We start from the raw sequence: 144,179 nt of genomic DNA, 5'->3' as shown, positions 1-144,179 counted from the left end.
GGCCTATGCTTTTCTTCCTATATATGCTCCCCCTGGGAGACATTATCAGGAACCATGAAATTAGTTTTCATTGTTATGCTGACATTACCCAACTTTATATTTCTTCGAAACCTGATGAAATTTCTAAATTTTCCAAATGAACAGTGTATAAATTATATCAAAGAGTGGATGGCTAGAAATCTACTCAATTCTGATAAAACTTCTACTTATTAGAACAAAAACCTAAAAAATAATACCCTAAAATATAATCTGTCTCTTAATGGATGTACTGTAGCATCAATTTATACAGCAAAAAATTTAGGTGTTATATCTGATCAATCTAACCTTTGAAAAACAAATTTCTTACAAATATTTGTAGATCTGCATTATTCCACCTCAGAAATAATGGCAAGTTACGGCACTTGCTTTCTGTTTCCGGTGCCGAAAAACTGATTCATGCGTTCAAGACCTCAAGACTAGATTATTGTAATGCATTACTTGGTGGGTGTCCTGCAGGTTTAAGAAATAAACTTCAATTGGTTCAAAATGCAGCAGCGATAGTACTAACTAGAACAATAAATAAGATAATATCAGCCCCATTTTATCTGTGTTACTTTGGCTACCTGTTAAGTTTCGTATACATTTTTAAATTCTGTTAATTACTTACAAAGCTTTGAATGGTCTAGCTCCACAGTACTTAAGTGAACTTCTGTCTCGCTATAATCCATCACGCTCACTATGATTGCAAAACTCTGGCCTGATAACAATACCGAGAATGTCAAAATCCACAAAAGGAGGGAGCTCATTTTCATATTTGGCTCCTAAACTATGGAATAGTCTTCCTATCAGTGTTCGGATCTCAGACTCACTCTCTCAGTATAAGTTTAGACTTAAGACTTAATACAGCCAGGCATACACCTAATTTATCCCTCAATTGATAGCAATGCTGCTTAAGTTAGGTCTGCCGGAACCGAAAACTCTTCTCGTATTCTTTAACCCTGCTTTAAATTGAAGGGCATCTACACTAATGTTATTCTGTTTCTTTCCCTGTCTATTTATTCCCTGATTATATCCCGAGGTTACCAGAGCCTGCCAGATCCATCTCTGATCCTGCCTGATATCCGACTCACGCTGTGTCGCTGAGTGGTGATGACCAACAGCAGCATGTGCCAGCCAGACTTCACTTCAGTCTACTAAGACAGACACAGACAGAGGATGAATTGATGCAAACTGTCTGAAGCATGGGCTCAGGATGGAGTTCACCAAAATTCCAACCAGACTGTGATGGTCCTCACTGAATGATACCTATATCAACTTGGTCAAAGGAGGGACAGCACTGTCCTAAACTACATAGAAAATTAATTAACCACTAACAAAACCCTTCATCTGCAAAAATCAAAGGACAATGCATATACCAATATTTCGTCAGTTAATATGAGATGACTTCATGGACTTTAACACTAAAACTTAGAGTTAATATACAAACATTTTGTTTAATCATTGACCTACAACACTTACTTAGTTTACTCATTTTAATCACTAATAGTTTTAAACATAAATAACTAATATTGGCATTATATTCATTGATTTTCTGTTATGGCATAATTTCATGTAGCTGCTTTGAAACAATGCCTGTTGGCAAAAGTGCTTTACAAATAAATCTGGCTTGAAAATTTGATTTGAGATATGATGATTTCTTATTAGAAAATGATCACTTGATGAAAGCACTTATAATTAATAATCAAAAGAGCATTACATTTCTGAATTGTTTTAATTAGGTCTTTCTTAAGACAAAGATTAATTTATAAATGTATAATAGTATTTTATAAGTTGTAATGTTTAGTTTTAATGTTTAGTTGTTTTTTTTATTTTAATGTCAATCCTTTGTTTTTATTGTGATGTTTCTGACATATACATACAAAAAAGTATATTGACTAAAATGTAAGTTTGCAGTAAATTACGTTTCATTTATATAATTGTTTATTGCTTGTACGGACTAAGGTTCTGAAGAAAACAAAACAACATCAACAACTTGAAAAGCTTGGAAATCAGACTTCCGGTTGTTTTTAAGAACTACATTACCCACAATGACATATAAATCATCTTTAAATCCAATCACACGAGAACACACCTTTGCCTGCTGACGTCACAAACGCTGCAAGAGCTTACTACGGAAGTAGGTCAGCGACTCTTACATATATTTTTTAAATATTATTGTACAGTCGCACGCTAAGTTTAAGTGACTTGAGTTAACACACAATAAATACTGCCGTCGTGATACTGTACTGTTTATAAATTCGGACTAGGCTGTACTAGTGAGTATATCAGCGGAAGCCATTTCAGATTAAATTAACCAGGATGAAGCGACTCAAGATATTTTAAAGAACATGTTTTGTAAACCTTTGTAATTAAAAGTATATGAATGGGTTTGACGTTATAAGGGACTTCTTATGCTGTCGTGTTACATTGAACCATATATTGTGTATTCATTGTGTTCCAAAGTCACGCGCCTCTAGTGGGAGCCTAGACATTTTCCTGAGGCAACATGACCTGTGTGCACCTGCTTTTGACCTTAGTCTTTGCTGTCAGCTTGGGGACACCTGTAGAGATTCAACAACCACGAGGAGTACCACTGTCAAGTAAAGTCATTTCAGTTATTGCAAATCCTCCTTTAAACCTGCACAGGTTGAACTAAATTCTGGTGCATCTCCTTGAATATGCTATCTAACTCTTTATTTTTCTATGTTCAACGTGAAGGGAGACAGTTTTATTCGGAGAACAAGCCATTTACGTGTCTTGATGGATCCCGGACCATTTCCTTTGATCGAGTGAATGATGACTACTGTGACTGCAAAGATGGTTCAGATGAGCCAGGTACTAACAACTAATTTTTTTGTTGTTGCATTTATTAATTAAAGGGTTAGATCACCCAAAAATGAAAATGCTCTCATCATTAACCCCCGTGCCATCCCAGATGTGTATGACTTTCTTCTGCTGAAAATCAAGATTTTTTAGAAGAATATCTTGACTCTGTAGGTCCATACAATGCAAGTGAATGGGTGCCAAAATTTTGATCCTCCAAAAAGGACATAAAGGCATCATAAAAGTAATTCTTATGTTTGTGGTTAAATCCATATCTTCTGAAGTGAAATGATAGGTGTGGGTGAGAAAAAGATTGATATTGAAGTCCATTTTGCTTGAAATTCTTCTCTCTGCCCAGTAGGGTGTGATATACATGAAGAATGTGAATCACCAAAAACACAAAAAGAATGTGAAAGTGATCTGTTTCTCACCCACACCTATCATATCACTTCTGAAGATATAGATTTTACCACTGGAATCTTATGGATTACTTTTATGCTGATTTATGTGATATTTTTTTTAGAGCTTCAAAGCATGTTGGCAACCATTCACTTGCATTGTATGGATCAAAAGAGCTGAGATATTCTTCTAAATTCTTCATTTGTGTTCAGCAGAAGAAATAAAGTCATACACATCTGGGATGGCATGAGGGTGAGTAAACAATGAGAGAATTTACATTTTAGGGGTGAACTCTCCCTTTAAGGCTGAATTGCTCACCAGCTTTTCACCTCAGATTCATATCCAACTTCTAACTAATTTATTTTCCACATTTCTATGGTGCAAAAGTGATTTAAATGTTTTACATGCAAGTACATTTGAACTATCCTAAAAAATGTTTTGTGAAAAAACAGTAACAGAACAAATTGGGGTCTAAGTATCTATAAATTCATACATATAGGGACTTATAAATACAGCTAAATAAGTGTAAGTGAAATGGTGCAATTGTGGAAAGTGACAAGTTGTTCTAGTAAACGTTTAATTTATCTAACAGCATGGTTGTTTAAAAAGGTTTTGAATTGCATTGTGTGCATTACAGTTGCTTATGTCCATCCCCAGGCACTGCAGCTTGTCCGAATGGTCACTTCCATTGCACCAATGCTGGATACAGGCCCACCTTTATCCCATCCTCTCGTATTAATGATGGTATCTGTGGTAAGATGACTCAGCTTCTGGATATTTCTCTTCAGCAGTTTTCAGGGAATTAAATGGCATTGCATTTAAAATCTTTTCTCCCCACAGATTGCTGCGACACCACTGATGAGTACAACAGCGGAGCCAAATGTGAAAATACGTGCAAGTGAGTTCTAATTCAAACATAATCCCTTTCCAGAGAGAAAAGCATTACAGTTTAGTAGAAATAAACATTTCAGAACAGAACTTTCTTGTATGAGCACTTGCAACTGTACACTAGTATAATTTAAGTCACACATTACTGTGATTTCCGTTTCATTGTTTCATGTTTTGCTTCCCGTTTCCATTTTTTCTACTGGCTTTGAAATTATCTCCTAATACATTGACTTAAAAAAACAAACACATTGATTCGCAGGGAACTGGGACATAAAGAGAGGGAGGTTCTGCAGAAGATGGCTGAGATCACCAAAGAGGGCTTTCTCCTTAAACAGCAGCTCATCGAGGAGGCCAAGCAGAGACACAAAGAAAAACAGGTAGAGAAAGATGGGACAGAAGATTTTCACTGATTTGTTCCGCATCAGTGCACATGTCAGTCCAGTGTCATGTCAAAATCCTTTTGCTTATTTTCTAAGCAAATGCAGAGTACATTTCTGTTTCAGGTGCTGATGGCATTGCAATAATATATTCTCATCCATTATTTAATGCTTCCTCTCATTTATGCCACAGAAATCATCAATTTCTGAATTGCTTGGATAATTTGATGCTATCAAAGCCACATTGTGGAGATTTGGCAAATGTAATATGCTGTGTCGCTTCTGTAGGGTAAAGTGGCTTATATGCAGGAAAATAAGAAACAGCTGGAGGAGAAAGTTGAAGCACTGAGGACTGTTAAAGAGACTTCGGAGCAGCCTGAGAAGGAAGCTAAAGAGCGCCACCTAAAGGCCTGGGAAGGTGAGTGCCTCTGTGTAGAAGCACCAAGTCAAAGCTCCTGTTTGCCATTGGAGTCTCTAACATGCATGTAAGGATAGTATATGCCATTTATTCTTTGCAGTTTTCAATTCAATATAAAAATATAATACAATTTCATGTTTTATTCAAAATCCTTCACTGTTTAGTGTGCAGGTCAGCTCTTTTCATTAGTTGTTCATCATTAGTATAGGTCTAAACTCTGATTTATTTTCATTCCAGAGCAAAAGGCAGCTATTCACATAGAAAAGGATAAAGCCAAAATGGCAGAAGCCTTTTTGGAGCTGGATGACGATGCAGATGGCTTGTAAGTGCAATTGAAAATATTTTATTTTCTCTCTGATTGTTTGTGTGGAGAATGAATGAATGAAATAATACCGCGTTATCTGTGTGTGTCAGTGTGTCTGTCTCTGAGCTTCAGTCCCATGCAGAATTGGACTCAGATGCTGATGGCACACTAACTGAAACCGAGGCCCAGGTATTTTCACATCTAATTGCTTCTCAGTTTTAATGCACCACCTGCCAAAATGTGAAAAAAATACAAATTAGCTTATCGAGTTGCCAGTTCAGATCAATGATTTGTGTTTTACACAGGGACTAATGGGTGGAGCTGACCGGGTGGACACATCAGCATTTGAGAGCATTTGGGCCAACATTAAAGACATGTACCACTCAGAGGTCTGTAGAGAAGAACCAGACATTTCACATCTAGAGTCTTGCATGTTTCAAATTGTCCTGTCATTATATTGAAGCAGTGTCCTATTTTTATTGGAATGTGAATAATTAAATATGTTGATAATCTGTTATATAACATGGGATGATGAGCTAGTTTTAAAAACGTCAAATGTTTTAACCCCAACCTCCAAAATTGGGGATTTTGGCTGTCCGATCTTGGTGGGTTTGACATTCTTGATTGCATCTATCTATTAAAATCATAAAACAGTGTTACAATTTTGACATAGTCTGATATGTACTGTATGTGTGTGTGTGTGTATACTTGTAATATATATTACAAGTACACACACACACACACACACACACACACACACACTGGTGGCCAAAAGTTTGGAGTAATGTACAGATTTTGCTCTTTCGGAAGGAAATTGGTAATTTAATTAACAAAAATGGCATTCAACTGATCACAAAGTATAGTCGGGACATTACTGATGTAAAAAAAAACAGCATCATCACAATTTGAAAAAAACATTTTTTGATCAAATCTAGACAGACCCCATTTCCAGCAGCCATCACTCCAACACCTTATCCTTGAGTTATCATGCTAAATTGATAATTTGGTACTAAAAAAAAATCACTTGCCGTTATATCAAACACAGCTGAAAGTTATTTGGTTCATTAAATGAAGCTTAACATTGTCTTTGTTTTTGAGTTGCCACAGTATGCAATAGACTGGCATGTCTTAAGGTCAATATTAGGTCAACAATGGCAAAAAAGAAACAGCTTTCTCTAGAAACTCGTCAGTCAATCATTGTTTTGAGGAATGAAGGCTATACGATGCTTGAAACTGCCCAAAAAAAACTGAAGATTTCATACCAAGATTGTGCACTACTGGCTCTAACAAGGACAGAAAGAGATGCGGAAGACCAGATGTACAACTTTACAAGAGGATAAGTACATCAGAGACTCTAGTTTGAGAAATGGACACCTCACATGTCCTCAGCTGACAGCTTCATTGAATTCTACCCGCTCAACACCAGTTTCATGTACAACAGTAAAGAGAAGACTCATGAGTTCAGGTCTTATGGGAAGAAAAAGCCACTTTTGAAACCAAAATCAAAAAGAAAAGTTTTGAGTGTGCAAAGAAACACAGATAATTGGAAAAGAGTGTTTTGGATAATAACCTCATTGAGCTTTTGTGGGATCAGCTCGACTGTAAGGTGCGTGAGAAGTGCCAGACAAGACGGCCACATCTATGGCAAGGGCTACAGGAAGTGTGGGGTGAAATGTCATCTGAGTATCTGGACAAACTGACAGCTAGAATAACAAGATCTGCAAAGCTGTCATTGATGCACGTGGAGGATTTTTTGATGAGAACTCTTTGAAGTAGTTTAAGAAGTTCTGCTTTTTTTTAATTATTATTGTTGTAATGGTAATTTTTCACGTTATTAATCTCCTGAATATACATTGTGATCAGTTGAATGCTACTTTAGTGAATACAAGTACCCATTTCTTTCTATAAGATCCAAATCTGTACATTATTCCAAACTTTTGGCCACCAGTCTGTACTGTGTGTGTGTGTATGTATGTGTATATATATATATATATATATATATATATATATATATATATATATATATATATATATATATATATATATATACACACTCACCTAAAGGATTATTAGGAACACGTGTTCAATTTCTCATTAATGCAATTATCTAATCAACCAATCACATGGCAGTTGCTTCAATGCATTTAGGGGTGTGGTCCTGGTGAAGACAATCTCCTGAACTCCAAACTGAATGTCAGAATGGGAAAGAAAGGTGATTTAAGCAATTTTGAGCGTGGCATGGTTGTTGGTGCCAGACGGGCCGGTCTGAGTGTTTCACAATCTGCTCAGTTACTGGGATTTTCACGCACAACCATTTCTAGGGTTTACAAAGAATGGTGTGAAAAGGGAAAAACATCCAGTATGCGGCAGTCCTGTGGCGAAAATGCCTTGTTGATGCTAGAGGTCAGAGGAAAATGGGCCTACTGATTCAAACCGATAGAAGAGCAACTTTGCCTGAAATAACCACTCGTTACAACCGAGGTATGCAGCAAAGCATTTGTGAAGCCATAACACGCACAACCTTGAGGCGGATGGGCTACAACAGCAGAAGACCCCACCGGGTACCACTCATCTCCACTACAAATAGGAAAAAGAGGCTACAATTTGCAAGAGCTCACCAAAATTGGACAGTTGAAGACTGGAAAAATGTTGCCTGGTCTGATGAGTCTCGATTTCTGTTGAGACATTCAGATGGTAGAGTCAGAATTTGGTGTAAACAGAATGAGAACATGGATCCATCATGCCTTGTTACCACTGTGCAGGCTGGTGGTGGTGGTGGTGTAATGGTGTGGGGGATGTTTTCTTGGCACACTTTAGGCCCCTTAGTGCCAATTGGGCATCGTTTAAATGCCACGGCCTACCTGAGCATTGTTTCTGACAATGTCCATCCCTTTATGGCCACCATGTACCCATCCTCTGATGGCTACTTCCAGCAGGATAATGCACCATGTCACAAAGCTCGAATCATAATGAGCTCACTGTACTAAAATGGCCCCCACAGTCACCAGATCTCAACCCAATAGAGCATCTTTGGGATGTGGTGGAACGGGAGCTGTCGTGCCCTGGATGTGCATCCCACAAATCTCCATCAACTGCAAGATGCTATCCTATCAATATGGGCCAACATTTCTAAAGAATGCTTTCAGCACCTTGTTGAATCAATGCCACGTAGAATTAAGGCAGTTCTGAAGGCGAAAGGGGGTCAAACACAGTATTAGTATGGTGTTCCTAATAATCCTTTAGGTGTGTGTGTGTGTGTGTGTGTGTATATATATATATATATATATATATATATATATACACACACACTCCGTTCATCCGAAAAGTATTCACAGCGCTTCAGGTTTTCCACATTTTATTATGTTTCAGCCTTATTCCAAAATTGATTATATTCATAATTTTCCTCAAAATTCTACAAACAATACCCCATAATGACAATGTGAAAGAAGTTTGTTTGAAATCTGCAAATTTATAAAAAATAAAAAAAACGGGAAAAAAAATAACATGTACATAAGTATTCACAGCCTTTGCTCAATAGTTTGTTGAAGCACCTTTGGCACCAATTACAGCCTTAAGTCTTTTTGTGTATGATGCTGCAAGCTTGGCACACCTATTTTTGGGCAGTTTCTTACATTCTTCTTTGCAGAACCTCAAGCTCCATCAGGTTGGATGGGGAGCGTTGGTGCACAGCCATTTTCAGATCTCTCCAGTTCAATCGGGTTCAAGTCTGGTCTCTGGCCTGGCCACTCAAGGACATTCACAGAGTTGTCCATTAGCCACAGATTTATCTTGGCTGTGTGCTTAGGGTCGTTGTCCTGTTGGAAGATGAACCTTTGCCAGTCTGAGGTCCAGAGCGCTGTGGAGAAGGTTTTCATCAAGGATGTCTCTGTACGTTGCTGCATTCATCTTTCCCTCGATCCTGACTAGTCTCTCAGTTCCTGCCGCTGAAAAACATCCCCACAGCATGATGCTGCCACCACCATTCTTCACTGTAGGGATGGTATTGATCAGGTGATGAGCGGTGCCTGGTTTCCTCCAGACGTGACTCTTTCCAAAGAGTTCAATCTTTGTTTCATCAGACCAGAGAATTTTATTTCTCATGAAATCAGGTGCCTTTTGTCAAACTCCAGGCGGGCTGTCATGTGCCTTTTACCTTCGGAGTGGCTTCCGTCTGACCACTCTACCATACAGGCCTGATTGGTGGAGTGCTGCAGAGATGGTTGTTCTTCTGGATGTTTCTCCACAGAGAAACACTGGAGCTCTGTCAGAGTGACCAACGGGTTCTTGGTCACCTCCATGACTAAGGCCCTTCTCCCCCGATCGCTCAGTTTGGCCGGAAAGCCAGCTCTAGGAAGAGTCCTGGTGGTTCCAAACTTCCATTTAGACATGATGGAGGCCACTGTGCTCATTGGGACCTTCAATGCTGCAGAAATGTTTCTGTACCCTTCCCCAGATCTGTGCCTACATATGAGGTATACAGACAATTCCTTGGACTTAATGGCTTGGTTTGTGCTCTGACATGCACTGTTAACTGTGGGACCTTATAAAGACAGGTGTGTGCCTTTCCAAATCATGTCCAATCAACTGAATTTACCACAGGTGGGCTCCAATCAAGTTGTAGAAACATCTCAAGGATGATCAGTGGAAACAGGATGCACCTGAGCTCAATTTTGAGTGTTATGGCAAAGGCTGTGAATACAGGTGAAACTCGAACTATTAGAATATTGTGCAAAAGTTCATTAATTTCAGTAATTCAACTTAAAAGGTGAAACTAATATATTATATAGACTCATTACAAGCAAAGGAAGATATTTCAAGCCTTTATTTGATATAATTTTGATGATTATGGCTTACAGCTTATGAAAACCCCAAATTCAGAATCTCAGAAAATTAGAATATTACATGAAATCAATAAAAAAAAAGGATTTTAAAAACAGAAATGTCGGCCCTCTGAAAAGTATAATCATGCATATGTACTCAGTACTTGGTTTGGGCCCCTTTTGCATTAATTACTGCCTCAATGCGGCGTGGCATGGATGCTATCAGCCTTTGGCACTGCTGAGGTGTTATGGAAGACCAAGATGCTTCAATAGCGGCCTTCAGCTCTTCTGCATTGTTTGGTCTCATGTCTCTCATCTTTCTCTTGGCAATGCCCCATAGATTCTCTATGGGGTTCAGGTCAGGCGAGTTTGCTGGCCAATCAAGCACAGTAATACCATGGTCATTGAACCAGGTTTTGGTACTTTTGGCAGTGTGGGCAGGTGCCAAGTCCTGCTGGAAAATGAAGTCAGCATCTCCATAAAGCTTGTCTGCTGAAGGAAGCATGAAGTGCTCTAAAATGTCCCGGTAGACGGCTGCGTTGACTCTGGACTTAATAAAGCACAGTGGACCAACACCAGCCGATGACATGGATCCCCAAACCAACACAGACTGTGGAAACTTCACACTGGACTTCAAGCATCTTGGATTGTGTGCCTCTCCATTCTTCCTCCAGACTCTGGGACCTTGGTTTCCAAATGAGATGCAAAATTTGCTCTCATCAGAAATGAGGACTTTGGACCACTGAGCAACAGATCTGTTCTTTTTTCTTTAGCCCAGGTAAGACGTTTGCCATTTGAAGCCCATGTCCAGGACCCGTCTGTGTGTGGTGGCTCTTGATGCAGTAACTCCAGCCTCAGTCCACTCCTTGTGAAGCTCCCCCACACATTTGAATGGCCTTTTCCTGACAATCCTCTCCAGGCTACGGTCATCCCTGCTGCTTGTGTACCTTTTTCTTCCACACTTTTCCCTTCCACTTAACTTTCTATTAATGTGCTTTGATACAGCACTTTGAGAACATACAACTTCTTTTGCAATTACCTTTTGAGGCTTTCCCTCCTTGTGGAGGGTGTCAATGATGGTTTTCTGCACAACTGTCAGGTCAGCAGTCTTCCCCATGATTGTGAATTCAACTGAACCAGACTGAGAGACCATTTAAAGGCTCAGGAACCCTTTGCAGGTGTTTAGCTGATTAGAGTGTGACACTTTGAGCCTACAATACTGAACCTTTTCACAATATTCTAATTTTCTGAGATTCTGAATTTGGGGTTTTCATAAGCTGTAAGCCATAACCATCAAAATTATATCAAATAAAGGCTTGAAATATCTTCCTTTGCTTGTAATGAGTCTATATAATATATTAGTTTCACCTTTTAAGTTGAATTACTGAAATTAATGATCTTTTGCACGATATTTTTCGAGTTTCACCTGTACTTGTGATTTTCTTAGTTTTTTATTTTTAATACATTTGCAAAGATTTCAAGCAAACTTCTTTCACATTGTCATTATGGGCTATTGTTTGTTGAATTTTGAGGAAAATAATGAATTTAATCAATTTTGGAATAAGGCTGTAATATAACAAAATGTGGAAAAAGTGAAGCGCTGTGAATACTTTCCGGATGCACTGTATGTGTGTACAGTCTCTCTCAAAAGTGAGTACACCCCTCACATTTTTGTAAATATTGGATAATGTCTTTTCATGTGACAACACTGAAGAAATGACACTTTGCTGCAATGTAAAGTAGTGAGTGTACAGCTTGTATAACAGTGTAAATTTGATTTCCCCTCAAAATAACTCAACACACAGCCATTAATGTCTAAACCGCTGGCAACAAAAGTCAGTACACCCCAAAGTGTCAATATTTTGTGTGCCCACCATTATTTTCCAGCACTGCTTTGACCCTCTTGGGCATGGAGTTCAACAGAGCTTCACAGGTTGCGACTGGAGTCCTCTTTCACTCCTTCTTGACGACATCACGGATCTGGTGGATGTTAGAGACCTTGTGCTCCTCCACCTTCCATTTGAGGATGCCCCACAGATGCTCAATAGGGTTTAGGTCTGGAGACTTGCTTGGCCAGTCCATCACCTTCACCCTCAGCTTCTTTAGCAAGGCAGTGGTCGTCTTGGAGGTGTGTTTGGGGTCATTATCATGCTGGAATACTGCCCTGCAGCCCAGTCTCCGAAGGGAGGATCATGCTCTGCTTCAGTATGTCACAGTATGTGTTGGCATTCATGGTTCCCTCAATGAACTGTAGCTCCCCAGTGCCGGCAGCACTCATGCAGCCCCAGACCATGACACTCCCACCACCATGCTTAACTGTAGGCAAGACACACTTGTCTTTGTACTCCTCACCTGGTTTCCGCCACACACATTTGACACCATCTGAACCAAATAAGTTTATCTTGGTCTCATCAGACCACAGGACATGGTTCCAGTAATCCATATCCTTAGTCTGCTTATCTTCAGCAAACTTTTTGCGGGCTTTCTTGTGCATCATCTTTAGAAGAGGCTTGCTTCTGGGAGCGACAGCCATGTAGACCAATTTGATGCAGTGTGCGGTGTATGGTCTTAGTACCGACAGGCTGACCTCCAATATATCCACAAAATTTTCCTTCCTCATGATGTCATCTTTTTTGTGAAGTGCACCAGTCCCTCCTGCAGCAAAGCAACCCCATAACATGATGGTGCCACCCCAATGCTTCACGTTTGGGATGGTGTTCTTCGGCTTGCAAGCCTCACCCTTTTTCCTCCAAACATAAGTATGGTCATTATGGCCAAACAGTTACATTTTAGTTTCATTAGGCCAGAGGATATTTCTCCAAAAGTAAGATCTTTGTCCCCCATGTGCACTTGCAAACTGTGGTCTGGCTTTTTTTGTGACAGTTTTGGAGTTCCTTGCTGAGCAGCCTTTCTGGTTATGTGTCCTATTATGATATAGGACTTGCTTTACTGTGGATATACATACTTGTCTACCTGTTTCCTCCAGCATTTTCACAAGGTCCTTTGCTGTTGTTCTGGGATTGATTTGCACTTTTCACACCAAACTATGTTCATGTTTAGGAGACAGAATGCATCTCCTTCCTGAGTGGTATGATGGCTGTGTGGTTTATACTTGCATACTATTGTTTGTACAGATGAACGTGGTACCTTCAGGTGTTTGGAATTTGCTTCCAAGGATGAACCAGACATGTTGAGGTTCACCATTTTTTTTTTATGAGTTCTCTGCTGATTTCTTTTGAGTTTCCAATTTTGTCAAGCAAAGAGGTACTGAGTTTGAAGGTAGGCCTTAAAATACATCCACAGGTACATCTCCAATTGACTCCAATTAGTCTATCAGAAGCTAATTGCCTAAAGGCTTGACATTGTTTTCTGAAAATTTTCCAAGCTGCTTAAAGGCACAGTTAACTTGGTGTGTAACTTTTGACCCACAGGAAATGGGTTCAAATGATAGTCATTTAAAAGTGAAACAATCTGTCTGTACTTGTGTCATGCACAAAATAAATGTCCTAAAGACTTGCCAAAGCTATAGTTTGCTAATATTACATCTGTGGAGTGGTTAAAAAATGCCACAACATTAAAACCACCTGCCTAATACTGTGTAGGTCCCCCTCCTGTTGCCAAAACAGCATTAACCCGCATCTCAGAATGGCGTTCTGTGATGCTATTCTTCTCACCACAGAGCAGTTATCTGAGTTACCGTAGACTTCCATACATTAATTGGCTCTATCACTCTACTCTCTCCACCAACAGCTTGTGTGTGGTGAGTGTACAAGTGCACTGTGGCTGCCATCGCATCATCAAGGTGGATGCTGCACACTGATGGTGGTTGTGGAGAGTTTGTCCCCTGTTCACTGTGTAAAGCACTTTGAGTGTAGTGTCAGAAAAGTGCTACATAAATGTAACGTTCATTCATTCAGTTCGAACCAGTCTGGCCATTCTTTGTTGACCTCTCATCAACAAGGCATTTCTGTCCACAGAACTGCCACTCACTGGATGTTTTTTTTGTTTTTGGCACCATTCAGAGTAAATTCTTGAGACTGTTGTGTGTGAAAATCCCAGGAGATCAGCAGTTACAGAAATACTCAAACCAGCCTGTCTGGCCCTGATTTGAACTGACAAAGTCTATGGTAACTCATATAACCGCTCCATACGATTTTAGTGAGTAGAATATCATCTCAGAATGCTATTCTGAAATACGGGTTGGTGCTGATTTGGCGGCAAGAGGGGGACCTACACAATATTAGGCAGGTGGTTTTAATTTTGTGGCTTACTGTGTGTATATCTTTTATTTTATTTATTTGTTTATTTACTTTAAAAAATATATAGTTTGCTGTGTTTTACATTTTTCAATCCTTTGGTGAAAAAAATGACTTTTATACTTTTTTTATTTTATTTTTTTACTTTTGTTCCTTTGTTGCGTCTCCAGTCCCAGCCTGTGGAAGCTGCCCATGTGGAACCCCCTCCTGAAGAAGTGAGGGAGCGAGTTGTAGACAATGACTCTGAGCCGAGCCCAGAGGAAGACATCTCTGAGGAAGAGGAGGAGGATGATGAAGATGATTATCATGAAGAGGATAAGGTGAGAGGTTATATCATATAAGCTATAGCTTCAGAGATGTTTACATCCGCAATTACATTGTGAGTCTTCTTTTAACATGTGCATAACCTTTAACTCAAGAGGTATGAAAGTCAGCCCATAGGCCGAATGTGGTTCCTGGAGGAGTCAAATCCAGCTGGACGACTTGAGTAAAATAGTACATTCATGAATAGTAAAGTGCTAAACAACATTCACACCTATTATTATAGCACTTTACCTTTTATAATATCGTATTTTAGTTACAGCTGTGTGGATAAATTAGCTGTGTTGCATGTTATAATTTGCTTTTGAATGCGGGAGAACCTATTTTACTGAGAATCTTTTGAGGATATTTACACTTGGTGACTTCATTTTTACTGATCCGATCATGAAAAGAACAAGTTTAAATGCCCTCAATGTAGCATTTGAGAGATCCTATCATGAGAATGTGGATTGAGTCTCGTTCCATTCGTGTAAGTGTTCGAGACACATATTTCAACTTTACTCCACCCAAGCAGTGCCACATCAGCATTGGAAAAACATGAAACATAACAGCTGTTACAGAGCTCGTGTCGCACAATAAATAATAACAAATTAAGAAATGGATGTAGAAGAGAGAACTTTTTTCTTCATTTAATTGATGCAAATCAATTTAGTGGCACAATTGTCCCAGAACAAACACAGCTCATTTTCCCACTATTGGGATGTTTGTGTCTCTCTTGACAATGTCCACATTGAGAGGTACATGGAAAAATATTAGTGGTAAATAACTAATGAGAGAGCTTGTGTGTTGTGCAGGTGCCATCAACCATCAAGACTCCAGAGAAGAGTCATGAAGATGAAGAAGCTATGCCGCCCTACGACGCAGACACCCAGGCCCTCATCGATGGTTGGTTCAGCTGCCAGTCCTTCAGACACTATTTGTACAGACATTATAGAGAAACGTGATTGTTCTTGATAATTTTAATTGGATGTTTTTTTGTTTCACTCTGACCAACTGTTCGCTGGATCACAGCTGCTCAGAAGGCTAGGGATGACTTCAACGAGGCTGAGAAAGCTTTTCGGGAAGTGGATGTTCAAATCGGGTTTGTGCAATACCATCACCACAATCTTTCTTCCATCTTCTTAGGACATTTTGATAGCTAGTGCTCATTCCTTTATTTTAATCGTAATGTTTTAGGGTGCCTACTCACTAGAGAGAGCGGGTTGAGAACTGTTTCAGCATGGCAAGATGTCAGCATTCTAAAAGCACTGGATTGATGTTTTCTCTCGTTTGTGTCACAGAAATATTGAAAAAGAGCTGTCCTTTGATTTTGGCCCTGATGCGGAGTTCACATACCTGTACAGCCAGTGCTATGAACTTTCCACTGGCGAGTAAGTGAAACCAATATTGAATTGGAAAATGTTTTCTTATTTTCATTTTATTTTAATACTGTAAGTTGTTTCTGGAGAATTGCGTGTTGTTTGCCTTCAGGTATATCTACAGATTCTGTCCTTTCAATCGGGTTTCACAGAAACCCAAGTACGGAGGCTCAGAGACCAACCTTGGGTAAGAGTCATCGCAAAACCATCATCAGGTCACTTTGTTTTCATACCTGTAATAGCATGATGTGATTGTTTTTGACAGTCCTCAATGTGTTATGAAACCCCTCGTTTTAGCATTAGACAGTTTTGAAAAAGTAGGCTGCAGAGTGGATTGTAAGAACTCCGCAATATAGTATCAAGTCTTTGTTCACCAAAATTAAAAAAAAAAACTTTGTCCAAACTTGATTTAATCATCGATATTGGTTCCACATGTTTGATTTAAGTTTTTTAATTTTTTTATTAAAATTAAAAATTTAATCTCAACATAATTACTTCAAGTAGAGGAAACTTAACTGAATCGAGTCAACCCAACAAAACTAGACATGTTAAAGGAACTCAAATGAATCTCTTTCAGTTACATGCTAGCTAGTGACAATGATTAATGATTTTCTTTTTCACATTTTGCTATGTTGCTGCCTTATGCTAAAATGCTTTAAATTATTGTTATTGTTTCACATCAATATACACTCCATGCCCCATAATGATGAAGCAAAACCCAGATTTTTGATAATTATGCAAATTTATTAAAAAGAAAAAAACTGAAATATCACATTGACATAAGTGACCCTTAACTCAGTACTTACTTGAAGCACCTTTGGTAGTGATTACAGGCTTAAGTCTTATGGGGTATGATGTAGGGTTGCTATGGTGTTACCGGTTTTACTCGGTACAAGGGACAACAACAGTGTGAAGTTTTATACCGGGTAAAAGGGGGAAACATTATGAATGGAACTTACGATATCAGTATAATAGACAAACAAATAGAATAGCCTTAAATAAAGAATAGTTGCCTAATGAAGAGTTTACGACCCATGATAAATGAACCTAAATAATGCATTGAAAGCCAGATGTTCTTTACCAACATGTCAAATTACACAGGCAGCAAAGTATGTGCACTGACAGAAGATGTTTAATTGCAGGCAGCGTATATAATGTGCATGATGGGTAACTGTAAAACGTCTCTGATTCGGAATGACACAAGAAATGCTGTTAGACACAGACACGCACTTGATGAAACACTTTATTATATTTTTAAGAACAGATGACAGAAAAGCCGTCTATGCGCATGTCTGACGCTCTGTTTGTTTGGAGGCGTGCAGTCTTGTGGAACACTCATATGTAAAGAGTTCTCTTTCTTTGTATCAGTATTCTTATTTTTTTTTGCAAGAATAGTATTGTCTATGAGTGCTGCAAATGACCCCTCTCTCTCTATATATATATATTGATCGAACTATCTATCGCCTATACATGTCGTTTTTTTTTTTGTTGTTGACCAGTTTCATTTTAAGTGTAAATTTAAATGTCTCTTTAAAGTTTTCTTTTTTTTAATAAATTAATTTAATTTTCAATGCAAAATCACTAAAGCAAGAATATTCACCTATCCCTCACCTATACATTTTTTTAAATAAAAATATTGTTAACATATTTCTTGCATATCGCCCTAGGAGGGAACAAAACGAATTTATTCGACACATTCAAAGTCATTATACTTCCGAAGCAGCTAAAATGGTCCTGGGTGAATGGTAATAAAACACCAAAATTAAACCCTCAACAACCCACAATAAGTGATTATTTGATTTGAGTATTTACCCAGACAACTAAATACCCAACCGGTAGCCCATGATGGAGCGAATGCATGGATGAAGTAGGTTTGTTGCAAAACAACTGTTGAAAAGCCATCTTTCAAAAAGTTGATCAACACAAATTTTATTAAAAATAAATAACATATAAAGTTTAATGCTTGAAATCAAACTGCCTTGCATTATTGTGTAGGCTATTGCTAAACAAAAATTACCCCATAGTACCACTTAGCCTCCAACCAGGGGAAATACTGGTGTTAGTCGGTTTGATCGTGAACACCGCACCGGTGTGAAAATTATGATATCGTGGCAAGTCTAGTATGATGCGACAAGCTTTGCACACATGGATTTGGGGATTTTCTGCCATTTTTCTCTGCAGATCCGCGCAAGTTCTGTCAGGTTGGATGTGGACCTTTGGTGGACAGCCATTTTCAGGTCTCCAGAGATGTTCAAGTCCGGGCTCTGGCTGGGCCACTCGAGGACATTCACAGAGTTGTCCCTAAGCCACTCTTGCATTGTTTTGGCTGTGTGCTTGGGGCCATTGTCCTGTTGAAAGGTGAACCTTCGGCCCAGTCTGAGGTCCTGAGCACTCTGGACCAGGTGAGATCTCTGTATTTTGCTGCGTTCAGCTTTCCTTCATCCCTGACCAGTCCCTGCTGCTGAAAAACACCCCCATAGCATGATGCTGCCACCACCTTGCTTCACGGTTGGGATGGTATTGCACAGGTGTTGAGCGGAGCCTGGATTCCTCCAGACATGCTTGGAAATGAGGCCAAACAGTTCAATCTTCATTTCATCAGACACTGAATCTTGTTTCTCACAGTCTGAGAGTCCTTTAGGTGCTTTTTTGCAAATTCCGCTTTTTGGCTTCCGCCTGGACATTCTGCCATAAAGCCCAGATCGGTGGAGTGTTGCAGTCATGGTTGCCCTTCTGCAAGTTTCTCCAATCTCCACACATGATCTCTGGAGCTCAACCAGAGTGACCATCGGCTTCTTGGTCACCCCCCTTACCACGGCCCTTCTCCCCCGATTGCTCAGTTTGGCCAGGTGGCCAGCTCCAGGAAGAGTCCTGGTTGTTCCAAACTTCCATTTTAAGAGTTATTGAGGCCACTGTGCTCTTGGGAACCTTCAATGCAGCAGAAAAGTTTTTTGTAGCCTTCCACAGATATGTGCCTCGACACAATCCTGTCTCAGAGCTCTGCAGTCAGTTCCTTTGACCTCATGGCTTGGTTTTTGCTCTGATATGCATTTTAAGCTGCGAGACCTTATATAGACTACAGTGTGCCTTTCCAAATCATGTCCAATGAATTGAATTTGCCTCAAATCAAAGAGTAGAAACATCTAAAAATTTATCCAGAGAAACGGGATATGCCTGAGCTAAATTTAAAGTGTCATAGCGAAGGGTCTGAATACTTATGTCAATGTGATATTTCAGTTTTTTATTTTTAATACATTTGCAAAGTTATGAATTCTTTATGAATTCACTGTATGCTATGATTAGCACAGCAATTGCTCAATGGATGAAGCAATAAGCAGAATGCACAATGTATATTGTTCCTCAAACTTAGCTCAAGCTCCACTTTTGATGTTCTCCATGATGGTGACCCCCAAAACACTAACATAACAGACAGTCTGAATATCAACAGAACAAAACATTAAACACTCCCTTTATATTTTATATTTATCTTGCACAAAGACATAACACTTAATTTTAACATTTTAATTGAGTTTTTGTTTCCCTTGTACAACATGCTGTGAACTAGAAAACCCTGCCCAGTTCATTTAACCTAACAAATAATATTGTAATGTTGTCTTGTCCCAATGCAAATTAATTAAGTAAAGCTGACTAGACACATTTTCTTGTTGAAACAACTCAAACCTGAAAAAAAGAATGTTAACGTCATCCTCCATCATGTGCAACACTTGCATATCAGTTAACATCTAAAAAAAGGTGTTTTGTAGTGTTTTATGACCTTGCAATGAGAGATGCTCATTTTTGCAGCATCTGGGGATCTTGGGCAGGGCCTGAAAATAATAAATACTTGATGATGAAATACGAGCACGGCGCTGGGTGCTGGCAAGGACCAAACAGATCCACTATGGTAAGTACTTGAGTCTTTCATTACCTCCACTGCACCATTCATACTGAGAGATTTGTTGACTAAAGTGGAGTTTTCTGTGTCAGGTGAAGCTGACTTGTGGGAAGGAGACTGTGGTGACCTCCACATCGGAGCCGAGTCGCTGTGAATATCTAATGGAATTCACCACGCCTGCCGTGTGCCAAGAACTGACCAATGCTGACCTCTCACCACATGGCCACGAGGAGCTGTAGAGTCGTTCCAGGGTGAGCCATGAAGTGGACGCATACGTATTTGACGTGTTTCGAACATTATTAACATTAGAACACTACAAAAAAAAAAACAAGACGTGTTTTTCACAAGATACCTGGTTTGTTGAAGGGTCCTAATCATTTTGAAATTGGCTGATGCATTTTTCACACTGGGCATGTAATAAGGTTTGGGTTATGCTATAGTGATAAAAATGTGTTGTATGCTAATAAATTCCGATGGCTTTTGCATTGCCTGAGTGCAAATTTATGTAATAAATATAACGAAAGAACTGATTTAATATTGCAAAATTAAAATTTTCAGATAGATCTGTAGATTATGTAACATTCTGCCAAAGTTTGAATTGTACCAACACTTGATTAGCAATATTAGCATTCGGTCCACTTTTTCAAATGGTCTGGAACAATTGTGGACGTCTCTGGTATTACATAACCTGATTTATCAGTTTTTTTCTGGATTTGTTCTGAAAAGCCTGTGACTTAAGTTTCCTTGAAACTTTGATGAAAAGCATGAAATTAACCTAGCCTATTTCTGTACTGATGCACATATTGCAATATCATCAATTTATGACCACAAAGTGCAGTTAATTAGATGTTCTGTTCCTTGAAATGTTAAATGTGCATGTTTTTATTAAAATCAATATTAATATACTTCTTTTCCTCTTCTGGTCTTTAGGTTACTCTGTGGGAACATTATCTTAATTTCCGGTTAGCTGTTTAAAACCCCTTTCATTAGTGTTGCATCGGCCAGAAGAGGCTGGGCATTAAGTGTAGCATAAAGTTTGTTCTTAAATGTGATTTTCTTCTTTTTACTGATGTAAAATCTGATTTCTTTACATTCCGTGGATTAAATAAATTCAACCTTATATTGAAAAATATTGTTGTGATTTGTTCAAACAAGACCTCATACTAGGAAATTCACAACCAAAATTGAGATTTGATTGTTAATAATTAACAGAGATTAATGTGTAAGACTCTAGACTATGAACAGTGCAATATCTGTTGTTTATCATTGAAAGTGGCAGACCAATTCAATTAGGGTTCTCCCAGTCATGGAAAATCAGGAAATATCAAGAGATTTAAAATTGTGATTTCCAGGCCTGGAAAAGTCATAACATTTAAAAACAAAAGTCATGGTCATTTTTAAAGTGAATATGCATGTTCTGGTTATGCTTAGTCCTAAAATAGAAATTGTTTTTGTTGAGTGCATCTCTATAAAATAATTTTTAAATATCATAATAATCATGACTGATGAGGTCATGGAAATTAATAGGTCATAAAGGAATGGTAACCCTGAAAATATTACACTGTTCGTTATCCTTTACAGTCAGTGATCAGGTCTGAATTTAAATTCCTTCACTCAGTTTTATTTAGTATACTATGTTGCATGTGTGCAGCAGTGTGTGATGTACTTCATGCACCCCCCTCCCCCCCAAAAGAAAACAAGAACAAAGAAAAACTGAGATTCATATCTTTTATTTTTTCCGGCATGTAAAGTACAAATAATTAAACAATTCCATGAAAAAGTCCTCAAGCGTCTTCAGCTGAAATCCCAGTAATAAATATCCTAAACTAAACTGAAAGGTTTAATATTTTTTCCCTTTGTAATGTGTTTGTCTTTGTTCGTTTGTTCATGTTTGGAAGTATGAGATTTTTATTCGTGACACAGACACTGAGATCAGGAGTTCCGTTTTTGATCATTTTTTTGTTTGTTTATTTGTTTTATTCTGTTATTGTTCAGTTATTTCTGGAAAATGGTTTCAGAAGAACGTTGCTAAGTAACTCCGTGTCCCTTCTAAATTAATTGACACAAATAACAACTGGTTGAGAAACAGAGTGACCACTGACCCCTTTACTAGCTCAGTGCCTTGCCTTGCCCGTCTCCTCCTGCTGCCATTTCTTCGCCCATGTCTGCATCATTGCGACCTAGCCCAACATTGACTCCCATTTTACTCCCTAGACTGTTCTCTCTGTCAGATACATGGCTAGTGGCAGCAAGATGAGAGGTGTTTGGCAAGTTTACTGAGCCTCAGACCTGACTGCGGGTCCAGACGGTAGACTGGACCGCGCCTCGCCTGCCCACCCCCCCAGCCCCAGGCCTCGCCCCGAGCCCTGACTCACTATGGGGTTCTGAACGTGGCTGGAAAAACAAGACTGTGATTAGATTAAATAATCAAAAGGTTTTCATTTAACAAGACAAACAAAACACAGGCATTAAAGGCATAACATCTAGCACACAGCATGTATGTTTATACACTTCAATTAGTTTAATATAGCAGTGCATTCTTTGCCTATGGAGAACTTTTCCAAATTGTAATTCTAAAGCAGATGTTTTTTTTTTGTGTGTTTTTGTTTTTTTTTGTTCTGTTTTTTTTAACCTTTTTTAAAATCTATTTGTTTCCTTTAAAGAAAAACAAAAAGGTGTAACCACATTTTGGCAAAATGAAAAGTAATTAAACTTGCAAATATAATGAAATAAACCATAAATATACACAAAACATACTTTCATACGAGGCAATAATAATCATAATCATAATGATAATAAATAGTTTTTAAGTTAACAATAAGTTAAAACTACAAGCTTAAAGTCGCCCAAATAATACAAGTTCATTGGCGCTATATTGAATTTTTTTTCAGTTTAAATTATTTATGTTGCAACAAAAGCTACCACAGACTGTTACAAACACAATTAAACACATTTTGATTGAAATGAAATAATTCTAACTAATTCTAAAACCTGCATACACTGTAAGAACAGCAACTAATTATAAATAATGGAAACAAATATAGTAAACCGTACCCAGTAAAAGGAACCAAAAGAAAATATTCGACCCACGTGTGTCCTCTATGGCAACATCAACAACACAAATACACTAAGTTAATATGATTCTGATATGTAAAGTACCGTAAACCAATAAATTACAGGAAAAATGATATTCGGAAATCAACATGGGCTAAAACCGATGATATTTTAGACCGTATTCCTTGCACGGTGTTTTAGATTTGCTCTTTTCTTTACCATAGATGGCTGTTTGTTTTAGCTTGCATGGTCCGAGCACTATTAAGGGGCGGAGGAAGGGATTATGGACATATTTAGTTTTTTAGAGATCAGAGCTCTCGGTGCTTGTTTGATTCTTTTAATGAATCCGTTAGTTAACACTTTTTTTCCGTTGTTCGTTACATTTGATCCTTTCACTATTCGGCAAACCATTCCAGTGTGACGTTTAATTTCTTTTTTTAAAAATATATATATCTTTTGTTCTCAGTCAATATAAAAACGAAGCACATTGCACTTACTGTTCCATAGGAAAGTTTTTTTGTCTTTTTAAATTTTTTTAAATGATTATTATTGTAGTTGCTCAAGCGGTGCAGTATGTTTGTTTCCTGCCATTGTCCTTGGCTCTCTGAGGTTATGGGGAGCATTGAGAGGTCTCTGGATGTAGCTAAAGGGCTCGTTTGGACATTTTGCCATAGGGATGACACAACTACGCCCGTCCTTTTGGTTGTCATGTGCACTACAGAGTTGCCTTGGTTGCTTATTACTGTATCTACTCTTGCTTGCCTGTTGCTAAATGTAAAGGGTTGACAAATCTTTATTTGTTTTCCTCTGTAGAGCTCACCACTGATAAGTTGCAGTTGTAAATGAAAAGGCTGTTTTGCGACGTCAATGTGGTATGTAAGCTGAGAGGGGTTACCTGTTGTTTAATGTGTATCATGGTTTTGATACAGTGGACACGATGCAGAGGGCTCCGAGACACTTGCATATGTGTGATGTGTATTCGTGTGAGTGGTTGTGTGTGTGCGTGTGCTGTCAAACTCTTGCAAAATTCCTTAGAACGGCTTTTCCCTTTGTAAGTGACAAAAGCTAAGATCCCTTGGTTGGTTAGTGCTTGTGCAAAGGATCAAAATCAGGTGCTAAGATATGAACTGATGATGGGATATCGAAGATATGTGTAGAATAAATTAAACAACGACCAAATGTAGACAGCATAATGATAGACAACATTTGCTTTGTGTGATGACATACTGGCGAATAGAATTAATAAAGTGCAGCTAAATTTGATTTAGTCAATTTTCGGCTTTTTTGGTGCACTGAACATGCTGAAGCATTAAAGTGTATTCTTTATTTCATCTTTGTTGCCGATAAGAGATGAAATGCTCTGGGTGTAGTGCTCCTCCTGGTTTATATTGTTCAGTTCGACGCCATAGAGCTTCACTGCACCGTCATTGAAGCAACGCTTGATTTCACTGTAAAGGTTTTAAGCGTAGTCTTTTTTCTGTCTTAATGCATACATTTACCTGTCTGCTGATTCTTTTTCTGTTTTATTATTTATTTCATTTTTTTTTATTTTTATATATATATTTTTTAAAATGAAATGGTTTCACTGCATGTAAATCTTATTCCCCAACCCTCCGATCCCCGCCCTAACACCGCAGACTGGCCCTCTTTCCCCAAAGTTGAAAGCTCTGAAAATAAAAGCCATGCGGTGTGTCCAAAGATTTCCACGCTTAAGAATCAGTAAAAATGTTGCACAAGGTCTTGTTTTTTTTATTCGTTGATATAAAAATATATTAATCTCTAATGTAATCCTTTCAAAGAGATCATTGTCCTCTTTGGCTAACACAGCGTTATTTAGAAAAGCAAAATGTCACTTGATTTGAACACACATGTACATCTTTCAGTTCTTTTCTTCATATAATGTGAAGTTTTGCGATTTTACAGCAATGTCTCTCCCTATGGAACAGTTTATGTTTATCCCATGACTAGTTATGGACAACTAGTCCATATATGGGATTTTCATCATTAATATATAAGGGAATTTGTGAGATGCGTATTTTGAGATGGCATCTTATTTTTTATGGTCATGTGGCTGTGACTTGCTGATAAGGGCAATAGATGTACAAAATGTGATGTTTTATGTTTGATATGCGATTACTTTTGAATATGTAGGGGCTGAAATCGAAGCATGTCAGAGTAATTTAAGAGGTCATTATGTACGCAATTCCGCTTAAATGAATAGCGCTAAATGCATTTGAGAAAGGTTATGAAGGCCAAAGGTGACCCCTGACCTCCATTACAACTTTTCCCATTCAACATACTTCTTATGGACAGCTCAAAGTCCACTTGAGAGGTTAACAAGGAGCTTGGACACAAAGCCCTACCTACTCCAGGGCTATTTGTACATATCAACATGTTTAAATGTTCTAGCACGGTTCTGGATTCTGCTGTTGGCCTCCATTATTGGTTGGCAAGATTTTCAAAAGAATTCCAAATGCCATCACTGTTTGAAATGCTCCTAGTTACACAGACAATGGTGGAATCAATTCTAGATTTTAACTAGGTGTGTGTGTGTGTGTGTGTGTGTGTGTGTGTGTGTGTGTGTGTGTGTGTGTGTGTGTGTGTGTGTGTGTGTGTGTGTGTGTGTGTGTGTGTGTGTGTGTGTGAGTGAGATGAATGTTGTCTTTTGGTGTGCTGAAGTGATTGATATGACCCCCGGGTGACCTCTCGATTTGTGACTACAATCCAACACAGTTTGTTCAGTGGCTGTCTGGTTAGAGCTCAGGTAAGGTGTGTGGTGCCTAATGTAGAGTGAGGAAACCGTACTAAAAGTTCTAGAAAATGCTTACATGTTTGGCTATTATAACCACCTTAAATGTTGAATATATAGTTATATCATAATATATATGTGTGTGTGTGTATATATATATAAGAGAACACTGTTATTTAATAATTTTTTCTCTAAAAAAATCACTGATTCAAAATGCCCAAGTGTAAAAAAGTGACTACATCCTCTGAAGCCAGACAGGAGAGTTACTGGGGCCAGATTTTGGGTAAATTGCACATATTTGATTCTTCTTTTTTCAGTATTTCATTGACCAGTTCTCTTTCTTTGCCTGAATTAAATCAAAGCTCTCAGCAGACATTCTCTGTCACATTCATTAGACTGTCCTCCATGTCATCCCCAGCCCCGCCTCACACTTCTGCTAAATCAATACAGGCAAACGTTGGGAAGGACTAGTATGTTGTGTAAAGAGAAAATAAAATAAACTCTATTTTTTGTGTTTTTGTCCGAAAACGAAATGTGTGTGTTTATGTGTATATGTGTATGTTCAAGAGAGACTCAGTCCAGGCCCATGTAGAGTGAATGTACAGGGAGCTCAGTGGCTACCACTGTATGTTAAAGAGCAATAGTGACTAGGCCTCCCTTCAAGCCTTGTGCTGTTTGCTGGTCTTGAAGGAGACCTGCAGCACGCGGTCACCTAGGCGATAGCCGTTCAGGCTGGCGATAGCCATGGCTGCCTCGTCGTAGTTGGTCATGGTGACAAAGCCAAAGCCCTTACATTTGTTGGTGGTGAAGTCACGGATGACTTTGACATTTGTGACGGCGCCAAATGGCCCGAAGAGCTGCCACAGGACACTTTCGTCAGCTTCTGGGGACAAGTTGTAGACGAAGATGCACCAGCCGGCTCCGGTAGGACCGGTCAGGTTGACTCCGGCTAGACTGGTCATGCTGTCAATGGTTATTGGGGAGAATCTGGGTAAGAAAGGAGGAGAGCTACCATGGGTGTCATTCTGAAGTTCAACACAGGATGCTTCTCATTACCACATGTTCCTGCCAATTTGAAATGTCTGTACACTCGAAAGAATGAGCACGAAACAACCAAACTATCTGCTTTCTACCTAAAACATAAAAAGACTTGGCTTGCTAACACATTCTCTGCACAATTCTAGTCATATTCTCTGTTGTTGACCAAAGTCTCTGCAGAAATAGGATATGAAATTCACAATGTCCAACAAAATCACAATATATAGCAAAATATAGAAACCTAGAGAGGGATGAAGGCAAATCAACAGAAAATTGTAACGAACAGAGGAGACGCAAACCAATCTTGTATGTCCATGCTGGTGGAAAAAAAAGGACATTAAAGCAACCAGAACTGAAGAAAAATAATGTTAGTTTAATACAGAAATGCATACAAATCAGTTAAATCGAGGAATCAACCAAAAGAACAAAAAAGGTTCAACAAAGCCATGCCAGAATGTCCTGCTGTGAGCTCTTCGTTTAACTGGATGTGAATTGGCTATGTAAATCTAGTCTACTAAAATGGTATTTCTCTAATTCTAAAGTCAGCAGGTGGTATTCCAGGCACTTTGTTTGAGCTTATATAGGCATGGATGCTTTTGAAAGGACACCTTTTTTTTACAATTACCTCTTGACTCCGTAGCTGGCGTTTAGTAAATTGTCGAGTCTGTAATGCAAGAGGGAGAGTGACGGAGGTGAAGATATTAGTTGCAAGATCCAACAACCAGGGAAAGGTGTTTTAATACAGTCCATTCAGCCACCAGAGGGAGCGCTTTACTGGGCACAGTATCCACCAATCAGCAGGCTGGGCCCACCCATCATACAGTGCTTACAGAGCCCTCAGGCAATGGATTGCTAGTACTGCGCACATGTTTGTGCAGCAATGAATGCTTCTGAATACATCAGTGCCATGACTGATTCATACACACTGTGTTTTGTCTAAATGTATTCCTTAGAAGGGCAGTTGTTTGGAAACACTCTTTATGAATGGGTTAAAGAAAATTTGTTGCAGATTTACACACTTTCCTCAAATCCCCCTGATAGTGTGAATGTGCTGCAGTTTAAAGGGATAGTCCACTGAAAAATGACAATTTGGTCTTCATTTACTCTCCCTCTTGATGGTCCAAGTCTGCATTACCTTCTCTGAACCTTTTGTGTTCTGGTGAATAAACATATGAGTTTGGAACAACATGAGGGAGAGTAAATGATGACTGAATTTTCATTTTTGGGGTGAACTGTCCTTTTAAAGGAAAGACCCAGAGGAAGAGGGTGTACAGTAAGATTAAGGGCTACGGGCGGGGGCAGTACCTGAAGCGCTGTGTCTGGTGGTGCAGAGGGCCAGTGTAGCGGCGGGCGGCTGTCTGATAGAGCTGGGTGAGCAGGGCTTGTCCCGTCTTCTGACTGGGGTTGTTGGCGAACTTGACTGTGATGGGTTCGGCAGCTCCAAGAGGCTTTTGACCATTGAGGCCTTTGATAGCTTCCTCAGCCTCGTTTCTTTTATCGAACCGGATGAAACCAACTCCACGCGATATACCTGCTCCGGGCAGAAAGCAACGCAATGTTAGTATTCAAGTTGGACAGTCATGAATTAATTTGATGGGTGATAAACAGGCCTAGACAGAATCTGCAGACCTTTTTGGCATTTTCTGCACCGATTTTGTCGTAAAATCTGCAGAATGGATTTAGACATGGTAAAATGAGTTAAACTGAGTTGAGAGATCTACAGTCTTAATGGCAGCAGCAAGGCTTATCAAATTAGCTAAATATTGGATAAACAAACACACAAGGGATGGGAAATTCGAGAATGACTGGTGTCCCAAATCGAGAATGCAATTAAATTCCTGAATTGAAATTGCAGGCTGCAGTGTTTTAATTTTAATTAGGAAGTTGAGTCAACGGAATGCAATTTTCTAGAAACATTCATTCATATTTTAAAGGCCTTCAAATCAAATTTGTTTTGCATTACTTTGTATTTATATATGTATGTACTGTGTGTGTGTGTGTGTGTGTGTGTGTGTGTATATATATATATATATATATATATATATATATATATATATATATACACCTATCAGCCACAACATTAAAACTGCCTGCCTGATATTGTGTATGTCCCCCTCGTGCCGCCAAAACAGCGCCAACCTGCATGCCAGAAAAGCGTTCTGAGATGATGTTCTGCTCACCACAATTGTAAAATGCGGTTATCTGAGTTACAGTAGACTTTGTCAGTTGGAACCAGTCTGGCCATTCTCTGCTGGCCTCTCTCATCAACAAGGCATTTCCATCCACAGAACTGCCAATCACTGGATGTTTTTTGTTTTTTGCACCATACAGAGTACATTCTGGAGACTGTTGTGTGTGTGAAAATCCCAGGAGATCAACAGTTGCAGAAATACTCAAACCAGCCTGTCTAACACCAACAATCATGCCACAGTCCAAATCACGGAGATCACATTTTTTCCCCATTCTGATGGTTGATGTGAACATTAACTGAAGCTTCTGACCCATATCTGCATGATTTTATGCACAGCACTGCAGCTACATGATTGGCTGTTTAGATAATCGCTTGGATGATTGTTGGTGCCAGACGGGCTGGTTTGAGTATTTCTGTAATTGCTGATCTCCTGGGATTTTCACACACAACAGTCTCTAGAATTTATTCAGAATGGTGCCAAAAACAACAACACATCCTGTGATTGGCAGTTCGTTGGATGGAAATGCCTTGTTGATGAGAGAGGCCAACAGAGAATGGCCAGACTGGTTCAAACTGAAAAAGTCTACTGTAACTCAGATAACCACTCTGTACAATTGTGGTGAGAACAATATCATCTCTGAATGCTATTCAAATATGGGGGTTGGCTCTGTACACATACTTTTTAAAACATTATAGCATTATATATTTTTAAAAACATATAGCCGAGTTTTACCTTTACATCCACTGCTTCAATTAGTTTTTGTAATCTTCCCCTAGAGAAGAGCGTGTGCTCTTTGTGGAAGTGAGTTAACGTTTACCTGTGACCTGGTCAACCAGGATGCGTGAGGTGATGATCCGTCCATACTGAGAAAACAACTGCTCCATGTCTTTCTGACTCATAGTTTTGGGCAGCCCACTCACGTACAGGTTGGCATCGCGAATGGAAGCTGAGCTGGGTCTGGCATAAGACACCTATAATGCAGACACATAAAATAAGGAGCTGCAGTTTAGAATGTCTTATAATAGAAATATTAAGAAGCATGCATCAAGACAGCTATGACAGACCTAAAACTCCCAGCAGTGCACTTTCAAATGTAGTCGAAGCAGATATGTCACAGCACTGCCATGCTCAAAGGCGAGACATCCGCCCACTCTCTCTCATCCCTCCTTCCTTGAAATCCACATTTCTTACACGAACTTCATTCGAACCAAACCTGGTTGCCTTATTAAAACACTTTTTCAGCTTCACAGTGCTCCTAACAGCACACAAACCTGATCTCACTCACAGTCAGCCCACAGACACATCCACACCCTCTGCACTGATTTGAGACCAGCTCCCTCAGGGAGCTGTGAGGAAAATTCGATATCATGAGCTGTTATTCTGTGCAGTGATTTTCCAGAAGACCGCAGCATTTAAGACCTAGTTACTACGCATTGGGACATGTCATGTTTTATCAAGTCCAATTAGGCATTTGTTTTGACGTTAAAATATGAATCTAATTTTTAAATCTTGTCTATATTCACTATAAATCCCCCACCGTGCCGACTCGGTCGTATTTGCGATGCGAACAGATTTTTCTCATAAAATATGTATATTTATGAGTTTCTGCTTGAATGAGATTGACTTTGATTGATTGTGTCAGTGTGTGTGTGCATGTGGTTTTTGGAGATTGCACCCCCTCCTTCCATCTCCATCTCTCCTTTGTCTTCATTCTCAAGGGGAAACTGCTCCTCTGGCAACCGGCAAACCAAGTAAACAGATTACAAGATGTCCAGCATCACTGACAACTCCCCAACACATGTCCTCACAAAATGCCCCACAAAAAGAACTAAAGCAGCGCAAACAAAAAAGCACAAAACAAATTCATGCTCTACTGGAACTGTAGCATCCTTACCTTTCAAAACATTCTTGTATCATTGTTTCTATTCAACAGTATTACATTGTGTATGCTTCTCATTTACAAATAGATATAAATTATATCATACATTATTCACTGTAAAAAGTGGTAACCTTAAAGTGCCATTTCCACCTGATCTAACCCTTAAAATGTGATGTGTTGGTGTAACTAAATGTAGTCAAGTTGATTCAGACATGCTAAATATTTTGTTTTTTTACTTTAATCATACCAGTTAATTTAGATGTTACCACATGAAGCACATTTATTTACATTTGTATATATAGAGAGAGAGAGAGAGAGAGAGAGAGAGAGGGTATATACAATATATAGTTTATATATATATATATATAGAGAGAGAAGGTATATACAATATATAGATAGATAGATAGATAGATAGATAGATAGATAGATAGATAGATAGAGAGAGGGTATATACAGTATATAGTTTATATATAGAGAGAGATAGAGAGAGGGTATATACAGTATATAGTTTATATATATATATAGAGAGAGAAGGTATATACAATATATAGATAGATAGATAGATAGATAGATAGATAGAGAGGGTATATACAGTATATAGTTTATATATAGAGAGAGATAGAGAGAGGGTATATACAGTATATAGTTTATATATATATAGAGAGAGAGAAGGTATATACAATATATAGATAGATAGATAGATAGATAGATAGATAGAGAGAGGGTATATACAGTATATAGTTTATATATAGAGAGAGATAGAGAGAGGGTATATACAGTATATAGTTTATATATATATAGAGAGAGAGAAGGTATATACAATAGATAGATAGATAGATAGATAGATAGAGAGAGGGTATATACAGTATATAGTTTATATATATAGAGAGATAGAGAGAGGGTATATACAGTATATAGTTTATAGATAGAGAGAGAGAGAGGGTATATACAGTGTATAGTTTATATATATATAGAGAGAGAGGGTATATACAATATATAGTTTATATATATATATATATAGAGAGAGAGAGGGGGGTTATATACAGTATATAGTTGACAGTGGGTTAAGCACCTACACTTGTTTAAAAAAAATAGGAGCATGTTTTTAATGTTTTGCCATCAGATCTGGCAAGATTCTGTGTGTTTTTCCACCATATGTGTGTTTGCGTGTTGGAGGCAAGTATGACTAAGCAGCAAGCGGTATTGTTGAGGTAGGGGTTTAATTGTGCAGTGAGTGGGTGAGTGTACAGCAGAAACTGGAGGAAGGGGGGTAGATGTATTTGAGGGATGGGATGCTGCCCCATAATTAACCCTCTCTCTGTCTCTCCCACAGTACAGATGGTGCCTGCAGCCCATATGGCCTCTAATCCCATCATTGGCATTCGGCTCCCTATGCTGCCGCCTCCCTATGCTGCCGCCTCCTAGCCTTTGCTCCTACGCCTTGTCTCCCTTTCTCCCTCCCACCCTCTGTCCCCACTCTCTACCTTTCTAACAATGCCTTATTGACATGGAAAATGTGACATTTGCTCAACTCAACTATTTGAGGGCAACAGGCACACGAATGTTGAATGTCAGTGAACAGTGGCGAAAGCTGGCTGAATGCATTGAACAAACAAGATGATTAGGACAATAGAAATAGGACTCAGTGTTGTTTAAATAACTATGCTAATGATGTCATTGTGCAGATTGCCCATGGCTCGTGGTCATTATTTATCGAATAACAGTGTTTCAGGACTTGGTGAATAATGGTCAATAACTGTGCTTAAGGATGTAGAAATAGCTTGTATGTTGCAGACTTTTAATAAAAGTGTTAGGAATGAATTTACACCTGACATAAAAGGTCATCATGATATTATATGTATTAATATCCTTAAAGGGATAGTTCACCTGTTACTATTCCATCCTTTTGTTGTAACAAACCTGTAAGATAGCCTCAGTCACCATTCACTTTCATTGTATGGAATAATAATTGCATGAAAGTGAATGGTGACTGGGGCTAACATTCTGCCTCTTTTTGTGTTCCACGGAAGAAAGAAAGTCATACGAGTGAATAACATGAGAGTAAATAAATGGGGACAGAATTTTCATTTTTGGGTGAACTATCCCTTTAAGAAGCCTTCTTAAATGCTGATTCTTACTTTAGATTTGGCGTAACCACATGATGTGTGGTGATCAGGTGGAGAAGGAGGTCGGACTGTTTAATCTCTCACTTTCAGAAGCCCAGTCAAACCTTCCCCGTCCCCAAAACCCAGCTGAATTTGGGACAAAGAAGGCCCTAATTAGCCAAGATTGGAGGCAGATGGGGCTCTCTGTGATGACCTCCAAGCCCACATTGCGTCCCCCTAATTACATTTCCATCACAATCACCTCTGCACACAACCCTTTGCTTTCTGACCTCCACTTTCTCTTTTCTTTTGCTCCTTTTGTTCTTGCCACCAATCCCTACCCTGCCCCTCCCTTTCTCCTCCTCTCCTGCTGTCTCGTCTGTCTTAGGCTGTGTTTCACTCCTTGTTTTGGTTTTATTCCCCACTTCCTCCCTGTTGAGTGATTGAGGAGTGGGGGGTTGAGCTTCTCTTACCTTGATTGTTTTGGTCTGCAGTTTAAGACCATTGAGTGTGTTGATGGCCTTGTCGGCATCATTGGGATCCACGTAGTTTACAAAGCCATAGCCCAAACTCTGACCTGGAATAAGATGAATATAAATGCATTTGATGTGTATCTGGTGATGCACTGTTAAAAAAATGTGCTTTGAGTGGTAAGATCTAATTAAAAACGTATTTTATTCATCAAAAATTTATTTAATCTGACTAAATCAACCTGACAAAATAGGGTACACCAGCCAAACAAATCATTCTTATGGGTTCAATAAAGTAGAAATAGAACCTTGAGGAAACCACTGCAGGTTAGGTTTTACTGCTTTGAAGGCAGTTGAGAAATGAACAGCTGGTTGCAAGAAACACCTCACCCAAAAATGAAAATTCTCTCATTTACTCACCCTCATACCATCTCAGATGCAGAAGGCTTTCTTTCTTCTGAAGAAAACAAATGAAGATTTTTAGAAGAATATTTCAGCTCTGTAGGTCCATACAATACAATACAACTGAATGGGTTCCAGAATTTTGAAGCTCCAAAATGCACATAAATTCAGCATAAAAGTAATCCATAAGACTCCAGTGGTTAAATCCATACCTTCTGAAGTGATATTATAGGTGTGGGTAAAAAACAGATCAATATTTAAGTACCATAAATTCTCCGCCCTGCCCAGTTGGGGGCGATATGCACTAAGAATGCAAATCAACAAAAAATAAAAGGATGACTTAAATATTAAACTGTTTCTCACACAGACCTATCATATCTCATCAGAAGATATGGATTTAACCGCTGGAGTCTAATGGATTACTTTTATGCTGCCTTTATGAGCATTTTGGAGCTTTTTAGCACGCATTCACCTGTGTTGTATGGATTTAGGGAGCTGAAATATTCTTCTAAAAATCTTAATTTGTGATCAGCAGATGAAAGAAAGTCATACACAGATGACATGAGGGTGAATAAATTATGAGATCATTTACATTTTTGGGTGAACTATCCCTTTAAGTTATAATTGGAAGTGTATTGCTGCTAAAAGTGTTTCTTGCAACCAAATGCAGTACTTGGGGCAAAAATGTCAACAAAATGACAAAAGTGCCACCAAAAATGTGCTTGTAATGCATTCATCTCTTTTGTATTTGTAGGTTCTGATGTATTTCTTGATATAATTCGAATTCTGTCTTCTGTAGGTCTATTCTAGGCCTATTTACTGATTCAGATTTTTAGATTGAGAATATATTTAAATAAAATGGAAGCATTTGACATAAAAGTCAATCATTGTGTATTATACATTGTGTTTTATACATTAAAAAAAATTTACGTTGTCATAGAGCTAAACAAAGAGCCTTCAAGGGGCAATTATTCCCCTTGATCCAAATGTTCATTTCTGACACCGTTACAGGCCAGTTTTCACTTGCGTGGATATATTTGGCCCATAGAAATAGGTGTTCCTTGGTTACCTGTGATCTTGTCTCTGACTAATTTGCAGGACTCAATCTCTCCAATGCTGCCAAACAAGCTCTTGAACTCTTCCTGGGTCATGTTCTGAGGCAGGTAGTTGACGATCAGGTTGGTTTTGCTGTCATCTGTAGCGCCATTAGTGCTAATGACGGGGCCGTTGGGCAGGCTGGTTCCGCTTGGACCATTGGACACCTGAGTTTCCATGGTGCTAATTATCTGCAAGTGTAAAAAATTGTGTGTTTGGATGAAAAGGCATCATTTGTGGGGCGTAAAGCTTGGCTCTCCAAGAGATTGCTCCTCAAGCACCACCACATCCTCTTGGAGAGGTTAGATATCATGTTTCAAAAGAGTTGAGGAGAACAATATCCCACCTCCCCTCCTCCCCTGACCGCTTTCTCTGGCCTCCTTCCTCACATCAACTCTCTATCTGCCCCTGGCTCTGCAGATGTCACCGTCCTATCCCTCTTTCGCTGCCCCCATTTTCTATATCCAGGGTCAAACAACATTACATCACTAGGACAGGCTCTGAGGAAGAGGACAATGGTCGGAGATGACAGATAATCATCTTTCCAAAAAATCAAATGAAGATCAGAAGTTCTCTTTGGCACCTTGTTTATGTGAAAAGCAAGAACCTGTGTGTGGGTGGGGGGTGGGGGGGTCTGGTTCATCTGTGTTGCTGTGGTGCACAACATGATGCTCAATTTGGCCTATAGGGGATTTTCAAAGAACACATGTATGCAGGTTGTAGACGCCACTTCACTCTTTAACGGTACCTTCCTTTCGCTTCCTCTGTCAGCATACAACGTCTGTGCTCAAAACCAGTGCCTTGCCTTGAACCATCAGCTATCTGTCTTTGCTAGCTTTTATGTATATTTATTTAGTTGATTTTTTAATATGTTTCCCAAGGCTTGTATGCTCCACAATTCACAAACTGATGTGTGTAATGTATGTTCATGTATTAGTCATCCACAGTTGACTGAAAGAATTGGCCCCTGGGGTGAAACGGGGTGTCTCACTGACTTAATTAACAATGCATCCCTGATCTTTTCATCGAATACCCACCCTCAACAGGCAGAATCATATGCCACAAGCCTCCCTCTACATTTTTATTATCAAAATTCATTTTGACATTATGCTGGGGGCGTAATTGGAAATAAATGAAAATATTCATGACAAACTGGTGCTTAATTAAACATCTCATCATAATGCCAAATGAACAATCAACAGTTGCGCAAACAGGTGAATTAATAGTTGTGTGGATAGTCAGTTCTTTTGTTCTCCCTTCAGTGTTGCCTCTAACTCTCATCTCTTTTGTTACGCTCTGTCTCTTCTCCAGAATGATTTATTCTTGCCTTGAGCCTTACCTCTAACCAGGTTGCCCAGGTAACAGCAGCTTGACGACTGTTGCTATTGGCTGGCTTCTTGACTTTTAGCCAATGTTGCAATGTATGTGCGAGAACACAGTTAAAATTGAGAACTACTGTAGCTAGCTTAATATCACTTTTTGTTTTGAATTAGCAAAATAAGCTTTCCGGTAGGCAGAATGTAAATCTCATGCAAATTGACACTGACAAGGAGGAAGCTCAGAGAGGCAGAGATGAGCGAGTTATTACAGCCTGCAAACGTGGATCTAGGCAAAACTGCTGGAAATTATGTCAACCAACTATACTGTCATCTGAATCGGAATTTCCAAGTGTAGGGTGTTCCAACGGTTGTCTTAAAACACAAATTGTGAGAAACATGGCATTCTTTTTGCTTTGGCAGTCGCCCTTAGCCTGTAGTCTAAGAAATATCTACAAAGCCTACTCGAACAGGCACTGTCTATGCGTTGACACAAACAGAGTAAATCTTTACACAAAGTGACAGGATCAGGGCAAATGTGATGTGTGAACTGAAGTAAACCTCCCCATGGCAAGCCACCCATCCTCAGCAACAAATGTAGCAAGTTACACAATGCTCATGCTCTTCGGCCAAAGAGACTGACAAAAATGCTATCTTACTGCCCAGATACTGGCACCAGGCTAGGCAGAGGTAGAGGAGCACTTTATCCCAAAACACATGACTCACAAAGACAGCCGAGAGACTGCTTACTGCAGGAGTTCTTTCAATTGTGCTCCATATCCAGCTTATCAACTGTCCCTGAATTTATACGCTTAAAAATAGGGCTTACGAAACAAAAGTGAAAGCATGGCCATGGAGTGCATTGTCCCAGCCTGTACTTTTCTATTTGTGGGAGAGTTCTCCTTCAATATTTAATGCACTGCATCAGCATCGCCTACACAAGGACCCAGACTCGCACGCAAACAAGAGCCCCGCATTTCATACGCAAAACCTATTAACTTCCCACCACCGCACTGATAAAGATAAATGACTATAAAAATTCCTCTTTGTGAGTTTGTAATTAGAGTCAGCTGAAATGACCGTCAAGCGCTGTCAGAAATATTGGGGAAATTTAAGGCAGCAAAGTCAACGTTGTAGAAAACCGTCCTGTTGATTTACTTTATACATTTTGTATTAAATAATAGTGCCACAATAAACTAAAGTAAGATAAAGGCACCTTGTGCATATAAAACTGCTGGCAATTTTACTGGTATATGTGTGTAAGTACTATATGTGGCTTTACAATAAATCTAACTGATGTTAAAAATAGATTTCCATTACATACACCCCAGAAGATATCATGCCACTGCTGATAAAAAACAGGCCCGATGGCGGTGTAAGATAAAGAGCATTTTGACTGTGAAGACTATCGCCTAACATCACTTCCTTTATGTCCCTGTGCTGTGAGGGAGCCATTTTCTTAAAATAAACCCAGTCTCACACAAGATCCAGTGAGGTAAACAAATAAAGCATGAGGCGGGTCTAATCTCTAGCTTTATAAGTAACATGTCAACATTCATTTTCAGCATTATGCTTCGAAGAAACGTATTTATAAACACAACAAATTAATCAGTCCTAGTGACATTTCTCATATGACAGCAGACCTTAATTTTTAATTCAGAAATGTATGGGTCTGGACAGCCTCCTGACTGAAATGTGACTGTCGGATTGCCAATAGGCCGTTTCAGTAACAGAGATTACAGGATTATCCTAAACAAAAGGCTTTAACCACACTCTCATTGCATCTTAAGGGATCACAGTGGCAGCTGTAAAACAACAGGACACAAGTCAAAGCATAATTTTCACAAGCAGACAGAGAGCGGATAAACCCTTCTCTTTATTGTTTATTTTTGCGGTGGTGAAAAAAAAATTACAAATATATGTCTAATCGGGTTAATTTCGCATGCACGTGAAATTTTCAGTGTAAAGATTTATCACGCAAACAGACACTTCTTCCTCACATTCCCCCCCCCAAATTGTGTTTAAATGAGTTTTCCTTTTCACGTGTTTATTTTTAAATGTGTTGATATCATTTTTGCAATATCACTAGGAACATTTAGCAGAAAAGATAACGCATGGGGAAAGCAGAAGAGTGTGTCAGTGTCGCTGTCCAGAGTGCTGAAGTCGGGAGTGGCTCAGAGGGGATCCCGTTTGAAATCAGTGCCTTCGCCTTCCTTCTCAAAAACATGGACAACAACCTTCAAAACAGCCTTCGCGCTTTAGGACTCATTTTGTCAAGTGGACACTAAACTCTTGATGTCGTCTTGATAAATCAACACTTTCTTCTCGGTCCAGCCGTTAGCGAATCGTTTAAAATCGTTATCCACTCGTCCTTTGATTGGACAAGTGCGCGTGTGCTCTGTGGGCATTCATAAATCCGAGCTCCTTTTTGCTGAATAAACGTATTGACACAAGCGAACAAAAGAGCCACCCGTTCCTCCTCTACAGAGACCATGGCAGCACTATGAATATTAATGTAAACAGTAGCGCTTTGTGTCGAGGCCAGGGGCTGCGGGACTCTCCGGGAACAATGAACGTTGCAGCCTTCACATTCTCTCGATTCTACAGTCTAACAGTAATACTAATACTACTACTAATAATATATTTTATGTTTTTAAATAATATGCCATACAAATCCATCTCTGCGTGAAATGGCAACCTACAGCTCATTTAATGTCTTTCCCTTGTTAATAGAAAAAAATTCTACATTCATATTCTGTGTCATTAAAAAGCATTGGATGGATTTTTTTCCAGTAATAACAGTAATAATCATTAACCACAGCTGTTAGTTTAATTATTTTGCCTGTGAAATCAGTACTGTAACTTATGAAAGCCCATTCAGCCGCATATAAAATACTGTCATTTGGTAAGTCGATTTTAAGCGATAAAAATTCAAATCTTTGAGATAAAAAGTCATAATTATGAGATGCAAATGTACAATTTTGAGATAAAGTAATTATTTTGAGATACTGAGTTAAATTATGAGATAACGGTCAAAATGATGAGATAAAATCCTAATGTGAGATACAAAGTCAATTTTTAGAGAGGCTAATAAGTCACAATAATGAGATACTAAGTGAAAATTATGAGATAGAAAAGTCAATTATGAGATGCTGAGATACTTAATCATAACGATGTCATAATTGAGTAACTAAATCATAATTATAAGATGACTATCTCATAATTTTGACTTTTTATCTCAATTGTGTTTATGTCTCAACATTTTGACTTTGATCTCATTGTCATGACTTTTTAACTCAAAATTGTGACTTTCCTCATGATTCTGACTTTTCACATAATTTTGACTTTCTTTTCATAATTATACACTTTTTACACACTATTTTTGCTTAGCATCTCAATTATGACTTCTTATCTCAAAATTATGATCCCCCCACCCCCTCATAATTATGTTTTTTATCTTTATTAAAATGTTCACCAAATCACGATTGCTATTTTATTATGTATTTATTTATATGTATAGAGTGGGATGGGGGGCTATAAATGTGGTTTATGAGGACATTTCTAGTGTCCCCATAATTTAATAACATTAAAAAAATGTTTTATTGAAAATGTAAAAATGCAGAAAGTTTTCTGTGAGGGTTATGTTTAGGGGGTAGAATCTATAGTTTGTACAGTATAAAAATAATTGTCTATGGAAAGTCCTCATAATGATAGGTAGACCTGTGTGTGTGTGTGTGAGAGAGAGAGAGAGAGAGAGAGAGAGAGAGAGAGAGAGAGAGAGAGAGAGAGAGAGAGAGAGAGAATTGGCCTTCCATAGCGGGGTAACTCAACTATTCAAAGTGAAGATTATTTTTGAAGCATTTCACTTTGACACAAGACGAGGTCTGGTGATCTTGTAGCATGTACATTATCGAGTCAATTCTTTCACATTGGTTTGACGCCGTTTTCTATTAAACTCCGTTTGCACATTACCGATGAACTGGGAGCTCGTATATATTTATACGATTGTGTTGCGTTGTGTGTCTGTTGTGACGTCCGTGTCCTTGAATTGTGTGAGCGCTTGTAGAAGGTTATCTGACTCAACGGTTTGAAGTGTTTGGCACTGCGGTAGAGGCGGAACAACATGCCGCGAGGCCTCCATCCATCACAACCCATAGACAAGTCAAACAATCTATTGAGAATTAATATGAGAGGAAAGCGCGTAATTTCGTCGCCTTTGTTGGAGGTCACTGTAAAACAAGGCAGCCTGTCCTTATAGCATCCTTTCAGGGTGCCAGTGGTGAAATATATATATATATACACACACACACACACACACACATACATACATACACATACCTGGAGCCTCTAACGTCAAATACAAAGGGGTTCCATTCCACGTGTGATAAATATTGCCTTAAAGTGAGTATTAAACGAATAATTACAACGTGGGCTACGATTTCAACGAATATAGCATCATTATTGGGTGATATTTGCGGTCTTCTATTCCTGACAATGAACAAGGTTACTCGCTTTACGCAGAACAGGCCTGAGGAATGAAAATACAGAAATGAATCTTAGCATTTAAGTAGCTAATTGTCCATGCACGCGACTCAAATGTGACGTCAGTGTTCATGTTTAAAGAGTAGCTGTTTTGTTATCGTTTTGGCAATGCAAATCGTTTTGCTTTTGAGCGCGTGCCATCGCTGTCTTCCTTCCGAGAAGACACGCCCAAAAAGCCTGCCGGCAGGCCTCCATATACCCCCATTTCAACAGTCAGACTTATTATGAAACCACATCGGTGTCTTTTTCTATGAATATATTTGCAGGCTATATATGTGACATTTCTCCTTCTCGCGCGTCGCAGGTCTTAGGAATTTCGCACTGACTGATTCGATCCAAAGCAATGGATGTACAATATCTCCCTCCCCTTCCGAGTGACTCGACCCTTTTCTTTGCCTTTGCTCTCTGTCGGCTCTCAGCCTCCGAGGCATCGTGTTTGGTCTCCGAGATTCAGTCTTGAGCATCCTTTTGCTGCGCAAGGCGGGAGAGGCTGAACGCCCCCATCGCAGCTCCACAGCATGTGCCCTCTTACGCCCTTCTGCCTTTAGACAGCACCTCAGCTACTCCTGAGGAATTCCTCCGCTCTCTTTGTTATTAATGCCTAATTACTGCTCGGATATATTTAATTAACGGATGTAAAATAAGGCTGAAGGCCTGTTGTACGCAGTGCTTATTACCAATAGTTAATGTGGCTGAAGAAAGCAATGTTTTGGTTTTGGATGAAGCGAGCTCGGCTGTTGCGATGCTTGCGCATGCATGTATCACATTACTTATACCCAGGGCTAATCGTTAATCTTGTTTACTGAATCCGCGACTTGCTCTGCCAGTAGGCTATGTGTGAATTTTGTCCACATGCATTATTACCATTATTTGGTTGTGTGCATTTAAATACATTGTCAAGTTATTTTGATATCCAGTATTTGCTCATTATTTTTAGACGTCTTCCAGACATTGCGGGCAATGTTGTGAGGATGCAAAAAAATAAAAATAAAAGAAAATGGTGCTGTAATTACTTCCATATTATTGCAGTAGTACGCTTTAGATATAAGAGACAAAAAATGGCATACGTACAGTAACCATTCTTGATGCACAAAGATGATAGTGATCTAGGTCCTTCAATGTGCAGGTCTTCAGGTCGGCTTGCAGTTATTTCACGGTGGTGTGGATGGAGAAACGTCAGTTTCCAAATGAAAAGAAAAAAAGAAAAGGAAAAAAGACAATCTTCGTCAGGAAATCTCAGCCCGTGCGTTTGTAGGTTTCCTCAGCAGTGTGAAAATGAGGAGAAGGGGTTTTCTTTCAGGATGATGATGAGAGAGAGATTTCTCTCCGTGTGGCGTGGGCGATGGTCTTGGAAAAAAGAGAAGCAGTGATCCCCAGTAGGGTGTGTCCAGGGAGGGTGTTGTGGTTCTGCTGTTGTGTATTTCCCAGTTCCTCGCAGGCTCCTTGTGTGCCTCTGCTGCAATGTTCTTCTTTTATGTGTCCTCCTGGCTAGCAGAGCTTGCTGCTGATTGGCTAATTGTGCAGGGAGGGTACTACATGGCAGCCATTGCAATGCGCTCCTCACCCATTATCCCCTTCAGAAGAGATCACGAGAGCCCACCATCTCTCCAGTCTTGCATTTGCCCTCCCTTTCTTGCCCCCCCAACACACATGCAGAGCTGAGTGAATAGAGCTCCACCTGCACTCAGAGCAGATGGGTGCAGAAAAAACGGGAGCTATATGCTTTCTCCTTCTCTTTGCCCTCTCTCTCTCTCTCACTTGAGGCTGAATTTTTTCTTCATTTCGCATTATTTGTCCTCCTCCAGCTCTTTTGCGACGTTCTCGTAATCTGTCGTCTAGTCTGGTGCATTGCATTTCTAAAGTGCAGTTTTGTCCAACAAGAAAGCATGTTGTAAAGAGAGCTCAGTAAATGGTGTGAATAAGGCTAGCATTTCTGGGAGCAGTACTGGGAATATAGAATGGCTGTCTAGTCTATAAAGGCATAACTGCGTGAAGGTCATTTCTGGACATGACACGGCTTGCTGTTTTAACACCTGGTCAGTTCATGTGTCCGTACAACAAAACTGTGTACTTAGTTAAAGGAATGTTCCTGGTTCAAAACAAGTTAAGCTCAATCGACAGCATTTGTAGCATTATGTTGATTACCACAAAATTGGAGTTTGACTTGTCAACATCTGAAAAAACATTAGTAAAAAAAGGAAGGTTACAATGAGACACTTAAAATGGAAGTGAATGGGGACAATTTTTGGAGGGTTTAAAGGCAGAAATGTGACTATTATGATTTTATAAAAGCATTAACATTATTTTTTAAAACTTGTGTATTACAGTATTTGAGCCGTAAAGGTCATTTTAGGGCTTTAGGGTTTACAGCATTTAAAGTTGTATAAAATGGTAATTTTAGGGGTTAAGACTTTACATTGTCATGGCAACAAAGTTGTAAAATTGGATATAACTTTACACAGAAAAGGTTAGTAAATGATATGATTTCAAGAATTGATTTAACACATTATATCATGCATATTGTTTACGTCTTGTGGCTATAGTTTTGAAACAGTGATGTTTACAGATCGGCCCCATTCACTTCCATTGCTAGTGTCTCACTGTAACCCAGATTTCTTTACTTTAAAGAAAAGAAAAGGAGGGACAAGTTGAAATTATATATATATATATATATTGGAATAACCAAAATTGTCACAAATGCTGTCGATTGAGCTTAACTTTTATTGAACCCAGATTATTCCTTTAACTATTAATCAGAGACACATGGTGCATCCTTAAGAAACATTGATAGTCACATTTAGAATCCATAGGTTACATAAATATACACATACATCACTTCTAGCCATACCTAAAATGAGGAAGATATTTACAAAAAGATTTACACTTTGTGTATATATTTGGATACAACTTAGGGTGTCAATATCACATAGATGTCACACATGAATATTCCTGTTACATAATCACACACAATGCGTGCAAAAATGCAAGCAACACCTGAAATGTGGCTATAAGCAAGTTCCACAGACTCCAGCTGTGCCACCTTATTTTTCCATGCTGGTGCCGATATTGAACATCAACACACTGATTGCAGTGGTTGTTATCTCAAACTCCCCTCCCCATCCCCCTCCAATCTCAGGGAGTGGGTAGAGCTCACTGAGACAGGCTGTTTGGTCTCATCTATAATGCATCTCCTGCCCCAGGACTTGATGTGTGACAAATGACCTATTTCTGCACAGACCCCCACAGGGCCTTGACCTGGGGGACTGCGTGTAGTGGTGCGCTATATATCTCTCTTTTGCATTGCATGCATGTGGAGCGGACTTTTGGCTGTTTCATACATGTTGAGCATCTGTGTGGATGAATTTGGAGCGTTGCAGAGCATGTAGGCATATGGAAATGTATGCTGAGGTGTGATGGGGCTGTTGTTTCAGTAGAGAATATCTTTGTGTGGTTACGTGTGTGGTGGAGATCACACGTCACTTATATATGCATTGGCCTTGGATGACCTAGTAGAAATCTCACTAACACCGTCTCTTCAACTGAATGATAATCTTGTCTGATTATGCAGATTGCAGACAGTCACAGTACAGGTATCAGGCATCAGGAGTCAGAGAGTTACTGTGTGGGTGGTATTGTCATTGGTATGCAAACGCCTGTAATATAGATAAGAAAAACAGCATTTTCACAGTGTGGTTGCAGTGAGTAATGTACACAATGATATATATTTTTGCTGATGAGTGCTTAGGAAATCATTCGAGATGAGCGAGTGGGTAGATGTGTTCAAACTGTAACCCTAAGAAAGTCTAGAGAATAGAGATGGCTGTACATTTCAGGTTAACAGGCCAAGCATTCTCCAGTAATCTTGACTCATTGTGAGCTTTGGCATGGATGGAGATTCACAGAAAGACTGCAGCTTACCATGCCCGACATGCTCCTCTCTCATGCTCTCTTTCACTTTCAATTCTTCTTCCTCTCAATCCTTGTCCTGCATCTCTAACCCAGTCAGATTGTGAGTGCAGGCTCTGTCTGATATTTTACATAATTGCCTTACATAAGTAGCCAGCACAGCTCAGAGCTTGGATGATATTAGTGGCGATGAATATTGCATGAGTAAGGCACTCGTTAAGCGTTAATAAGAGGATAGAGATGGGCTCCGCTGTCAATCTGTCTGAACCCCGCCCACTCTGCACTGTCAAGCCGTGACTTTGCTCAGACTGTACTGTGAGAGCACGCAAGGACCGGTCACAGAGATGGAGGAGGGGACAAGGGCGACCGAGTGAGAGGGAAAGATTTAGCCATTATGTGTGGGTGATGTTTTCTGCTTTGTTTGGTGAATAAATGCAGCACTTGTGGCACAAAGAGCCCAGGTCTGTTAGCTGCCAATGGTTCTAAACGCAACCAGTTAACACTTAACGTGAATAAACCAGCTTAATTGCAGAGGCTCATTAGGAGTCTTCTTCACTGGCAGCGGGGCAGCTGAATCCAGGCTTCAACCGTGGGTAAGAGGGCATGTAAAGGACCTATTCACCACCCTGATTCAGAGGATCAAGCATGGCAGTTGCTTGAAGCTCTTTCGGTAATTTCACTGATGATTTTTAATGTTCAGGAACCCCTCCAGAAGAGGTTATTAAGAGACTGTTGCCTTTGTCCACCATGGCAATACAGCATAAGAGATTCTAAGGGTCTTATTTGCTCTTTCAATGATCATCAATTTTAGTCACTTTTTATGGCCATCAAAACATGGTTGTTGTGTGTAGTTGGCTGGATGAGAAAATTTAACAATGCACTTTTTTTAATAACAAAAACCTGTTTTACATTTGTGAATTTGGAGTGGGGGGTCACACTGAATCTATTTAGCACTAGCAGAGGAGATCTGATTGTGTGAAACAGATGTGTTCCATTGCTAGATGTAATGTTATCATGCTTTTTATGGTTTCAAATTTCTGCGCTAAAGAAGGTTTTTTTTTTCTGGATTTGTATTGAAGTATTCTGTTGGCAGTATTTAAAAACAGTTTAATTTTAATTAAATGTGTAACTTTTAATATTACTCATAATTACCCAAAAATATGGTAATTGCAATAAATAAATAAAATGTACATGTACACCTCAAAACATAAGGCATACTGTACAAAATACATTTCCTTAATCTTACATGCACAGGCATACTTACCCAAACCACCTCATCTTTCTTCTTTTGACATACCATTGTTTATTTTTCAGTATTCGCTTTATGGATTTTCTTTTTATTTTCTTTTTTTAATTAGGAATACTTTTTACATAGTTTAATTTTAATGAAATTAATACAACTTTTTATGTGTGAATTACAGTTTATATTGAAATAAAAGGTAACACTTTCCAATAAGGTTCCGTTTGATAACATTAGCACATGCATTAAGCATTATGAACAATATATATATATATATATATATATATATATATATATATATATATATATATATATTACTTTTATGAATCTTTGTTAGTTAATTCATTTTAAAAAATACATTTTTCATTGTTAGTTCATGTCAAATAATGTTGTTAACTAATATAAACAAAAGGAACCTTATTGTAAAATGTTTCCAAAAATGTTAAGAATGTAAAAAACAACATACACTCCTCCAAAATATTCTAAAGTTAGTTTAACCTTTAAATACTTTTCAGTGTTATCAGTGTAATGGACACTGTAGGATTCTTGCTTAAATATTTTAAAATATTGATTTCAGTAGTTATTTGGAGCACCCGTTCTACAGTTTGTTTTTACAGATGTGTCATGAATTAATATCTCTACTTAAGAATAACATTTCATATAATTTGCACCTCTCCTCACGTACTGAGCGCTGTAACACAGGATTTAAGAACTTGTAATGAAGAGGAATATCATTACCAGCTATGAGGAGCGTGACTGCTCATATAATCATTGCCAATACACTGTTTGGAAATTGAGACAGGCTTTCATTGAGGGTCTTGACTCATGATCACATAGAATGCTGTTTTAATGTTGCGTTTACATGTAACCTGTTGTCAACTGCAATATGTCCAAACTGTAAGCGGCACTAAGTGCACCTGTCAAATGATTTAAATATGCAGTGAGGCTGACTGAAATTCTGAGATTTCTTTTCTTCTTTCATTTACACCAAGAAATAAATTTTTAGGATTTAAAAATGTTAAAACAAGAGATATGATTAAATAAAGAAGAAATATCTGAGATTCTGCACATTTTCAGGTCATTAATATGCACATTTTGACATCCTTTGACAAAGCACTACGTTTCCTTACTTCCACTGAAGCACGTAAGATGCTCTAATTAGAACCTTGTAAAAAACAACAACAACAACAAAAACTAAATTGTGGATCATCAGGTTTTGCACTAACTTGTGGAGTCCATGCTAGATCAAGTTCATGCTGTCGAAAGTGTGACAATAAAATAACTAAGAAATTGTGAAATTTGTGTCAATTTTTCAATTCAAACATTCACTTAAATTGTTATGCTGAAATATAATTTTTAATGTAAACATACCTTTTCACAAGTGGTTTTGGACTAAATATAGTCATTCACCTCAAAACAGCTTTGAAGCACACCTGGTGTATTATTCATTGTGATACTGTTGTATCCTATTATTTACCAATTGAAAGCATAACCAAAGCTTTATTAGATGTGGTTGAATGTGAATTTGTACAAGTAGCAGCCCACAAAATAAAAGAGAGATTTGGACAAGCTTGTAGGCCTTCTCTAAACAACACTTTAGCATATTTCCGATAAGGTGTGATAAGAATGCTTAACGTTTTAATAAACACTCGTAATAAATAAAGAACTCAAATTCCTCTCATCTCCAATCACCTTTCATTTTACAGATTCATTTATCTAAAATCTCATTTCAATTTTACACACATGACCTCCTAACATTAGTGCATTACACATGACAGAGGTTTTTCTGTAGTGCTGTTGAGTATTTGTGCATTTCAGAGACTGTTCTGATTTTGCTGTGCTTTTAGGAGAGAGGAGGGGAGCTGCTGAGTCTGATAGGATTAGAGTGAGAGATGGGTGCTCTGAGCCTGTGCTCCCACCGTTTAGTGGGCTCCGAGCCCTAGGGTAACACTCCCAGCCCCTCAGGGTGGCATGGGTTGGTGGGAGCAGGGGGGTGGGGGTTATATTGGGTTGGTACAGCAGATCTTAGAGCCTCGCCGCATAGTTCTGGGCCATTTTTGGGTAATGGATATTGGCCTAATTCGCATGCATTATTTGGCATTTTCTCCCCCTTACTCTGTTTTTTCCTCCATTGTGTTTTCTCTAGGCTATTATTAGAGCAGACAGGCTGGTGGGAGGATGAATCTGACTTCTTTTTACTTATTGATTCTGTTCAGCATTCCGTGCATCGCGTACATGGATGTTAGCATGCGCACGTTATTTTGTGTGAGGCGCAATAAACACATGCATAAACTTGGAAGATTTTTCTCAGGTCCACGCCTATACAACACTTACATTTATGCTCCATCCATTTTTAATATATCGCCGCTGTGGGTGGGATGAAAGCTGCATGTCTACTAGAGAACATGTTTTACACCCAGTCTTGTTAAATATAGAAATGCTGTTATTAATCTTTCATCTAGACTCGTCTGTGTTGGTATCCAGGGAGAAAACCTTAAATACACAAAGCACCAGAATGCCCTCTTTTTTTTTGGTCTTGCTTTCCATCTCTCCTACTTGCACAAGCACTCGGGCTCTTTCTCATAACACATAAATGAGCACATCTAGATGCAGCATGCACCAAGGAAAGCAAATCCCCACTCTAACATGTCAGTGTACTTACAGTACCTTTAAATTATATGCATTTTGCAAACTTTCATATTCAACACATGCTGCACTAACCCTTCACGGCCTTAATGGAATTTTTGAGTTCCTCAAAAAAGTTTCGAGCCTAAAAATAATTGTTTAAGAATCAGAGGCATCGGATAGGGAGGAAAAACTCCAAACATTACACATACACCATCAGTTTTCTATTTATTAAAAATACAGTCATATTTCTCGAATGTCAGATCGCATTCGACCCCCGTTCGTATCAGATTTATCTTCAGTTCCAAACTGCCTCATCTTTCTCATCTCATCTTCCTGCCTAGCCTTGTTCAGTCCTCAGTATTCACTCCCTCATCTTTTCCTTTCCCTGCTTTCCTCTCACCCCACTGTAATGGGAGACTTGCAATCAATAACACATTAGTCTGGCCGGAAACTCTACTGGAATTAAATATGAATGACTGAGATTGCGGCTCTACCTGCCACTGAGAGCGCAGGATGAGGCCTCGGAGGGGAGGGGAGACCGTAAATATCCCACTTATGAGACAAACCATCAGGCTATAGGGGTGTGATACATGGCAGCATGCTTCGAATAAAACCACAGCACCAAGGTTTTATCAGTTAGAAAATAAAAACGCTCACACAGTCCGATTTTAGAGTGTGCTGACTGTCCCTCTTAAATTATATATACGATATATCTGAGGCTCTATTGCGTGACCTTGGGAGGCAGTCATTTAAGTGGATGGTCAGTGCAGGGCCTCTGTAAATCGAACGCTGCGCGGCTTTGATCATGTTTATGGCCCAACCCATCAATAATGCACAAATGCGCTGGAGTAACACGTTGTTTGATTTACTTGGGAGCCACATTTCATCTTCGCAGAGATGAGGCTGTTTGTGACAGATGGAGTGATATTGTTCCCATTCCCATCCCACGAGTGAACCCCTCCCTCTCCTGTTTCTTGACAGATGCAGAGGGAGGAACAGTGCCCACTTCTCTTTCTTCTCATTGATTTGCCTGCTTGAACTCTCGTGGATGGTGAGCAGGGCTGTGGGGGTTTGGGGGGTTCTGAGTAATGCAAATCAAAATTATGCTTAGTGGGTTAATGCTTGTTTTTTTATGTTTTTATCTGCACTGCCATTGTTTTAGTATAGCATGCTGTAGACCATTCAGTCTCATGACAAGTTGTAAAAATAGTACAAGATAGCAAAAACATAAGGCATTTTATGAGTTGGCTCATAAAAACGTGTATGAGCCTACTCAACCAATGAACCATGCTAATAAGATTTTTACGAAGTTAGCCCATGACCCAAATCTAAACCTAACCATACTGTAAACTGTAACCCCTTCCCAAAATTCTGATACGAAATAGTGTTGGATAGGAGGCTAGCTAAAATTGGATGCCTGAAATGAATCGATATATATTATTCATGGTGTTGATTGTTGGTCTCTAGGGGAATAAAATTAGTTCCTTTTCATATGAGCAAACTTGTACAGCACCGTATGATTGTACGAATTATTACGAGTTGTCATGAGACTACTGTATGCTTACTAGATGGATGTCTTTGACCGCCGCACAGCCGCATTTTTAGATGCCAAGCCAAGTTAAAAAGAAGTTAAACTGTTAAAAAAAGGTCTCAAGACAGATGCTGTTTTTTGTGCTGCATCTTAATTTTTTTAGCACATTCGGCCTGAATGGCCTATGGACCTTATTCACAGAAGCAGCATCTGGAATTTTTGATGGGAATGACAACAAGGCTGTGAGAGAGACTTATGGTCTATTCTGCCCTACAAAGCAAAAAGGCAGTAACTACGCAGAGTGCAGAACTGAGAAAAATTACTTTAAAGTTATCCTGTCATCCAGCCTAAGTAGTTGTAGGTAGATTATTGGACATGTGGCTGTTTTGTTACTTTATATTAGCTTATTCTTTGTACATATCAATCCTCATATTTAATTTGATATTTTACCACTATTTTGCAGTTACTGTATTCTTGCTTTGTATTACTTACCAAAAACGTGGCACCATACCAAGGAAAAAGGCAGTAACTACAGATTCTCCAAAAACTATTTTGCCACAACTTGGGCTCTGGGTGTGTTAGATACACTGTATTTGAAATAATTGGAACCATTTGTTTTCCTGAACATGGATATACCAAACCCAAACTAATTTGACCATTTTAGGTCAATATTTTCCACCCGGAAGCTGTTCTGATGCTGAAACGGCTGCTTAAAGTCTCACATTGCTAAGCTGTATCAAGGCCCAAATAGGGACAATTTATTTTGAATAGGACCACATTCTTTTCTAGTTATTGAATATTTTTCCACCGCTGGTTGGATTATAACTTTGTGACATGAACAACAAAATGATGACATGGCATTGGCGATGATGTGAAGTTACAGAGGATAAAGTTACAGCTAGGAACAGGGAGAATCAGGGGCAGGTAAGCAAAGCTATTTAAAACATTGCCTGTCAGTTAGCATAATGCTATCTGAATGGACCTCTGAGAGGAAGTCCCGTCCTGGTGGATGACAGGTGTTTATATTGTGATAGCCTAGCCTATAAATGTTTAATTTGTCACTGTTACTTACCATTCTCCAGGTATTTTCTTTTCAATGCCAGTTCGACCATCTTCTTTCCCCAGCTTTGAGCCATCTCAAACAAAATTTGTGTGAAGTTAGAAGGGTGAAATCGCAAATGTTAAAACCGTCCCTTGAGGACGAAGTCAGCTGTGTGTGTTCACCATGTAAACAGTACCTTCACTGCGCAGCAACATGGTTATTTTTTGTTAGGTAAAACATAACAAGAATACAGTAATGGATGTTACTGTACTCATGCTTTGTTTCACTAGGGCTTTTTGCAGTTACTGTACAAACGACTACCATTTTTCTCCAAAACGACACAGTTGAGATAAGATGTTTTGTCACATAACAAAGGATGCTTTGAATGTCATGAAAATGATAATAACTCATTTTTGACCAAAAATGCAGTTACTGCCTTTTTGTTTTGTAGGGCAGTATTGATAAGATCTACTGTTGCTTAAAATGTTTTGGTTCATTCTGCTGAAGACACATTGAGGGGGAAAACACATTTCCATGAAATTTCAGTAGACAAAAAAGTCCAGACAACATGAGTTGTGGAGAATTAGATATGATCCATGAGCTTTACACAGCTTTATACAGTACATGCCATTAAAGAGACTGTAAGTCTATCCCTTTCAGCCTGGCTATTATTCATGGAATTAAACATGATGCTACTGTGAATAAAGGTCTAAAAACATGAACTAAGACCGTCAACACTATTTTTGCATCCATTTATTTATATGTTATGGTAACACATTTTCCAGAAAAATACATTAATTAATAAAATAAAAACTTTGCAAAGCTAGGGAGAACCTTCTTTCTCCAGCACTGAGGTTGCCTCTGAAAACATTGACCAGACTGGACCTGTTCTAGGACTATTCTATGCTCTAGCATATTCTAAATTATCAATATACTGCATATCAACAAACCAAAACATCAATGTATTTACACCAATAACCATCCAAAGTTTGAATATTGTCTTCTTTTGTCCAATTTGAGATTCATGCTGGAATTGGCATGAGTATAGGGAAATTTGAATCCTAGTTAATTTATCTAAATTACTGCTAACATTGTTGTATGACTAAAATGCTGGAATGTGTGACTTTAGTGCACATATTTGTACCACATTCTTATCACTAATCAGCTCTTAAGGACACTGTAACAGTAGAAGGTAAAGTGGCAGTATAGATTTCGCTATCTCTGAGTAATTGGCGAGATTTTAGCAGATTCAGGAGTCATTAGCCCAACCTCCCACTGCCTCTGGCCCATCAGTGGCAGGACAAATTCCATTAAGTGACCAACAGCTGCCCCGTGACAGATGCTGGCCAGTGCTGCTCCTCTCCACCATTCCCTTGAGGCTCAGGGAGCGCTGGGGGGGGGATGAGAGCAAATACAGCTTGGAGGAAGCGATGTGTCAAAGCTTTCAGAGAAACACAATCAAATGAGCATCTGCCCCCTCCTTGCGCATGAGCCGGCATCACTGCTGACTTTAAGAAGCTCAATGCTCTCAGATGCCATATCGTGATCTTACCGCAGACTATATGACTCATTCTGATATCATTTGCTTCAAAAATAAATGTACTGATTATGACAAACATTTCTTGTAATGTTCTCTGCTCTGATCTCAGTACATCTACATATACTCACTAGAGTTGTCATTTTATCCTGTCCTTTATTATTATACACTGTTTTTACATACTGTATATAGTCGTTTTATGTGCAACAGTGCCCGCCATCTTTTTCAGCCATCTGAGTTCCGGAAGTATTTTATCCATTAGTTTTTTTGCATAGGCTTTTCATAAAATCTTCCATAAAAGAGCTGTGATCCATGAACCAAATCAACCAGCTCTGATGTGAAGTACATCATTACAAACTTTAATTCGGAAAAAAGACAAAGGTATAAGAATGTGTGCTGATCGTCATTTACAAGTGCACAAACTACAATTCCATGAAGCATTGCGAATAACATAATTAAATAAAAACAATGGAACATGTAAAACTACTGATTTTAGGTTATTGATTATCGGTATAGAAACAATATATTCTAAGTTTACTGCAAAATATACCGATATGTACAAATATATATGAAGTTTGAGGGTGTAGGGTGGCCGTCTGGATTGTGTCATTCACAGTGTGTCATTGAAGTGAACAGCAATGCAGAGCTCTTTTGATGCACTTTGTTGGCCGCAGTTCTCTGTTTGGTGGATCTGTCCCTTCAGATCATGGGTAGTATAGTTGTTTACCAGGAAGTCTATTAAACTTTATGACTTCAACAAAAGCATATGCCATCGATGAACAACCCCGAAACTTACGAAAGGTCTGTCTTTAAAGGTTTACATGTTATCATTTTAAATAATTTCATCTATTGAAAAAACGAATCCAATTTTTCATTTCAGAACCAGACCGTTGCCCTCTATTATTCTCCATATAAACAGTTACTGTAGTTCCGGTCCTCTAATCTAATTGGACAAGCCGCATTCCAAGAGTGCTGATATTTATGTATAATATCACTCTGCTTGTATGTCTTTGTGGTGTTCCAGACAGGCTGTCAGTTGTGAGATGCTTTAAGCAACAGCTGCGGAAGTGGCAGCTTTGGAGCTGTCGCACCTCCCTGATGTTGTACTGAAACATCGTTGACACCAAGTGACAGATTAGGGAAATAAATGTAATATTTTACAACAGATGATGTGAAGTGAGCACTGTAAATAGCCAAATTATCTGTAAGAACTCCATGTTCGAAGATGGAAGGGAGGAGACGGAGAGCAATGATGCAGTCAAGTAAGGCTCTTTATTTCTCTGCCTTCAACACTCTGCGTGCACTCTTCTCAGAGCTTTTCTCAGTTCAATCAGATCAGTGTCACACAAACTTCGTCAACATAAACTTCTCTGAGACTTCAGCTTCTGAGTACATATAAACTTCAAAATAAACTCTTCAGCTTGACAATAAACATTTAATAAGACACTGGTCACTCGTGTTGTTCTCTCTCTCTCTTTCTGGTGGTGGCATGGATATTTATATGCCGCTCTCCCCATGCTCATTGGAATTAGAGACAGGTGTTAGACATAATTTAGCTTTCTCTCTCTCTCTGGACGGAAGCTTGACCACACCCCCGTTGCCACATATCACCACCGTCCGTCTCAGGCCGGGGAGCAATCCGGCCAGCGTACCACTCCCCCACCATTTCTGGAAAGGATGTCTGCAACTGCCATCAGCGCCCCCCGGTCTGTGGACCACCTTGAATTTAAATGGCAAACCACCGGGTGATCAGTGCATTGGTATCCTTCATGTGGTGGAGCCATTGGAGTGGGGCGTGATCCGAGCAGAGGGTGAAGGCCCACCCCATCAGGTAGTACTAGAGAGTGAGGAGCACCCACTTGATGGCCAGACACTCCTCCTCCACGGTGCTGTACTTTGTCTCCCTTAAGGTGAGCTTACATCTAATGTACAGCACCGGGCACTCCTCCCCCCAACCACCTGCGAGAGTATGGACCCCAGTCCTCTGTCTGAAGCATCTGTCTGCAATACAAAAGGGAGAGAGAAATTAGGTGCGTGCAAAAGCAGTACTCCGCAAAGTGCATCTTTAACCTGCGTGACTGCCTGTTGGCACTGCTCCGTCCACTGGATCGGGTCTGGAGCCCCCTTTTTAGTGATATCAGTCAGCGGGCTGCTGACATCCAAATAATTAGGCACAAATCTCTTGTAATAGCCAGCCAGCCCAAGGAACTGTCTCTCCCTTTTTTGGTCTTGGAACTCAGTTTTGTCAATTTGGGGATGCACCTGCCGGTGGCCATAGTGGAACCCCAGATACCGTACCCCCACCTGCCCAATCGCACACTTCTTGGGGTTTGCTGTGAGCCCCGATTGCCGCAGCGATCTCAGGACCACCCTCAGAGTGCTGCATGTGCCGCAATGCTATAAATGATAATATCATCCAAGAAGGCAGCGGTGTAAGCTGTATGCGGTCTGAGGATTTGGTTCATGAGATGCTGAAAACTAGCTGGGGCCCCAAACAAATTGAACGGAAGTGTCACAAATTGGTGCAGTCCAAATGGCGTGGAGAAGTTTCTTCACGGGAAATTGGTGTAAAGGGGATCTGCCAATAACCCTTTGTCAAATCCAATGTCGAATAAAATAGAGCAGTACCTAATCGATCGACTTTTCTATAATCCATACAGAACTGTACAGACCCATTGCTCTTAGGAACTAGAACAACCAGCATCACATCCAATTCTTCCCAAAGTATTTTCTTTTTGTGCTCTGGCAAGTGTTAGGTACGGCTACGTACCACCACTCCCGGTTCGGTCTCAATGTGGTGCTAGATGAGGTTCGTACAACCCAGTAGAGGGGAGAACACGTCTGCAAATTCTTGTTGCAACTCGGCAACCCCTGCGAGCTGATACGGTGAGAGGTGGTCTCTGCAAGTGACCGGAGTGTTAGGATTAGGTTTCGTGTTTACCTCCAGGCTGAGCTCCGCCCTCTCTGGAACTACCATAGTCAAAGTCACAGGGACTGCCTCCCTCCATAATTTCAGGAGGTTGAGGTGATAAATTTGATATGCACCCCCTCTATCAGTTGGCTTTTACCTCGTCGTGTGACCTCAAAGGGTCCTTGCCACTTGGCGAGTAATTTGGAGCTCGATGTGGGGAGTAATATAAGTACCTTATCTCCACTGGTCATGCGGCCAGCTCCAGATCTCATCGGTCTGCTCGAACAGATTGAGGAAAGCCTATGCATCTTCAGGAACGTAGGTGGAGGCAGAGAGCTGTGGTTGTCCGTGGTCATGGACGGGGCTCTCTCCTGGCCGAGAACGTGTTTGAAGTCTCTACCATGTGCCTCTGCGTCATGCAAGGGTTGATCCTGCATGGGCTTTTCTTGGAACTATTTTCATTAGCGGAGTAGAAAAAGAAAACATATTGTTTTGTAAGTTGTACTTACCATATTGTGTCTAAAAGTTACTCAATTTTAACTTCTTGTTCATGAAACTGTTTTAAAAGCAATCATGCTGTTGTTCCATATATCAGCATGACTGTGATTAACTGTGACCCAGGAGAACTACATACAGGGTCCAAAATGAAAACTCGTAAGTGACAAACTCAAGTAAAAATTTACTTTGGTGAAGGAAATGGAATTACCAGTTGGCTGTTAACATTTTGGAGAATGGGAAAATTATATAATTAAAAACTATGTAGTCACTGTTGTAAATGCGATACAAAACAAAGCAATACAAATGGTTACAAACATTTCACAGCTTTTCCACAGTGAGATTGTAGATTGTATGTATCTCAGAAGTTGATCTAGGATGCCTAAAGCCATGATGTGACACATATGTGGAAAATTCCTTGCAATAAACCACCAAAACGAAGACATTAGAAACAAAATTACAATGTTTCTTCAAGCTTTTGTAGCAGGTGCAGTTTTGCAGAGACGGAGACGATCTTGAATATAATGCTGCGAGTGACACAATCAATGACTCAGGCTATTTGTAACAAATATGCAAGGAAAATAGCTAAATAATTCCACTGTCATAAGGACAAAAACATTCATATATACAGTATATATAGAGAGAGAGAAAATGACAACTGGTCAAAATAAAAAAGATGCATTGTTTTCATACCTCGAATAAAGCAAAGAAAACAAGTTCATATTCATTTTTTAACACAATACAAATGTTTTAACTTAGGATGATCATCATTATCCTCCACCAAATTTCACAGTGTGTACAAGGCACTGTGGCTTGAAGGCCTCTTCAGGTCTCTGTCTTACCATTTAGATGAACAAGTGGAGGATTGGTGATGATCTGGGGTGCTTCAGCAAGGTTGGAATCAGGCAGGTTCGTCTTTGTGAAGGATGCATGTATCAAGCCACCTACAAGGTTACCCTGAAAGAAAACTTGATTCCTTCTGCTGTGACAATGTTGGAGGAGCACCAGATCAAGACCCTGCCATGGCCAGCCCAATCTCGAGACCTGAACCCCATTGAAAACCTCTGGAATGTGATCAAGAGGAAGATGAATGGCATAAAGTCACCCAACAGCAATGTGAAAGACTGGTAAAGAGCATGCCAAGACACATTAAAGCTGTGATTGAACATCAAGGTTATTCCACCAAATGTGGATTTCTGAACTCTTCCTAAGTTAAACATTAGTATTGTGTTGTTTAAAAATGAATATGAACTTGTTTTCTTTGCATTATTCGAAACACTGCATCTTTTTTGTTATTTTGACCAGTTGTCATTTTCTGCAAATTAATGCTCTAAATGACAATATTTTTATTTGGAATTTGGGAGAAATGTTGTAAGTACTTTATAGAGTAAAACAATAAAGATAATTTAACTCAAACACATACCTATAAATAGTCAATCCAGAGAAACTGATAATTTTGCAGTGGTCTCTAAATGTATATGTATATATATATATATATATATATATATATATATATATATATATATATATATATAATGCTAAGTATAGCTTCATGGCCAGTACAAAACTTTCATGCCCTGTAAATAGTCTCACATTGACAGGTGTGCCAAAAACACAATATTGGACCTTTGAGTCCAAATCATAGAAGGTTTACAGCTGCAAACATAATATCCTGGAGCAAGGCCATAGCAAGCAAGTGGTTAATGATTTGAATGGAGCTAGCTGCAAGGGTGGGATAGGGAAGGGGCGTGCACTGGGCACGGGCGCGTGGCAGAGCGAGCAGGTGGATGACGGACAGCTGAAGAGTGGGGTGAGGGGGAGGGGCACGTCCATTTTGGAGGACTCTTGGGGTTCAGAGAGACCCTGATAAAAGGCAGCTCCATCTGGAAGAGGGGTGGGGGCTGGGGTGTGAAAGAGATCTAGAGGATGGCGTCTGACACTCTCTCTTTTGTTCTTCGGTAATGCAGCAGGGATGGGGGGTGCTCTTTTGCCTGTGGGGGGAGGGGCAGTCAAACAATAGTGCTGGTCGAGGAACTGAAAGCCTTCGACGAGGAGAGGCAGGAGGAAAGAGAAGGAAGGGAAAGAACATGATGTAAGTGCCGCCTGCCTACAGTGAAGCTAATGATCCTGAGTTTTTAAACTCAAAATATAAAAACAATTTTTAATTCTTCATCTGGGTGTCACATGTTGCATCTGATCACTGCCAATAGAGTGCCATAGAGTTCAGATATCCATGTGTTCTGTTTTAGTACGCCAGGCAAGCAGCGCACCATGGATACATGTGCTCGGTTTGTATGATAGTCGCAATGCGGTAATTCTCTTAATGTAATTGCTCGAATGATGGTCCATTACTTCACCGAGCCAGTCCACTCCCATTGGTATAGGCAGCTCATCCTTCAAAATCACCATAACACACACACACACACACACTCCCAAATAGACTCATATAGATGACACAAACCCCCTATTAAGACAACAGAAGCAAAAAACCCCCAAAGATTCACAACACCTTTTTTAAGGTCTATATTTATTCCTAGTGATACTAAGCATCAGGTTTCAGTACTGCACAGTGTCTGGAGCCAAAGAGAGGAGAAGGATTAATTTATCTTCATTAGTATGGTATCGGCCCAGAGCACACACAGCTGTGAGGGGCATAGACTGCACATAAAAAAATACAACATACATGGCCGTTGCACAGACCCTCCTCAAATACACTAACAATGCCCTTGTTCTCTCTGAGAACCTGAAAACACACACACATACTACCACGGTCATTCCTTAGGTCAGTGCTGGCTTGTTGTACCTGCAGTAGCAGCTCTCCTTGGTGCTGAATTAATGGGGCATGGTGCTGAGCTGAGCTATAGGGAGGAGGCAGCCGGCACTGTATGGTCATACCTCACTGACCATGGGGGATGGGAAGAGGTTACAGCAGGGAGAAGGAGAGAAGAATGATAGCTTTGCTCTAAACTGATAAATCTTGTGTGTCCTTGGGGGAAAAAAGGTCTATAAACGTCTCTTGGTAATCTGATTTTGGGTGTGAGACTTGATTTATGAAAAGGAAACGGAGATGTCTTACTATCTGAATCATGATTATGGGATTATTGGCATAGCTGTAATGTAATTGTGTAAGTTTGTGGTCTATCATATTATTCAACCAACAGCGGAAATACTGCCTTTGAAATCGGAAGAATCCTGGGTTGTAAAAATGGTTCCTAGATAAGTAATCTCAAATCGATTGTTAACCCAAAGAACACGTGTGCACACATTCACTATTTAATTATTACTGTTATTATTTATACAATTATTCAGCTCATATGAAAAGATTTTTGAAATCTGACTATCTGATATAATAGTTCTGGACAATACTGCATCTAGACAATAGGGTGGAGGGTTGAGTCATTATTTTCTGGCCAACGCCTTTTCAGGCTGTAAGACTCCAGCACTTATGGAGTACAGCTCCCTCTGGTGGCCATACAGCAAAACTCATACATAATTGTATAAAAAGGATATTAGATAGATTTACAGCACACTAATTGTATTTAATGTTTAGGTGCATCAGATTCAGCACTCCAAACATATGTTATTTTATTAGGAGTTTGATCTCTAGACATATCTAAAAAATATTTTTACTATGGAAAAATGCAATGATTCGAATTTTAGACTCTCTCCAACATCGAATCATGTGTCAAGGTTTATTTACAACGACGTTTGAGCAACTGGAGAGGCTTCCGTAACAGCTGCCCAAATCAAAGCATATTACATTTCGATTGTTTCCTACAAGTCCTTGTGATTTTTTTTTTGGTAATATGGCACTTTATGAAACGGATAGTTCCAAGACAAAAAACGGATTGGATGTGTCGAGTTCGATACGCACACCTGTGACCAGAATTCTGAAGAATCCTTGAAGAGCGACAACTAGACACGTTGCTCAATGGCGGTTAATTAAGCAATATCACAAGAGCAAGAGTGCGATATGGCCCTACATCAGCACTGCTGTGATTCGGCCGCTGGTAATAGCAGTGCTGATGTAGGGCCATATCGCACAAACGCAAGTGTGATATTGCTTATATACAACCGTTCAATGAAAAAGTGAATTTTTACAAATTAGAAAAAATTGAGTACGGTCATAAAAACGCATTTATGCATGGAACTACTTTCTTACGTGACGAATCAGAATCTGCTGGTGCTGGTTCAAAACAAATGATGCATCCAAGCCTCCGTTAGTAATTCAAAAATATAACTTCAGAAATAGTATCACGGCTTGTGCTGTTTCTAACATGTCATTGGATAAACAAGGATGGATGTGTGTGTGTGTGTGTGTGTGTGTGTGTGTGTGTGTGTGTGTGTGTGCGTGCGTGCGTGCGTGCATGCGTGTGTAAGAGAGAGAGAGACGGAGTGTGTGTGATCACCTGTTGCCACACCCAAGCAGAGATGCTGTCAGCTTTCTGATGATCAGATTTCTCAGTGGAAAAAAATAGTGTCCAAGCAGGGGTATTTTTCCCTAATTCACGGTAGCCGGTGCACAAGAGTCGATCGCTATAGAAACCACAACTTAAACAGCACCCATTGTGTAATGAATCAGTCTGTTGTGTCTCTCAGTGATGAGCTCTAATGCTGAAGTTGTTAGTTTAAAGCCGTTTAAAGCTATTTCCTAGTAGTAGTAATACAAGCGATCACTAAGAGCTGTTATATGTAAACACTGGCTGATGCGGATTCACTTCACGTCACCTAACACAAAAATTATATTTTGCCACCACCTGCTGGCTAACATATGTAATGTCAAAAACAAAAGACGAACCATAGCTCTTAACAGATCTGCACTGCTCTTACACTTTAGTTTAGAATGGCGCGAACACAAGCGGAGTGACACACACACAGTGAAGCGCCTGAGTGCTGATTTTGTCAGACCATCAGAGCTCACGGAACGTCTCTCGTCCAATCAGATTTGAGGACCAGAACTAACTGTTGTATATTGAAATATAATACTTGCCGGAATAATTGTTTATTTTGATATTAAAGGGATAGTTTCCCATAAATGAAATTTCTCTCATAATTTTCTCACCCTCATGCCATTCCAGATGTGAATGAATTTCTTTCTTCTGCTGAACACAAAAGAAGATTTTTATATTTCAGCTCTGTTGGTCCATAGAATGTAAGTGAATGTTGACCAGAACTTTGAAACTCCAAAAGTACATGAAGGCAGAATAAAAATGATCCATAAACACTCTAGAGGTTTAATAAGCGATATGATAGGTGTGGGTGAGAATCTGATCAATATGTACAACTTTTTTTTTATCTGGTAAGAAACAAATTATTTAATAATGGTATAATTAATTAGGCTATTATGAACAGGTGTACACAAGGCATATTTTATTAACAGAAACTGTAAGAGTAACATTTAAAAATGTGCGTTTCGTTTAGTTTTAATGCACTTCTGGTTTAAGCCCCGCCCACACCAGTTAAATCCAAATACAGATCATTTTGTCATATGAACAAATACAGATACAGATAATGGCTTCGCTGCACACCCCTAGTATAAAATCATAACGACTCGTATGAGATGAGGACTCTAGTTATATCAGTAACCTTACAAATGCTGTTTTATTCCACATGGAGAGGTTCCCCTCATGGGGGCTTCCATGTTAGGATCACATGACGAGCCGAATACTCCTCACTTGATCTATGAACCGCTCTGATATGGACACTTTTACTCATGAAATTAAATAAGGCTATTTCTTAGTGGCCACAAAACTGTATTTTGCCCTATTATTATTTTTTTTTATCTGTTGATCTCTATGATAACAACACATTTCCTTGCACTTTCCTGACAAACAGCATATCTTTCTTGAGATGGTGTCTCTCGGTGAAACTGCAACTGAAGACACATCGCTATTTTGTTCCTCATATTTTCAACAGTGTTCTTCTCTGTTGGTGTTGGTGATGTTGGTGGAAAATGTTGGTGGCTTAATGCGAGGAATTTCCACACATGGAGTCGCCACATGGAGTTCTTGAGGTGAAAAACACTTTTAGGCATCCTATAGGTCTAGTAGAAAAACGCATTTTAGTAAAATATGAAATTTATCTTAAGACCTGCAAAGTAACTATGTTTACCATCATGTACTCGAACTTGCACACACTTGGCGAGTGCCATTGTTGTTGTTTTTTTTTTTAATACTCATATATAAAGTACATTTGTGATGGCTTTTGGTGTACTTGGCAATCTGCAAAGTCAGTATTATTCCTCTTGAAGTAAAAACATACATATCCATCTCGAGTTATCCAGAAACTGAAACAAGACAGATCCCCAGAGTATAGAGAACGGGGCGGGGCAACACGTGTCGCCCCGCCCATAACTCACTCTCATTGGCATGGTCATCTTTTATAGGTGTACATGATAGGAAATGCGCTTTAAAATCGTTCAGCCCGAATATTTTTATTATAATTCTGTAGCTCATAAGTGATATGAAATTGTGTTGTACCTCACGGTTCTTTGCAAACAGATGTAGTTTCAAACTGAGCAGCCTGTTGTTGTTTCAGTCGTGTTGAAAGCGGAGGGCAAAATTACTAATCCTACTACGGCGAAGATGCAACTCTAATATTAATGCGGTCGTAGACACTGTTAAAATGATAATTTAGATTTGAGTGCTTTATCTCGTAAGTGACTTTGTGTATGGAACCTTAAGTGTCATTTCAAACTAAATTAGCTGCACCATCTTCTGTAAATTAACTGTAAATTATACTTTAATTCTCAAAAGTTTTAATGACGTCACTCTTAATGTAAACGTGTTTTCAAATATCATAGTATTGGGGGACAGAATACAAATACACATGTTCATATATTCTTTCATTAATTCATTCATAAGTCATGTGCTTGTATGCAATTGGCAATTTGGAAAAAAAAAACGAGAGCAGTTATGCGTGCACTTTTACTTTTCTGGTTTCTGCCATAGCAGATCATCATCATGAGTGATTTATTGCATAATTAATAATAGATTCATTCATTAACAGTTTGCTTTATGAACGCCATCATTATCTTCTCTGTCTATTACGCTGTAATTTAGGATTTTAGGAATTGAAATATATGCCCTCAACAATAGTAAACAATAGGCTGATGAATTGATGAAAATTGTTATTCCATTCTTGATATATTTGCGGTGCTTTCGCTCAAATTCTATATGTAAGGAATCATTGACTCCTGCATCTCCGGTCATTTTGAAGCAATGTTAACTCTGACGAGAGCTGCAACAAATAAGGTAATCCCAGAAGCGATCTCTCTCAGTTTCTGAGTTTCTCTCTTTCAATCCCTCAAACACAAACTCTCACACACATGCCCAAATGCATTACCTCATTACTCAGTAAGTCCTCGAGTAAAGCAGTGCAAGCTTCACTATCCTCCGTTGCTAGTTCTAAAGTGACGTTTTCAAACTAGCAACGAAGGCTCGGACTGTATTAAAGCAAGATGCTGAATCTGTGATGGAAGAAAGTAGTTCCTCTCATAAGACTGTTTCAGAGATGTAAACCAGAAAATGTCTTGAGATAAAACGCTGAACAATGTCTTAAGGTGTGGTAACTGTGGTTTAAGCAGAATAATTGACTCTGGCCCATTGAATTGTTTAAAAATAATGCACAAACAAGGTGTAATTTTCTCTCTGCTGCCTGTCACTACCTCGGGTGTGCATTATTTTTAAACAATTCTCTCCTCCTTGCTCCAAAAATGTGTGCTCCGTTATCTTGTCAGTCTAAAAATTACTTTCTAATTGACATGCGCACAGAAACCAATGGCAGGTAATGAATAGTCTGTTACAGCAGAAAATAAGGCATATTGCAAAAGGATTATATAATCTACTGTTGATACTGTACTGACAGTGCATGAGCACAAAAAACACATGCTTCTCAGTTGGCATTTCTTTAAGAACGTTTTCACGTCAGCCTTTAAATCCTGATTTATTCCTAACTTTTAACGCAGTATAAAATCCATGGATTTTAGGATTAAATATCACATACAAGTAAGCACTATATTCAAATTGTTTGGCTCAACTATTATATTTCTCTCAAACAATTATAACACAGGCAACTTTGACAACATATCCTATCATGTATAAGATGAACGAGCCAATGAGAGTAGGTTGTGGCAGAGCGACACGTGTAGCTCCGCCCATGTAGCCCCGCCTCATCTGCGGGCTGCAGCCAGGTCTCTCCACTGTTATCCTTCTCGGCAAATGCGTCATTGGAAACCGGTTCAGTGAGTCTGTCAGCGCCATTCCTCTCCAAACCGATAGAAGGCTCAATTGTGCGCCAAAGTGACACTAGGAAGCTTGTATGACTCCACACCACATCCACAATATTACCAAAGTACAGGGAAACTGTAAGCAGCTCTCCCTGTTTAGATGGGATGGCAACTTTAACCAGCGAACGGAGGCCGTTTGTGCACAAGATTAACAGGTAGGTGAACTTTACAGTTAGTTCAACAGTGAGGGTGTTGTTAAGTTGTTGTCCCGCGCATCGGGATTCAGTCGTGTGGGAGAAATAAAGAAATCCGCCCCACGAGTTACACAGAGATTAACCTTTTGTTTTGTTCAAAGCACCGCACTTCGCAACATCTAAACTGTCTCTGTTGAACTATTTTAATATATTATGCACTTTGCAATGAAGATGTGGTCAATCCCTGTTATATGTTAAATGATTAGGGCTTCATGTGGGGGATATTTTAGGATTCATTCAGTGCTGTGAACTGTAATGTGATCACTGACAGTGATATCGGAACTAAGATTGTCGTTTTGAAAGCAGCTACACTTTTACTATTCAAAGTTATATCAATTTGCGTGTCGGGAATGTGCCTAGGGCCATACCTTTTTAAATAAAGTTTGCAACTGTAAACGAACGGTATAATGAGTTTCGGTGTTACAGATCACACTAATCACTGGGCAGTGGCGGGCCGTGCATTTACAGTCTTGGCCTTCAGTGTGATTCATGCCATTAAGAAAAAACAGTTTCACAGTGAACAAGACACCCTACGCCTTTGAGCATCATACATTATGTCACAACTAACTAGTAATACCAACTGACATTTTTAAAACATGTCCACGGATGAAAGCCAGAACTTGAAATGACACTTAATGCTCAAGCAAGCCTAATTTTAACTGCAGCATGACTGATTGTGAAATTAATGTCTCCCGAACAGACATTCAAAAATCATAATTTTTCATATGAATCTACCAAGGAGGTCTATAATACCTGGAAAATTATATCTAATAATATTTGCGATTTAAATGTTGCTTGCAATGAATTTCATTTCATCAGGGTTCACAGTTATGCTGCGTTCCATTCAAGTTAGTTGTGGGATATTCCTACTTGATATCTCCGACCATAAATGCATGAGATTCCCAGATATTCGGAAGATGATGTTTAAGGAAACAAAACTGCAATGCTCACATTAGCTTAGCAGGTGTTTGACTCTCATTAGAGATGTTTCCTAGCAACCCAACTGATAAACAATTTCACCTGTGGTAAATTCAGTTGATTGGACATGATTTGGAAAAGCACACACTTGTCTATATATGGTCCCACAGTTAACAGTGCATGTCAGAGCACAAACCAAGCTATTTAGTCCAAGGAATTGTCTGTAGACCTCTGAGACAGGATTGTATCGAGGCACAGATCTGGGGGAGGGTACAGAAAGGTTTCTGCAGCATTGAATGTCCCAATGAGCAGAGTGGCCTCCATCATCCGTAAATGGAAGAAGTTTGGAACCACCGGGACTCTTCCTAGAGCTGACCGCCCGGCCAAACTGAGCGATCGGGGGAGAAGGGCCATAGTTAGGGAGGTGACCAAGAACCTGATGGTCACTCTGACAGAGCTCCAGCATTTCTCTGTGGAGAGAGGAGAACCATCCAGAAGAACAACCATCTCTGCAGCCCTCTACCAATCAGGCCTGTATGGTAGAGTGGCCAGACGGAAGCCAGTCCTAAGTAAAAGGCACATGACAGCCCGCCTGGAGTTTGCCAAAAGGCACCTGAAGGACTCTCAGACCATTTTTCACAAAATTCTCTGGTCTGATGAAACAAAGATTGATCTCTTTGTCCTGAATGGCAAGCATCATGTCTGGAGGAAACCAGACACCGCTCATCACCTGGGATGGTATTGGCTACAGTGAAGAATGGTGGTCGCAGTATCATGCTGTCAGGATGTTTTTCAGCGACAGGAACTGGGAGACTAGTCAGGATCGAGGGAAAGATGACTGCAGCAATGTACAGAGACATTGAAAACCTGCTCCAGAGCGCTCTGGACCTCAGACTGGGGCAAAGGTTCATCTTCCAACAGGACAATGACACTAAGCACACAGCCAAGATAACAAAGGAGTGGCTACGGGACAACTCTTGTGAATGTCCTTGAGTGGCCCAGCCAGAGCCCAGACTTGAACCCGGTTGAACATCTCTGGAGAGATCTGAAAATGACTGCACCGACACTCCCCATCCAACCTGTGAATACTTTCCGGACGCACTGTATGTGTGACATCAGAGTTGAGAATTTCTGCACGAGCCTACAAGTTGTAATTCTGACTTAAAGATGCATTCCATTGCACTTTTCCTAGTGGGAAGTTGTAAAATGCGAATTTCTGAGTTGAATGAATGCAGCACTTCTTTTCAAACCTTGATCTGACACAATGCTCAAGCAGCCTAATCTACACTTCGAAAACTCCTGATGTTGCTATAACAATGCAAAAAGCACTTAGCTAATTTACTTGAAGTGAAAATAAGTCCTCCTTTCCTGATTAATAAATTAAGCAATCACACGGTAATGCAGAACATCTCAGGTTTTTAAATCCATAAGGATCTCTTTATCAACAGCGATAGCGGCAGTGATGATAGCCCACTCTTCAGCATCTCGTGCTCTTCACTTTCAAATTATATACATCACTTAAAGCGTGATTGCGCCAGCTACAAGGCCTAGACCGGGACATATCCTAAAGATCACACCCACCAAGAACAAATAAATAAATAAATCTGATTGGCTGATGAATCTGACAATCTGAATTTAGTTGCTTAGTAGTTTTCCCATTATTTACTCACCCTCATGCCATCCCAGATGTGTATGACTTTCTTTCTTCTGCTGAACACAAAATAAGATTTTTAGAAGAATATCTCTGCTCTGTTGGTCCATACAATGCAAGTGAATGGTGACCAGAACTTTGGACCTCCAAAAACCTCATAAATGCAGCATAAAATAATCCTTCAGTGGATAAATCCATGTCTTCAGAAGTGATATGATGGGTTTGGGTGAGAAGCAGATCATTATTAAATTCCTTTTTAATTATAAATCTCCACCTTTAACCAGTCGACCAGTAGGTGACGATATGCATAAATAATGTGAAGTGAAAGTGAAAGTGGGGATTTATAAGTACAGCTTAAATATTGATCTGTTTCTCACCCACTCCTATCATATCGCTTTTGAAGACATTGATTTATGAATGGATTACTTTTAAGCTTCCTTTATGTCCTTTATGTGCATGGCAGTGGTGGCTCAGTGGTTGAGGCTAAGGGTTACTGACCAGAAGGTTGGGGGTTCAAGCCCCAGCACCACCAAGTTGCCACTGTTGGGCCCTTGAGCAAGGCACTTAACTCCAGGTTGCTCCGGGGGGATTGTCCCTGTAATAAGTGCACTGTAAGTCGCTTTGGATAAAAGCGTCTGCCAAATGCATAAATGTAAAATGTAAATGCTTTTTGGAGCTTCAACATTTTGGTCACCATTCACTTGCATTTTATGGACCTACAGAGCTTTAATACTCTTCTGTGTTCAGCAGAAGAAAGTCATACACATCTGGGATGGCATGAGGGTGAGTAAAACAGTATTTTCATTTTTGGGTGAACTATCCCTTTATTGTTTTTATTAGACCGGGATCATCTCACTTTTTACTGTGGATTTTTCTTATTAATTTGTTTCGAGTTGTGGGCCATGGCTGGTTTTGTTCATTATAGAGCAACCCTGATATATGTCAAGGAGATTAAAATCACCCCAGCATTGCAATGAAAAAAGCGAATGGAATCTTGGTATATCAGTGAAGTTAAACAAGCTTGTGGAAAGTGTCTTCAGTGTGCATTGGTTCCTTTCAAAAGGTACTGTGACTGTACCATGCCACAGAAATGGTAATACCAGTGTACTTTGATATGTAGTTCTACCGTATTATTGAATGTTCTTAAACCATTATATTTACATCAGTGTACTTCAAAGAAATCACACAGTTTGGACAAGAAGTATAAGGCTAAAGTAGTAGCACAAAATCAAATCAAGACGTTGGTTGAGAGAATGTCGAGTCTGAAATAAAACTTTTGATTTGCCTTTTAATTCACTACATAATTCCTATAGAAAGACCTGTCCAAAATGTCCCATGTCCAAAGAACATGTTTTACCATGGTAAAACCATCTCGAAAAACATGGCAATTTTATGGTACTTTGTAACTTTTTTTTTTTGTTTGTGTTTGTTGCTTGCACAATTTCAGCCTTGCATTGCAATAGAAATGTCACATTTTCCAGATGACAATGTTTTGTTGTTCCTATTTCGTGCACTACAGGCATGAAACATTGGTTCACTGGCTTATGTTTCGTGTAGCTAGTATCATCTTTTTCATGGTCTTCCCTGTATTAACCTCTGTAAGAGCATACTCATTGTTTTATTGCAGGATGTAGGAAAGGGTGGTGTGCTCCATTCTGTCTATTGCTTCTGGAGCTGACAAGTTTTCCTCTTCCTTTTGAAGCAGGAAATGGGAAGCCACGGTACAAGTGGGATTCCTATAACCATGTTTTCTGTCTTGCAGTATTATTTTACTGGCATGCGCCACCTAAAGATCACACATTAGCATGCATTTGTGAACACGTTTCAGTCTCATTGCCTCTCACTGTATAATAAACAGCACAGTATCATTCCAGCTTGACGCTGCTGGCCTGACAGGCTTAGAGTTTGTTTTATTAGTTTTTGCCACACCAACTGTTACAATCTCAGGAAATGGTTACATGGTGGAGTGGCACCTGGGAGGGGGCCAGATTTGTTTGGACCACATTAGGCTTGGTTAAGTGATGGGCCTGATGCTGTAGTCTAAAGTCAATGTATTAAAAGTTTAATGATAGGATGGATGTTGTGGGTGCTTGCCAGGATGTTGAAATGCAGTTGCTATGACCCCATTTACACATGGTATTAAGATGCGTGTCCGGTGATCTGATTGTGGTTAGATGAGATGCATTACTGTTTACACAAGGTTACTTAAATGCATGTCCTGTGTTGGATTTTGGAGGGAAGGGTCTCAGTTTCATGACAGCATATATAATTTACTCTTTCAGTGTTACTACATGATAATAAACCCTGGAAAATTCATGAATAAATGGCACACTGTTTTTCCCAGATGCAGTTGAAATTTAATCTAAGGACAAACGCAACATTTCAACCAGAATTTTCTGTTATTTTAGTGGAATACCCGTGCTTCAGTTCATTCTTCTCATCTGTGTCCCTGCATCACTGCCCTAAAACAGACAATTTATCTTCATTATCACAATTGTTTGTTTGACAATTAATCAGCAGCCAAATCATGATCATGATCACAGTTATGAAATTTGGCTGATGATTAATTGTCAAACAAATAATTGCAATTATGATGATTAATTGTCTGTTTTAGGGCTTTCACGATTATGACGATTAATTATACACATTTTCATACTTTCGTCATAGATGTATTTGTGTTTCAAAAACCATAAGTAATTTTCATATTACATTTTACATGATTTACTTTTAATGCTTTAAAAATTATATTTTAAATATCAAAATATTTCATGTTATATATTATATATTTTATTTTAAATACTGTCTCTCTTTTTGGGTAACTTTTGTCTTGGTCCATTTTGCACTTACGCTGTTGTTTTTGGAACCCAGCCAACCTGAAAAGATATTGTATTATACTATACATACAGTATATTATAAATATGCACTAGTAAAATATTTCTGTCTAAAATTCTTCAATTTCACGTAAATTCAAGGCTCTCCGATCCCTTATTTGACATTAAGAAAGGCCTTTGAGATTCTGTGTTTCTTCGTTCTATCATCTCCTTATGAATGGAGGAAGGAGGTGTGACAAAGGGCTCTGTGCCACTGCGTGTAATTAAACTGTGTGTATGAACCAATAACGACAAACTGGAGCGATTCATATTTCCACGGAATTTTGTCTCAAATGTCAATAGATGGCACGTGCATCACAGTGCGGTTTTGAAGCGGCAAATTTTTACACAATCTTCAGGAGCTGCACTCAGTGCAGTCCATGGTGTGGCTCAGTGAGATGGTAAAAGTTCAGTTGAATGAGACACTCAAACATGAAGTTCATTACCTTATTCGGACAGTTACATGTGATTGGAATTTAAAGCGCACCGTAATCGCGGTTATCTCAAATAACCGTGATTAGTTCAAATAACTGCGATCAGAAGATTATTTAATAATCGTGACAGGCCTAGTGCTATGCGTTTGCTAGGGTGTTCTGGGTGGTTATTAGATTAGATGATTGTTCACTGGCCCAAGGCAAAAGAGACAAAGTATGTTTAGCTGCAGTCCAGAAATCTCCAAATGTGGGTGGGATCTCCAAAAGAGGGCAGGGTAACTCCAGAATGGGGCAGGGTTACATTAGAAGAGGTATGGGCCAGCTCAAAAGGGGATGACACTTCCACACACTGTTGGAGTTAGGTTTGGTCCCTCCTTCAAAAATGTTTTTTTTCCTGCATTGTTGTTACATTATTGCTACATTTTTACAAATGTAATGCTTTTCTACCTGTCCTCAACAGGCCCTACAATTTTAGGTATCATTAATTTCTGTTGCAAAATCAGTACAGGACGAGTTACATTGAAATTTATTGGTAAGAGTTAGGGGTTTGTTCAAATCCTTAACCACAAGGATGAGCAGTAGCAAAAGTGATGCTTGTCTAAGCAAAGCAAACACCACTAATGATGGGTAGTGTGTGCTTTTAAGGAAACTGGAGCATTTGCAGCTGTGTGTGTGTGTGTGTGTGTGTGTGTATGTGTGAGCAGGCATGTTTTGTGTGAAAGCGAGGCATTTGGAGTTTGTTTGGGAGCAGCTGCAGGCTGTCTTTGTTGAGCACTAAAGCCTCTCATTTTCTTTTAGTTCAAGCTGTGATGTCCTGCCTGCTTTCTGCCAGCGGCTCAGCATCTCTTCATCCCCTTCGTATAAAAGTAGCTGCTAGCTTTGGCCTCTGTTTCACTCTGATACAAACCGTCTCACTGACTGTGTGGCTGATGTGTTGTAATCTTGAGCGTCTTTGTGATTAGTTTATAGTTTGCTTATGAGTGCCTGATTCGATTATAAGAATCAAGTACAGGGCAATACAATAAGAGATGTATTTCTGTCTAACACTAACACATAGATATATGTGTATCTTTTAAGCAAAATATTTTTATATATTTTATTATATTTTAATAATTATTATTGATAATTATAGTTGAAATACTGGCTGGACAATAAAAAATCTGAACAAGTCTAACTGGGCATGCAGAAAAAAATCCTTATCGTTAAGCCCTTAAGTAAATATAATTTTAAACATTTCTAAAGTTTCTTTTTTTGTTTCTCACAGGACAGTAGCGTCTGAGGTTAGGAAGCAGGTTTCTCGGGACTACGGCTCTCCACAGCTGTCCAAAAAACGGGCTGGAGCTCATCAACTGGTTAGTGTGCAATTGTGTTTATTCATGTAAATTTCTGCTCCTCTGCACAGAATTCCTGCCAGATCTCGGATAAGGAGGATGAGGGTGTAATTTAACAATTAGCACAATTTTTGCTCTGAAAACAAACCTGGACACAAGATACTCCCAAATCATATAATTAGGACTGTCAGTAGATACAAAATGTCAATTTAATTATGTGAAAGGGCTATTAATTTATCACTTATCAATATTTTCTGAGAAAGGCCCCTAATAAAGATAATTTCAAATAATGTAAATAATTATAAATGTAATATATGCAGGGTTTCCCGCAGAAAATGTGTTAGTGTAAATGGGGTGTATTTGGGGTGTATTTGGAATTGCATAACTACTGACACAAATTAAGACAAATACTGAAACTTGAGTCATATCTCTTTAATGATGTATTAGTTTGTCAAGGTAATAACATTACATCTAATAGTCCGTCAAAATGTGCAAAGCTTATTACAATCACTGCTTATGGCAGAGCTGACACCTAGCATCGTTTAACATTTATGACCTTAAAAAACTGTCAAATAGCAAATGTTTAGTTTAGCAACTTACATCTTATCTCACACTTGACCGACCGTAAACTGAAGCGCGTCGCTAAAATTCGCGCTGTGAACATAAAGCCCGCCTACTTTCATTTGATTAGTCATCTCAAATATTCTGACATTGACGAGCAGTGACAGACCAATGAGGCTCAGATGAACACACACACACACACACACATGCTCTGCGCCGCTGCGGAAGAACGCGCTGATAACAAGACTGAAGCGAACACGAAGGCTTATCACATATTTAAAGATGGAAAGGGAGAAAACAGGACAGAGTAACACGGCGAATATCGCTCATATATATTTTTTTGACGACGTAGTTAAGGCGGCAGGCGTGTGTTGCTTAGGCGGCCGCCGTAGTTTCAAAGTGCTGCGGGAAACCCTGATATATATAATAATTAGGGATGCACAGATGTATTGGCCGAAATATTGTAAATATGTATTGCCGAAATGTTGACCAAATTAAAACCATCGGCAAATTGCTTTTTAACATGAAAATGCCTATATGAAAAAAAATCAATGGTTCATTTATAATTCATAATCAACACACTTTATAAAAACTCTGTGAACTCAAATACACAATCCAGAAATAATGATTACCACAATATGTAGAAGGGTTGGCACTTCTAAGAACATGCAATATTACATTTTTATTCTTTCTTGTTCTCACATTAATGAGGAGAAACCATTGTTACAGACGTGACCATTGTGAAAGCAGCACTTGCCTATACATGATGAGGGAAACCATCCAAAACACTTTGAAACCAGCAGACTTTGACTTCTGAGACATTGGTATGGTATCCATTAATGCTGCATGATTGAATGAGTTAAGTTTGAAATCACAATGTGGTCTTGCTCGATTACTAAACCTTTAAAGGCTACGTTTAAAAATTATAGGATGCGTTTCAGTGCTTCGGTCAGCATTGCGTAAGCAAATGGCGCCCTCTAGCAGTGTGTATGGCATTATCCAAATCCATTATACCAGTGGTTCCCAACCTTTTTCCTTGAAGCCCCGCCTACTTAATTACAAGCAAGTCTATAGATATATTGCACATCATCACTATCTATCTATATATATATATATATATATATATATATATATATATATATATATATATATATATATATACATACATACATACATACATACATACATACATTAGGGCTGTAACGATACCGAACTGCAACTGAAAACGCGATACAAACATCCACGATCCTGTGTCACGGTTCCTGAAGACCAAACTGCGACACACGCCTCTCTCCAACCCCAGAAGCCTGCCAACAGTTACACATGTAGCCCCTTGAGATCTTTACACACACTACAATAAAATTCCACTACAACAAAATTAATTTTCTCATTTCACAGTAAACATTACATATAAATCATAAAATTATTATGGAGGTGGCAGTGAGAGAAGCTGGGTTGTCTCCTCATATTAAGGGTTTTACACGCATTGAATCTTGCTTCGCAAGCAGGATTGCATGCTCCCTGTGTCAGTCGCTTGCTTTGTCACGTGAGAAAAGTCGTGGCTTTCTTTTCACCGCAGTGCCACAGCAACAGCTGTGCTCGTGGTAAAGTTGTAAGATGCTTGAGATCGCATCACATAATCTCATCATGGATGTTGTTACATGATGGAACAGCTCAATGGAAATGCTGAAACGCTATCTTGAGCAACAAGCGGCTATAACGTCAGCCCTCTTGAGCACAGAGGTGTGCAAAAATGCCCGTCAACTCGATACTTTGGATAGCGTCAACATCAGTGATGCTGAAGAAATAGTAAACCTTCTTAAACCGCAAAAAAAAAGTCACCACCGTCCTGTCTAATGAAAAGAGCTCCACCCTGTCACTCATTGTGCCCTTGAAATCCACGATCGAACAGAGCATGATGAGAAATACTCTACAACTATAGCTAACATTGAAAACCTCTCAAGCAGATACACAGATGAACAGAATTATCTGTTAGAGAGTACTGCCTTGGACCCCAGATTTTGAACGTTGCCCCACTTACTCCCTGAACAACGCGAAGAGGTTTTCCTCCGGTTGAAAAACAAATCGAACCAGATACAGCAGGTATGTATGCATTACTAATTATGTGAGAACCTGTGTATTTGCATTTGTGTGCGTGGTTTTCACTCCATTTGCATGTTGGTGTACTGTAACTGTAAGTAACCTAAACAAACCCACAAGCTGTTTGTGTTGAGTTGAACTTACTTGAACAGACCAATATTTGTTTTAATGTTTTGTTTTTTATTTTTGCACTTTTACTGCTTTAATAATTTCTCTCTTAGGTTTCAGCTATCTTAATTCTAATTTCATGTTAAAATTCAGTTTTATTGTTCAGTTACACCTAGTCAATTGTTAATTAACATACAGAAGGTTAAAATACAACAAAGAAAGTTATTGAAAATTGTTAATGCTTTGGAAATAAATCTGTTATTTGAATTTGTTGAATTTTTAAAATTTTGTTCAAAATATCGTGATGCATATTGTATCGTGAACCTTGTACCCTGAAATGTATTGAATCGTGAGCTGAGTGTATCGTTACACCCCTAAAATATATATATATATCTATATCTATATCTATATCTATCTCTATATATATATATATATATATATATATCTCAGTGGTGTGCAGTGCATTAACTGGGTAACCCCACAAAAATGTTAGTTATTTTAAGTAGAGCCCGACCGATAAGGGATTTTTGAGACGGATACCGATTTTAGAGTGGGGAAATTCACTGATTACCGATATGGTGGCCGATGCCGCTCATTTTTGAGCTGGAATGAGAACAGTCCTTTTCTATGTGGATTGTGCACCGATATGACTATGCAAAGGCACTCAGAAGAGCAGCAGTGGTGTTACACCGTATTCTGCCATATAAGTTCAGGGGAAATGTTCAGTGGTGGAAAACCAGACTTTATTACATTTTGTAAATGCAACAACAGGAATTGTTCGGTTGAAGGGGGTACCAAACTGTGAATCCTGAATAAAACAGTTTGGTGATTACATGTTTATACATTAGCTTCCACTCAGCTGACAAGCAATGAAAGTAGCTACGTGGTTAGCTAGTTAGCTATAAGCTCGTTGTCAATGAGAGTAAAAGATGGATGTTGTTTATTTAATTTCCAGCATTGTGTATCACCAACTAGGTAACAACATAGCATGAAATCAACACTCAACAGACACAATCCACAACCACACCGTTGTCTGCTGAGTTGCAAAAAGATGCTCTGATGTTTACCTTTCAATCTGCTACATTACTGACTGCAATGACAAACTATAGTTGGCTAACACAGCAAACAGATGTGATAAACATGAGTAACATGGTTGTCAGGGACAGGGTTAACAATATATTATTTGAAATTGAAAAGGGGTAATGATGGGATCGTTGTTTGTTAACATTCCAGTATGTTTTTCACAAACTAGTTAGCAACTTGCTGAGAAGACACCACTTAACTCCACCCTGTCTGCAAAGCCACCGTCAGCTCATCTCTGTAAACAGTGGAGTCAGGGCACGTTCGGTTGGACAAACTACATTATGACACCAATTCTAAAGCATTGTTTTCTGCATTATATTTTCTGAAAAAGTTTTCATATCTTTGAATATCGGTAAACATATACACAGATACGATATATCGGTGAAAGGCTAATATTGGTGGGGCACTAATTTTAAGTTGTTTTTAAAGTTGTATATAACAATTTTATTTAGTTATTTAATGCACATACATGCAAAAAAATAATAAAATGGGGTACAGAACATTCCATAATTTTTTAATTCTTTTTTAAATAATGTAAATAATTCTAAATGTAATACATGATATATATAATAATTAGGGATGCACCGATGTATTGTATATGTTTCCATTTATGTCACCCCTTCTCTGAAGGGCTTGAAGTGGCTGACTGCTGACTAATTATACATGCATAACTATACATAACGGTTGACAAATGTGTTATATAATAATTGCTGAGGTAAGTTTTAATGCCTAAAACTTTTGCACAGTACTGCAATTTTATATATATATATATATACACAGCATATATTACTTTATATTTAGGTGTATTTCCATATGTTATATCCCTACTCTAGATAATAATCAATTTTCTCTTGAGTTTGTCAATCTCTCAGAAGTCACACACTGTATGTGTGATTTAAAATGTTTGTCTACATATTATGTATACATAACATGCATCAGGCGGATGCTCTTGGAGCATCTCATGTTGGTTGCATCTTGTTTCAGTGTCTCGCACCATTAACATGCATTTCAAGAGTAAAAGTAGATGTTAACTTTAAAAACATTTCTTAAGTTCACTGCATTCTATTGCACTCTGCCCAACAGTCTTTGAACCCAAAAGCATCTGTAAAATGCTTCGTATACATGTTTGTGCTGCCTGCTCTCGATGGTTTGACGAGGCACATTGCCTGTACAGCCCCAGGAGTTTTAGATCCAGTCCAAGCTGAGCCTGCCCCCTGCTGACTGCGGAACGCAAAAACATCAAGGCTTATTACAGAATTTAGGGGGGCGTGATTGATTGCATTACATTTTTAACACATTATTTTTCATATAACTATTCACACTAAATCAACGCCCTACATATAATCTGAAAATGTTGAAGTAAAAAGCGAAAAAGAAGCATTTTCTATAGTGGTCTCTGACTTTTGGCTTCCAGTGGTTATAGATTGGATTGAAAAGAGGAAGTGGAAATGACCACAAACCACAATCACTTGCCTTTCTCTTCCTCTAACACACACTAGCTCACTATGAGCAAGATTATTTTTAAGTTTTCACTGTACCCATATATGAAGTGTTGGGGAAGCTACTTTGAAACTGAAGCTTACTTTTTAAGCTTCTATTGAAGTAGTTAAGCTACAGGCCAGCTAATCTTTTGAAAAAGTATTAGATACACTAAATGCTATGAACAAATATAGCTAATTGCAATGCAGCTTCATAAAGGGGTCATACCACAAGGGTGGTGAACCAAGCGTTCAAGCCCAGTTCCATGCTCTAGCCCCTCCGTTATGAACAGCAATCCAAATCTGTTAACCTTATGCTCCTGGACTATATGAACTAGTTAACTCATAATATGAAAATAAATATATATTAGAACCCTTTGTGAATGTGTGGATGCCTTAAACCACACTTAAAATGTATGAATGTCATTGCATTAGGTAACCGAATATCAAACCAATTAATCAAATTTGCAAACAAATGATGCATTGGATCTGTGGCCCTCTCAACATTGTTCTGTTTGTTTGAGTGACCCAAAATGGCAATATTATCTCCACCAATGGCATGAGTTTGGGGAAAGACTACACCTTTAAATGAACAATGGCAAACTTTGGGAGCATTTGGGAAACCTGTTTGGAAACAATCATGTTTGCAGTTCCGTTTGGTGCCACTAGTGGTGCAGAAAGATAATCCCCAATATTGCATATGCAACATGTATGTCATTTAAGTTACACATGTGAATTCAGGCATTTAACTCAAACTTCTGATGCAGAAAGATAATCCCCAATATTGCATATGCAACATGTATGTCATTTAAGTTACACATGTGAATTCAGGCATTTAACTCAAACTTCTGAGAGACCAGTGTGGTTCTGATTCTGTGGTGGCTTGTATACCCTCTAGGTGCCTCTGACAGAGGTGGTGGAGCCAGTCGACTATGAGGAGTATGTTAGCAGTCATCCACCAGGAGCAGAGCCTGGACCCCTCAGACACCTGCTGGAGTTCCCCACTGATGACCTGGAGCTGGTGCTGCAGGAGAGAGAATGTGCTACTATAGAGCTGGCTGTGCCAGAAGAGGAGTGAGTCACTCATCACACGCACACACACATGCACGCACACATATACAGTGTCAAAGTGTAACAAACCGTGCCCTTCCTCGGGCCCTCATTGATTGTCAGGTAATCTGATCATCTTGGATAAGCCGTGCTGTGCTGCCTGTGAGTGTATTGAAAGTATCTGGGCTTTGACATAATCTTTTGTGTTCTCATTGTTGCACACTGATAGCTCGCCGGACCCCAGAGTGAGGGATGCCCTGGGGGTCTACACCGACGACTGGCTCATCATCCAGAGGAAGTGAGAATTCTGCATCATACATGAGCTTTGACTGTGTCATACATGTATGTCATGGATGTTTACTAGAGGACTAGGTGTTATGTTTAAGTATTCACATGCTGCATTGTGTTCTCTTAGGTATCAGCGATACAGCACGACACAGACACCACACAACTCTGAGCGGCAGCGGGAGAAGCAGAAAGGGCTTGTCAAGCAAACTTTTGAGCTGGATGAGGCCCCCATTGACCGTCAGGATGAGCAGGTATCTGTCTGTGGTGAATAATGTCCAGAGGCAGTGGGGCATTAAAAACACTCATATAATCTCACAAGTAGTTAGTACATTGAGCTATGGTTCACATGTGGCTGACTTGAGTTCGATTGTGGCTCTCGATCTCCCAATCCCGCTACCCCACTTCTCCCAATAATTTATTTTCATATTTCTCACCGTCCCTATAAAAAATGTGCAAAAATGCAACAAATAAAAAAATCTCGCTGTTTTGAAAGGTGACTTCATAATCCTGAGTTTTGTCTGTGACAGGATGACACAAAGAGGCACTCCGGGTCACTGGATGACACGCCACGGGGAAGCTGGGCCTCCAGTATATTTGACTTGAAAAACTCCACACCTGACCCGCTGCAGCCCTCCGTGTTGGAGCGCACGGCTGCAGAGGATATGGACCGCCGCAACACAGAAAGCCGCCTGCAGGGCCGCCACACTGATCTCTTGGGGCTTTACACTGCTCCAGATGAGGTCTGAAATGTGCATGACCATGTGTGAAAGCAATAAAAAGAGACAGGGTAGAAAAGGAGGGAGAAAAAGGAAAAAATGTTTTTCACATTTTAGAATTTCACAAATAGAAGTATGTGAATTATGTAATGACCAAAAAAACAGCTCTGCACACTCCCATGTACAGTATGCTGGGAACTTCTTGGAAACTTTTCCATCACTATTCTATCTATGTCATCCATTCTGTCCAAAAGAAAATAGTAGTTTTGTAACTAAATCTAAATTTAAGCACAAATAATATTTGTCTATAAAACAGTTTTAAACTGCATAAGATTTTAGATCAAAATATTTGTATGAGAAACCGATTCAGTCAAGTGTGTCGAAACTTGACTGGTAGTGTAGGAGATGATGAGTAATACCAGAGGCTTTCACATTGGAGAGCTGTCAAACGCTGAAGTTTAAAAGCGTAAATGTCTCCTCCGATTATCCATCAGTGATTTTGTTTGATCTTTTTTACATGGCATGTTCTTTGTCTTTCCTCCCTCTCCTCTGGATTGTTAATGCTCGACACTCACATTATGTCTGTGTACACATTGTTTCTGATGACTGAGAAAACGTTGCCATGGCATCGACCGAACTGTAGTCATAAAGACATTGCTGTGTGTTTGTCAGGATGAGGCTGTGGAGAGATGTTCCATCCCAGAAGTGCCGAAAGAGCACACCGGTCAGAGGATCATGGTCAAGTGTTTGTCACTCAAGTAAGTCTCTCAACCATTCTTCAAACTGTTTTGTATCAAACCCTCTCTTTCACACTTTCCCACCGAACAGCTAAACCAAATGCAGTTCTGAGTTGTGTTGTGCCTTGTGGTTGTTCCCCCAGGTTTGAGATTGAAATTGAGCCAATATTTGGATCACTGGCTCTGTATGATGTCAAGGAAAAGAAAAAGGTATCACAGTCATATTCTTTACAAAGTGTTTCTCACTGGAAAATGTGTTAAGTGGAACTGACACAGTCCCATAAAGCTTCGCTTTGTATGTGAACGCACCATTATGCTCTTTTTGGCAGTTGAAAGGTGTCATCAAATTAGCCAAAATATTTAATTGTCATGTGAATGAATGAACTATGTAAATGATTCCCCGGCTTTCCAATTCTGCCGTGTTCTGATTGCGCATATTTTTTGGAGCCTGCTTGTGAGATCATGCACCTATTCCTTTCTCAGATTTCTGAGGATTTTCACTTTGACCTGAACTCAGATCAAATGAAGAGCTTGCTTCGCCCGCACAACCCCCATGTAGCCATCTCCACCCTGGCCCGATCTGCTATCTTCTCCATCACATACCCGTCCCCTGACATCTTCCTAGTCATTAAGGTATGACCAGCTGGAGGTGCAGTACCACACAGACTGTAGAGGGCAAAGAAGGTCCATGTACAATGATGCTGGACTAAGAACTGTGTGCGTGTGTATGTTTTTCAGCTGGAGAAAATCCTTCAGCAGGGAGATATCGGAGAATGCTGTGAGCCGTACATGGTCATGAAGGAATCTGATTCCACTAAGGTACAGATGTGCACGTGTGCAGGGCTCTACAGATGGTAGCACCAGCACCTGATTTGGTAGCACTGGTGAAAACAATATTAGATTTTTGTCCTTAACCCTTAAATGCGTACTTTGGGTCTTAAGTGACTGGGACCTCATTCTGCCTCCTTTATTTAATCCTTTTTGGGAGTTATGCCCCCACTTCTCTAATATTCCTCAACATTTCTCTAATTAAATATTTAAAAATAAAAAAGTCAAAAATTGTATACAAAATATTTTTTTCTAATTGTTTAATTACCAAAAGTGTATAGGAGTTTTTAATCACTCAAGATATGTAATAGTGTCGCAATATACTGTATTTTTCCACTTATTTAAGTCATATTTATATGATTAAATTATATTTATTCAAGTTTACTAGAAGCAACATGGAATTAAACTATAGCAAATACAACACATGAACAGTATTGTATGGCTGTACTATTTTAATTCTGTAAGTTGCGCATCTATTTTGACTCAAGTGCCCGAGAATATACATGTGTGTAACTTTTTTGTAGCTTATGTGTTAAGTGTAGCTCAATACAGTATGGGTTTGACAGCCAGTTGAGTCATGTAAAATTTCAGCTTGGAAGTAATGAATCCCTTTCTATCATTTGTTGCATCATCTCTTTGATGTAAAAAAAAATACAAATAAAACCCCCAAAATATTTTCTATTCTATTATTTTCTAATTGTCTTAAAAATGCTTCTGAAATGTTTACACTATCTCAGCATTTTGTAGAACTATTTATGATAAGTGCCTGGTCTTTAAAGACCCAAAGTATGTGATAATGCTTTCATAACACCCATGCATTTAAGGGGTAATATATTAAAATTAATGTAATGACTAAAACTAATAATAATAGTGACATTATTTTATATTGTATACTTTGCCGCTGAAATGCTCATTTGACGGTATAGCATTGATTTTGACTTGCAGTTGGGATGCAACTGTAACATCTGTAAAAAGAAGAAAATAAAGGTGTTATGTACAACTATTTTGTATAGGGCTACATTTTTTACAGTACGACTTAGTTGGGGACACCTATTGATTAAGTGCAGTCATCCATTACATTTCTGCAGATAATCAAAGCCAGTTACATTTACTTCCACAATGAAAGAGCAGCTTCTCAAACGGATTTTACACAGATGAAAACTGATTGCTTGGTTCATAATAATTATGAAAAGTTGCCTTATTTCTTAAATAGTTTCCATAGTTTTAACAGTGATATTTGAAAGAAGACCACAGGTAATCACTGGTAAAGCCATGCATGGCTCCCCACTACAATAGTTAATAACTGCAGTAAAAACTAGAGCCTTTTTGTAATGAAATGACTTTAGAAACTATACATTTAGAAAATATAATGGCAAAACAAACTTTTTGATACTGATACAGTTGTAATAGAAATGTATTACGTATGTGAACCAGTTATGTTTGATGCTGTAAATCCTGGCAAATAAAAAAAAACCTGTGAAGAAAGAGAAATAAAAATGTGACAAATATAAAAGAGAGGAATTCATTACAGGTTCATATTTTTGTAATATTTTTTTAATTTTCATATTTCCTCCGGGCCACCATTAATTGTGACCCTGGCATGCACATAAGGGTTAATGCATGAGCATTTCATCAGGCACATCTGGCATGATTAACGATTTCTCAACTTGCTCTGGACTGCTGCAATATTTGTCATTCTTCTTCAATATGAGCAAGGTCCAGGAGATGCTGGAACCGCTTACTGTCACTGTACATTTCTGATGCCAAGTTGCTTTGTGTTGTTTGAAATGGCATGAAAAATGCTTCTCACCCATTACCTTTACACTGGTATTGAGTTAACTACCTATATGGTTGAACTAATGTGATTTCAACTTGCTGTGTGTGTGTGTGTGTGTGTGTGTGTGTGTGTGTGTGTGTGTGTTTACACAGCATAAGGAGAAGCTGGATAAGTTGAGGGCACAGGCAGAGCAGATGTGCACTCGGTTGGGTCGTTTCCGGATGCCCTTTGCCTGGACGGCCATTCACTTGCTCAACATCGTCAGCAGTGTTGGAGGACTTGAGCACTCAGATTCAGACTCAGACACGGGTATTTACAAGCACCGTCATTAACCACGCTTTTGTCTTCAGCACCTGAGCTTAACTCAGTTACTGCATGACATTTACTTTCTTTCAACCAGTTACCTTGAAGACTCCCATGAAAGTAACACAATGTGTGGTTGAGCGATGTAGCAAAAAAGATTATAAAAAACAAAAAAAACAAATCCAGATTTGGTTTATTTACATTTTCAACATATCTCAATAATTATGCATTTACTCTGAAAGGATTTTAAAGGAATCATCATGTCGATCATATAAAAGCCATGGTTAATACCACATTTTTTTTTAATGTTTAAAGCAATAAGTAAAATGCAGTAGTGATATGTAATCAACAAATCTTTTCCACTGATGGAAGACAATGAAGAATGATATTGAATAATTTTATTTATATGTACTAATATAACAAGTAATAAACGGCTATATTTACCTGCTATGCATGGACTACTGTTAAAGGGATAGTTCACCCAAAAATGAAAATTCTCTCATTATTTACTCACCCTCATGATATCCCAGGTGTGAATGACTTTCTTTCTGCACCAGAACACATTTGAAGAAAAATAGAAAAAATATCTCCACTCAGTAGGTCCTTAAAATTCAAGTAGATGGTGATATGATTTTTGACGCTCCAAAAATCACAGACAGTCAGCATAAACGTCATCGATAAGATTCCAGCGGTTAAATTAATGTCTTCCAAATCGATGCGATCACTTTTGGTGTGAAACAAAGTTAAGTATTTAAGTATTTTTTAAAGCTACATAACTTTGTGCTCTCTATTGACATCTGTGGTTGTAACTTAAAATTTCAAGTGATTTGCAGAAGAACACTAAACGTGAGTCATGTTTCGGCACGGCTCTTATTCTCTTCAGTGGCGGATTTAGCAAATTGGGGGCCCAAGGCGAAGGTATGTATGGGCCCCCCCCCGCCAAAAAAATTTACAGACTGAATGGTGGATAGGCAGGTAAAGCTAATCTACGGCCCGTAGCAAGCCTACAGTGCTTTGGTCGGTGGCAGCAGGATTAGCACAGCTAGGGCTTGGGCTATTACTACACTGTAAAAAAAAAAAAGGAAAAAATAACTTTTAGATTTTCTCTGGCTGATTATAAAACACATTCGTTATGGCATGAAAATCCGAGAGAAAATGTGATCAGGTGTTGTTGCCTATTTATTGATGATGACATAATCATTATGTAGTGGCCTGATTCAATGATCTACAGAGAGGAATGCTTAATACGAATTAATATTTCACGTTTTTGAGTATTAAAGCTCTGTGAACCTACCGCATGCGAGCTAGCAGTGACAAACAGGTAATCTGAAGAAATTTAAAAACACATGGTGTACAATAACAGTTTTGAACTACAGTATGATGTAGACCAACACAGACATCAAGAATCAGCATATGAATCTCAACAACGGTGACAATCAACAAAATAATCAGATAAAACTCTGAACATCACAAAACAAGCTACTAAAAAGTTGCAACAATAACAACAGCAAAAATAAAAGCAGATAATAATAATAATAAAAGAAAATACTAAAGGTGATGATACACAGGGCAACTTTTTGAGCAATTTTGCTGGGCAATGTTGCCGGGCAATGTTGCCATCAACAGGCAACCAGATGAGACACAGGGCCTACGACCGATCTAAAATATCCAGATAGAAATGTATTGCCCATTTTCAATGGGAAAGTGCCCAAGCAACGTTACTCAAAAAGTTGCCCTGTGTATCATCACCTTTAGGCAATTCAGCATAATTTATTCATGCTGCAATGTATGCTGGGAGATATTGATGAGTTTTGATTGATGGCTCCCATCATGCACTGCACTTATATCATCACAGTTGTTGATAATGATTCAATATGCTGAATCTTGATGTCTGTGTGTGTGTCTGAAAGTTCAAACCTTCATTGTGCACAATGTTTTACAAATTCTTCAGGTTAACGTTATCACAACATATGATGGATCACATGCTGTAGAATCATAGGGCTACTACAATTACGTTAGTAAAAAATGTTTTACCGTAAATTTCACAGGTTGACTCACCAAAGCCTCCTCATCGCTGTCAAAATGGCCATCACTGGACAACTCTTCCTCAGTGTCAACCTCGATAACACTGTCGGTGACGGCGGGCGGCAACAACGCGATGTCCTCTTCAATTTCTTGGTTGACGTTATCCTCACCTAGCACCATCACAGCTAGCTGCTGCTGTAGCGGCATGTTCAACTCGTTGGACGTTTTTATTCCTGTCTGTATCAGTAACGTTAGCCGTAAAAAAGTGTGTCATCTTTGGCAGCGTTGCCAAATACTTATCAGCGTCTTTTCGCTTTTTTCTTTTAATTGAGCCGCTTGGGTAACTTCTTTTCATTTTCGCGTTTAGACTCGTCTTGTTTCGTCTCTGTTTGTGTACATCCCTGTCCTCCTGTCACTGTGTGTTTATCTTTCGCGGCGCGCACCGTTACGGACTAGTCCAATTCATTGTGAAAATAGGGGGTGTATGTGTAGGGACAGATAACCATGAACTGGACATTTTAACCAGTACTTCAACGTTTCAACGTATTTCTTAAGAATGTTAATAAAATGTACTATGCTTTTGAAGCATTCATGATGATAAGGGGCCTTTTATATGATTATTTCTTATTATTTGTTTTAGGTTGGTTGGGGGCGCCCCTACTTCGACCGCTGGTAAGGGGCCCCAAGCAGCCGCCTACCTATGCCTCTATGTTAAGACCGCCTCTGATTCTCTTATAAAATCATGATTTTAGCTTACTTTGACATCGCCTGTGTGTGCTGTTTTCATGTTGATATATTTTTATACGATTAATCATTTAAAGTGGAAATATTACTTGCTCTGATGAAGATTAACAACACTCTTATTTACATATTTTGAATGAATGAATGAACAGGGGACTCAAAACTAAACTAAACCAGTGTATTACCGCCATCTACTGTTTACATGGGAACAAGACAGCTGGCTTTTCTTTCCTTTGTTCACGGACATGACGTAACGACGTAAGGAAGTAAGTCATAAGCCAGCATTTTTACGCCAAATCGAACCTGACAGTTTAAAATACAAATCATTTTTATAGGCTTACTGTAGTGAATTGGGGTAAGGTAAGAACATTGTTTTGAACACTGATATTTTATGTACTCAATCAATAATGGCAATTTGTTCATTTTTAAACAAAAAATATTACATAGTCCAGATCTAACTATAATTTATCGCTTCGGGTAAGCTTCATGAGAGGGTGGAGTCCAAGCAGTCTCTCGTGTGACGTATTCGTGTTGCCATGATACAGACGTAATCTCACGTTCTCCACTCGGCTGAGACGTCCAGGATAAGCACACAAATGCACCATTGTAAAGTAAAGAAACGGATTGAAACCGATCTAAACCAAAACCAACAAGCAACTGTACAGCGTTCCTCCTCCTCACTTGTAAACAGCGATGCTCTTCTGGCTGTGTATCAAGTGCCAATGCGATTACGTCACACACGTGCACCGCTGCAGAATGGAAGCATGATTTAGAGTTTAAACAAAAAGTACTTAAAAATATATCTTTTTCATGCCAAAACAGATTGTATTGCATTGCTTTAGAAGACCTACTTTGACTGTGATGTTGCAAACTTTTTTTGTCCTTACAGAACGCAAGGGGACGTGGAATGAGAGAAAGAAGAAAGGATTCGAGAGGATGAGTGTAGGAGAGGACATGTGCAACTTCACCAATTTCCGCCCAGCCACTCTTACTGTCACCAATTTTTTCAAACAGGCCAGTGTCTGTGTTTGAGTATTTCTGATGGTTGTACATTAGCGTGCTTTTTAGTTTCCTTGTGAATTAATGCTGGCTCTTTCTGTGCTGCTGCAGGAGGGGGAAAGACTGAGTGATGAGGACTTGTTTAAGTACCTGGCAGACATGAGAAGGCCGTCATCTGTTCTTCGGCGACTCAGACCTGTCACAGGTACCTCCTCACACTCATTGTTTCATCATTAATTCTTTTATTTAAACCTTTAATCACGGTCTCTGTACCTTTGTCTCTAGCTCAGTTAAAGATAGACATCTCTCCGGCTCCAGAGGCCCCTCACTACTGTCTATCTCCAGAGCTGCGTCATGTAAAGCCTTACCCTGACCCACGCGTGCGCCCCACCAAGGAGGTGCTGGAGTTTCCCGCTCGCTACGTCTACACCCCTAACACCACCTATAGGTCAGTCCACAAACATTCATGTAGAGGAAACTTAATTTCTAGACAGTGTGATTGAAATCAATAATGTTCCAGGAATGGTTATCCCTAAATTGAAAATTCCCCTGAATACTTACTTGGAAATTGAAGAACGATCACATGTGACATCATTTAGAACAAAATCTGGTATTACATCGTCATGGCAATGTATGACGATGTAATGTCAACAAACCTTAAAATGACAATTTAAACAACTTTACAGCTCAAATAATACATGAGTTTTAACAGAAGAATTAATGTAAGTGCTTTTATAAAAGTATAATCTTCACATTTCTGCCTTTTTAACCTTCCAAAAATTGGCTACATTCACTTCCATTGTAAGTGCCTCACTGTAACCACAAGTTTTGCTTTATTTAAAAAAAGGAATACAAGTCTAAATACATTTTTGTGTAATCAACATTATGCCACAAATGTGGTCAATTGTTAGCGCCATGAATGCACAAGGTAAACATTACAAATTACACATTATCTAGTGCATGGATATTACTTTAAATCATCATCGAGTGGTTAAAACAGCTTCTTTTACTGACCTTGTGTGAATTCTATTCATAGAATCGGTAGATGATTGGTTGTGATTTTATGATACTTTTATTGTACTTAAAACTGACCCAAAACAACATTCTCAACTTTTTGACTTCTGTAATGTGATATATTTCTGTTTGAAATAAGGTGTTTAATGAAAAATAAAGTTAGGTGGGTCTTGAGTTAATCCAAACAGATTTAATTTGATTGCTACTAGTCTAGATAGCTGTCATTTTATTGGGTAATGTTATTGGTTACATTAGCAGGAAAGAAAACTGTTTTATGAAGTAAAATAAAACTGATGAATCCTGCACAAAGTCTAGGAGTTTTATAAAGAAACTTAAGTCTTGTCTTTAGTATTAAAGAGATTTTTAGACCACATGCTGAGATTTTAACACAACACTTTTATTATTCTTTGGTAATACCCAATAAACCACAAATACATGCATATTATAGATAATTATGTATAGATAAACCAATTAGAAAATATCTCAGCTCAGTAGGTCCTTAAAATGCAAGTAGATGGTGATCTGATTTTTGAAGCTCCAAAAATCACAGACAGTCAGCATAAATGTCATCGATAAGACTCCAGCAGTGCATCCAGAAAGTATTCACATCGCTTCACTTTTTCCACGTTTTGTTATGTTACAGCCTTATTTCAAAATTGATTATATTCATCATTTTCCTCAAAATTCTACAAACAATACCCCATAATAACAATGTGAAAGAAGTTTTTTTGAAATCTGCAAATTTTCAGACAATTCCTTGGACCTTTTTATATTATGGAAATGTAGTAGGTGTGAGATCTGTTTGTTGTGGAGTGTTTGAGATTGCTGCTCCTGCTCTTCTCAGGTAAACAGTCAGGTGTTTCAGTGGTTACACCACATTCTGAAATCAGAAGCAAGTACTGGCATGAGCTTATGGTTTTATGAGCTGGTTATCACATGTTTAATCATCATGAGTTTACTAGTAAGTCTACACTCAGGCTCACTTGTTTCTGTAACTCGGCCAACTGCTGGTTTTGAATCTCCAGTTTCAGTTTCTGTTCCTCCGTCCACTTCATCAGATCCTTTACGATAGTGATGTTTTTAAGTGTTGTGTCCTGTCAAATTGAGATATGAGTTATTTCAAGAGAAATGTCTTGAGCAGAGGCTATCATATGTTGGGTCACTGGTCTGTTGTAATAGTGTCATGGACAACAGGGGACAAAATAATGTTAAATGCAAATAATAATAGGCAACTAACCATTAAATTGTGCAAAGTAAAGTACGATAACAAAATATAGAATCCTATCAACTTTTAGGGAGTAAAAAATGTAAAAAAAATGTCTGGTCAAACTCTTTTATTTTGGTGCAAATTCACCTTGATAGCAGAAGCAAGCCAAATTAGGAAGATGCCAACATGGACAGGTTGTATGTTGACATGCTCTCACCTTTGAATAAAGCATGAACAAAACTATGCAAATGTAAAAATAAATACAAAACACTGCATTAAAAATTGATTCATTTGTTGTGGGGGTAAACCTGGCCAGTATGTGTTTTGTGCAGTAAAGTAGTGGTTGCCGGAAGCATGAAATACAAGAGTCTTTTTTTAAATAAATATTTTAGCCTATATTACATTAAAGGAATGTTCTGGTTTGTGGCATAATGTTGATTACCTCTAATATTAATTTTGACTTGTCCTTGCTTTTCTTTAAAAACAAAACAGAAATCTTGTTACATTGAAGCACTTGCAATGGAAGTGAATGGGGGCCAATCCATTAATGTTAAGATACTCACTGTTTCAAAATTATAGCCACAAGATGTAAACAATATGTGTGTAAACATTATTTTAGTGTGAGAATTTCTTGCTAACCTTTTCTGACTAAAGTTTTATTCAAATTTCTTACTTTGTTGCCATGGCGATTTAATCCTGTTAAAAGTAACCCTAAAATGACCATAAAAACGACAGTTTAAACAACATTACAGCTCAAATAATACATAAGCTTTAGCATGTTTGTGCTTTGTTAAAATAATACGCTTCACATTTCTGCCTTTAAACCTGACAGAAATTGGCCTTATTCGCTTCCATTGTAAGTGCCTCACTGTAACCTTGATTTTTGTTTCTTTTTTTAAATGTAAGGAGGAATGAGTTGAAATTATATTTTTGTGGTAATCAACATTATATTTGTATTGGACCTGGAATATTCCTTTTAAATAATTTGGCATGTTTTTGGGCCAATCAGTTCATGGTAATATTAATAAATTTCAGTGTTTGATTTTACAGACCTTTTGTTAAATTTTTACTGTACTGCTTTTATGGTACTGTGTTGTGTACATTCTACACGATGTACAATTGAGAAATGTGTCCTGAAACAAAACCTTTTACTGGTTTAGAGTAAATCCAGTAAATGTGTTTTGATTGAAAGGTGTACTGGTTTAAGGTATTACAGCTTGGCATCTTTAGTACCTTGATCTTGCCTGGCACAGAGCTGTTCAAGTTTTCCTCCAGAGTGGTTAGTTTTTTCTTTAGCGCCGCCTCTTCCTGCTCCACCCTTGCGATTGTACCTCTGTTCTCTTTGGCCTGGGCCTGCAGCCCTTCCATCTGGGCCTGCAATCAGAACAGGTTTTCAACACAATGACCCAAGTTTATCTGGACCCACAGCTCCCAGTATGATGTTCCAGTATGATGTTTAAAATGCCGGGTAAACACACTAGTCAGACTGAAATCGTACAAGTCTGTGACTATCTTTATTATTATTATTAAAAAAAGTTACAAATTGTGAAGATTTGTTTAGCTTGCATATCGACTTTGAACTGACATCACCGTTTTGCACATGCTCTGAAATATAGAGGTGATTTGTGACCTGTATTACTGGCACTTCCTTGGCTGACAGACGGAGACTAGCTTGGCTACACAAAAACCTGCTGTATCTCGATTATAACTGAGCATGTAAACGTACAGGCTGTTACATGTCTCACTCTCTCTCTGTTTTTATAATGTTTTTCTGTCTCTGTTGGATCATAAAATTAGCTTATTTTGGAGAGGACGTTCACTCTACTCTGGGTGGACCATGTTGGTCTGACGTTTCACCAGAGAAGACAGTAAAGGACATTGAATCAATGGCTACATTTACATGCACCCTCTTAATGCGATTCTAATGTGATTAAAGCAATACTGCAGATTTAAACAGAAATGTCAGTTCCTTGCACAATTTTTCAGCAGCGGTGCTCCACCCCCACTAATTCCTAACAGAGACTTACGGTTACGGTCACAGATGTACTTTGTGGTCGACTGACATTTATTTTTCTGTGGTCAATTATGCCAATATGTTGAGCACAGGGTGAATGATGGCCATTATAATATAATATGTACAACACTAATTCCCAAAAAGTTGGGACAGTATGGAAAATGCAGATAAAAACAAAAAGGAATGATTTGTAATTTCGATTCACACTGTGATATATTGAAAGCACTACAACAACACATTATTTGATTGTTTTACCTTGTGAATTTTATAGTTTATTGTTTTTGTTTTATTATATACACTCATTTTAAATCAAATGACTACAACACACTCCAAAAAAGTTGGGACAGTCCGGTGTTTACTACTATGTAACATCACCATTTATCACAACTGTTCTACTTTCCATCTCAGATGAGACCAAGCCAAGAGAAGTCTGTGACGCTTCTGGACAGTGTTGATGTATGGCTTCTGCTTTGCCTATTAAAGCCTTAACTTGCAACTAAACCACAGTGGCAAATGGTGCTGACTGTCAAAGGTTTACCAAAGTATTCCTGAGCACATGTCATTATATCTATTACAGACAAATGACTGTTTTTAAGACCATGTTTGAGGGATCGGAGATCACATGCTTTCAGAAGTGGTTTTCCAACACGACAACACCAAACCACATGCTGCCCGGATTACAAGTGCACTTTTTGCAAAAGCACTTTTGCTGGTTAACCTGCAAAAAGAGTTTCCGTAATAAGGAATGTTCCTACCATCTGAGAAATACGAGCTTGATGAACCACTTTGATGCAGTAGGGGGCAGTCAGCGCAGGTGCTGTACAAGCAATGTGCCTCATCAAACCAGCGAGCAGGCAGCACAGCCTCCCATTCATAGACCGCTAGTCCGAGCACAACAGAAAGCAGGGATCTCGAGACAGGTTTACATGTTTAACTTGGCACAGCATCCTAAAAACACAGTGTTTATGGCGCCCGCCTGATGCTATGAGTTCAAAGACAAACTGATTTTTTTAAATTATTGAAAAGTTTGCTTGTAATACTTAAAGCTTTTTTTAAAATAGTCCCATGCGTTTTGATAATTACCTCAGTTTGGCTTAAATTTTGAAATACTTTTTGTGACCACTGTAAGAATGAACACAATACATAGAGGTTAAGAATCTTTGATAATCTCAGAATGGCAAATATCGGCCGATTAATTAGCCTAGCCAATATTTATCGGTAAGTCGTTAATGTTACTCCTATTAAAATGTCATGGGCTAACCTGAAAAAGCTGGAGTTTCTCTTTGATCTGGCATTCAGTTTGAGCTGCCTCCTCTGTATCCCGGCCCAGTCTTCTCACTTCACTCTCAGTTCTGCTGATTGCTTGCGTGACACGGGCCAGCTTGGCCTCTGTGCTCTGGTATATGTGGTGCAGGGACTCACTGAATTGCAGCACCCCGTACATCAGGATGTTAACATCATCAACAGAGGCCAACTTCTCCCTGATCTGAGCAGACTTCAGTGGAGATGAGAAGCCTCCGTTCATGCACAGAGCCACACACAGCACACATAATGCCGCCTGCATCCTGTAGCGGAAGTTCACACTTTCCTCAAGAAATGAATAACAGCTCTGTTTAAACGCTATGCAACCTGGTGCTGCTTTTATAAGCTGTGACCATGTTGAAGTGTGGACATTGGGAAATCAGTGTGGACACAGTCCTATCAGAGCTTTGCTTACAATATTGTGTGTCCGAGAGAGAGAGACCTTGACTTGTGATGTTCAGACAAAGGTTTTGTGGTATTGAACCAGGGACGTGCTTAACACTCAAACGGCTGCCAACATATTCCTCCCCTTGTCCAAAGCATCCAGTGAACCCATGTAACAAAGTGTAAACTGGACAACAGTTGGAGAGGGGTCCGAATGTCTGAGACCACATAGAATTTTTTATTTTTTTTATTTAATCTTGGAAATAAGAAACAGAAAATAAACAAGTTTTAGGATTCTGCACTACATTTCATCACCAGTGAAATGTAAGCAAATGTGTGACATTGACCATGTTCTCTGTACAAAAGGTCAGGTTTTCTTTCTTTCATTGAAACACACAAGATGCTCTTTGGAACTTTCTCAAATCATGTTGGATAACATGGATCATCAGGTTTGGACAAACATGTGGAGTCCATGTCAGAGAGAAAAGAGAAGAAATTCATTTACATTTTTTAATTCAACTTGGCACTTTATTTTTTAAGCTACAAATATAATTATTTGTACTGTAAAGTTTTTGTATTAAATTAGAACAATGCAAAATAGAAAAACTGTCACTAGTAATCTCAGACTTTTTGTCCCCACTGTATATATATATTTTACGCAAATGATGACAGAATGATAATAGTTTTGTAAAAGATGGTATTTAGTGGCAGTCCGAGAGATTGGGGCCTGTATATTCATGTTGCTATCACCCATTCAGTGTTTGATTTGGTATAAAGTGGCTTGTTTTAAGGTCATCTGCAGGGCTTTTCAATTTTCATGTCTGTTTCTGTCCACTGTTCCTCAAACATGTGGATGTGTGTCATGGAGCACCTCATGTTTAGATGTGTTTGTTCATGCTTTCCACAGGTGGTTCTCTGCGAATATTTGTGGTCAAGTTTCTAAGTAACTTGAAGCAGTTGTAAATTTGCAGTTTACATGTTGTCTCCCCTAAACCTTGTATAATACAGTGCAACTGTGCCCACCCACTTTTTCATATGTCTTGGGTTCCAGAAGTATTTTTCCCATTCATATTTTCTATAGGGATTTCTTAAAATCCTTCTTTTAAAATGGTCTGAGTCATGAACCAAACCAACCAGCTCTGAGGTGAATGAGATTACAAACTTTGATTTGAAACAACAACAAAAAAATAAGTGTGAAAATTGGATACAAATTTAAAGGCACAAGACTATGTACTCAAAGGGAATAGTTCACCCAAAAATTTTAATTCTCGTAATTTGTTCACCTCATGCCATCCAAGATGTGTGACTTTCTTTCTTCTGCTGAACACAAATGAAGATTTTTAGAAGAATGTCTCAGCTCTTTAGGTCCTTACAATGCAAGTGAATGGTGACCCTATGAATGACCTTTGTAGCTCCAAAAATCCCATAAAAGAAACTTAAAAGTAACTCCAGTGTTTAAATCCAATTTTTCAGAAGCATGTGCAGAACAATATGCAAGTCCTTTTTTACTCTAAATCTCCACTTTCACTTTCAGATGTGAAATTAAATCAAACTAAACAGGCACCAAGTGAAAGTGGAGATTTAGATTAAAAAAGGACTTCTCTTCTGAAGGTATGGATTTAAACATAGAGTCTAATGGATTACTTTTATGTTTGCTTTGTGATTTTTGGAGCATTTGCTTGGTGGATCTTTCCCTTCAGGATCATGGGTAGTGTAGTCATTTATCAGAAATGACACTATGAAACATGATTTAAAAAACAACTAAAAACATTTGAAATAACTTTGACTGATGGCTTCAACAGAAACATATACCATCGATTAACAACCTCAGAGCTCACAGTAGGTCTGTCTTTAAAGTTTTATGTCAAAATCTGTACAATGAATGGGATTTTTACTTCCAAAACCAGACTGTTGCGATTTAGAGAGCCATTCAGTTTGTTGTCCTAAAACCAGGAAGAGATTTAGCATTTTCGAGACTTAAAAATAGTTTTGTGTACCGTTCGTAATGCGTTTTGTGCAATAAAATATTGGGTGCGAAGAGCATGAAACCACAGAAATTCAATAAACACTCAAGCTATAAAGACAAACCTCTTGAGAAAGCAATGGGATCAGAACACATCACAACAAAGCAATATAAACCGTAGCTCAAACTTGTGCTTGCATTTCCAAAATCGTCAGTTTTCCTATTTAGCCTATTTATAATTTTAACAATTTTGCTTATTGTCGGGCCTAATGAATGTTCCTTTTTAAGGCCTTTTGTATGCTTGTGCTGTGCTGTGTCGAGTGGCCACTTGATGTCTAATGTGAAATTTGGGTCTGGAAACAAAACCCCTTGAGAATCACTGGTCTACAGGCCTTTCCTTAAAACCATTAATGCATGATAGATAAGGATTCATTATTTAATCATCTATTTCTCTCTCTCTCTCTCTCTCTCTCTCAGGAATCTATTGTACATTTACCCTCAGACAGTCAACTTCAGCAGCCGGCAGGGATCAGTGAGGAACATTGCTGTAAAGGTGCAGTTCATGGCAGGAGAGGATCCCAGCCAAGCCATGCCTGTGAGTCACCATTCACACCCACACACTATACTCACTGTCAAAACATATTCTTATGAAAAAACATTTTGGATTATCCAAGTACATTTGATATGATGATCTCATCCATTAAATAAACCTAATTATGAATGATAAAAGCCCCCCCAGATCTGTGCCAATAAAATGGTAAGATCTCCCTAAAATGCATCGATTCATGTCATAGTATTTTGCTCCAACTAAATACAAAGGTTACATCAGTCACTAGAACTGAGCTCGGTCTCCAGATCTATTAAGATGTGCTCTGGGAAATTTTGGGGATTTCATAGTGAACTTGCAGAACCTTTTTACATTTTCTAAATCTAATCACACATTTTAGAAACTCCCTAATTATGTTAGAGCTGTAGTCCCACACCAGTTGCTCACTTTGAAATATATCTTAATTGGTTTAAGGCTCATGTGAGACCATATGTAGTGAAGATACATTAGAGGCAAAATTCAGTTTTTGATAAGAAAATCCATCCATGGTGTTACGATTAGTGAGGGCAGTGTCATTGATGAAATGTATCTCCCTAGTGACATCTAGTGGAGTGGCTTAGCTATTATTCACACATACAATGTGATTTCCTCCTTTTTCTGAACAGGTCATCTTTGGCAAGTCAAGCTGTGCAGAGTTTTGCAAAGAGGCGTACACCCCAGTGATCTACCATAACAAGTATGAACTCTTGCCTGATTTACTGTTCATTTTACAAGCAATGCTTTTCACTCATTGCCTTGAATTCTGCTCAAGGGATAGTTCATCCAAAAATGAAAAGGCTTTACTGACACTCATGTCGTTCCAGAATCGGATGATTCTTTTTTTCTGTGTAACACAAAGGGAAATGTTTTTAATGGTGTTGATTTTGCTCTTTTCCATACAGTGAAAGTGGATGGGGATTGAGCCTATCGGTTTACAAATGGTTTTGTACTTTTAGTAAAGAAGATAGCTTTGCATGAGGAGAAGGTCAGAAATTACAAGGGGCTTGGGGCAAAAATGACAAAATGCTCCCAAAATTCAAAATGTGTGGCCAAAGAATTGCCCTTGTAATGCATTCTCCTTTTTTTTAACTTGTAACATCTAGTTAGTCCTTAATATTCAAATATGGACCTAGTTATGCATATTATGACATAAATATGATTTGATGTTGATTTACGTCTTAAAGGTATATTCTGGATTCAGTACAAGTTAAGCTCAATCGACAGCTTTTGTGGCTTAATATTGATTGCCAAAAATGCTAAAAAGCAAAACTCCGTCACAGTGAGGCACTTACAATGGAAGTGAATGGGGCCAATTTTTAAATGATAAAAGTATAGACCAATCCTTTGGCAACGTCACCGCTTACATCAAACACCATAGTGGTGGTAAATATCGTGCACTAAAAGTAATCTTTTATTGGATTCCGTTGATGAAAAAGGATTTTGAGAGCTCTCGTAGTTGGCTGTGGCTTCAAGCCATCAGCTGACTGGACTGAGGAGATCATTTCAACTCACAACTTTGCACAAACATTTATAGTTAACATTATTACATGTTTGTTATTAACTCTTTATAGTAATAGTATAGCTTAGAATATGTCTGTATTTACGATGGTTTTGTGGCGTACTTTCATTTAATCATCTAATCTGTCAAATCTAACAACAGTCTACTGGGTTTCTACCACCACTTACTGCAAAACATTTTTAAAAAAGTGGATTGGTCAATAGCCACAAGACATGAACATTATGCTTGTAAACATGATTTTAGTGTGATACAATCACTTATTAACCTTTTCTGTGTAACGATATAGCCAATTTTACAACTGTGTTGCAATGACTGAAATGACTAAAAATGACAATTTAAACAACTTTACAGTTAATACATGAGTTTTAACAGAAGAATTAATGTAAGTGCTTTTATAAAATAATACGCTTCCCATTTCTGCCTTTTTAAACCCTCTAAAAATTGGCCCCATTAACTTCCATTGTAAGTGCCTCATTGTAACCACAAGTTTTGCTTTGCTTTTTTTAATTTTTTATTTTTTTTATAAAGACATGGTGGAACAAGTTGAAATATTTTTTTTGGGTAATCAGCATTATGCCACAAATGCTGTTTATTGAACTGAACTGTATTGAACCCAGAATATTCCTTTAATGGTGAGAGGTTATACGTTCACAAACGTCAGAAATGTTATTAAATGAACATATTTGACATTTTGATGAGTTTGTTTTAAATTGTTAGAAAAAAAAACTGCCCCTATAAAGGTAAAAATTAGGGATGCACCGAAATGAAAATTCTGGGCCGAAACCGAAAATCCAGGATGCACTTGGCCGAAAACCGAAACCGAAATTTTTACCTATTTAAAAAAAAAAAAAAAATGTTGTGTATAATTGTATTAATTTGATACTTTTTCATTAATTTCATGAATTTAATTAATCTGAATTGAAAAACTACAAACCAATAAAATAAATCACACTTTTATTGAAAGTAGCACAACAAAATTGGACAAAAAATATATTAAAACTATATTAAATGTTATTCTTCTTTCAGTTCTGTAAAAATCTAATTTTACAGATTTTATTAACAATTATCCAAATAATGTAAAGTTTTACTCGTGGTAAAACTCACGGCCGGCTACGCAATACTCGTTCCCTCGTCTAGAGAGAACCGAGGTTACGTTAGGTAACCGATTCGTTCTCTTACGAGAGGTTCTCTCGTATTGCGTAAGCTAGCTTACGCTACGGGAACCCATTGTCAACGCCGTGCGCGCCAAGCATCCACTGCATGAGCCCCGGGGGTGGGGGGACCCGGGGGAGCCCTTGTGAGTGGGGAAATAATATTTGGCCGGCAAGAGTGCGGGCCAATGTGTGTGTAATACATAAGCACATTGTGGGAAGGGAACGACAGAGCGGCGGTGCCGGTCTGTGTGGAATGAGTCCCATCAGTGCAGCTCACCAGGGGAGCTGTAGCGTATTAAACCGCTAGTAGTTTTGCCTGCAGGGCGGACACTTCCAGATTGTAAAATCTGACAAAGGTGGAGGGGAAGCCCAGCCCGCTGCCACACATATGTCGTGAATGGAAATCCCGCTGGACCATGCTCACGATGAGGCCATGCCTCTAGTGGAGTGAGCCCTAATGCCCAACGGGCATGGCAGGTCTTTTGACGCGTATGCGGCAGCAATAGCGTCCACTATCCATCTAGACAGTGTCTGTTTCGAGGCGGCGAGACCTTTGGTGCGCCCTCGAAAGAAACGAAAAGCTGCTCAGAGCGTCTGAAAGAGGCGGAGCGCGCAGTATACAATCTCAGTGCTCTGACTGGGCAAAGGAGATTGGCGTCGCGTTCGCTATCGGATGCTGGCAGCGCCGATAGGAAAATGACCTGTGCTCTGAAAGGAGTACCGATCACCTTGGGAACATAGCCGTGTCTAGGCTTTAAAATGACCTTGGAGTCACTTGGTCCAAACTCAAGACACGCAGCGCTGACAGACAGCGCGTGAAGGTCTCCCACACGTTTGACTGATGACAGGGCAGTCAGAAAAACGGTTTTGAGTGAAAGGTATTTCAAATCCACAGATTGAAGCGGTTCGAAAGGGGGGGGCTTACATAGTTTCGAGAACTATAGAAAGATCCCAGATAGGAACCGATGGGGGCGCGGGGGGTTCATCCTTCTAGCTCCCCTGAGGAAGCGGATGACCAGCTCGTTTTTTCCCAGTGACTGGCCGTGCAGGGGTTCAGCGAACGCTGTGACGGCTGCCACATACACTTTGAGCGTGGATGGGGATCTGCCCTTATCCAGCAGCTCTTTGTAAAAACACGAGCAGCGACGACACCCAACATGTCCGTGGGTCCAGTTCTCTGTCGGTGCACCATTTTGAAAACACAGACCATTTTGACGCATAGAGTCTTCTCGTGGAAGGGGCTCTAGCGTGTATAATGGTATTTATTACCCCTTCTGGCAGAGCGACGGGTAGTCGTTGATCACCCACGCGTGCAGCGCCCAGCGCTCTGGGTGGGGATGCCAGATCGTGCCGCGAGCTTGAGAGAGGAGATCTGCTCTCACTGGGATGGGCCACGGCGCTGTCAGTGACAGCTGCGTAAGCTCCGGGAACCATGTCTGATTCTCCCAACACGGGGCTATGAGGAGCACCGAGTGACGCGTTCCCTGATCCTCTGCATTACCTGTGGCAATAGCGAGACGGGAGGGAAGGCGTAAAGCGGGCGGTTGGGCCAGTCCTGGGCCAGCGCGTCCTCGCTTTCGAGAAAAATATTGGGCAGTGAGAGTTCTCTTCTGACGCAAAGAGGTCTATCTCTGCTCTGCCGAATATGCGCCATAACTTCTGGACTGTTTGAGCGTGCAGGGACCATTCCCCTGGGGAATATTGTCTCTGGACAGTCTGTCTGGGCCGTCGTTCAGGTGGCCTGGCACGTCGCGTCGCCCTCAGCGGCGCAGGTGGCACTGGGACCAACTCAGTATGCGTTTCGTCAGATGGAAGAGGTTCCTGGATCTGACACCGCCCTGACGGTTTAGGTAGGATACCACAGATCTGTTGTCCGAACGGACCAGGACGTGGTGACCCTGAATGACCGGGAGAAAGCGCATAGCGCGACCGCTATCATTTCCAGACAATTTATGTGAAGGAGCTATTCCTGAACTGACCATAGGCCAAAAAACCGGAGAGCCCTCGCGAGACCGCGCCCAACACGTGTTGGACGGCGTCTGTCGAGATGACTTTCGGCGAGATACAGCTCCCATCGTCACTCCCCGCTGATACCATTCGGCCACTGTCCAGGGCTGCAGAGCTGAAATACAGGTCTGAGTCACCTTGATCGGCTGGCGGCCTGTGGCCAAGCCCGGCGAGACGCGCGGGTGTTTAGCCAATGCTGAAGTGGGCGCATGCGCAGTAAACCCAGCTGAAGTACTGCTGCGGCTGAGGCCATGTAACCTAGCACTCTCTGAAATTTTTTCAGAGGCGTGAGGCTGTTCATCTGAAAGGACGCGGCTAGTCGCTGAACACGGCGTGCGCGCTGTGTAGATAAGCGAGCCGTCATTGCCACTGAGTCTAGTTCTATTCCAAGGAAGGAAATTGCCTGACTGGGCTGTAGTGAGCTCTTGGTCCAATTGACTGCAAGACCCAAACTGTTCTGATGGCTGAGGAGAACTGATCTGTGAGACAGAAGCTCCGTATGTGACTGTGCCATAATCAGCCAGTCGTCCAAATAGTTCAGAATTCGCAAGCCCTGACTCCGCAGGGGTGCGAGCGCCGCATCCATGCACTTCGCGAAGGTACGGGGTGCTAAAGACAGGCCGAACGGAAGGACGGTGTATTGATAAACCTGGCCGTCGAAGGCGAATCTCAAGAATGGCCTGTGACGGGGATTTATCTGAATCTGAAAATAGGCATCTTTCAGATCGAGAGAGATAAACCAGTCCCCCTTATTGCGCGGCGAAACGAAAGGCGGCGCGGCTGCTTCGGTTTCGCATGCGTCGCATCCGCCGTCAGCGAGGGCGAGCTCTGCATGTTCCCGTCCCAGGCAGAGAGCGCAGATGAGGTGGCGGTCTCCGGTGCTGAGAGGAGTGCGGCATGAGCTGCAGGAAGTGCGAGGCATCTTTAAAAAGACGCTCGATACTCTTTTTGTGAAGTTCGTTGAGGAACTTAGCTTGCTCTAAAAAAGGATACGTCGCCGGATGGCGTAGCTCGCAGGATGGCTGAAGGTGGCGAAGACGGCCGGCTTCTTCGAGCGCTGTCCAAGCTTGCTAGATGCCCCTCGAACGGCGACGCGGCTTCCAGTTCAGAGATGCGAAGAGCTTCGCTGAAGAGATGAAAATCAGCAAAACAACAGTCAAGTAATGAACTTAGCTAGCATCTTTCAAAAAGTTTAAATATGCAACAGTAATTTTAATTAAAACAACAGGCAGAACACAGAATGGCCTCTATTCCACTGATCTATATATATATCTATAATATATAATTATATATATATAGATCAGTGCTCTATTCTGTTTATGTAAACGTATGTACACTTTAAGTGAAAATGATTGTGCAAAACAGCAGTAATTGAACTAAATCCAACCTCAACTGTAAACGACAGATGTATCCTCGAGTGAAGAACAAGTGTAATGTAATTACTATACACATCATATTGGACCGCTTTCTATTTAAGTACAAGTGACAGGTTTCTCTTCAAGAACAAAAGTTGCTAAACGTTCTGACCGTCTCTCCTGTCAGAAAGCTCATCAAGAACATGAGATGCTGCACTGAACAGTCTCTCACTCTCTGTGCTGGTGCTTGGGCAGATACATACCTGTGCGCAATCCGCGCAAGCAAAGGAAAGCGGTGTTTGTTTATGCGCCCGTAGTCAAGGGGATTGTCGCTTCTGGAGTAGTTCAGATAAATACGTCTCAAGTTGTGGTGTAGCTGCGCTAGTTGTGACATTTTCCTGTAGAATCTCTTGCTGTATTCTGTATATATATATATCTTGAAAGTTCTGCTGAATAAACACTGCAGATCGCAAATTTGATGTCCTTATCAGAAACTTTGAAGAATTTCCACACCGCTGACATGATCGCCTTTGTTCGGTAGCGCCGTTGTGGAATTATCTAACAGCTGTGATAAGGGCTAGATCGATCCAGATTGAAATCTGAGCTCTGAGGGGCGGAGCGAGGAGGTATATATTTTCGGCTCATATTTTCGGCCTTTTTTCTCTTTCGGCCGAAAACCGAAAGTGCCATTTTCTGCCGAAAATTTTTGGCGGCCGAAATTTCGGTGCATCCCTAGTAAAAATGCAGCTGAAAATCAAATCAAGGGAGCAAAAAATTTAAATATGAAATTCTAACAATGCAACAGACTGAAATCTTCAGACTAAAGTCATTATTTGCTAGACATCAAGTCCTCCACCATGTTTTTCAAATGTCATGCATCTTTCATGTGATTTGATATTTAAGAACATTCTGGCATGACACGTCTCAATGCTTTTTTTATTTATTATTTCTTTTTTTTTGGAGTTTGACAGCCCCAGTCCCCATCCACTTTCATCGTATCGAAAAGAGCAGCATGAACATTCTGCAAACCATCTCCTTTTGTGTTCCATGGAAAAAAGCCATGCGCATTTGGAACGAAACGAGGGTCAGAAAATAATGACCAAATTTTCATTTTTGGGAGAACTATTCCTTTAAACCCATTTTTCACATTCTCTCAGCCCTTCTCAATTTCTTCCCTCATATTTTCTCTCCCTCTCCATCTGTGCAGGTCCCCAGAGTTCTACGAGGAAGTAAAGATGAAGATTCCTGCCAACCTCACCGACAACCACCACCTGCTCTTCACCATCTATCACATCAGCTGCCAGCCCAAGCAGAACACTCCCCTGGAGACGCCCGTGGGCTACACGGTAAGAGAAGGACCCCACACTCTTCTCCTCTTCCTCCCTTCCCTCTCCTGACAATCACCCTCCCGCAGCGCTCGAGAAGCACTCCAGGCTACCCAATGAAACACTCACCCTTGTGTGACCCCACCCCCTCGAGAGACACCTAAAGCATCCTTATTGCGTCAACTCCCACACACACTCCATCCCTGCTGGGAAACAGTAATAGCCTCCCCTGCTTTTGATTTTGACACTTTGAAGTTCTTGTATCACGTGATTGTAGGCCACATATAGTACGGTGATGCTTCTAAACTGCACGTGGCTGTGTGCAAATATCTTGAGGTTAATTGCAGTTCATGTTACTCTCTGCAGTGGATCCCCCTCATGCAGCATGGCCGCCTGCGCACTGGCTCCTTCAGTCTCCCTGTCTTGGTGGAGAAACCTCCACCCAGCTACTCGGTCCTCACTCCTGACGTAAGCCATTTATCCTGCTCTGGATTTAACTTCAGTTTTGTAATGGGTGTGGGAAAGTGTTGCTTTGTGGTTGTGTTTCATGTTTGTTTGCATTTTCCTTCAGAACTCTCACACTACTTCTTTACATTAGGGCTGCGTGGTTTACCGGTACTAACAAAGTATTGCAATACCAAAAAAATTTAAACGGTATGATATCATCTTGTTGCTAATTTCAGTACCATATAGTATGCTGTCATTAGTAAAATTATGTGAGATGTGATAGTTTTAACATGAAATCAATGACAATTTGAAAATAAAATAAAAACCACTGGATATGGCCAAGTGTGATCATTAAACAGCAGAAGGATGTAATTTAATGAAATAATATACAGTCACATGCACTGCACGCTACAGAATGAACAAGAGGTGCCGCTCTGCTCTGTCATCTGCTTCATGCACAGGCGCACACATGTGCACACTGACACAAACTCAACACACACTGCTGGTGCTTCATTTTTATGCAGTGTGTATAGAGTATTAACGGCTGTTAACACTTAAATGAACTCCTCCGGTGCAGATCTGAGATTTCAGCTCGAGAGTCACGATGGAATTATCCTTGCATTAACAGGTCAAAATAAAAGTCCCACTTAAATAAAACCTCTGTTCAACTTGATGCGTGAAATTGAAGACAGAAAAATATAACTACTGTATAAAAATTCCAAAAGTAGCAATACTCATAATAACAATGATCTAATATTAAATGGTTGTATTATTATTATCATCTGTAAACTGTAATACTGTGAAGCTCTGTTCTGCAGCATTTTATTTTAGCAAAAATAAAATGGCAATTTTTTGTTAAAAAAATAATAATAATAATATACAAGTACATTATAGTAAAGTAATTATTATATTTTTATTTGATTTAAAGCTGTATGTATACATTTGATTAAATACCATTTGATTGTAACATTTAATTAAAACATTTAACATATGTTTAAAGCATAAACAAATTTAAATGGAAAATGCATAATATTTATTTGTGAGACTTTATGCAGATCTTTTAATAAAGTCTTTTCTGTGTAATTTCATAAAAAATCTGAGGCTTTTTATTTGTTGATTATAGTATAAATACTGTGGTACCAGGGCTGGTATCGTACCAAAGCCAAAGTTTGGAATCGGAGCAACCCTACTGTACATATTTACCTGCCATCTTTGGTCTAAGGAACATTTGTTATTTATATTGGGCCGATATGTTGTTATCGCCCTTGTTACCACCCATAAACGTCAACCTGGAGATGAAATGTAGATTAGCTTGAATTTAAATGCATCAAAATGTTAGCCAGAAAAATAATGGACATCAAGCAAAATTTGTATCCATCAATTCATCCTTTTTCAACCTATTTTACTGAGCTAGTGTCCTGACTCTCTGCTTATTCATGTAGGAATTATAAGTCAAGCTAACACCCCCTCTCCAATTTCTGCCAGCAATTCAGTTTGGCCTACTGTGCAAATGTCACATTATGTAATTAATATTCTTGAGCCAAGTCTTCGATACAGTAGGATTTGTAAATTGACACTTGGATGCTGTCTGGCTGAACTTGGGAAACTCACAGGCACAACAGGGAAACAAACTGCCAAAGCACTAGTACTGCTGCAGCTAATAGAAAATCATTAAGATTAGGGCTGGATATTGAGACAGATTTCCTGATATGATTCAAATTTCATTGACAAGCTCTAGATTTGATTCGATTCTTATTCTTTTGATGGTCTCATGTCCATTTTGCCTATGTAGGAAAGAAGTTATCTCTCAGCTTATGCTGCAAACCTTCTAACTTATTACATTCCGAAAATGTCATTAAAAACATTAACAGCAGTGCTCAAACTATTCAGTTCAGTTACTATTTATTCAACATATATAAAAATCAGCACAATCAAAACTGAAGTTAGTTTAAAAGTAAAAGTAAAAGTAAAAGATCAATCTTGGGATTTTAAGAATCAGTATTAATCGGAAAACCTATATTTTTTTTTGACCTAGACTAACTCTAGAGCCATGTTGTGCTTTGGGTTGAAGGATACATGTGATTATCACGTTATTTATTAAAGTGGTCATGACATGCCTTTTTTATTATTTTAATATGTTCCTTAAGGTCAGTGTTTTGTGCAAAAAACAGTAACATGTGTAAAACATGATCATTTGATCCTCTGTCAGAAAAGCTTTGTTTTGGTGCTGCTTCTCCTTTAAGACTTGACTGTGAACCCACTGTTATGATTGGCTGTCTGTTCTTGGCTGACCTGCTCTCTCATTGCCATCTCACTGCTCACTGCAATGTGACATCACAATGTGGAGGAATAGAGAACAAGTTGTTTTGTCAGCTTTGTTTTAACAAATACTCTTTTTGCAGTGAGGAGAAAGTTTTGAGTTCTGAAACTTACAGACTGTTTTTTTTTTTTCTTCTTTTGTGTTTTTTTTTTCTACAGGACATTGAACTGAAACATAAAAATTATTTATTCCGCAAGTCATGACAACTTGAATAATTATGCAAACTTGTTTATTAATTAGGGAATATTTTAATGTTGTTTCATTTAATTTTTACTGTGGTATTGAAATTGGTAACTAGAATTGTCAACTTTCACTGGTATTGGTATCAACAAATGATTTTGGTGTCACGATAACGCAGAGTGTTTGTGTTGGCATGAAAATGCATGAAGTGTGGATATGATGTGGTCTGTGTATTTCAGGTTCAGTTACCAGGGATGAAATGGGTGGACAATCACAAAGGAGTCTTTAATGTAGAAGTTAAAGCAGCCTCCTCAGTTCACACTCAGGTAATGCTTGTGTACACTGTGAAACGTTCACCAACTCACAACTAGGAAATAATATTCACTAGAAACACAAGGGTGGAGATTCACATTGACTGCTGGCAATATAAAATTAAGCAGCATTGTGAATTTTTTGTTTCCTTAAGATCCCTCCTTGTATCGCAACTTGAGTATGAGAGTGTTAAAGGGAAATTTCACCCAAAAATGTTAATTCTCTCATCTTTCACTCACTCTCATGGCATCCCAGATGACTTCCTTTCATCAGAAGAACACAAATTAAGATTTTTTTAAAGAATATTTCAGCTCTGTAAGTCCATACAGTGCAAGTAAATGGTGACCAGTACTTTGAATCTCAGAAAAATAATCCATAAAACTCCAGTGGTTTAATCCAAGTCTTCTGAAGTGATGTGAAAGGTGTGGGTGATAAGCAGATCAATATTGAAGTACTTTTTTACTATACAGTAAATCTCCACTTTCCCTTTCACTTACACATTCTTCTTTTGTATTTTGGCATTTCACATTCTTCCTGTATATCGCCACCTACTGGTCAGGGCTGACCAGTATCAAGGTTTGGTATTTATAGTAAAAAAGGACTTCAATATTAATCTGTTTCTCACCCACACTTACCATATCACTTCTGAAGATGTAGATTAAACCACTAAAGTCATATGGATTACTTTTATGTTCCCTTTATGTGCTTTCTGAAGCTTCAAAGTTCTGGCCACCATTCACTTGCATTGTATGGACCTTCATAGTTGAAATATTCTTCTAAAAATCTTTGTGTTCTACAGAAGAAAGTCATTCACATCTGGGATTTTGGTAACACTTTACAATAAGGTTCCATTGGTAACATTAGTTAATGCATTAGGTATCATGAACAGTATATTTTATTAGCATTTTTTCTTTTATACAATAATTAATCGTAGTTAATAAAAATACAAATGTTCATTGTTAGTTCATATTGCATTAACTAATGTTAACAAATACAACTTTTGATATATATTAGTATATTTTCAGATAACATTAACCAAGATTAATAAATGCTGTATATGTGTTGTTCATGGTTAGTTCATGTTATCTAATGTAGCTAGCTAATATTAACAATTGTAACCTTATTGTAAAGTTTTACCAGTGTTTTAGTAGCATCTCTGATTTAAAGTTGGTAAGTTTGGTTAATTTCCATGAAGCTTTTCAAATCTTTTTTAATTAATTGATTGCAATCTGATTTAAAGATGCACTCAGTAATCTTTTTCCTCATTAAAAAAAAATTGACATCTCACAATATTTGCTGTTTAAAACATTTGAATAAAATCACAAGCACTCATGTATTATGAAGAATCCAATAAAAGGCTATGAATATGCTGCCTTTTTCAACAAGGAGAGGGTCTCCTCATGGGTGCTGCCATGTTGTAATCACATGACCAGCTGAATACTAATCACTTAATCTCAGTAACAACCCTATTATTGGACACTTTTACTCATGGATTCAATTCTAAAAACTTTTGTCCAGTGGCATCAGAAACTGAAACAGTGTGTTTGAATGATTCTGCATCCGCGCCCCTAGGTGTCAGTGTAAGTCCAAGATGACATGGAAAAAAAATGTATCGAGTGCACCTTTTAATGATTTAATTTGTTTCATTTCAAAATTCACTACAAAAATGTAGGTAAATAGTTCTGTGTTATTGTGCATTGATATGTTGTGCATATACAAATGAAAATGATTAAATATCAGTCTAGTGTTCATTAAGTGTAGAACAAGGTGAAAAAGATGCCTTTACAACTTGCATTAAGCCTTTTAAATCTACTTAAAAGGGATGGCTCCTGATTGGGGAAAAATGACCATTTCAGAGTGAATTTATAAATATTGTGATTATAAATGAAATATTTAAAAGATTAAACATGCTTAGGTTTACAAACACCAAACAAGAGAGAAAAAGCATGTTGTATTATGTTATATTATTATATGTGCCTGTTTGATGTGTCTATAGGACCCACACCTGGACAGGTTCTTCACTCTTGCATATGTTCTGGAGGAGTACTCGTTCCCATTTAGACTTAAGGATGTTGTAATCACAGAGGCAAACGTGGAGGCGGAGTTGAAGGCTAGCATGTCTGCTCTGAAGGGGGCACTGTTGGACACTTGTGTGCGTTTCCTGCATCAACTGATGAGCAAGCTCATACTGCTAATCGTGCGCCCTCCTGTCATAGCAGGACAGATCGGTGAGCAACACATTGTGCTCTAAGGCCCAAAACATACTTGATGCAAATACTTGATGTACGTCATTGCATACCGAAATGTGTCATAAAATCCAGTTTTAATGGGAAATGTGTAATTTCTATGTCACTAGTGTCACCAAACGCAGTTCCAAAAATAATTATTTTCAAACAGGTTTCCTGACAACTTCCCTGTGTGCCATTGGTCAAGTATGCAGTCTTGTTCCAAACTCATGTTAATGTTCCTTTGTCAGGGCGGTTGGGATCTCTCAATCAAACAAGAGCAGTGTTTTTACAGTATAGTACCACAGTGTTTACACTTTTTGGGCAAATCAGCCTACGAATGGTGTATTGTCATCTGTCTACATTAATCTGGGATTAATAGCACAGATATTTAAAGGTTACTCTATAGACCCCATGAGTACTGACCACAGTAATGCAAGAACACATGTTTAGCATGTGCAACAGTTCTGGCCAAGCATTCACATCTGCGTTTGAGTATGTTCTCTGGCCTAAATCATCTCTCTCTTTAATCACTTTATCTCATGTCTTATTGCAACATCTTGGTTTTACTCTATTTTTATCCCTTTTATACAGTTACATGACATTTATGTTCTTGGTTGGTGCTTTCATTCCAACGTGACTAACAGCAAAGTGCAAATATTTTGTCAGGGGCAATTACCTAATCTGGCCAAGCAAACTTTTTTTATAATTTCCTTTGTTATTTTCCTTTTTAATACATTTTTCTCTCCTTCCTCCAAATGCAGTAAATCTTGGCCGTGCTGCCTTTGAAGCCATGGCCCTGCTGGTAAACCAGATCCATAAGAACTTGGAGGGGAACCAGGACCACCATGGCCGTAACAATCTGCTGGCCTCTTTCATCCACTACTGCTTCCACCTGCCCACCACAGAGCTTGTACCGCCCCCTAATGGTGAATGATAAACACATCTCTGACAATGGACATACATTTTCTTTTTTAAATTTGATTACCAGAGCTACTTTTTGTGTCACGTCTTATTTTTTGTAGTAGTCCTTTTGCTGTTCATGGATTAAAATTCCAAAGAGAATTATAGTTTTCTGGCTGGATTTGTAATTGTATTTCCTTTTTAAAGGGATAGTTCACCCATACAAGAAAAATCTCCCATCATTTACTCTCATGCTATCCCAGAGGTGTATGACTTTCTTTCTTCTGTTGAACACACACAAAGGGTTATAGAATAATATCTCAGCTCTGTAGGTCCATACAATGCAAGTAAATGGTGGCCAGAACTTTGAAGCTCCAAAAAAGCACATAAAGGCAGCTTAAAAGTAATCCATACAATTCCAGTAGTTAAATCACTAGTCTTCTGAAGTGATATGATAGGTGTGGGTGAAAAACAGATACAAATTTAAGTCAGTTTTTTACTCTAAATCTCCTTTTTACATCTGAAAGTCTGAAAATATTTAAGTCATTTTTACCATAAATCCTGACTTTCACTTCCACATTCTTTTGTTTTTTGGCTATCACCACCTTCTGGACAGGGCTGGTTAAAGGTGGAGATTTATAGTCAAAAAGGACTTAAATATTGATCGGTTTCTCATCCACGTCTATCATATCACTTCAGAAGACATTAATTTAACCACTGGAGGCTTATGGATTACTTTTATGCTGCCTTTATGTGATGTTTGGAGCTACAAAGGTCTGCTCATCATTCACTTGCATTGTATGGACCTACAAAGCTGAAATATTCTTCTAAAATATTTTTGTGTTCAGCAGAAGAAAGTCGTACACATCTCGGATAGCACGAAGGTTAGTAAATGATAGAATTTTCATTTTTGGTTGAACTTATACACATGGCAATGTTTTTTTTGGGTGAGCTATCCCTTTAAGTCTATAAAATGCCCTCTTTGTACCTTAGAGAGTTATTTGAAGCATTACTAAAACTGTAAATGTTACTTAACCTTTAAGTTGCATAACCTTTTTACACTCACTGTCATTTGGCCTCAAGAGGAGTTTTCTCAAGAGCAGCTTGTTTGCGGTCATACACTCCATGATACCCTCCTCTTTTTTTCAGTTGGAGCCGCACCATATGAGCTCCCCATCCATTATGCCACACTCTCTAGGGCGACGGCAAGACCCAGCAGCTTGGTCTTGGCTCGCTCCAAAAGCATTAGTAATTCCAACCCTGACCTGGCCTCCACACCAGCCACCCCTGATGAGGAGGTGCAGAGTATCCTCGGCAGCAAGGTATGCTGTTCCTCTGGCTTCTGACTGGATGTTCAAGTTTACCTCAGTGTGACTTCTATGTCATGTGTTTTTCTTGTCTTGATTGGTAGCTACCAGTACAATAATAGTTCACCCAAAAAAGAAAATTCTCTCATTATTTACTCACCATCATGCTGTTATGTCTTATGTTGAATCACTTACAATTTTTTTTTTATGCTGCCTTTATATGCTTTTTGGAGCTTCAAAGATTTGGTCACCATTCACTTGCATTGTATGGACTTTCATAGCTGAAATATTCTTCTAAAAATCTTAATTGGTGTTCAGTTGAAGAAAGTAAGTCATACACATCTTTGATGGCATGAGGTGACAAATTATGAGAATTTTCATTTTTGGAGGAACTATCCCTTTAACTGTATGCCTCTGTCTTACACAAAATTATCGAATGGCCTCAAAAGAATTAAAAAGCAAGTTGGTCTACTGTATTGATACTTCTATATTGCTTTTTTTGTGCATTTTGCAGCTTGTAGTCACCATAATATGAATATATCTGTGAAGATTCTTCATAATTTCTCCTTTTGTGTTCCAAGGAAGAAAGTTTACTTCATTTTTTAGCAAATTATCCCTTTAAAGAAGTACTTGCAGGGATTTTTGTGGTTGTTTTTCTTTACACAGCTTGTTGGTTTTGTCATGTGTTTTTTTCTCTTCTTCTGATGAAAATCTAAAGCTCTCTTTGTGCTGTGTGATGGAGCTGCAGGCTCAGAGATTCAGTGTTTGCATGTGTTGAGATGTTTCCTGTGCCAGCTGTTGATTGCACAGCTAATGATTTGGGTTTTGCTGTGGTGCTGCTTTACTTCTCCCCACCCCTCCTTTACTGTGTCCCTGACTTTTCCTTTCACTCCTTCTTAAATTAATTCCTTGTTCCTGCACTTCCTCCCCTGCCGTTTTGTTATGTGGCGTGTGTTTGTATCGTTGGTGGATGAGCAGGGAATAGACCGCTCGCATTCCTGGGTAAACTCTGCTTATGCTCCGGGGGGCTCCAGGGCCGTGCTCCGTCGGAACCCCAACTCCAACTGTGAGCTCAAACAGGTGCCAATCAAACCCTACACCGAAAATAACCTGTTACTCTCAGACCCTCACCCCACGCCCTAACATAACTGGTTACAGGGTTCCCACAGTTTCCCAACTTCATGGCAATCTCTGTTGTGAATACAAACTTTTCATTTAAAGCATAAATTCTGGTCTAAAATATTTAATTAGCTAGATATTGCTCTTTGTGATGGCTTTTCTAGAGTAAAACATCAGTCTGACCTTTGGAGACATTTGTACCTTAAGTATAATCGATTAAATGTATTAATTAAACACACACAAATGGAAATTTACACTCAAAAACTCTATGAAACAATTTTATATCCACATATCCAATGTAATAATCAACAACTGGAAAGGTCATGATATTCTTTGGTCATAAAGTGTAGGAACCCTGTTGTTACTGTCTCAGGCCCCATTTCCCAACATTACTTGTTACGGTCTCAAACCTTAAACCCAACTTAACATTTTACTTTCTCAATCCCTGCACCCTAACATGACCTGTTACTGTCTCAAATATGCCCTTATAATACCTATTTTTGTCTCAAACCTTATAACCATGAATTCCTTTTGGAACTTTATGTCCTAACATTAATATTAAATGTCGCATTTATTTAGCCTCAAACCTTAAAGGGATAGTTCACCCAAAAATTATAATTCTCTCATCATTTGCTCACCCTCTTGCCTTTCCTATCTTGTGTATGACTTTCTTTCTGCTGAACACAAATGAAGATTTTTAGAAGATTATCTCAATTCTGTATGCCCATACAATGCAAGTGAGTCTCCAAAAAAGCACATAAAGGAAACATAAAAGTAATCCATAAGACTCCAGTGTTTAAATCCATATCTTCTTAAGTGATATTATAGGTGTGGGAGAAAAACAGATAAAAATGGAAGTCCTTTTTTTACTCTAAATCTCCCCTTTCACTGTTACATCTGCACATGTGGTGCCTGTTTAGTTTCACTTTCACATCTGAAAGTGAAAGTGGAGATTTAGAATAAAAAAGGACTTCAATATTGTTCTATTTCTCACCCACACCTATTTTATTGCTTCTGACGATATGGAATTAATGTTTACTTCAGAAGACATTAATTTAACCACTGGAGGCTTATGGATTACTTTTATGCTGCCTTTTATGTGATTTGTTTTTTTTTGGAGCTACAAAGGTCTGCTCAACATTCACTTATTTTGTACGGACCTACAGAGTTGAGATATTGTTCTAAAAATATTCATTTGTGTTCAGCAGAAGAAAGAAAGTTATACACATCTTGGATGGCATGAGAGTAAATGATGAGAGAATTTTCATTTTTTGGGGGAACTATCCCTTTAAACCCAACATTGTTTTCTACTTGTCTCAAACCTGCACCATAACATTACTTTTAACTGTCTCAAATCTCAAACCCTACACACTAATTGTCTCAAAATGTACATGCTACAAAGTCCGAATATCCCATTCCTACACTCTCATATCATCACTAACTGTCTCACTAGTATGATTTTCCTCATCCTACACAATAATCCTGTGCCAGCTTCTCTGCTGCTCTCAGGTTGGCTCTGTTTGTACATGCGTGTCCATGTCTGGGAGTGTGTGAGCATTTATATGGAAGGTTTTGTGTGTCGATGCCTCCTTTCCATCAATCACCTCTCTCTTTCCTTTTCCTGCTGTGCTTCTCCTGCCTGCCAGTCAGAAAAAATGTAGAAAACTAGTTACCATTAATACCAACAACAATACCTGCCTCTCACAGTGATGGAAATATAAAACCCAGGTTACATACAATTAGTGTTTCAGCTAACCCTTAAATGCAGACCTCATTCCACCTCCTTTACCTCATACATTTTTTGGAGTCATGCCCCTACTTCTCTAGAATTTCTCTAATGAATCTTCTAACAAACAAAAAGAACAACAACTTTTTTTCTTATTGTTTAATTACAAAAAGTGTATAGGGGCCTTTAGTGACTCGAGATATGGATTAGTGTCACAACATATCTATTTCCACTTCAATAAATCCTATTTATATGATAATTTCATGTTTAAGTTTACTAGAAGCAACATGGAAGTAAACTATAGCAAGTACTGTATCTCCATTGCCTTCATTATTGCTTCCATTGTTTTAACCGGTGCTAAAACAGTCATGTCCCACTCACTGAGATTTTGTGTTAGTCTCTGGGCATCACCTGATTATTTTGAGGAGGTTTGGCAAAAATTTTGTGTGAACAAAATAACTTCAAATTACCATCTCGGATGTCTATAGCACCAAGGCGGTTCGGTTATGGCATTCCTTTTTTCGCATTTGTGTATTTAAAATATATCCACGCAAATTATGCAGTTTTTGGACAGATTTATTTTCCTCTTGTTGTGACCTGTAGAACAAGCGCAAGTGAAGTAATCTGATCCACAACTAGTTGTCAGACCCAATGGGTCGAGAACTAATGGACAAGTCAGTGCAACTCCAACAACAGCTGATCAGTTCTTAAAAGGACCTGGTTTTGTGCATCAAGTAGGCATTGTTTCATCCCTCTTTCCTCATTTTCTCTGATCTTCCTTTCCATCCATCATCATCACCAACATCACCACCATTCTCCTGTGTTCAACTGCTGGTCTGCAGACCGTTGAGCGTGGATGTAATCGCATGTCTGCATTCATCGAGACTGCCTCCTTTCTCTGCCCTCCCTCAAGGCAGATCGCTAAGAAGGTAGAGCACATACTATCTCATTTACTCACTCGTTCACTTTCCTTTTCATTCCATCATTCTTTCACTCACCCAATCCTTCAGTCACTTTGTCTTGTTCACAGATTATTACCATTTCAGTTTTCTGCCTTTATTGTGTGAACAGAATGTGTGCATAACAGGTTGTCCACTAAACTTGAGTGTGTGTGAGTGTGCATTCATGTGTCTGGTTCAATATATCTTCATGCTTTTAAAAATGCTCTCCATGCTTAGTTACTTCATGAAGAGTTGGCTCTCCAGTGGGTGGTGAGCACCAGTACCGTGAGGGAGGCATCTCTGCAGCAGGCATGGTTCTTTTTTCAACTCATGGTCAGTCCAACCTCCAACCAAGCAGTCATCTGCACTGACAGTTTAAAATATTTATTATTATTTATTTTTTTTAAACCAAAGCTTATGATGATATCTCTCATTCCTCTGGTGTGATAACAGGTGAAGAGCATGGCCCATCATCTTTTCCTGTCTTCACGTCTGGACATGCCCAGACGCCAGCGCTTTCCAGATCGCTTTGTGGATGACATTGCTGCCTTAGTGTGTGCCATCAGCGTAGACATAGCCAGCCGATATCACAAAGTAAGGTCTGGTCTTATTGTGGGTTCTGCTCTGTTTTTTTTACTGTTTACTGTTGTTGTTATTCATTGGAGAGCATGCTTATCTCTGTCTGGTCTTGTATCTGTGTGTGTTTCAGGATGTTGAGCTAGTGGAGAGGTTAAACAGCAGTCTGGCCTTTTTCTTCAATGACCTGCTTTCTCTCATGGACAGAGGCTTTGTTTTCAACCTTATCCGCTCCTATTATAAACAGGTGCATGCACATAAACAAGCATAGGGATGGGAATCAGAAGAATCTCAATGGTTTTGGCTCCTCTTAATGGTCCTGGTTTCTTAACAATTATTTAAGTACTTGAACAATAATTGGTCCTTATACACATAACAAATATACTAAACAAAAGCAATACTGCGTTTTTGGATCCTATTTGATTGTTTTTGTTTTTAATTAAAATTAGGGCTGTCAATTGATTAAAAATATTTTTTAAAAATCAATTAAATGATGTGCTGATCAATTAATCGCATATGTCAGTATTTGCAGAGAAAGGCCCCCAAATAAAAATAATTCAATAAATAATCATAAAATCATTATAAATTATTAAATTTAAATGATTTTAAATGTAATATATAATAATTCAAATAATTCAGATAATTCAAATGCATTACATTATTGTGGAAGATGAGTAAAGCATTAAGACAATACAAAAAGTGGCTTTAGAAGTCAATATATTATTTTCATATCATTGAATATAAGCCTATCATTAGCCAATAATCCACAGCAATCCATTTTGCAAGTGAATTCATCAATCTTAAAAGTACTTTTCTAAGGACGTGTCCATGTACACATGCTTCAGTCAGATGCTTTGGTTGTGTTGTGACATAAACACAAAATTTGAAACTTAAGGTGGTTTGTTGGTTGTACAACTAAGCATTGCCAGTTCAGCTGGAGTTGCTCTTATTGCCCCCTGCAGACCAAGACTCGTAAAAACATATAGGTGAATATTCCTTACTATGGTCCGTTGACATGACTAATTATGTAATTTTTTCAAACACGTTATTTTTTAGATATGTTTTTAATTGCGTTTAACTAACACATTGAATTGTCAGCCCTAATTAAAATATAATATATTATGACAAAACTGTATGTATGTCTTCAACTGCATTTTTAAAGTTAACAACCAATAATCACCCCCCAAAAAAAATTCAGCCTTCTGACATACATATAGTTGTCACTGCAGTTTACATTAAAGAAATTAACATACTTCAGTTTTTAAGGGATAATTCACCCAAACATTTTTATTCTCTCATCATTTACTCACCCTTATGCCATCCCAGATGTGTATGACTTTTTCTTCTGCAGAACACAAACGAAGATTTTTAAAAGAATATTTCAGCTCTGTATGTTCATACAATGCAAGTGAATGATGACTAGAACTTTGAATCTCCAAAAATCACATAAAGTAAAAATAAAAGTAATCCAAACAACTCCAGTGGTTAAATCCATGTATATAAATGGTGTGGGTCAGAAACAGATTAACATGTAAATTTTTCTGTAAATCTCCACTTTCACTTTTATATCTGAAAGTCACATTTGGTACCTGTTTATTTTCACTTTCACATGTGAAAATTAAAGTACAAGTGGAGATTTATAGTTTTGGTCACCATTCATTTGCATTGTATGGATCTACAGAGCTGAAATATTCTTCTAAAAATCTTTGTTTGTGTTTAGCAGAAGAAAGTCATACACATCTGGGATGGCATGTGGGTGAGTAAATGATGAGAGAACTTTAATTTTTGGGTGAACTATCCCTTAAAAGCTGAAGTATGTAAAAAAAAAATCATGTAAACTGCAGTGACAACTATATGTATGTCAGAAGGCTGAATTAAAAAAAAAAAAAAATGAACATCAAGGAAACCGACTGTCATGAAAATCATTCAGTTCCAGTTTATTTTAAAAACAGGAACCAGTTCTCGCCCTCAACCCTACACAAGCATGCATCTCTTGTGTTTTCCTACAGACAGTGTTTTTTTTAGTGTGACACATTCAAATAACTGTTCGGTGCATTTGTATGTATTCAGATTAATAATAAACTGCACACAGCGCAGAACCCCAGCTCTCTGACAGCACTGAGGATGGACTTCATCCGAATCGTCTGCAGTCACGAACACTACATCACCCTGAATCTGCCCTGTGCCACTCTCAGTCCCCCTGCGTCCCCATCACCCTCCACAAACTCGCAGGTACACACACACATGCTCACATACATGTGGCACATTTGTTATACAAGCTCAGTGCTTTCTGTTACTCAGAAATTGTCTGGATTCAAGATAAGCTCTATCGACAGCAATTGTGACTTCATGTTTATAACCACAGAAAAATATTTCGACTTGTCACTCAGTTTAAAAAAACTGAAATAAAATATAATTGTTACAGTAAGGCACTTACAGTATTGTTACAGTAAGGCACTTACAATGTACACAATATACATTTAAATTCACTGTTTCAAAAGTATACCCACAAGACTTTAAATATGTTGACTATCACATTTCATCACAAGTCTTGATAATGTTGCACACTTGTGGGTGTTACATCCAGTCTTCAAAGTCAACTTCATTGTCATGTTAAGGCAGTAACTTTCATGTGATATGTGCAAAGATACCAGAAACTGACTGTATTCCTTGAGCAAATTCCACTCACAGAAAAGTATTCCCACCTAACGCTGGTCCTATTTACTTCCATTTTATGAGTGTTACTGTAAATAAACAAGAAAAAGGTACCGCACACTGCTGCTGCATGCGAAAACACAATTTAATCAGTACAACGTTTCAGTCATGCGAATTTTGTCAGGTATTTAAAAGCCAAGAGTGAATCACATGCAAATTTAAAATATAGAGGGCCAATCAAGAACAGTTACAAACAGTCATGGCCAATGACGATCAAAAAAAGAGTGACAACATAATCTTTATACCATAGAAAGCCAAACTGAGAGGAATACACCTACTAGTGGTCTTTCCAAAAAACACTAAATTGAAAATAGCATGTTGAGTAGACATCAGGGAAGTCAAGCATATCACTCAAATATAAGATCTACCCAAAAGCAAACCAACAAAACAAATACTGTACACTGATCTTAATACAACAGTTCTTTATCCAGATAACAACGTATAGAATATTGAAACTTAATTTAATTGTATATTCGCAAGCAGCAGCAGTGTTTTGGATCTTTTTGTTGTTTATTTACTTTATTGTTTTTTCCTACATGCCTGCTGATAATTTATCAGGTGTGCTATTTGTTTTTTTCTTCTTTTTTGTAAGTGTGTTGCTGTAGCCATGATTTTTACTTTTTAATTTTTACTATTAAAAAAGAGTGGTAATATACCCTTTGCTAAGCTAATGAAGAGTTACATTGTAATGCATATTTATTTGAAGTGTTTAGTAAAAGAAATTGTTAAATTACACAGTAATTTGATTGAAAACTGTGAATCAGAATCAAGGCAAATTAATATTAGTCGCGTAAAAAGAGAAAAACTTCATTCAATAGCGATCACACATTTAATAACATTAGCGTAAGTGAACAGAGCTGTTTATTACGTCTTATGAAACACAAATTTTGATCCTGTGAACTGTTAATTTACTATAGCTTTTACTATGATGACTGATTTAATTTATTTTGGAGCAAATGTAGGTGTCGCTGCAGATATGTTGATTTGTGAATGTGTGTTGACACGGTTTAATCCATAACATACCCTTCTCCAGATTTATTTTAAGGTTAATCAATTTTTTTTTATTAAAACACTGCGTTTCTTCTCTGGGTAAATCATGTCACTACTACAAATGACCCAACAACAATGTTCTTGACATTTTTGTGATAATTTTCCAGCTTAAAAGTACTCAAACACACATTCCTTCCATAGGCTGTCATTGGAAAATAGCAAACGCATGTCAGTGTAATGGCGGCAGGGCAACAGATGCTAAGACAGGATTGATCAGAAGCACTTTTAAGGTGGGGCTTAGCGAAGGCTCAATTGACATAATGCCACAAATTCTGTCAATAGAGCTTAACTTGTATTGAACCTGGAATGCCCTTTTAATTCTTCAATTCACATCTCTTGCTTTTGACTGCTCTTGAAAGATAAATTAATCAATAATTAAATGTTTGCTTTTTCAGTCTCGAGAGCAAGAAGTGCAAGTGGTTTGCGAGAGTGCGCTATTGAACATGTTTATATACATTGTACACAAAATCCTGACATGTATTGTTAGTGATTTTGAGTTTCTTGATAGGTATGTAACAGTGCGTTGACGTTTATTTCATTGTAATGCTGGGAACTGACAGTAGAGTTCAAATCCTGTTATGCTGCTGCCTGTCTGCCACTATTCAGTTGTGACAACTCTTGGAAAAACTTGGCATGTTAAAGGAATGTTCCAGGTTCATTATAAGTTAAGCTCAGTTGACAGCATTTGTGGCATATTTTGATTTCCTCAAAAAAGTATTTCGACTCATCACTCCTTTTCTTTAAAACAAGCAAAAATCGAGGTTAAAGTGAGGCACTTACAATGGAAGTGAATGGGGCCAATTTTTGGAGGGTTTAAAGGCAGAAATGTGAAGCTTATAATTTTATAAAAGGATTCACATTAATTCTCTGTTAAAACTTTTGTATTATTTGAGCTGTAAAGTTTAAATTGTAATTTTTGCATTTGTTGACATTACATTGTCATGGTAATGAAGTTGTAAAATTGGCTATAACTTTATACAGAAAGTTTTTTTTTTTTTTCCCACACTTAAATCATGTTCTCACGCATATAGTTTATGTCTTTTAGTTTTGAAACCGTGACTATTTTAACATTTTAAAAGTGGCCCCCATTTACTTCCATTGTAAGTGCCTCACTGTAATTCAAATTTTTGCTTTTTGTTTAAAGAAAATGAGGGACGAGTCCAAATAATGTTTGTGGAAATCAAAATTATGCCACAAATAATGTTGATTGAGCGTAACTTAACTTTGTTATATGAGGTAACCTCCGCGTGGTAGCTATAATGTGGTTCTTGGTAGGGGGCGTAGTGAGTTGGGCTGGATGCCCCAGAGAATAGGGTGCGGCTCCACACGCGCTTTGTTTTCGCTGTAACGTGCTCAACAAGCCACATTATAATATGCACGGATTGACGGCCTCAGAAATGGAGGCAACTGAGATTCATCCTCCACCACCCAAATTGAGGCGAGTCACTACGCCACCATGAGGACTTGGAGCACATTGGGGATTCCAAATTGGGGAGAAAATAATAAAAAATAAAAATCTCCTCTTTTACTGTGGAGATGATACTATGTCAGCTGTGCATTTAGATATGTTACGATTGCTTAAGGCTTTTCAAGCATCTGTTTTGCCGCTGTCAAACATGAAGGACAGCGTTGGGATTCCCTCATATTTCATATTCGTTTTTTGGCGGAAATTATACAAAATTGCAAGCTACCGCAAAAAATGCAGAGATTGGTTTGCAAGAATGCTTGAGATCACAAAATCCTGAAGGGACTGATAGAACATGTAGGACATGCTGCACAATTAGACATTACAAACAATTCCCATGTAGCAGATTTAGACAGGTGGAGCTGGGGTGGAAGTTAGATTCAGAGAAAAAAACTTGCTGCATGCTGCAGTGAAAACAGCTTAATTGCATTCTGAGCAAATTTAAATCTTAAGCAAATAAAGTGTACTTGATTCGATCGGTTTTCTCAATTATATATTAAATGACCTATTAGCTTACACCATGTGAATGAGCTAACAAGCTAACAGACAATCAGTTCAAAGAACCTATCGGCTTGAGTAGAGTTTTTATGGTTGTTATATCAAACTGGATGCTCCCGAAGAGGTTTCTGTTAAGGAATAATTTGCACTTTCTCTCTGTTTCTCTTTTTTGGTAGAGTTCAGCATTCTCTCATGTTCTGGATCAAGGTGTGGTCAGCATGTTCGAACTGTCTGTGCTGTTCCGCCAGCAGCATTTTCTTTCCGGCCTGTTGCTGTCTGAACTGTCACTCATCCTTGAGCCAGACAGAGAGGGGTGAGACACCTTCCCTTCAGTGGTCAAGTATTTTACTAGGGGTGCACCGATGTAGATTTATTATTTATTTATTTGGCTGATACCAAAAGCTGATTTATTTGATTCTGTTATGGCTGAAAACCTGTATGATTGCAGATATTAGAATTTTTAATTTAGCTGTTCTCCATACTTGATCCATACTCCATGCATTCATTAGCACAGCAAAAATAACATGCAAATAAACACACACTATTATGTAAATATTACTTTATTAACCAATTAAGTTAAAACAATTTCTCTTCAATATTTGTATTCATAACAGTCAGTATGAAATGAATATTTGGGGTTCAGCCAAGTTCAGCTCAATTCGTGGCAAAAAAGAAAAAGTTTACAGTTACAATGGAAGTGAATGGGGCCAGTCCATAAACGTTAAAATACACGTGGTTTCAACAAATCTCTATAATCCTGGTATTGGATATAACTACACAGGAAAGGGCTAGTAAGTGATTTTATCACACTAAAGACATGCTAACATTTAAAATCTTGTAGCTTTACTTTTGAAACTGTGTATTTTAATGTTTACAGACTAGCCCCATTCACTTCCATTATAAGTTACTTAATGTAACTGCTTTACAAAACTAAAACAATAAATAATTATTAATGAATGTTACATTTACATCGCGCTCTTCTGGCACTACACTCAAATTGCTTTACATAGTGACCAGGGGACTCCTCTCAACCACCACCACAAAAGGAATAATTAAAAAAAAAAAGAATTTCTGTCCAATCCCGATTTGGTCACCAGTATATTGTGCATCCCTATAGTAGACAGATTTTTTATTATACTCATAAATACATACCCCTCATACCTCCTTCTCTCTCTCAGCGTGTTTTTCCTTCACAAGAAGGCCATCAGTGCATTGCATTCTCTGCTGTGCAGTCATGATGCGGACCCCCGCTACACAGACCATCAGGTCCGCTCTCACATCGCACAGCTCTACCTGCCACTCATCCCCATCGTCATGGAGACACTACCCCAGCTTCACGATTTCACCGGTCAGTCAGTCTATAGCCCAGCACCCACAATAGACCAGCCAGCTTATCTCTTCCTTTATTTATATAAACTGTTTATGACTTGAATAGTCTTGCAAAGGTCAGAGCTCCAGAAATATATATTTTTATATATATATATATAAAAACATTAAACAAAAGTCCTATTTCAGCTGAGATCTGTATCTTTCCACTTGTGTGTGTGTGCGCCACAGACATGTCCCCTCAGCGTGTACGACACGCCTCGGCGCTCATTGACGATAATGACCCAGACAACAGCTCTATCAGCCAGTCTGTTGCTATGGCGATAGCTTTCACTTTACCTCCAGTGGTAAGTACCTTCTTATGGATAAATCATTTGGCATAAATAATTGTATTTTTGTGATTTTAACATTTAAAAAAACAAAAAAAAATGTAAAAGTTTTTAGTTTTTTTTACAAAAAGTATGAACAAGCAAAAACAAAGACCTTACAGTATATGCACTGAATGACATCACATTTAAAATTAAGTACTCTGTTTTGCAAATTGTTTTGAATATGTATTTGAATTTGTCAAATGCCTGAAGAAAAAAAAATACTTGTCCCCTTCTTCTGGTACACCACTTCTATGACATTTACAGTTATTTAGGTTTATTTTCTAAAAAAAATGTAATGCAAGCATTAGTGCAAGGCCAAACAAATGTGCAAAAAAGCAAGCAAATTATTATAAATAATTTAATAAACTATTAATAATTTAAAAAGAATGTTTGTCCCTTGATTTCATGCCATTGGCGTTATCAATGTTAAAACTTTTTTTATTATTTATGTTTTAACATGTTTTCTAAAATACAGAAAGATTTTGAAAATAATTTTTTAGGTCAAAGTTCAGAGGCTGCTTAAATATGCAAATAGTGATTTTTCCAGCAAGTTAAAAAGTTGTGTGTTCACATTTTAAGTAATATTTTCACACAAAAAATTTGGTGTTGTACCCATTTAACCCTCATTAGTGTTAACACTTGATTTGTTTGTGAAACAAAATAAAATAATAAAGAAAGAACAACAGTCAAGCTGTCCTTTATGAATAAAAATAATGTCAAAATGTTTAACCTTAGTGTTTCTGGGCAAAAACTGAACTGAATGGAAAATTTCAATATTTTGTAAAATGTAAAGCCAAATGTTTTGGAGAATGGCCTGTTAGCAGTTTCGATCAGTTCCTCACACACTGTATATCTGTTGTGTGACTTTAGAAAACATTGAAAACAGCACATGAGTCATGGACTACTGTTTTACTGTACTCACAGTTACTGTGTGAATGTGTAATTAAAGATGCACATTGAGATAATTTGTACTTGAAATAAATGATGTTTTATAAATAAATACATTGAATAAATAAAATATTTTTTATTGAAAATAACAAATAAAGGATTAGTTTTAATGTCCTTTTAAAAATGTGCTTGAAAATAGAATTTCACTTTGAAGCATCTGTACAAACCCTGCTTAGCAAAGTGTTATCAAAAAGTCATATTTATGCATATGCAGTTTATTTACTTACAATGTATTGTCCACAGCTTTTTTTTTTGTCCGCACTCCACACTATTGCTCTACTGAGATAGATAGAAAATTATTTAAAAAGAAATAGAATTACTTGTGATACTTCATGGTCTTCTGGAATTTTACATTAGAATTACAATGAAGTCACAGCTGCAGTGCCTTAACATCACCACTAGAGGAGCCTTTCACACACACACACACACACACACACACACACTTCTATTCAGTCAGCTGCATTACCACTTTCAACCACTAGAGTACACTAGCTCGTCTCCTGAACATACACAAGAGGACTTGCTGTCAATTAGCGAGTATTAATGGCTTATGTATGGCTGAGGAAATGAGGGTCATGTGTGTTAGAGTGTTTATTATATATACGGGTGTGTAAGGACATCCTTTGTATATTCTTGTCACAAACAGGCTGCCTGTTGTGATGTCTAATCAAGCCCAGCAATGGCTGCTGACAGCTTTGGTGTGGTGTGTTGTGTTTGTTGTTTTGTGTCAGTATTTGTGGGGTGTCAAGGCGTTTATGCTTGTTTCAGGCAGGCCGTCAGTGTAGCTCCCTCTCTGCGGAGTGCAGCCGGACTCTGTTGGTGTGTTTCCTGTGGGTGTGGAAGAATGCAGACGTGGGTCTGTTGGAGCGCTGGGTTTCAGACCTGTCTGTGCCACAAATCAACCGCTTGCTTGATCTTCTGCACCTGTGTCTGTCCTGTTTCGAGTACAAGGTACATTCCTTTCCCATATTTTTTTATCAATATGTATATATCAATGGCCGATGAATACAAAATAATGACTAACATGATAAGCGGACGTCAGGGGACAAAATGACTGCTTTGAATAATATGTCAAATTAAAAATATTTTTATTTTATTTTCAATTGGTTTAAAATGTTTATTATCCACTGTCATAGCTGTTGATGGATTTTAGAACTGACTCAAGTCTGAAGCTACCATTTGGCCAAAGTGCCGATAAAATGGCCGATATATCTGTCTATCACTAGTCTTCATATATTTGTTTTTTCCTTTTTACACTTGTGTGTGTGTTGAATAACCAACCTCTTTTTGATTATCCTGTTCATTGTGCTTCATCTCAGGGGAAGAAAACTCAGGAGAGGATCAACAGTTTTACCTTGAAGAAGTCTCAGGACATGAAGGCTCGTCTGGAGGAGGCCATACTGGGCACCTTTGGAGCAAGACAGGAGATGGTCCGCCGCTGCAGAGGTACAACAGATGCTATCCATGTGTTTGCATGAATACATTTTGCTGCTTTAAGGTTTTTTTATTATTCGTTCATTATTTTTCCTTCAGAGCGTAGTCCTTATGGGTGCCAGGAGAATGTTCGCTGGAGGAAAAATGTCACTCACTGGAGACAGAACGCAGACAGAGTGGACAAGTGTGTCTTTTATTCCATGTTACTTTTTTAATATATGTCCATTTCTCGAGAGTTTCACTGGGCTTCTATAATGATGTGTTGCTCACATAGTCACAGAATACACGTGTGTGTGTGTGTGTGTGTGTGTGTGTGTGTGTGTGTGTGTGTGTGTGTGTGTGTGTTGGGTGGGGACTATGAATAGCTCACTGAATAACACTGTCTTTGCGCAGAACTAAAGCAGAGGTGGAGCAGGAGTCTGTAGTAGATGGAAACTTGGCAACAGAAGCTGCTCTAATAGTCCTGGACACACTGGAGATCATAGTTAAAGTAAAGGAGGCTTTCTCTCTCTTTCTTTCCTTCTTACATTCTCTCAATTAATATGTTGCAAGCATACATGGGAACTCCTTCAATACTCAGTAGGTGTACCATCACTTTAAATGTTTGAATTCTATAATTTGTCTTTTTTAAATATTTAAACGCTTGAGTGCGAATTGTCAGATTTCTGCAAAGTCGAACTAATTGACAGATAATGTGATTGTAGTAGAGTTAGACCGATAAATCGGTGCCGATATTTGCTTTTTGGAAGTATTGGTTATGTGTTCCTTTGTGGCCGAAGAATTTTTACAGTTGGAACAGTTTGGCAAATCTGTAATTTCAAAATAAGAGCCCCTTGTGTGTTTATTGCTTACTGTTAAAAGTCCCACATTATGCACCAAATCTGAATTTTTTCTGATTATTATTTGGATTTTGGTTGAACAAGAAGCTGCATCTGGGATTTTATTCATTTTGGACTCTGCAGCCTCCATGTCTGTGCCTGTTATAGTAAGGAAAATCTAAGAATATTTTTGAACTATTAATCTATTTGAAAATATATCTGCCGATTAATCGGTTATCAGCCTTTACATTAGTTATTGATATTGGCAAAATCCACTATCACTCGATCTCTAGATTGTAGCTTGGCTTCGTCCAGCATATATCCATGTACCACATGGACCACAATTGGCCACTCTGTTGTGCTCATGTTTTGAAAGACAGGCGTCGCACAACATGTATACCGGCACCTCCTCAGCTCACATCCTTCCATCAATTATTCGATTACGCATTATATTGTGTATTTGACGAATAGATGAAGACTGTAGCTGGACTGTGCAAAAACACAGCTTTAGCTTGATTATAGCTCAGTAACGTGTAAACATACTGACTGTTTAAAAATTATCCCTGGTGGCACCTGGTTGAGAGAATTCCAAAGCATTTGTTTAACCTCATTTGGTCTCTATGTAATTCCCATACTTCACTTTGTGTTATAGCATAGTTTTGGTGACTTGGCTATTATTCTGAAATGTGGAAAATAATAATAATAATAATAATAAAGAATGAATAATTTTTTAACATAGGTAAAAGCTGTTTTTCTGTGTTTGTGTGTTTGCATTAGACAGTGTTGATGTCAGAGCTGAAAGAGAGTGTGTTGGTTGGGGTGCTGCGTGTTCTTCTCCACAGTATGGCGGGAAACCAGAGTGCCCTCTTCCTGCAACACTGTTTCAGCACACAGAGAGCTCTGGTCTACAAGGTGCGTGTGTCTTTTAAACTGCCATAGTGGTGTTTTAATGTAAAGCATTACTATTCCAGTACTATTATTTATATTTAGGGTTTGTTAATAATGCTGACCCTGAGTGTGATGAACATAAATTATTTTAATAGATTAAATAAGGTTGTGATTCATGGAGTTTCATTACACTGTGAATGTGTGTGTGTGATTGATTATTTATCCATTTATCAGAGCGCAAGTAAATGACCCAGCTTTGCTTGACCTTTGGCTTAGTTTGTTCTGAGATCTGAATGTAAGAGATTTGTATTTAAAGTTCTGAATTTCTTCTTAATCTGAAAATATTTACCTGCAATAATATACATTGAATTTTTACAGCTAATTCCACCTCAAAAAAATTCTAAACAAATAAACCTGATGTTTAAAAATGCAAATGTATAAAATACACCACAGATATCTTCTGTTTTGTTAAATGACACATGTCTAGAAACAAATTTCTAAAATGATTTAGTTCTAGCTCCATAGTGATCTCCTTACAGTTGAACACGTATGTGTATATGCTGCTTTCAGTGAGTAAGGGATGTACACTGGTGGCCAAAATTTTGAAATAATGTACAGATTTTGCTCTTATGGAAAGATATTGGTACTTTTATTCACCAAAGGGCATTCAACTGATCACAATGTATATTCAGGACATGAAGAACAAAAAAAAAAAATATTCAGAACTTCAACTACAAAGAGTTAAATTGCAGATCTTGTTATTCTAGCTGCCAGTTTGTCCAGATACTCATGTGACATTTCACCCCACACTTCCTGTAGCACTTGCCATAGATGTGGCCGTCTTGTCTGGCACTTCTCACGCACCTTACAGTCTAGCTGATCCCACAAAAGCTCAATGGGGTTAAGATCCATAACACTCTTTTCCAATTATCTGTTGTCCAATATCTGTGTTTTTTTGCACACTCTAACCTTTTCTTTTTGTTTTTCTTGTAACAAAAGTGGCTTTTTCTTTTCTGCACCCCTGAGTCTTCTCTTTACTGTTGTACATGAAACTGGTGTTGTGCAGGTAGAATTCAATGAAGCTGTCAGCTGAGGACATGTGAGGCGTCTATTTCTCAAACTAGAGTCTCTGATGTACTTATCCTCTTGTTAAGTTGTACATCTGGTCTTCCGCATCTCTTTCTGTCCTTGTTAGAGTCAGTTGTCCTTTGTCTTTGAAGATTGTAGTGTACACCTTTGTATGTTATCTTCAGTTTTTTGTCAATTTCAATCATTGTATATTCTTCATTCCTCAAAACAATGATTGACTGACGAGTTTCTAGAGAAAGCTGTTTCTTTTTTGCCATTTTTGACCTTGAGACATGTCAGTCTTTTGCATACTGTGGCAACTCAAAAACAAACACAAAGACAATGTTATTTAATGAACCAAATAACTTTCAACTGTGTTTGATATAATGACAAGTGATTTTCTAGTACCAAATTATCAATTTAGCAAGTTTACTCAAGGATAAGGTGTTGGAGTGATGGCTACTTGAAATGGGGCTTGTCTAGATTTCATCAAAAATGACTTTTTTCAAATAGTGATGGTGCTGTTTTTTTTACAACAAAATCTGTTTATTATTCCAAATTTTGGCCGCCAGTGTATGTTCAATAAAAACTGACTGTTCTGCCTCTGCTTTCCGATTTATTAGTAATTTCAATGTAGGAGAACCCTTGAAAAATGCTTGCTGGCTGAATTTCTTTGGATTACAAGCGTTTGTAAAGATATGTGGGTTGTGAGTGTGACCGCTTATGAAAATGTTTAGGTGTTGTCGATTCTTCAGTAAAAGAAGCAGCTCATTAGCCACTTGACGAGACTACAAGAGTCTGCCCCGGTGACTGAAAACATTTTTTCAACAAGTTTGAGGAGCTTTCCCAGTTGATAAAGCAGATGCCAATGCACGCTTCATCTCACTCCTAATGGACTCAATTATGTAAATGAATCAGAGGAAAAATCGGCTAGTGTAATACTGGCTTAATAAAGCAGACTTAAATAGGCTAAAATATAAACAAATAAACAATTCTCTTATATTAAAGGAGGGACCTAAGGCGGAGCCTTAATTTTACTCTGTATACCGGCAGAGATTTTCAGAGAAAAAAGCTTGCAGGAACCTCTTTTTTTTTTGTTAGATTATCTTCAAATTTGAAACATAACTTCTTTAGACTTGTGACTTTGGGAACATTGTATTTCTGGGTTGTTTTGGCACTTTTATTATTGTTTTTTTAGGTTATAAATACATGTTCAGCACATAATATTTCCATTACTATAAACTTCAGCTTCTCTAACTTTAAAAAATAACAACATATATTAATTCTGAATCTTGTGCAATGAAGCCCAAAGTGTCTTCTTTCAAAAGATACTACAACTGTGTCCATACTTCAAAGGCTCCAGTAAATACAATCATTTAAACTCAGATATGTCATTTTCATGGTTTGTGCTCAAAAAGGGGGTGCGTATCAACAGGTTAAAGGAACCCATGTATAATTAGGTTCTGTTACAGTATGTTCATGTGATCCCAATCAGACCCCAATTCAGAGGAATGTACGGACGCTAAGCGTAGCATTTCAACATTGTAATTAAAGGATATTCAAAAATAAAATAGGCTAAATAATTTTAGCATCTTATTGCACAAAACTATCAAAGAAAGAAATAAGAAAGTCTCCAACACAGAGCAGCACAAAACACCACTCCTGAACTCAGAATTACGTGTTTTATTGTAACTTGAGTGATTCAGGGCGATTTTTGCTGTTCATTTAAAAGCACATAACCATAAGATTGTGTTTGCACAACATTTAGCTCATGACATCCAGAAGTTACTTTTTTTTTACTGCAACTATTTATTTAAACAGTGTCAGACAGAATCAGTAAAAGACGTTAATATCTCCACAACACCTCACAAATATGGGAGCGTTACTCACAGCAGAGGATTTAATGTCCAACAGTGATTGTCTTTTAATGTGTTGTTGATGCTGCGCTTTTATGGTTGATATGGCTGTATGCACAAATGGACTAAACTTAAGCATTAAAGAGACGATTCTTCTTGCAGATAGTTTTACTGCACTGACTGTTGCTCATTGTTAAGCACAGCAAGATATAATCATGCAAAAACGCTCTCTGAGAAGTTGTCTCTAAATTAATTTGAGAATTGCATCTCCCATTAAAACAACCACAAAGAATATATATATATATATATTTTAATTTTTTTTTGCTCCCCAATTTGGAAAGCCCAATGCGCTCTTAAGTCCTCATGGAGGTGTTGTGACTCGCCTCAATCTGGGTGGTGGAGAACGACTCAGTTGCCGCTGCTTCTGAGATGTCAATCCGCGCATTTTATCATGTGGCTTGTTGAGCACATTACCACAGAGACATAGCGCATGTGGAGGCTACACGCCATCCACGCACAACTCTCCACGCAACCCAACGAGAGCGAACCACATTATGCCGACCACAAGGAGTTTATCCCATGTGACTCTGGTTGTTTAGGGGAACTGGCTGGAGTGACTCAGCATGCCCTGAAATGCGAACTCCAGGGGTGGTAGTCAGCATCTTTACTCACTGAGCTACCCAGGCCCCCACCACAAAGAATATTAACGTTATTAGTCAATTTGTGAAAACAGCCTAAGCTCTGCTTGTGTGTGTTTGTGTAGTTCCCAGAGATGTTGTTTGAGGAGGACACAGAGTTGTGTGCCGATCTGTGTTTGCGGTTACTGCGGCATTGCAGCAGCAGTGTGAGTTCTGTACGCAGTCATGCCAGCGCCTCCCTCTACCTGCTCATGAGACAGAACTTTGAGATCGGCAATGTAAGGCACCATGTCACATTAGACACCTATTTTTAATTTCAGTTTTTCATAGCTCCACAAAGTGTCTGTATATTGTCTGTAAACTTGAGACTGTTGTGCCTTTTCTTCCCATTCTGTAGAATTTTGCACGTGTGAAGATGCAGGTTACCATGTCTCTGTCATCACTTGTGGGTACCTCCCAGACATTCAATGAAGAACATTTGCGTCGCTCATTAAAGACCATCCTCACCTATGCCAAGGATGACTTGGAGCTCAGAGATTCCCCCTTCCCAGAGCAGGTATAACACACTTGGAGTCATCTGGACTGGTAACCTTAGGTTGTTGGGTCGAATCCCACATGGCATGATAATACACTAGGCACCACTATTGTGCCAAATGCATCTGCTAAATTAAAATCTGCTTTGATATCTATGTAACCATACTTTTGTCTGCATAAATTCAGGTTCACTTTGCAGCTTATTTTGGCCAAGAACCGCCCACTTAGTCAAAAATCGAGCGTTTGATTGACATGTAAATGGACCGACCATAGTTAAAATATAGTGTTTATCTTAAACAGATTATAGTTGATTCAACAAATGCTAAAGCAGTAGTCCCTTGGTTTTTGTTTGTCACCTGTGCAGGTACAGGATCTGGTCTTCAACCTCCACATGATTCTAACCGATACTGTTAAAATGAAGGAACACCAGCAAGACCCGGAGATGCTTTTAGACCTCATGTACAGGTCAGTACTGTCCCTTCATAAAAACTGTGACATTTAATGTTGCTTCTGCAGCTATGTGGAAAAATCTTTCTTCTCAATGTGCAGGATTGCTAAGGGTTATCAGAACTCTCCCGATCTGAGACTCACCTGGCTGCAGAACATGGCAGGGAAGCATTCGGAGCGAGGGAATCATGCTGAAGCAGCTCACTGTCTGGTGCATAGCGCCGCACTGGTGGCTGAGTATCTCAACATGCTTGAAGATTGCATCTACCTCCCCATCGGCTGTGTGTCCTTCCAGGTAAATTGTATTTGTAGTATGAATACAGGCAAAGTGGTACACTTTCTTATAATTTGTCATTGAATTTTTTTGAAAATGTGATCCAAATGGCTACATGAATGTCATCTCATTCTAGTTAAGGATTAACTTGATGCTGTTTCTTTGTTTTTTTCTTTGTTTTAAATTGTAAGAAAATACACATAATGATAAAGGATTAAGCTTAAAGAAATATTCTTGGTTCAATACAAGTTAAGCCCAATCAACAGCATTTGTGGCATAGTGTTGATTACCACAAAAATACATTTCGGCTGGTTCCTACTTTTCTTTAATAAAAGCAAAAATGTAAATTCCAGTGAGGCACTTACAATGGAAGTGAGTGGGGGCCAATCTGTAAATGTTAAAATACTCACTGTTTCAAAAGTATAAACACAAGACATAAACAATTTGTGTGTTAACATGATTTTAGTGTAATAAAAATCAATTACTAACCTTTTCTGTGTAACGTTGTAATTTTATAACTTTGTTGCCATGACGATGTAATTTCAAAAGCACTAAAAGGACTAAAATTTACCATTTAAACAACTTTACAGCTCAAATAATACATGTGTTTATCAAAAGAATTAATGTAAATGCTTTTTTAAAATTATGAGCTTCATATTTCGTCTTTTAAACCCTCCAAAAATGTACCCATTCACTTCCATTGGAAGTGCCTCACTGTAACCACAAGTTTTGCTTTTTTTTGTTTATTAGTATAATCAACATTATGCTACAAATGCTGTTGATTGAGCTTTACTTGTATTAAACCTGAAACATTCCTTTTAAGTGCTCACTTTGCCCATTGTCCCACTTTTAAAACATTCAACCTATGTGTGTTAAGCTTGTAAAAATGCATCATCTCATTGTATTGGTTGAAGCATAATGAAGAGCTTTCTTTTTGACACAATTTCATCTCACCTACATTTTTGTGTTATTGTATAATTCCTGCATTGTACAATAAAAAAACTAAATTATAAAATTGTATCAAATAAAAACAATAAAATATTTAAATATTAGTTTCATATTTTAAGAGGAATAATCAAAAAATATTTTATTGAAATTTTAAACAATTATAATGAATTATATTAATAATATTTATCATAATGTATAATATATAATTATAATAATAATATTACAAAAATAGTTTTATACTATAATCAATCCCTAGTCATTTTAGAATTTTTTTTGTAAAGTATAAATTTCATTTATGTTTAGAATGTCAGATATTTTATATATTGAAAGAAATATAATAAAAATATATTTTTGCTGCATAAAAACGTATTGACCTTATCAAACAGAATCGATCCATACATTTTGTGCATTGTTACACAGTGAATATTACACGCTGTTTAGCACCTTTGACACTTGGGTTACATTTTTGCAGAGTATCTCATCGAATGTGCTGGAAGAATCGGCAGTGTCTGATGATATCCTGTCCCCAGAGGAGGAGGGCATCTGTTCGGGGAAGTACTTCAGTGAATCTGGACTCGTGGGGCTTTTGGAGCAAGCAGCTGCCTCTTTCAACATGGTGAGAGGTTCACTACTCAGACTGCATTGGTAGCCAAGGGAGTCAAAAGGATTTAGACTTGTGTCCAAGTTAGTGCCACAGATTTTTATGCTATTAACTATTAGCTCAGTAATGGCTGACCGCAGTTTCTGTTTCTATCGCTCCTCTAGGCTGCCATGTATGAGGCCATAAACGAGGTCTATAAGATCCTCTGTCCTATTCACGAGGCCAACAGGGACTTTAAGAAACTTGCATCTGTCCACGGCAAACTCCATGATGCCTTCAACAAAGTATACAATCCGGTTTGTAGAAATTATGTTAAATTGGAGTTTTGTGGCTTTTAGTTCATTTTGTAAGCTTTGAGGCCATCCATATAATAGTGTACTTCTGAAAATTTAAAAAACAACCTTCAGCAGGCACTCACATTTAAAATTAACTGTCTTACTCTTTTGGGAAAATGGACCAAAAACCTTTATGATTGATTGTTGACTTAAGGTGTTTAAAAAAAAAATTGTCAAATCAAAAGCTCTGTAGAAAGAGAATGCCACCTCCCTGTTATCCGTCTGCTTCTGACTAGCAATGGCAAGTAACAAATCACGGTTCACTGCTGACGTAAACTTATAGCTATTGGCTATTTAACAAAGGAGACAAACCCTTCAAAATGATATTTCCCACCTAAAAGAAAACTGTGTTCATCCATGGGACATTTAAAGATTTGAACATATCACAAGGTTGTAGACTAGGTTGTCAACTAGGTAGTTAAACTTTGTGCTCCTTGAACCTGTGTGGTTTGCTGAGATGTAAAATATTTGATTGATGTCCGTTCTTTGTTTTGTCGGTGATGACGTGTCCCCTGTTGTGTCCACGCACAGAGTTCAGGATGGGAGGTAAGGCTGATTGGTCTCACTGTGCTCCTGTATTTATCAGTTCCAGATGTTGCACAGTCCGTTTTACCGGATTATTTTTCTCTTCCACAAAATCTAAATGTCTCTGGTCTTTATCTCTTTTATGTCTCTATCGCTCTCCCCCTCTCTCCTCTATGTGGCCTGGACTTTGCTGCCTGAATGTTTTACTGGTGAGTGCATGGACATGAACTTTTGTTACCTAACATCAAATTCAAGCTGTTCCTTCCCACACTGAAGTTCACTCTCTCTGACACACTTATGTAAAGCCATTTTACAAGAATAGCAGAAATCAGTGTTCTCCAAGGACACATTTACCTCACATGTAAAAGCATTCACTTAAAGAAACACATTATTGTCAACCGTGTTTGGCATGAAGTGTCTGAAACAGTCTAAAGTGATGTTATTTAGGCTTTTATAAGGCACTCAGTGTCTTCTCTCTCCTGTTCTCAATGTTCAGGCCATAGAGGATGTTTGGCACGTACTTCCGTGTTGGCTTTTATGGATGCTGCTTTGGAGATCTGGATGAGCAGGAGTTTGTTTATAAAGAGCCTTCCATCACCAAGCTGGCCGAGATCTCGTACAGACTGGAGGTAAGTCTCTGGACCAGAGTAATGATAATGACAACTAATTAAATGAATATTATGTGTGGATTTACCCAGGTCAGTGGTCACCAATTAGCAGATTGCTGTCCAGATTCAAATACAAGATTTATCACTGAACAGTTCGTAAAACATTTAACAGTTACATTTTTCCAAAATTTTTGGTATTTACATTAATTTATGAGAAATTGTTCATAAACCAAGAGGAACCCATCTTAAATCTGGACCTTGCTCTGCAAATTTGTGACCTTTGACCCAGTGCTTCTGAAAAAAGAAAAAGTTTAAATGACATTTATGCTTAGGGGTTGGGAATCGATAGTAGGGCTGGCTATTGATAGAGATTTCCTGATTCGATTCCAGTTCACAAGCTTTCGATAACAATTTTGGTTCGATTCAGTTCAAAATGACTATTTACAATGATTTGTTGAACACAAGCTAAAAATAGGTACTGTATCTTTAGGAAAACTTTAATTTCTGTAAATTCTCTCCCAGTTAATGCAGTTAATTATACAGGGGACCTTTTAACCAGGTACATTACAAAAACAAATATTTTAATAAGTATATTTTTTAAAAATGTCATAATTTTGGTCACATTTTTGCTTTTTAAAAATGAAAAAATCCATGTATTCTGTCAATGAACATGATATTATATTGCATATTTCATATTTTGTTGCATGTTTATTGGTTTATTGCATAATTTGTTCTATTTACAACTCTTTACATGATTTATTGAACACGTGCTAAAATAGGAACTGTTTCTTTAAGAAAACCAGCATTTCTGTAAAGAACGTCTGTAGAAGAGCTCATGTTAACAAGAGAAGACTTGAACGGCTTTACCTCATCCGTGCTATGCTTGATTAGAATTAAAAGTTATTTTTTTGTTGTTTTTGTAGAGAACAGAAAGGGCATTAAAAGAGACACTGTTCAATGACAAATGGGTTGCGTGAATCTCGACACTCATTAGATTAAAAGAGTAAAAAAAAAAAACACGCGGTTGAAATTGTTCTCCAATACACTACTCAATCACTGTTGAGAGAAATCTGAACATTTACCAGAGAGTGGCTAATCACAGACGTTTTTAGTCATGTATCGTGAAATTTGGTTGCTAATGCGAGTCATTTCCTTTCATTGTAGTGGAGGGCTACGCATAGAGTAAAAAATCAATCTTGGGATATAAGAATAGAGATTGTTTAATTGAAGAATCAATATCGGGATTATTTAAATGAAGATTGTGTTGCATTGGATAATGATGTTTACCTGGTCCTAATCAAAACCCTAAAAAGCAGTAAAAGATAGTTAATGTAATTAAGGAACCAAAATCATTAAGTGAAATTCATATCAGAATCATTAAATTCCTTATGATTCCCATTTTTATTTATGCTTGTTTCTTTTGTAGGAATTCTACACGGAACGATTTAGTGATGACGTGGTGACGATCATCAAGGACTCAAACCCTGTTGACAAGAACAAGCTTGACCCCAATAAGGTCAGATTACAACATATGTCCCATAGGGTATTTTTTATTAAACAAGCATACAAATTTGGATCCAAATTATTCAGATCTCAGTTTCAACAATTTTTAAGCTGCAGTTTTGTACAAATGGTCACCATATTGACCAGTGCTGTGTATGTTTATGCAATCCAGGCATACCTTCAGATCACATACGTGGAGCCCTTCTTTGACACCTATGAGCTGAAGGAGCGCATCACATACTTTGACAAAAACTATAACCTGCGCACATTTATGTACTGTACGCCCTTCACGCTGGACGGCCGCGCCCATGGCGACCTGCATGAGCAGTACAAACGCAAAACCATCCTCACCACCTCTCACGCCTTCCCCTACATCAAGACTCGCATCAATGTCATCCACAAAGAGGAGGTGAAGAACACTTTTTTGTTTTAGTGATTCGTAAATTGTTTGGAAATACAGACTTTCTAACTACGTTTCCACTGTGCTGCAGATCATGTTGATGCCGATGGAGGTTGCGATCGAGGATATGCAGAAGAAAACACAGGAACTGGCCTTTGCTACCCATCAGGACCCTGCTGATCCAAAGATGCTCCAAATGGTGCTTCAAGGTTGTGTCGGCACCACTGTTAATCAGGTAAACCTTAGTGTCAATCCATTTAGTTTCCATTTATGTTGGCTTGTTTTGTGGATGTGAATCTGTACATCATTGTTGTCATATAGGGTCCGCTGGAGGTGGCTCAGGTCTTCCTGTCTGAAATTCCTGATGACCCCAAGCTCTTCCGCCATCACAATAAATTGCGCCTCTGCTTCAAGGATTTAACTAAAAGGTAGAGTGGATTTGTTAAACACACTTGATCTGAGTCTTGACTTTAACTCAGCCTGTTAATTAAAGCTCATGTGAATTTAGCCAACTATCTAGAATGTTCTTTACTTAGGTGTGAAGATGCTCTAAGGAAGAACAAGTCTCTGATTGGACCAGATCAGAAGGAATACCATCGAGAGCTGGAGCGCAACTATACTAAGCTGAGAGAAGCTCTGTGTCCTCTTATCAACCGCAAGATCCCTCAACTCTATAGACCACTGCCTCTACCAACCACTCCAACACAGAGGTATCACTGCACACACCTTGCTTTCTGCTAGTATATACTTGTCACACAGAGACAGACTGTTGACTATTGATTTAGGGAGCTTTCACACTGGCAGTTTAGTCTGAAACAGAGCACGGTTCACATGAAAAATTGGGAATGTGAAAGCTGTTTTAGGGACTGTGGTACCAAACCCAAGATTACATCTAGCTGGTAGGGGTGTAACGATCCATCAATCTTAATTGATGCATTGATCAAATCACCAACGATACAATGTTATTTATTCAATGCGTAAACATAATTTTAGATTTTTCGTCAGGCAACCTCTTGATATTCATCTCGCTTCGTAATTGCTAAATAGGCTTCTTATGTGGCACACGGATGTGCGTGGAGTGATTGAAGCCTGAAGTTGCACTGTGCTCCATCCATGTATGCGTCAATAGGACTATGAGCTCCTGTGAAAGCATAGCACAGAGCCGATCACATGGCCGAATAAATGGGGCTTCCCTAGATATCGTGGTGCATTTGAATTTTAAATGAAATTTTTCTATTTTAAAGCACTCTGGAGAAATCCAACCATGTCAAACAGCTAAACTGCCCCGATATTCTAAACAGTGCTGACGAGGGAAAGAGAAACACCTGTTCTGCACCAATATAAATTACAAGACTTTTTACATCTTCACGTTTACACCCTTATTAACATTTATCACAGTAAACTGTAACAGAATTTTTTAGTACAACCATAGAAGTTGCAGCCAAGAAAAAACACGGATAGCACATACTCTAGTGTAAGTATTTTGGATTGAAAGACATTTGTGAGACAATAAACTTAATTGATTGTGTAAAATAGGCACATCATATCGAAATATCAATTGCAGGCCCCTAAATCGAAATGAATCAAAATCGTATCGCAGCAGACTTTGAGGTATCACAAACATCATATTTTCATGTTGCAGACTATGCTAAAATGCTTGAAATGATTTATTTTTTCACATCAATCTACACTCCATACCCTATAATGACAAAGCAAAAAAACAGTTTTTTGAGAACTTTGCAAAAGTATTAAAAAGAAAAAAGAATTGAAATATCACATTGACAAGTATTCAGACTCTTAACTCAGTACTTATTTAAAGCACCTTTAGCAGTGATTATAGACTCAAGTCTTTTTGAGGATGATGCGACAATCTTTTTACACAATTGGATTTGTGGATTTTCTGCCATTCTTTGCAGATTCTCTCAATCTCTGTCACTCTTGCATTGTTTTGGCTGTGTGCTTGGGGGCCATTGTCCTGTTGTAAGATGAACCTTCGGCCCAGTCAAGGTCCTGAGCACTGGACCAGGTTTTCATTAAGGATATCTCTTTATTTGTCTGTGTTCAGCGTTCCTTCATCCCTGACCAGCCCCCAGTCCCTGCTGCTGAAAAACACCCCCACACCATGATGCTACCACCACCTTGCTTCACCGTTGGGATGGTATTGCACAGGTGAGGAGCGGTGCCTGGTTTCCCGCAGACATGATGCTTTGAAATGAGGCCAAAGAGTTTAATCTTCATTTTATCAGACATTTAGTCTTCTAAGCAGGTTTTCATGTGTCTTGCACTGAGGAGAGGCTTCCATCTGGACATTCTGCCATAAAGCCCAGATCGGTGGAGTGTTGCAGTCATGGTTGCCCTTCTGCAAGTTTCTCCAATCTCTACTCGTGATCTCTGGAGCTCAACCAGAGTGACCATCAGCTTCTTTGTCACCTCTCTTACCACGGCCCTTCTCCCCCGATTGCTCAGTTTGGCTGTGCGGCCAGCTCTAGGAAGATTCCTAGTTGTTCCAAACTTCCATGTAAGAATTATGGAAGCCGCTGTGCACTTAGGAACCTTCAATGCAGCAGAAATTATTTGTAGCCTTCAACAGATCCTTGACACAATCCTCTCTCAGAGCTCTGCAGTTCCTTTGACCTCATGGCTTGGTTTTGCTCTGATATGCATTTTCAGCTGTGAGACCTTATATAGACTACAGTGTGCCTTTCCAAATCATGTCCAATCAATTGAATTTGCCTCATCAAATTGTAGAAACATCTAAAAAATTATCTAGAGAAATGGGATGTGCCTGAGATAAATTTCAAGTGTCATAGTAAAGGGTCTGAATACTTATGTCAATGTGATATTTCAGCTTTTTTTTTCCTTCTTAAAAAATCTTAGTTATCAAAAATCTGTTTTTTGCTTTGTCATTATGGTGGGGTCTGAATAGATCAAATTTTTATGAAACTTGTGATTTACACCCCTAGTAGGTGGTAGTCTAAGTTTGGTCGCAGTGGAACTGCGGCATGGTTCACGAGTGAGAAAGCAACCTGTCCTCTGGTCCGCACTTGTTCTAGAAATATATTGACTTGCGTATGCATTTTTGCATGCATTTATTAAGCATGACGACATCATTAGTTGCACAAAATTGAACACACACGTGTGTGAGTGAGCATGCAAGCAGCTGTGTCCTCAAAAAATACAGTTTACAAGCATCAAATATAGTCTTTTCTCCTGGACATGTACATCTGCTGAATTACGGCAAGTGACGCACAGATGTGTTGCTCTCTCTCTGGTGTGCATGCATAATGACACTAAATTACGCAAATATAGCAACCCGCATTGTGTTCTCCATCATGTATTACAGTTGAAGTTGGATTTTTACATACACCTTAGCCAAATACATTTAAATTCCAGACATTTAATCATAGAAAACATTCCCTGTCTTAGGTCAGATAGGATAAATATTTTAAGTGAAATGTCAGAATAATAGTAGACAGAATTATTTATTTCAGCTTTTATTTCTTTCATCACATTCCCAGTGGGTCAGAAGTTTACAGTTTGGTAGCATTGCCTTTAAATTGTTTAACTTGGGACAAATGTTTTGGGTTGCCTTCTACAAGCTTCTTACAATAAGTTGCTGAATTTTGGCCCACTCCTCCAGACTTACAACGGAAGTGAATGGGTCGATTTTTGGAGGGTTTTAAACAGAAATGTGAAGCTTATAATTTTATAAAAGCACTTACATTAATTCTTCTGTTAAACGTGTATTATTTTTAAGTTATCAGTCATTTTTAGGGTTTTCATGGCAACAAAGTTGTTACATTTCCTATAACTTTACACAGAAAATGTTAGTTAAATGGCTTTATCTCACTTAAATCATGTTAACACATATTGTTTATGTCTTGTGGCTATACTTTTGAAGAAGTGAGTATTTTAGCGTTCAAAAATTGGCCCCCATTCACTGCCATTTTAAGTGCCTCACTGGAACCCAGATGTTTGCTTTTTTCTTTAAAGAAAAGAAGGGTTAAGTCTAAATACATTTTTGTTGTAATCAATATTATGCCACAAACGCTAACAATCTTTGTCAACACCCCTTTCACGCACTCTGATTCTTCTGGTAAATAGTAAACTTAAGGATACATGTTCTGAGAATCTTACGAATTTATCTGAAGCTTGACATTAATGAGCTAACTTGAGTGTAGCTTACCTGTTCGAGAAGCAACTCGGCAAGTTTGGCATCTCCATCTAACCCCAAAAATTCCCACAAAGTCCTCCACCTTGTAAATGCAATGTCAATATTCACTCTGTTTTTATTTTTTTGCGAAGCTAAAAATGTTTCCTCTGTAACACGGCTGCCATGGATGTTCATATTGGCCTGGCTGAACAGTTTACTTCAAGTTGCCATGCCCCAAACTCACTATAGGTTGCGCTAGAAATGGATGGGCGGGGCTGAGTGGGCCACTCAAAATATAAACATCAATGTTTTGTTAGTGCCTGGGAGGCTCAGTGTTTATTCTTTTGGGGGAGGTTAACTCACGAATGGCTTGCTTACATTTGAACAATAAAATGGGAAAGTAGAACCTATTTTAGAAAGTTACATACTTCACATTTAACTAACTACTTTCACTAGAGTGGATTTATGAAATGGGATCTTTATGAATCATGGATCTGTTCTTGCTCTTCTTTACAGGAATTCTCTCAATCGATCCAGTTTACGGCGGGTGGAGTGCTGAGTTGTGGCGAAACTGAACAAGGGTGGATGTAGAGCCAGACGTGATCTCTCACTCCAACACACTAAAACTATGCACATTCCTCTCTCATACTGTACACCAAGCCCTCCTGAGCCAGTCTCTGTCTCTGTCTCTGTCTCTCTCTCTCTCTCTCTCTCTCTCTCTCTCTCTCTCTCTCTCTCTCTCTCTCTCTCTCTCAACCTGAGCAATTGAAAGGGCTTGAGCCTGTTTACTCTGAGAGGTTATCTGGTGTAAACAGTCATTATGATCTTCATGAGCATGGCAGGATAGCTGGTCAGAGTAGTCATCAGTCAAGAAAAAAACAGGCTTCGTACTCAACACTGGAGGTAATTTTAGGTAATCCCACCCAGCACATGGGTGTCCAGATGCACCTCTGCACTTCCTCATTTTGTTTGTTTGTTCTGTCGTTCTGTTTCCTATGTTTGTTTGAAAGGGCAAACAGTAAGAATCACAGTCCTTACAGGCATTTGTGTGTAAATTTGTTGCTATAGAAATCCTTGTAGTGCTGTTTGATTTATCAAATATTATTTTTGCTTGCACTCAGTGGATTAAACCATTTGTGAAGCCAAATATCTTTTACAAGACAAAAAAATAACAAGATTGAGATACTAGCTTGCTCTGAGAAGACATATTTAATTCACCAATCTATCACAGGGTAGCATACTTAAAAAAAAAATTAAAAAAAAGTAAAACCTTTTCTGCTTTTGGCTCAAGTTGTAATGTTGATCATCAAGACTAAAGAATGTATAGTGAAAATCCTGTATGTACCTTTAGGAACAGATGAAGAGGATGAAAGCATAATGCATTTATATAGTCTTTAACTGTGTACATTTTCTACACTGCACTAACAAGAGCACACTAACATTCATATGAATGCTTTGAATTTTTACTGCCACGTCTGCACCGACTCACTCATTAATCGAATCAGAATCATTAATGTTATGTTAAATGCACAGTATGTAATGTAAACTTTCCATTAAATGCACAAGAGAATGATTTAAATGTGACCATTTGGTAAAAGGTTTTTTTTAATGTTGACAATGCGCTGAACCAGCAATCCTTATATTCACTTACCTAATATAGTTGGAATGCTGTAATATTTGTCTTGCACTATTTTAAAGTTTGTGTAAACTACATTATACTGTGCGCGTTATTGGTCTAAATACTGTATTTTTTTAATAAGCGGTGTTGTTTTTTTATTTGTTCATGTATGTTTGTGTTCTTTTCTAATTTTACTTGTTTTATTAAAATAAATTTCTCCTTAAGTCATGTGTTGTAGTAGCAGCATCCCATTAGTTCAGAAAATATTTTTCGTTGTAAAAATAGTAAACATTGTTAGTAATATTTAAACATGTTTAATTATAAATTATTATTTGAAAAAGAGAGTATTACAAATTAATTTCTACTCGTCTTGTTTTGTAACAGTTGACCAAAATAAACCATAAAAATGACTGCGTGTCTGAGGGGTGTTGAAAAACGACCAAGGCCCCCCAAGGAGGGGGCAGGACAGTTTCTTTGCTCTGGGGCCTGCAAGATCCAAGTCACTCCAATGGAAATTGTCCTGAACACCATTACATTACAGTAAAGTTCATTTTGTCTAGTCACCATATTTACTAATTATCTATAAGGGATGATATTTCAGATCATTATTTGAAACAGGTTTTGAATTGTGCTCGGACCCTCGTTTCTTTTCAAATACAGCTCTCATAAATCACATCACGGCTTGATTATTGTCTGCTGCACTAAACGACCCCCATATGGTCAACGTGTCTTTGAAATGTAACTAGACAATTTCTACGGAAAAAACAATGCGTAATATCAAATAAATTTTGGCGTAATAACGCTTTATACAGCCGATATGGAAGGTGCGTAAACTCATCATTTCCACAGTAGGGCTGAAGCGATTAGTCGACGTTATCAACAATTTCGACAATAAAAAATTGTCTACAAAAATGTTAGTTGTCGAATAGTCGTTTGATGTCATTTAACATAACATGAGATCACATTAAACTCTAATGATGACACGTGAGAGCAGTACTGCGGTTCACGCCTGACTGAGGAGAGGAAGAATTACACAGATCACTGTCCAGATGCACTCCAAACAGCTTCAGGTGATGTAGATCGCAAAGTACAAGGGAATTATACAAAAATACCAAATAAGTAAATACAGAAGCACTCTCGTTGTGGAATAAGCAGAGCTGGAGATCTTTAAAGAAAACACCCCAGCGTTACATCTTTAATGCAGTTATATTTAATACGTTCTAGCTTTATTAAAGTTCAAATAATTAGGAAGCAGTTCATGTAAATAACTACAAACTCCGAAACTGGCATTTCTCTCATTTCTCAATCTGACAGCTTTCTCTGTATTCCTCTTCTATGAGTTGTGCACTTTGCACTTCGCTAGTTTTTAATTATTTGTATGTTATAAACCGGTGAGATTCGATACAACCTGCTACATAACTGTTTTATCAAGTCAACATGGCAAAGAATTAAAAATCCTCTGGCTCTGTAGGTGTTAAAAGACACTTACGTGCTCAAGCTGATACCTCAGACAGGGACTCGGTTTGGATGGTGCGGCGAGAGAAATCCAGCGGCAACTGCTCAGCATGTCTGTGATGCTGACAAGGGTTGTTGCTGACCTGGAGGATCTTGCTGTAATACGTTGATCGATTACGGTGATGGAGGCGAAATACTCTTAGTTAGCTACAAGGTTGTTGGATGTCGAGAGGCGGATCAATTATTTGTAGTCATCAGAGAGGGAATTAGCTGCTTATCTGCTAGCAACCAAGACAGTCTTAGAAAATGTCTGGGAAAAATTGGAGGATTTGGAGAATTGTAATCGGTGAAACAATGTCCAAATTGTTGGAATTCCTGAGCACGAAGAAGGCAGAGATATGGGGAAATTCCTAGACGAGCTCTTCCCGAGTCTGCTCAACATAACAGGCCATAAACTGGAAATCGAGCGAGCTCACAGGTCCCGGCTCAGAGATCCGAAGGAGACATGCCCTGATTAATTCTGGCCAACTTTCTGAGATCATCCGTTAAAGATCTTGTGTTACGTGAGGCGAGGAGCAAAGGAAGGCTTTCTTGGAAGAATCACATTTTCTTGTTCCCAGACTTTGCAAATTCGAATGAGAAATGTGATCGATTCAAGCAATGCAAGAAACTCTTACATCAACAGAAGATCGCTTTTGCACTGATGATGCCAGCCAAGTTGAGAATAGATACTAAGGATGGTCACAAAGTATTTACATGTCCACAGCAAGCATTGTCTTTCATCGAGACAATGGGGCGAGTAAATAATTTTATGATTTTCATGTTGTTCCCAAATGAGCTCGTCTTGCTGAACATACACTTGATTGTCTGAGGAATCTGGGCACCTTTTTTTGTTTCTTTTTCCCCATTTGTTTTATAGATCTTGAAGGGATGTTGCAAGTTGCTGGCACCCCTCTTGATATAATATTGGGAGGAGACTTTAATCTATTGATGGACTCTGTCCTTGATCATAGTGAAGCAAAAGTGTGTAAGCCCACTAGAGCATTAGTTATATTAGATATATTATATTAGACATTAGATATAATACTATTTATGTTATGGAAGGTGGAGTTTTGGTTATTCAGGGCAAGACAGTCATACATTGAGTCGTGGGACAAAGAAGGAAAACTTTTGGCTAGATATATAAAATGGAGAGAGTCTTTTTCTACCATTCCCTCAGTGAAATCTGCTGGTGGAGAAATTTTTACCTTAGCCATTGATGTTAATAATGCTTTTAAAGAATTCTATCTTGATCTCAATAGTTCCATGTCTTCGTCTAATGATGAAGAC

At 38.6% G+C, this 144,179-nt stretch overlaps 3 protein-coding genes across 13 annotated transcripts; 2 read left to right on the top strand and 1 right to left on the bottom strand.

Moving 5' to 3' along the window:
- Positions 1-2,105: 2,105 nt before the first annotated feature.
- On the top strand, positions 2,106-20,998 carry LOC127648038 (glucosidase 2 subunit beta-like). 2 transcript variants are annotated; one of them, XM_052132615.1, is made up of 18 exons: positions 2,106-2,155; positions 2,482-2,618; positions 2,737-2,853; positions 3,898-3,993; positions 4,081-4,138; positions 4,388-4,505; positions 4,794-4,923; positions 5,161-5,245; positions 5,338-5,416; positions 5,533-5,616; positions 14,474-14,623; positions 15,419-15,509; positions 15,636-15,705; positions 15,905-15,994; positions 16,095-16,169; positions 19,787-19,886; positions 19,970-20,128; positions 20,808-20,998. In XM_052132615.1, the coding sequence occupies exons 2-17, from the start codon at positions 2,525-2,527 to the stop codon at positions 20,114-20,116; spliced, it is 1,584 nt and encodes a 527-aa protein (XP_051988575.1). In that variant the 5' UTR covers positions 2,106-2,155; positions 2,482-2,524; the 3' UTR covers positions 20,117-20,128; positions 20,808-20,998. The 2 variants fall into 2 exon arrangements, with proteins under 2 accessions (XP_051988575.1, XP_051988574.1); XM_052132614.1 differs by having other exon boundaries at positions 2,108-2,159.
- A 593-nt stretch (positions 20,999-21,591) lies between these two features.
- Positions 21,592-42,149, bottom strand: LOC127648044 (ELAV-like protein 3). Of its 7 annotated transcripts, none has more exons than XM_052132621.1 (7): positions 41,791-42,149; positions 34,836-35,052; positions 33,368-33,471; positions 29,728-29,881; positions 28,024-28,252; positions 27,344-27,382; positions 21,592-26,688 (listed from the first exon to the last, which is right to left on the bottom strand). In XM_052132621.1, exons 1-7 carry the CDS (start codon positions 41,797-41,799, stop codon positions 26,340-26,342), a joined length of 1,101 nt encoding a protein of 366 aa, XP_051988581.1. In that variant the 5' UTR covers positions 41,800-42,149; the 3' UTR covers positions 21,592-26,339. The 7 variants fall into 7 exon arrangements, with proteins under 7 accessions (XP_051988581.1, XP_051988583.1, XP_051988582.1 ...); XM_052132623.1 differs by having other exon boundaries at positions 21,592-26,667; XM_052132622.1 differs by having other exon boundaries at positions 28,024-28,249.
- A 22,141-nt stretch (positions 42,150-64,290) lies between these two features.
- Positions 64,291-140,533, top strand: LOC127648025 (dedicator of cytokinesis protein 6-like). 4 transcript variants are annotated; one of them, XM_052132586.1, is made up of 51 exons: positions 64,291-64,451; positions 71,628-71,715; positions 77,923-78,098; positions 78,304-78,372; positions 78,490-78,613; positions 78,890-79,102; positions 79,751-79,836; positions 79,959-80,025; positions 80,299-80,448; positions 80,554-80,634; positions 82,573-82,729; positions 86,379-86,503; positions 86,600-86,693; positions 86,774-86,936; positions 94,850-94,967; positions 95,585-95,655; positions 102,201-102,339; positions 102,685-102,786; positions 105,505-105,591; positions 107,574-107,805; positions 108,567-108,731; positions 109,855-110,027; positions 110,991-111,092; positions 113,700-113,786; positions 114,036-114,131; positions 114,252-114,392; positions 114,508-114,621; positions 116,445-116,606; positions 120,279-120,415; positions 121,281-121,450; positions 121,660-121,775; positions 123,516-123,698; positions 124,067-124,193; positions 124,281-124,365; positions 124,575-124,671; positions 125,777-125,911; positions 129,575-129,727; positions 129,847-130,005; positions 130,348-130,448; positions 130,533-130,725; positions 132,125-132,268; positions 132,418-132,549; positions 133,120-133,134; positions 133,617-133,742; positions 135,148-135,237; positions 135,397-135,633; positions 135,716-135,859; positions 135,946-136,052; positions 136,161-136,334; positions 137,690-137,793; positions 140,294-140,533. In XM_052132586.1, exons 1-50 carry the CDS (start codon positions 64,402-64,404, stop codon positions 137,748-137,750), a joined length of 6,318 nt encoding a protein of 2,105 aa, XP_051988546.1. In that variant the 5' UTR covers positions 64,291-64,401; the 3' UTR covers positions 137,751-137,793; positions 140,294-140,533. The 4 variants fall into 4 exon arrangements, with proteins under 4 accessions (XP_051988546.1, XP_051988548.1, XP_051988547.1 ...); XM_052132588.1 differs by lacking the exon at positions 113,700-113,786; XM_052132587.1 differs by lacking the exon at positions 137,690-137,793.
- The last annotated feature ends 3,646 nt before the right edge of the window (positions 140,534-144,179 follow it).

The sequence above is a fragment of the Xyrauchen texanus genome, chromosome 8 (assembly GCF_025860055.1).
Source record: "Xyrauchen texanus isolate HMW12.3.18 chromosome 8, RBS_HiC_50CHRs, whole genome shotgun sequence".
NCBI lineage: Eukaryota > Metazoa > Chordata > Actinopteri > Cypriniformes > Catostomidae > Xyrauchen > Xyrauchen texanus.
Note: the sequence above shows the minus strand (reverse complement) of the source record. Positions and strands in the feature narration are given on the sequence as shown.

What these genes read in the sequence shown, in the direction of transcription:
- LOC127648038 (XM_052132615.1), top strand. Translation starts at nt 2,525, where the DNA reads ATGACCTGTGTGCACCTGCTTTTGACCTTAGTCTTTGCTGTCAGCTTG. An exon ending in ATTATCATGAAGAGGATAAG is followed by an intron (nt 14,624 to 15,418) that starts GTGAGAGGTTAT and finishes TGTGTTGTGCAG; the next exon opens with GTGCCATCAACCATCAAGAC. An exon ending in GACCAAACAGATCCACTATG is followed by an intron (nt 19,887 to 19,969) that starts GTAAGTACTTGA and finishes TTTCTGTGTCAG; the next exon opens with GTGAAGCTGACTTGTGGGAA.
- LOC127648044 (XM_052132621.1), bottom strand. An exon ending in TGCAGACCAAAACAATCAAG is followed by an intron (nt 29,882 to 33,367) that starts GTAAGAGAAGCT and finishes TCTGCATTATAG; the next exon opens with GTGTCTTATGCCAGACCCAG. An exon ending in CCTGGTTGACCAGGTCACAG is followed by an intron (nt 28,253 to 29,727) that starts GTAAACGTTAAC and finishes TTCTGCCCGGAG; the next exon opens with CAGGTATATCGCGTGGAGTT.
- LOC127648025 (XM_052132586.1), top strand. Translation starts at nt 64,402, where the DNA reads ATGGCAACTTTAACCAGCGAACGGAGGCCGTTTGTGCACAAGATTAAC. An exon ending in TGGCTCATCATCCAGAGGAA is followed by an intron (nt 78,373 to 78,489) that starts GTGAGAATTCTG and finishes GTGTTCTCTTAG; the next exon opens with GTATCAGCGATACAGCACGA. An exon ending in AGGAATCTGATTCCACTAAG is followed by an intron (nt 80,635 to 82,572) that starts GTACAGATGTGC and finishes GTGTTTACACAG; the next exon opens with CATAAGGAGAAGCTGGATAA.